At 43.4% G+C, this 141,748-nt stretch overlaps 7 protein-coding genes and 2 long non-coding RNA genes across 13 annotated transcripts in view; 4 read left to right on the forward strand and 5 right to left on the reverse strand.

The window, feature by feature from the left end:
• Nucleotides 1-6,727: 6,727 nt before the first annotated feature.
• Nucleotides 6,728-20,096, reverse strand: TBX19 (T-box transcription factor 19; the record flags this gene model as incomplete). Its single annotated transcript, XM_082221034.1, has 7 exons — nucleotides 6,728-8,313; nucleotides 9,760-9,895; nucleotides 13,513-13,701; nucleotides 15,734-15,795; nucleotides 16,141-16,202; nucleotides 17,373-17,507; nucleotides 19,836-20,096. 7 exons carry the CDS (start codon nucleotides 20,094-20,096, stop codon nucleotides 8,070-8,072), a joined length of 1,089 nt encoding a protein of 362 aa, XP_082077160.1. The 3' UTR covers nucleotides 6,728-8,069.
• A 1,066-nt stretch (nucleotides 20,097-21,162) lies between these two features.
• LOC309531492 lies at nucleotides 21,163-39,473 on the forward strand. 3 transcript variants are annotated; one of them, XR_014219331.1, is made up of 4 exons: nucleotides 21,163-21,243; nucleotides 28,360-28,442; nucleotides 32,813-32,860; nucleotides 38,552-39,473. It is a non-coding gene; the product is annotated as an uncharacterized lncRNA (long non-coding RNA). The 3 variants fall into 3 exon arrangements; XR_014219333.1 differs by lacking the exon at nucleotides 21,163-21,243 and having other exon boundaries at nucleotides 28,359-28,442; nucleotides 38,552-38,627; nucleotides 39,364-39,473; XR_014219332.1 differs by lacking the exon at nucleotides 21,163-21,243 and having other exon boundaries at nucleotides 28,359-28,442.
• On the reverse strand, nucleotides 28,607-43,018 carry SFT2D2 (SFT2 domain containing 2). Its single transcript, XM_082221051.1, has 9 exons — nucleotides 42,756-43,018; nucleotides 39,489-39,575; nucleotides 38,072-38,157; nucleotides 37,543-37,624; nucleotides 36,166-36,201; nucleotides 36,019-36,077; nucleotides 34,851-34,880; nucleotides 33,282-33,340; nucleotides 28,607-31,971 (listed from the first exon to the last, which is right to left on the reverse strand). The coding sequence occupies exons 1-8, from the start codon at nucleotides 42,816-42,818 to the stop codon at nucleotides 33,301-33,303; spliced, it is 483 nt and encodes a 160-aa protein (XP_082077177.1). The 5' UTR covers nucleotides 42,819-43,018; the 3' UTR covers nucleotides 28,607-31,971; nucleotides 33,282-33,300.
• A 1,425-nt stretch (nucleotides 43,019-44,443) lies between these two features.
• Nucleotides 44,444-52,313, reverse strand: TIPRL (TOR signaling pathway regulator). Its single transcript, XM_082221044.1, has 7 exons — nucleotides 52,036-52,313; nucleotides 51,343-51,522; nucleotides 50,682-50,781; nucleotides 50,430-50,561; nucleotides 49,457-49,552; nucleotides 47,760-47,822; nucleotides 44,444-47,326 (listed from the first exon to the last, which is right to left on the reverse strand). Exons 1-7 carry the CDS (start codon nucleotides 52,134-52,136, stop codon nucleotides 47,192-47,194), a joined length of 807 nt encoding a protein of 268 aa, XP_082077170.1. The 5' UTR covers nucleotides 52,137-52,313; the 3' UTR covers nucleotides 44,444-47,191.
• A 4,682-nt stretch (nucleotides 52,314-56,995) lies between these two features.
• GPR161 (G protein-coupled receptor 161) lies at nucleotides 56,996-65,837 on the forward strand. Of its 2 annotated transcripts, none has more exons than XM_082221013.1 (6): nucleotides 56,996-57,125; nucleotides 60,367-60,778; nucleotides 61,984-62,708; nucleotides 63,173-63,277; nucleotides 63,524-63,643; nucleotides 65,284-65,837. In XM_082221013.1, the coding sequence occupies exons 2-6, from the start codon at nucleotides 60,411-60,413 to the stop codon at nucleotides 65,529-65,531; spliced, it is 1,566 nt and encodes a 521-aa protein (XP_082077139.1). In that variant the 5' UTR covers nucleotides 56,996-57,125; nucleotides 60,367-60,410; the 3' UTR covers nucleotides 65,532-65,837. The 2 variants fall into 2 exon arrangements, with proteins under 2 accessions (XP_082077139.1, XP_082077140.1); XM_082221014.1 differs by having other exon boundaries at nucleotides 61,984-62,030.
• A 5,184-nt stretch (nucleotides 65,838-71,021) lies between these two features.
• Nucleotides 71,022-96,179, forward strand: TTF2 (transcription termination factor 2). 2 transcript variants are annotated; one of them, XM_082220991.1, is made up of 23 exons: nucleotides 71,022-71,132; nucleotides 72,907-73,018; nucleotides 73,535-73,621; nucleotides 73,719-73,785; nucleotides 74,106-75,044; nucleotides 76,479-76,605; nucleotides 77,231-77,416; nucleotides 78,489-78,646; nucleotides 79,502-79,583; nucleotides 80,222-80,338; nucleotides 80,531-80,681; nucleotides 82,282-82,387; nucleotides 82,779-82,969; nucleotides 83,308-83,461; nucleotides 84,225-84,316; nucleotides 85,165-85,244; nucleotides 86,905-87,047; nucleotides 87,823-87,990; nucleotides 89,793-89,845; nucleotides 91,213-91,366; nucleotides 92,602-92,684; nucleotides 93,366-93,440; nucleotides 94,110-96,179. In XM_082220991.1, the coding sequence occupies exons 1-23, from the start codon at nucleotides 71,105-71,107 to the stop codon at nucleotides 94,252-94,254; spliced, it is 3,498 nt and encodes a 1,165-aa protein (XP_082077117.1). In that variant the 5' UTR covers nucleotides 71,022-71,104; the 3' UTR covers nucleotides 94,255-96,179. The 2 variants fall into 2 exon arrangements, with proteins under 2 accessions (XP_082077117.1, XP_082077118.1); XM_082220992.1 differs by having other exon boundaries at nucleotides 77,234-77,416.
• LOC309531491 lies at nucleotides 76,447-82,239 on the reverse strand. Its single transcript, XR_014219330.1, has 5 exons — nucleotides 82,012-82,239; nucleotides 81,462-81,631; nucleotides 80,509-80,591; nucleotides 76,985-77,119; nucleotides 76,447-76,577 (listed from the first exon to the last, which is right to left on the reverse strand). It is a non-coding gene; the product is annotated as an uncharacterized lncRNA (long non-coding RNA).
• Nucleotides 96,180-101,087: 4,908 nt separating the features above from the next.
• CPOX (coproporphyrinogen oxidase) lies at nucleotides 101,088-112,400 on the reverse strand. The gene is made up of 7 exons (XM_082220200.1): nucleotides 111,923-112,400; nucleotides 108,979-109,122; nucleotides 108,547-108,657; nucleotides 107,228-107,369; nucleotides 106,548-106,766; nucleotides 105,468-105,572; nucleotides 101,088-103,749 (listed from the first exon to the last, which is right to left on the reverse strand). The coding sequence occupies exons 1-7, from the start codon at nucleotides 112,365-112,367 to the stop codon at nucleotides 103,662-103,664; spliced, it is 1,254 nt and encodes a 417-aa protein (XP_082076326.1). The 5' UTR covers nucleotides 112,368-112,400; the 3' UTR covers nucleotides 101,088-103,661.
• Nucleotides 112,401-131,529: 19,129 nt separating this feature from the next.
• The window catches only part of ST3GAL6 (ST3 beta-galactoside alpha-2,3-sialyltransferase 6), a 47,049-nt gene continuing 36,830 nt past the window's right edge, over nucleotides 131,530-141,748 (forward strand). The window contains exon 1 of the mRNA XM_082221035.1: nucleotides 131,530-131,670. The gene's annotated coding sequence lies outside the window, so the exon portion shown is untranslated. The remainder of the gene's footprint in view (nucleotides 131,671-141,748) is intronic.

The following is a 141,748-nucleotide window of genomic DNA, read 5'->3' on the forward strand; positions in this document are numbered from 1 at the left end:
GGTGAATCAGTGCATACTGGTAGCTGGCAAGGAAAATTGACCACCTGAGGACGCGAGGAGACAGCACTTGGGGGGTCTGCTTTTCGGGGGCAAACAAGCCAAGCAACGGCTTGTGGTCAGTCACCACGGTGAAGGGCCGCCCGTACAAGAAATCATGGAATTTTTTTACTCCCTTCACGATTGCCAGACCCTCCTTGTCAATTTGCGAGTAGTTCCGCTCGGTTGCGTTGAGTGTCTGGGAAAAGTACGCCACCGGCACCTCTCTTCCATCCGGGAGTTGGTGCCCCAGGACAGCGCCAATGCCATAGGGTGAGGCGTCGCATGCTAGCACCACCGGCAGCCTCTCGTCGAAGTGTGCCAAGACAGAGTTTGAGACAAGCAAGTCCTTGACTGCCTGGAATGCGGCCTCCTGGCGCTGGCCCCACACCCAAGGGGCCCGCTTGTCTAGGAGTCTGTGTAGGGGCTCCGCTACCGCCGCCTTGTGGGGAAGGAAGGAATGGTAAAAGTTCAATAGTCCTAAGAAGGCCTGAAGTTCAGTCTTGCTCTTGGGCGCTGGGGCATCACAAATAGCCCGTACCTTGTCCCCAGTCGGGTGGACCCCTTCTGCGTCCACCATAAATCCCAGAAAGTCCACCTGAGGCACTCCTAGTAGACATTTTTCCCGCTTCACCTTGAGACCCGCCGTCTGGAAACGGTGTAGAACAGTGCGGAGGCGGTCCTCAAACTCCTCTGGTGTGGGCCCAGCAATCAACACATCATCGAAGAAGGGGGTGACACCAGGAATCCCTTTAAGGAGAGAGTCCATTAGATTCTGGAATATGCCTGGTGCCACGCTGACCCCGAATTGCAGCCGCTTTACCCTGAACGCTCCTCTGTGCGTCACAATCGTCTGTGCCTCTGCTGTGGCCTCATCTACTGGCAGCTGTTGATATGCTTGGGCCAAGTCCAGCTTGCCAAAAATTTTCGACCCAGCCAGGGTGGCAAGGACATGGCTGACCACTGGCACTGGGTATGCGTGGGCCGTGAGGGCCTTGTTTATGGTACATTTGTAGTCTGCGCAGATGCGGACCGAACCATTAGGCTTGACGGGTGTAACGATTGGAGTTTCCCAGGGGGCATTAGGCACCGGCTCCAGCACTCCTTGCTCCACGAGTCGGTCCAATTCCTCGTCTATACGGGGTTTCAAGGCGAACGGGACCCGGCGGGCCTTGAGCCTGACCGGTCGTACTGCGGGGTCAAGCTGTAGCGCAATGGGGGGCCCCGTATACTGTCCCAATTTCCCATCGAAAACGCCTGGAAATTCCTTGCATATGGCGTCCACGTCCACTTGTAAGCTAGTGTGGTTCACCCCGGTGACAGCTAGCCCCAGTGGTCCAAACCATGCCAATCCCAGTAAGCTAATGTAGGGGCCCTTGACCACAAGCAAGTCCAGTTGCCGCGTCCGCCCTCGGTATTGCACCCTGAAGGTCCCCACCCCCATTGTGGGGACCTTACGTTTCTGGAAGTCCCGTAGGGTGAATGGGGCCGGCCTGAGTTTGGGACCCCCAGTAGGACACAGTCCCCTTAAGGTCTTTGCCGAGATTATGGATAGAGTTGAACCCGTGTCAAGCTCCATGCGGCATGGGGCCCCCTCTATCTGTACCTCTACATAAATTTTCTCTACGTTGGGGTGGGGCAACTGGTATACCTGGCAGTCCGTGAGCTCCGTCGAGTTGCCTTGGTGCGTTGGGCCCCGGGACCTGGGGCTCTTGGGTTGGTCATCTGATGCCTGGTGTCGGGTGGGCCGAGCCCGACACACCCGGGCGATGTGTCCCGATTTTCTGCACTGCCTGCACTCTGCGTTGCGGAAACGGCAGGTCCTCCTCTCGTGACTCTCCCCGCAGCTTGCGCAGTTTCCTCCTTCTCGCTGAGGCAGCTGTGGTCTGTGCGCTGCTTGAGTGCGCTGCTGTACTCGATGCACCTCCTCCCTGTCGGATCCTGAGTCGTCAGTGAGGTCTTCGTGGTGGACCCTCGGTTGGGATGGCAGGCTCGGCCGTGCCTCTTGCGTCGACCTCTCGGCAGCTTCCGTTGCCAGGGCCTCCTCCAGAGCGACCTGGAACGTTAGGTCCTTCTTAGTGTAGAGGCGTCGTTGCAGCTTCTCATCCTTCAGGCCACCGACGAGGCGGTCACGAAGCATGTTCTCCAGCTCTGAGAAGTTGCAGAACCGGGCGGCTTGGCGGAGAGAGGTCACAAACCCAGTTATGGTTTCCCCAGGGGCTTGTCGCTTTGCGTAGAAGGCATTTCGACGAGCCACCACTGAGGGCTGCGGCGAAAAGTGCCCCTTCAGCTGTTCCATTATTGTTTTGTATGGAACAGTAGCAACATCTTCAGGCGCAAGGAGAGCCCGGGCGATTTCAAACGTCTCCTCTCCGCAGACGCTGAAGAATATCGCCCTCTTCTTGGCGTCTTCTTCGTCGGTGACCCCTTTGGCTTCTAGGAGGAAGGTGAAACGGGAGGCGTATGCTTCCCAGTCTCCAGATGCTGGGTTGAATGGCGAGAAGCTGCTGTTGGCTGCCATTCTGAGTTCCTTGTGTCCCGGAGCTGAAGCCTGGATACACGGTGCGAGGCAGCGGTGCGGCAGGTGGCGGTGCTGCGGTGCTGTGTGTGGCAGTCAGCTCAGCGGGATCCCACCTTCGTCGCCAGTGAAATATACTCAGAGTCGCAAAGTGATTTCATGCTCTTTATTCAGCTCATAGTGGTGAGGAGGAATGAATGAAAGTCCCCTCACAGTATCTGCTTTATATACATTATTTACACAATGGGTTGCACATGATTGGCTAATTCCGGAATTCTACTGTAAGCCAATCAGGTTGTGGATTCACTTCAATCTGGAGCAGGATTGGGTGGTTCCTGCCAACCAATCATACTGCTGCATTGTTCTAGGACCAATCAGACTGCTGCATTCTGAATCCTATTGTTCTAGGACTAATCAGACTGCTGCAGTTTGAATCCTATTCAACTCAGTACATAACACCGGGTAAGATTTCATGGACTGGGGTCCATTCATCAGATGCACAAACATCAATCCTAAATGCCTAAATCTGTAAACACGGCTTTTGGAAGAATAGAAAAGGAGTATGGTCTGAGGGAAATAAAATGCCGAAAGGTCAGTGATACAGTGGTACCTCTGGATGCGAATGGGATCCGTTCTGGAGCCCCGTTTGCATCCTGAGTAGAACGCAACCCGTTACTGCGCATTTGCACATGCGCAGGTCACGATTCGCTGCTTCCGCGCATGCACGTGACGTACTTTTTAGCATCTGCTCATGCGTGAGCGGTGAAACCCAGAAGTAATGCACTCCGTTACTTCTGGGTCGCTGTGGAGCGTAACCTGAAAATGCTCAGCCTGAAGCACATTTAACCTGAGGTATGACTGTAATTACATAAAGGCAAAACAGCTACAGTGACAAGGCGCGCCGGGTTCCACCCAACATTGTGGGGGCCCAGCACCCGTGTGTGACGTCACACTGTGGGAGGTCACATGGGTGCGTAACATCCTGTAGGTGGGTAACATCAGCATGATGCCACAATGGCCAGTTTCTCTCTCCAGACAGGAAAGCTCTGCATGAGATCACAATAGCCAGTCTCTCTCTGGGGCAGAGAAGCGGCGCTGGTAGAAGCAGCCCACTGCTACGTCCCACCTCCATGGGGGAGAAATGGTCCCGACATGTCCATCCATGTGTCTCCCCCAGTGAGAAAAAGACTCTGCTCACATCTTCCTTCCTGCTCCAATGAATGGGGAAGAAAGCAATGCACCTTCGTTCTTCTACTGCTGCCTTTTCTCAGTGAACGACTGCGCAATGTATCCCCATGCTTATGTTGCAACCCCAGAGAGAGACTGGCGATTGCGATCTCATGCAGAGTTGCCTGCCTGGAGAAAGAGGCATCATGCTGATGTTACCCTCCTAAGGAGATACACACACCTCCTGCCCACACATTGGCCACCACGTTAATGAGAATGACACTCTTTGCCTCCCGGGCAGAGTTTTCTTACCTTACCTAATTACTAAACTGCAAGTTTCATCTCAGGCAGGGAGACAAACCCCCACTGCCCAGCAAAACTGTTTATCGTGGAGAATTACTGCCCCTGATGCTTGCAGGCTGCCCGTAATGCATGCTTCTGTGTACTTCATCTGACTGCTGAGTGCCCATCTAAGGAGCAGGAAAAGTTAGCAGCCTCTCAGTGCCAGATTAAACCCTATGGCGGCCTGGAGGCAGTTGAAATGGGAGAGGGGGGCCTCGCAAATTATCTCCTAAAACTAAGAAAGCTTGAGTATTTTCTTTCAAGATCAAATCAATATAAGCCTATAAGCCGGTGTCTACTCTGCCTGTTTGGTAATCCAGCACTGCGGCCTCTCTTTGGGAATGAGAATGCCCCAGAAAGCCAGCTTGAGAAGACTTGAGCTATTTTATTAGAGAACAATGGAAAATGGATATACAGCAGTCCAAAGGGGAGGAGAGGGAAATGAAGGGGAAAGGAGCTGTCTTCTCCTACGTCCTGTCAGGCTTGTGCGAGCAGGACAGGAGGCAGGTGGTGGTGAGAGCAGGTTTTTCCCCCTCCTATACTGCGGTACCTTGGTTCTCGAACATAATCTGTTCTGGGAGTCCGTTCGACTCTTGAAACTGTTCAAAAACCAAGGTGCTGCTTCCGATTGGCTGCAGGAGCTTCCTGCACTCAAGAGGAAGCCGCGCCGGACGTTCGGCTTCCGAAAAACGTTCACAAACTGGAACACTTACTTCCGGATTTGCAGCGTTCGGGAGCCGATTTGTTTGACAACTAAGCCATTCAATAATCAAGGTACCACTGTGTTTTTAATAGAATTTGCCCTCCCATTGATTCCAGCTGGAGGATAATAAAATCTACCACCTGCAGGGTTGGTGTGCATTATTTCCCCCCATGGCAGAGAAGGATGGCTTTGGAAGTGCAGTCCAGGAGCAATAGCTGTGGTCCAGAGCTTTCTGCAGCTTCAAGGAAGACGCCTACAAGGACAAAGGTCTCTCTCTTGCCTCAGAGGAGAGTGAGCTGTGGCACTCGGGTCCTCCTTTCAGTTTTCCATTGGCATCTGGTGGGCCACAGTCAGAGCCGGATGCTCGACGAGACAGGCCACACACAGCAGCCTCTGCTTACATTCTTAAGATCTGAAAAACCCCATGAACCTCAGGATGCCTTCACAGGGACCTTCAGATTTCAGCCTAAAACTACATGCTTATTTTTGTTTTACTTAGCCTACCCTTCCTCCAAAAAGCTGGGGCAATGGCTGTGTACAAGGTTTCCCCTATCATCCTCGCAAAAACCTTCTGCAGTATGTGTTTTCCTGTGCACTGACAGGAGTGGGTAACAGGCCAGGTTGGGAGAGCAGCAGGAGAGAGAGGCAAATAACATAATAGCCGGAGAGTGGCTGTGATTTTCCACCTTGGTTTTCTTGTTTTTTTTCTTTTTCTTTTCATAAACTGCTTTGAAGTATTTTACAATCAAGGGGTGGTGTAGAAACCTTATGAAATAAAATAAATAAATAGGACTTCCAGGACCTAGAACAAATGTGAGGTCAGCCTCTTTTCTCCAGAGGAACTAAAACTAAGTCGCAAAGGCAGGGAGAAGTGCTTTAAAGGGCAATTGTAATTTATCTATAATGACTATGCACTCGTGCCACAGTGCCATGTCGACTTTTAAGTACAAACACTGTAGTCTGTGAAAGCTTAAGCTGCAAATACACTTGTCAGACTTTAAGGTGCCACAAAACGCTTCGTGTTTTCTCTCTCTCTCTCTCTCTCTCTCTCTCTCTCTCTCTCTCTCTTTGGTGCAAGGGATTCCTACCGATATCCCTCTTCAACAAGCCCACCACTCCTTCAGTGTTTCAAAAGGGACCTGTTTTCCCCTTACAGTTTTTCAAACCAGACAAAGGGTGGGAGTGGAGGTGAATGGAGAGTGTGTTGCAAAGTTGATTCTGGTCCCAGAGAATTGGTGCCTGCCTTCTGGAACAACGTACGCCTTGTAATATGTGAACAGCAGTGCGAGAGCATTTCTGTGTCAAACATGCTCTGTGAAGCCGCAGCCTGCCAGTGGCACCAGATACAATCGCTACCGTGTGCATGTTGTTGGATTAAAAACTGCACTGAAGCTGCTAATCCTGTGCCCCGTAATGTGATGCATTTCCCAGGCCATTCTCCAATTAACGTGTAAGAAAAATAAGGTGTGAAATATTTTGGGGGGGGAGCATTCCTTGCAACTTACAAGCTTATACCTCCACCCACATAATATGTCTGGAGGAGAAAATCATTTTACATTTCTCTTATTCTCTCTGGCTGGCACCTCCTTGTTAGTGATGAGCTCAGAGTTGGCATGTGCAGCCTGCGGAATGGCCAATGTTATTTCAGGTGTCCTCCTTCTGCACAGGTGTTACAGGTAGAAGAAGCTGATAGGTCTTCTGCCTAAGAGCATTTGCAAATGTGAAACTAAAAATGCTCCCGAGTCTCATTTTTTTGTCATTTATGAATGTTGTTAATGAGCAAGCGAATTCAGAATGCAAACTGAATACCTTTTCCTCTTTCTTGACATATCAGTGTAAGATTGCACATTTAAGGTGGCAATCCTATACCCAACTGACCTGGATGTAAGCCCTATTTGACCACAAGAGATCTTACTTCTGAACAGACATTATTGGGTTGCAGTAAGTTCCTTTATTTCTACTAGAATCAGGTAGAAATTCAAAAATAATATTTTCCATTTTTATTACATCCAGCCAAGACATGTTAATTCTCAAGAAGATCATGAAAACACACCACAAATCTCTTGGATGGTGAACTCATCTGCCATGGAGTGTACTCAACATTTAGCAGTGTTAGAACATGATGGCATTCTTCATGCATGAACACTACATAGCAATAGTAAAGGAAGTAACATTGACCATATTATAAAGTTGGAGATGGATGATCATAGGACTAATTTGTGCAATTTTGCCCTTCCCTGGGTACCTGCTCATATTGACCAACTTCAATGTGTGGTCATGGATTAGCAACTGATTTATTTTTGTGACTGAGCCAAGTGAAGAAAAATAAATGACGTGATTGCCAGTAGCTGTGGCTGATCATCTGGTTGTGCACATGGCTTGTTAATGAAAATATGTACGTTTGCAAGTCCACAACTTGCATGAGTGCAACTGTCATAAGAACGTAAGAGCCCTGTTAGATCAGATCAATGTAGTCCAACATTCTGTCCACTGTGTGAGCAGAATAAATCACACAGCGAATCTTCAATATATTAGAACAGCATATAAGGCCTTTACAAAGCACTTATAAAAGTATTTTTATAAACACCAAAAGAACTCCAAGCATTACAAAAAAATAGATTTAACATCTGCTGGATGAACTTGCTGATGGGAATACAATGAAAATCTCCCCTCTCCCAGGTGGGCATGCTAAGTGTTGCTCACAACATGAAGAGACACAGTTCCGATCTTAAAGCACTTACAACCTACAATAGACATTCAAAACAGGGATGGTTGAAGAGAATGAGCAGAATAGGTTCATATTTTCACCAGTAAGTTAGTTCAATGAGATATATCCTTACTCATTTGGTCTCCCTTATAGCTTAAACTCTGAAGAAGTCATAGCAATGTCCTTTCAAGAGACAGTCCTCAAGGAGAGCACTGTGATGTAATGTCTTTCAGTAATGAATAGGTTCCTGAGAAACCATCTGACCTATATGAAAATAGATTGAAATAATTATAAGTTCTATGTCTTCTTAGTGGGAGTCTTTCCTCCGCTCTTATTTGACATGACAAGTAGCAAGAGTTCCTCATTGGGATTTGTTTTACTCTGTGCCTGTAAGGCTGGGAACTGTAACAGCAGAGGGGGTCTCCTGTTCTTCTTTTGGTCCTACGATACTTGCCCAATTCACCAGCCAAGATTTCAAGATTTGGAAAAGCCAGCACATCACTAAACATGTTCTTTTCTTTGCTGCAAGAATGGCAGCCTTAAATCCTGTTCTGTCCAGAGTGTTACCAGGCATTCTTGCACTGCCCAGTGGTCCTTTAAAACGAATGGGAGGCTACAGATGCCCAGGTGGACTCTGTTAACCTAGAGAAAGTGGGCTCCAGTTGTGCTTCCATGCTGCCGGCAACTGTACCCTGCAACGGAATTGAAGCAGAGGACGATGTGGCAGGCAGTGCAATGTTGCTTCTCAGGAATGGTCCAGGAGGGCTGCTGCTTGCATCACTCGCAAGGTTGGCCACATTGAGGGCATTGTTGCTGACTGTCCATAGGCATGGATAGTGGCTGAAGCAAAGCAAAGCAAAAACAACAACACTCAACAGTTGAAATTCGCAGTGGTCTCTACGGCTGCTGAGGGACGCGGGTGGCGCTGTGGGTTAAACCACATAGCCTAGGACTTGCCTATCAGAAGATCGGCAGTTCGAATCCCCGCGACGGGGTGAGCTCCCGTTGCTCGGTCCCTGCTCCTGTCAACCTAGCAGTTCGGAAGCACATCAACAAGTAGATAAATAGGTACCGCTCCAGCACGGTACAAGTAGATAAATAGGTACCGCTCCGGCAGGAAGGTAAACGGCGTTTCCGTGCGCTGGTCTAGTTTGCCAGAAGCGACTTAGTCATGCTGGCCACATGGCCCAGAAGCTGTATGTCGGCTCCCTCAGCCTATAGAGCGAGATGAGCGCCGCAACCCCAGAGTCGGCCATGACTGGACCTAATGGTCAGGGGTCCCTTTACCTTTACTAGGGATGCTGGGTGTAAAGCACTTCTTGCAGTAAACTAGCCAGCCATTAGCCCTAAGTCCTTTTGAAAAAAATCACAGCCAAACAGAAGCAATGGAAATCTTTCAAAAGGTGCAATTGCTCCTTTTATTAAATAGGGTGCTTTATGTCCTACTGTACAGAGGTCAGTCTTTCATTTGAAGGACTGTCCAGTCAGTTTAAATAATTGTAAGAAGCAAAAGCAAAGATCTTGAAGCTGCCTGTCAACAACTTGTACCTAGACAGCGCACTGAGCAGACACACAGAACTCCCAGTCAGTTTTCACCCAGTCTGCTCCACTATGGTGGGTTGTATTGCATTTCTATTTAATTTATTTCTAAGTATGCTCCATGCATATAAATTAGGATAGGAAAAGATTGTGCAATTGCATGTCCTCTTTTTTTGACCAGGTGTAAAGGCCACCCACTATTGGGAGATTTTTTGTCTTAAAGTTATACATTGTTACTTCATTGTTTTACAGTGAGATTGGAATCCATAATCTCTACTGGGACCTGGGTTCGTGCAATTTTTGAATCCATTCTCATTCTGCCACCTCACATGCCATCCTTCGACCTAAATGGAATATTCCGCTGTCTACAGCTACATCCAAGTGAAAATTAGGACAGAAGGTAAGGCTGGGATAGAGCCTTTCTCTCTACTGTACTGGTGCTTCACTTCCAATCCATTTCCCCCCATGGAAAAACTGAATCCCTTCCTTGCCTTTCCAATTGCTACAATCCACTCTACAATCTCAGTATTCTACCATCTCATTCTGCTGCATGTGTAGACCACACCTTTACCCATTTCCTCCACAATTTTGTGGAGAAGGTCGAACAAAAAGAGACTTATTCATATCCAGGGAGGCCACTGTCATACGTGATGGTTCTCTAAGGGAGCTGTTACACCGAAAGCTGCTAAAGTTGCTCGGTGGCTGCTGCTGATATGATGGGCAATTGCAAATCGATGGTGTGCTTACCTCGGACCTGGGGTGGCCGTACCACTGTTGTGCGGCACTGGGAGCAAGTTGCCATGGTGACTGGAGGGTACTGCAGCCCAGCCTTCGTGGACCGATGGCACTTGAAGATCATTGTTGCTGCTTTCTATCAAATTCACTTTAGAAAGGGAAGTAGAAGTTGTTAGCAACAGTGACATGTTTCTAACAAAATTATTTTAAGATGACAAATTAGAATGCATTTGTTTATTTGTTGTTGAAGCTGCTTTGAGACCCTGCATTGAATGTCCTGGAAGATTGAAGTATTCTCCTACTGGCTTCTCTGTCTTGCGATTCCTGATGTCAGAGTTATGACCATTTATCCTTTGGCAGAGGATTTGGCCTGTTTGTCCAATATAGAGAGCTGCTGGCATTTACTAAACTGAAAACTATGGAGAGACCTGTTCTGAATAGAGATATTGGATTCTTGTCTCATTACACATGCTAAAGCTATTTTTGGTCATCTGCATACTATCCCATGCTTTTTCCTGTAGGACTAATTGCAGTCGTCAATAGGTTTACCATACCCATTGAGTCAATCACCCATCTCCTACCACCCTTCTGAGAAAAACCCAACCCCACCCTCTCACTATATATAAGGGTCTGGTGACTTCTGTTTCAGTGTATCTGAAGAAGTGTGCACGCACACGAAAGCTTATACCCAGAACAAACTTAGTTGGTCTCGAAGATGCAACTGGACTATTTATTTATTTATTTCGACTGCATCAGACCAACACAGCTACCTACCTGAATCTAGATTCATGGAAAGCTAATAGCTCAATATATTTGTAATTTGTCTAATCCTTTTTTAAAGGCACCTAACCTAATTGCCATCCCCACATCTCAAGAGTTGAGGGAGAGGATTGCAGAAAAGAGATACCTGGGATGCACTCATGAACTTGGGAAGGGGAATTCTTTGAGATCATAAATACCTTTGCCCTTAATTTAAAAAAGAAATAGGAACCATTTATGCATGTGTGGAATCAATAAGTTCTCCTAGGAAAACTCTCTCAGTGTGTGTGTGTGTGTGTGTGTGTGTGTATATATATATATATATATATATGCTTTCGTAGATTTTCACGGGTACAGGAATGCAGGTTTTGGTGTCTTCGGGTGTCTTCCCGTGTAAGAGTCGGGGTGTCTGTGCGACGTTTCGACGAGGTCTCACTCGTCATCTTCAGGCTGGTGCTTTCGGCTTCTTGTTACTGGAACAGAGCAGAATCTGGTGTTTGAGTTCCTATAAATACTGTTGAGGGGTGTGGTGTATAGCCTCCAACGTTCTGGGCAGAGAGGAAGTTCCTAGATTAGTGTGCCTCTTCTTCTTTTGTTCCTTAATTACTTGAGGGATATCTTGAGTGATTTCATGAGTGATATTCTGAATACCACTGGGTGGGTCATTAAGTGTAGATTAGTTGCTAAAGCTTTTGTGTCTTGACCTCTTGGGCTTGTGAAGAGTTTTTCTGAGAAGATGGCTGTGCTGCATTTAGTTGTGCTCTGGCTTGGCTTCGTGTATAGGGGCGAGCTGTGGTTTTGTGCCTTGTGCCAGCCAGATCTGTGTAGGGATTGCAGGGGGGTGCAGCATCCGGAGGTGCCACTATAGTTTGGCTACTGGATGGAGTCTGTAATATGTCTGTGGAGAGGGTCTGGGTTTGGGTCTGGTGTGGTTGATTGGTGACGGCGTTCTGTGTGCCTCTGGTTCTGGTGTCGGTTTTTGTGGGGAGGGCTAATTTCCAGATGTCTGGCAGGCGGGACGTGTCGTCACGCTTGTTCATGTTGTGAGGGTGTTTCTCTATCTCGATGGCTTCCATGATTATTCTCTTGTGGTGATGTTCCATGTTAAAGAGCAATTTGGAATCTGCAAAATTAATTTCGTGTCCTGTTTCTTTCATGTGTTGGAAAAGAGAGGAAGTTTTTTCTTCTTTTTTGACGGCATTCTTGTGTTCTGCGATACGTGCATTTATTCGTCTGTTTGTTTGTCCAATGTACGTGGCTGGGCAGACTTTGCAGACTTTGTCTGCCCAGCCACGTACATTGGACAACTCAAACACCAGATTCTGCTCTGTTCCAGTAACAAGAAGCCGAAAGCACCAGCCTGAAGATGACGAGTGAGACCTCGTCGAAACGTCGCACAGACACCCCGACTCTTACACGGGAAGACACCCGAAGACACCAAAACCTGCATTCCTGTACCCGTGAAAATCTACGAAAGCAAATATATATATATATATATATATATCAATGCAAAATTACAACAAAAAGTACAAACATTGAATCCAAAATAATACTATACAAACAAGAAAGAAAAACAGAACACAAAAAAGAAAACAGAAAACAAAAGAAAAATCACACATCTACAAATAAAACCATATCTTCATTCTAATCTAGTCATTACATACATACATATACACATATTGACTTCCTTCCTTTGTTCTAAGACCTCAAAAATTTTACTCTTTTTAAATTGTTGTGTCTAATGTAGACTACTTCTATCTTTATACTTTTTTTACGCCTTTTTTTTTCTTTTACCCTGTAAAGCATCATTCATTACATAACCAATATACTTATTCCAGAACAATGTTTTTTCATATACTCTTTAGCACATCCCCATTATTTTAATAATTTTGGGTCCGATTGCCCCCTTATGAATGCTGTGAGTCTTGCCAGATTTATATACAGTGGTGCCTCGCAAGACGAAATTAATTCGTTCTGCGAATTTTTTCGTCTAGCGAATTTTTCGTCTTGCGAAGCACGGTTTCCCATAGGAATGCATTGAAAATCAATTAATGTGTTCCTATGGTCAAAAAAAGTCCAAACAAAGCCAAATTTGGTACAACAAGAGTTTATTAAGTGCTCTTTAAAGTCACACATACTGTAAAGAGCATTTCAAAATTCAAACCCAGAATTTTTTTAAAAAAACAGCAGAGTGGCCCAATGGTCACAGAAAATCATAAAAATGCAGAAAAAAACACACAAGCTTCCAGATTCTTGCAAACCCCTTCCCAACTGTTCCCCCAGCCACCCAGCACACAGAAATTCAAATCCAGAATTTTTTTTAAAAAACAGCAGAGTGGCCCAATGGTCACAGAAAATCATAAAAATGCAGGAAAAAACACACAAGCTTCCAGATTCTTGCAAACCCCTTCCCAACACCAAGTCCTTGAATTCCAAACACCCCAACCCAAAATCCAACCCCCCCCCAAAAAAAGTTTTAAAAGCTTAACTTACCAAATGGCTGCAAAAGAAGTTTTGGAAAATCTTCAAAAATCACCAAAGTCTTTAAAAACCTCAAAAAAGGCTACTATGTACACTGCGTTCTATGAGTTGCTCCTCGAAGTCAAGTTGCAACTGTATTAACGGTGTTAAGAAAAAGGAAACAAACTTGCAAGACGTTTTCGTCTTGCGAAGCAAGCCCATAGGGAAATTCATCTTGCAAAGCAGCTCAAAAACGGAAAACCCTTTCATCTAGCGAGTTTTCCGTCTTGCGAGGCATTCGTCTTGCAAGGCACCACTGTATTCACAAAATGTAATTTGTCATTCTTTCATTGATGGAATTTTTCTCCCTTTCCAATTTTTTGATATATGCATCCTGCCGACAACTCTCTCGGATTCTTTGCCTGTTGATTTGTACTTGTTAACATTTGAATTGTAAATTGTGTCCTTCCTTGTTGTTGTTGTTGTTTAGGTCTTTGCTCTTTCCCCATAAATAGTTTTTTTTTAAATGTCAGGCCAAGAACTTACCTGTTGGAGAGTGATTTCTTTGCATGTATGAAGCAGGGTATGGAACAGCCCTATGTCCTCGAAGGGCCGAATAGTGCTCACAGCCGTGGTGAGAATGGGCAGCAGGCAGAGGAAAAGTCCCACCATACTGATAGCTTGAACTTCCTGCTGTGCACATGGCATCTGGGTTGGAAATCAACCAGCCACCCACTAGGGAGACATTAAGAAAAGAGCATTGATCAAGGGAAATAACAGCAAATGACAATCTCAAAACCCCTTTCTTTGCTTCTCTGTGTGTGTGTGTGTGTGTGTGTGTGTGTGTGTGCGCGCACACACACACACGCACACACAATCAACCAAAAATGTTTCAGGCTCAAAGAGAGGGGGGAATTCTTTTAGTTTAAGATACCCAAACAGCCTTAGTTTCACTGTCAACATAAAGCCAAGCCTTATGAGGAACTCTCTCTCTCTTTTTTAAGTTTCTCTTTTATTTATTTAAACTTTTCAAGTTTATACATTTCACTTATTTTATACATTTCACTAATTTTACAATCATTTTGACATTTCAAAACTTGACTTCCCCCTTTCTGGGGTTCGTTAAATTTATTTGTAATACCTTCTGCATATCCAAATTAACATAATTTACGCATTTATTCATCTTCTTTAAATATATACTCTTATAAAACTGCAGGTTATTACAATAATCCTGCCAATGTTTTTATCTGTTTATAATTTATCTGTAAATATTCAATACACCATGTCCATTCTTTTGTAAAAGATTTGTTGTCTTGATTTCTTATTCTTCCAATAAAGTTTCACCATTTCTGCATATTCCATAGATTTTTGTATCCATACTTATGAGGAACTCTTGAGGGAGTTGGGTATGTTTTTAGTCTGGATAAGAGGTGACTGAGAGGAGATATGACAGCCATTTTCAAAAATCCAAAGGGTTGTCACATGGAGGATGGAGCAAGCTTGTTGTCTCCTACTCTGGAAGGTAGGACCCAAACCAACGGATTCAAGTTACAAGAAATTATGACTCAACATCAGGAAGAACTTTCTGGTGGTAAGAGGTGTTTCACAGTGCAATGGACTCCCTTGGAAGGTGATAGATTCGCCTTCACTGGAAGTCTTTAAGCAGAGATTAGATGACCATCTGTGATGGATGCTTTAGTTGAGATTCCTGAATTGCAAGGAATTGGACTAGATGATGCTCGGGGTCTGTTTTATGATTCTAAGAAAACCATAAGAATCTGCTAATGAAGGAAGTGCAACCAGCTTAAAAGGTAAAGGGTAAAGGGTCCCCTGACCATTAGGTCCAGTCGTGGCCGACTCTGGGGTTGTGGCGCTCATATCGCTTTATTGGCCGAGGGAGCCGGCGTACAGCTTCCGGGTCATGTAGCCAGCATGACTAAGCCGCTTCTGGCGAACCAGAGCAGCACACGGAAACGTTGTTTACCTTCCCGCCGGAGCAGTACCTATTTATCTACTTGCACTTTGACTGAGCAACGAGAGCTCACCACGTCACAGGGATTTGAACCGCCAACCTTCTGATTGGCAAGTCCTAGGCTCTGTGGTTTAACCCACAGCGCCACCCGCATCCCTGCAACCAGCTTAGCATGCTGGTAATGAAGGAAGTGCAAATGGCTTAGCATGCAAGCAGCACACAACAGAAATGTTGGGGACAAAATAAATAAATAAACAGCAAACAAACTGTTGTGGGTAGAAGAAACCTTCCTGTTATATGTCATCCCATCAACAACCAGATGATATCCAGCATACAATGCCAATCAAAGGAGGTAGAGCTGGGAGCGGGAGGGGAAGTACAAGTCAAATGGTAGCTGTTGAAAATAGTAGTAATGTTCCTGATGTTAGAAGGTTAGTTATCCCACCAGAAGCCTTTCTGGTACAGTCATACCTCAGGTTAAATAAGCTTCAGGTTAAGCGCTTTCGGATTGTGCTCTGCAGCGACCTGGAAGTAACGGAACGTGTTACTTCCGGGTTTCGCCACTCACGCATGCGCAGGCGGTCAAAATGGCGTCACGCGCATGCGCGGAAGCTGCGAATTGCAACCCACGCAATCACGGGTTGCGTTGGCTTCAGGATGTGAACGGGGCTCCGGAACGGATCCCATTCGCATCCTGAGGTACCATTGTACTAACCACTGACAGATCAGGTTGCTGGAGCCAATTGGTCATTGGCATTCCCAAATAGGACAAAGATATCAAAAGGCAAAACTTACAGTGAGAATATGTGATGTGCTGACTTTCAGAGACAATATCTGAAGCATCCTTAGGGTGGTTTCTGAAAGATAGTATTATTAAGGTTATTTCAATTCTAGCAACACTACGTCCACACAGATGCCTCTCCATTTAATTATGGAGTTAATTGAGTACCCTTGGTCTGATCATTATTTTTCAACCTGACTTACTTTTTGTGAGGGGAAAACAAGAGGGAAAGTCCAGAAGGTTTCTTGTGGGGAGTTTGGGGTACAAATGTTGTTATTGTTTTAATGCCCCATCATCACAGTGCACCATACGTGTTTATTCTGTCAGCAGAGCAAGTAGCAAGCCTGGGGGCGATTATCTGAGGTCATTCCAGGACAAAAGGGCAGCAGGTATAATGAGGCTTATTAGGAAATAAATTCACCTTTCTTTTGCATCCAGAAAAGCTTTGGCAAAGGGGTTGTACTTGATCTTGAGAGCTGTTATCTTGAGTTTAAAAAAAGAAGAAAAGTTGCGTTAGCAAGAAAATTTGACGTTTGACAATTGATCATCTGAAGCCTGCCATTTTCCAGAGTAAGTTTTGCCAGAGGCAATCACTCTCGCGGAAACTTGCATTCTATTTAATCATGTAGTTATAAGTCAGTGGGTTCACTATACTGAAGGACTGCCCTCTTATGAAGCAGTGGCATTTAGTTTGCTGCTGGAAGAAAATGAATTATAGGCCCCGAATTTCTGTTCCATATGCTGTTGGGCAGCATCACAGTGCCAACATCCACAGTGTCCTTAGAGAAGCCAAAAAGATGGTTAAAAGGCCACAACAACATGGATAGAATTTGCTTCTTTCTCCATTACAATTGTATCATTAAAATAAGCAAGAACTAAAGCCTTTTCTGGTGTTTAGGGGAAACACATGTGACTAAAAGTGGGCAGGGTGGGTGGGCATGCACAAACAGACAACCTCCTTCCATTCTCCCTATGCACATTAATGCCACTTCTGACCTTCCATGTTCAGCATACAGGTCTTGTGGTTCGGTGAACGTGCTTAGAAACCTACCCATGATTGGGCACCTGGGTAACACAAGGTTTCTGTTTGCAAGGAGGATTCTAAGCACATTCACCCAATCACACTCAAAATCTACTTTCAGACCTTCACATTGGACTTAGGAAGATGTGTAGGGAATATACACAGGAACATTGATCCCATATACGTTTACTTCAAAGGCCAAAATAGGGCTCAATACTTTTCCCCATAGGCTACCTGCAGTAAAGAGAGAGAGAGAGAAAGAACGAACTAGGCTCAGAATAGGTCTAACAAATTCTACATTAAAAAGATGAGATCTTAACATAAAATTGACCATCCAACTATGAAAGTGGACAGAACAATAAATAAGTGGAAGTGTCGCATTTTGATGAAGGCTGACTATTGTTGTTCTATCTTAAATTGTTTATAATCATTTATATTCTGCCTTTCTATAGGATATTCAGGGTGGCTTACAATCAAGATTAAAATATACAGTAATTTTAACCAAAAAACCCCACCCCTTTCATCCTAATTTTAGCATTTAAGTAGGGAAGCATATCACTGGTTTTAGCGTACACAGTTATAGGGTTTTCTTAAACAATTCCCAGCTGTTTAGATGTTTTATACCCACCTACCTCTTCATTTTGGTAAGCAGTCACAGCTATGAACTGAGTTTCAGGAAAGGAACAATTCATTACCATCCTGTGTGGGCCTCCAACTCGAACAATATGAACTTGCGGCTCATATTTGTGCAGAGAATTCAACATAATCTGTGGCAAGAAAAAGTGAGGCAGAGATTGACCAGAAATAATGGTCCTGATTCAGCAAAAAAACTAATAGTGATCAAGTCTCATTGAAAGCAATGAAACTGAAATGAACTGAGACTGGTTGGTTCCTTTGGCTTCAGTGGGGCTTAGGCAAAGTCTGAATTAGCCCTGGATCAGGTCTAATGTCTTATTCAATTCCAGATCATTAGCCTGCATCAAAGGGTGCCCCCCAGATGTTGTAGACAACATCTACCATCATTTCCTAGTTAGCATGGCCAATATCCAAGGACGCTGAAAGTTGTAGTTCAAAACATCTTGAGGGCACCATGTTGGCCTCCCCCTGGCCTACATGGCTCTATGCGCACATGTGTGAAAAGGAAGCACTTCTGAGGCGAGAGAGAGAGAGAGAGAGAGGTTGGAGAGCTAGCTGAAGGAATCGTGCAGCACAACGTATCTCTCTTGGAATCACTCAGATGTGTGGAATTCTTTTTGAAAATAACAAATATCAGTGGCCCCGATCACCTCAACTGCCTGAAAAACTAGGCAAACCAAGAGGGCCGTCCCAATGCATTGCCATACTATAGGAGAAAAAGAATGTAAATTAGCTGTGAATGATTCAGTCCTGATATGTGGGCATCCACTGGTCCCTCAGGCTTGTATGTGGAGAGGCCACGTGGGGGCTCATTGAAAGTGGGGGCATCACGCACGAGGCACAGTATCCTTGTGATAACATGAATCTCTAAATGCATGAGAGTAGAGTGCTCACAAAATCGCACTGGTGGATACTTTCCTTGCTTCTGTACTGTGCTTTGCTATGTACAAACTTGTAACTGAAATAATTTTATGTGGTTATATTTGTTGTTTGTAATATTTAATGAAAATAATAAAAACAAGTTTTGGAAAAAAATTAATGCCCCCCCCCGCCCATTAAGACCACTAAGTTCAAGAAATATAATTATCTAGCTGCACCACCATAGCAAAAAAAACATGGGACTACAGCACTGTATGAGTGTTTAGGCACCACCACAACAGCTAAGACATCTGTATTGCAAGTTACATGCAGCTACTATCTATCACTAACTATTTAGAATTGGAGCTACTTAGGTTCTCTTTATTCCTTTCCATGACTGAACAATCTTGTACTTAGGATATACCGTATTTTTTGTTCTATGAGACTCACTTTTTCCCTCCTAAAAAGTAAGGCGAAATGTGTGTGCATCTTATGGAGCGAATGCAGGCTGAGCAGCTATCCCAGAAGCCAGAACAGCAAGAGGGATTGCTGCTTTCACTGCACAGCGATCCCTCTTGCTGTTCTGGCTTCTGAGATTCAGAATATTTTTTTTCTTGTTTTCCTCCTCCAAAAACTAGGTGAGTCTTGTGGTCTGGTGTGTCTTATAGAGTGAAAAATACGGTAGGCTCAGCATTCAGGAAGCCATGATTCCATTTTCAGGTTTGCTACTATTCCGCTGCGTGACTGAACTGGCAAGCCAGGAGTCTTCTGTGCCTTTGTTTTCTTATCTGATGTGATACTGAGTGCCATTTCCCACTTCATATCTTTCTCAGAAGGCTAGATTCATTAAGATCCTGACTGCCTGTGACCACCAACAAACTAGAGCATACAAGCTTGAAAGTTCACCCGTTGCTTGCTAATGGGTTTTCTGACAGTTTTGTTCCAATACAAGAGTTCTGCACAAAACAAGTCAAAGGCAAGGCGTAACATTGTTTTTAATATGCATCTAAAGCTACAAACAGCCTAACAGAGCCAACTTTCCTCTTTGCATTTTTAAGGGTCTCGGAGAGAATGCCACTTATTTTCTGGTACAGGTACATGTTTTCTATTATTATTCCCAAGGCCAAAGATGATTCAATGGAATATTGATAATTATCATGAAGCAAAAGCAAGCACAGTAATTATTTCATTTAGGAGAAGCCTTTTATTCGAGTACCTGACTATTGCCAACATTCCACTTACGCACCAAACGGCATGGGGGAGAAAACAAAACCTTAATACCCACAATCATTTCCCCCTTCTCTGAAGTCCTGTGTAAAAACCTTAACACACAAGAAAAAACTATAGGGGGAAACATCCCTGATGGTTAAACCACAGCGCACTCTGTCTCTCTTAACATCAAGGAGTCCATTAAAATCTGAAAGCCCCAATTAAGACCTGTTTATTCCTGTTTACATTTGGACTCCATGGAATAATTGGCATCTGTGGGTGAAGAGGCCTCTAAGGACCCTTCTAATTGCGTAAATGCACCCTTGATATTTCTTGATTGGTAGAAGCCTGAAACCAAAGCCAAGAGGCATGGAGGAAACAGGGTGCTATACCTGCCCATTGCCATTCAACTTGTTGGTAAGTTTCACTTTACTGAAAGATACCGCAGCCTTCATCCAGTGCGCCCCAAAGTTGGGAGAGTCTGGGTGGATATAGACACAGCTGTGATTCGACGGCTCTGGCTTTCCGGCTGGGACCCATTCTCCATTCACATACTTCCAGCGGTGGCTGTCAGTCGGAGCAAAATCAAGCAGGAAAGAATACATGGCATTGGGATCCAAGCCCGAGACACTGATCTTTAAGACAGGGAACATCCGTCTGTAAGAGAAACATGAGGAATGAGGGGGAATTAAAACTCAGAAATCATCTTTCTCAATTACTTGTTCAGTAACTTCCTTATAAATTATGTCTGGATCTGTTTGCGTGTCGAGGTCCCCAGGGCCACCCCAATAACTCACACATCACACAGAAGTTTTGTTTAAGGTTATTGGCATAATTTTGGCCACAACTTTATTAAAATACAAAAATGTGAGTGGTTGCTTAGGCATTGGTTGCGACTATCTGCCCCCACCGTGGGGGACAGACTGACATTCCACACGATGTGAAAGTCAGAAAAGGGGAATACACTTGGGGGTAGCGACGGAGCAGGGAAGCTGCCCTCAGCCCTCCCCAAATGCAACCAGGAGCTCATTGCTATGGCCCGAGCCCCCTTGACAGAGTGGACAAGCAGTAGTTAGCCCCTGATTCCTTTAACTGAATCCCTTGCAGCAGCAGCATTAGAGGGGCAGGCACAGCCAATCCATGCCCCTCAACCAACCAAACCATAAACCAATGCCTTAACCACAACCTTACAAGTTGTGACGATTTGCTACGCAGTAGGCAAAAACCAAAAATCCTACCGGGCCCCTGCCCCAAGAGCAGACGACCCCATGACAGGCATAGCAAGGTCAAAGCGAACAACCCTAATTCTAGGGGGGGGGGCAATCCGATGCACGGGCGAAAAGAGGAAGCCCTAGCCTCGTGGAAGGAGTTTTAGCGTTTCTGGCTGTCAGTCAACAAATGGCAACATTAACTTCTTCCCAACAACAAGGGAAGCCCCAATCGCATCAGTGGCCAACGATCAATTAGCCTGCCCCCAACTTTGGAGTGTCCTGGCGGCCCCCACCGCAACACGTGCTCTCCATGAAGGAGAACACGTTTTAACATCACAATGTGCTTTCCCCAAAACAGCCAGCCATGATTGCATAAGCTAGCATGCATTATGACCAGGGCAACGTTTTCTGTTTCTAATAAAGAGTTAAGAACCCCACTTCTGAATCTCCTTTGTTCAGCATCCTATTCTCATAGCGGCCAATTGGATGCCTACAGGAAGTCTGCAAGCAGGATATGAGTCCCCCGGAAACCAGTACTCAGAAACATGCCTAGTCTGATGCTGAAGGTCATACTCCACCATTGTGACTGGTAGACACTGATAACTTTATTCTCCATGAATTTGTCCAATCCCCCTTTAAAGCCATTCAAGACTGCATAGACACAATTTTATTTAAAGCACATTTAAAACACATGGCCTCTCCCTGCTAAGGATGCTGGGAATTGTAGCTACGTAGTTCTCAAGATTCTTGGGGGGGGGGTCATATGCTTTGAATATATGGTGTGTGTGCAGCCCAAGTAGTCATCCAGACCCTCCAAGTGTCCCGATTTTCCAGGGACAGACCTGGATTTACAGAAGCTGCCCCATTTTCTGATTTGATCCCAGAAGGTCCCGCTTTTCCTTGAGACATTCCTATTTTCGCCAGAGAAATGTTGGAGGGGATGGAATAGGACGTCCCTATTTTCATCAGAGAAATGTCACTACATCATCAATACAACTGAGAAGGGATTTGCTTACCAAGCTCCCTTTCCATCTCTCTTACAAACAACAACAACTGCATTTAAGCACATTTCAGTACCAAAATGGTTCATCTGATGCATTTATTTAATGCTGGTTCCAGGTTCCGAGAGGCACTTGGGCACGATATTCTCAGATACCCAAATGCCCCTCCTTGCTATTATCATTGCTGTCCATTCACCCTTTAAGCCCATACTGACCACTAAGACAGTTAGACAAAACCTTGATAGTCCTATCATCCATGAACATTAACCATCATAGTTAAATGAAAACAAAGTGTTCAGAGGCACTATACCCTCAAGGAACAAACAAGGCTGGCCCTAACATTAGGTAGAATGAGGTAGCCTCCTCAGGCAGCCTGCATGTGAAGCAGAGGCAGCCAAGATGTGTGTCCCATACTGTCCTTTACCTCAGCAGCAAAATATCTAGGGCTTCTCAATATTTTGTGTTGACCCTGAGAGATTTCAAGTTTCAGGTTCAGTTCTGGTTCACTAGAAAACATATATTTGAGGTAGCAATCCTATAATATTCTATGGAGTGACGCTCTTTTGAACCCGAAGTTCTCAACAAGTATGGTTAGGAATGCACTGTCAGTTTGACCTAATTTGGGGGGTTGAGAACAGATTCCATGTAACCCCCTGATTCTAACCATGCTCATTTTGTCAACGAACAATGTAAAACAATATTTTAACAAAGTTCTGAGTGGATTTTGGCAAAAATCAGCTTGGGTATTCATGCGCTCTTTCTGCCATGATGTCAGACCTGTGTGTGCCCCATCATATATGAGAAAAACACACATGACCATTTAGATGTCATGAAAACCCATCGCTAATTGCATAATGTGCACATATGTTGAATGAGTCGCCACTTTTTGTTTTAATGTTTATTTCATTAATGTGTTTTTAGCTGGCTTTGCATTTTGATGTTAAGTTTATTTTGGGGGGTTCTGTTGTGAACTGAAAAGCAGGGTACAAATTAAAATTAAATAATTTGCGTACATTTGCCATACTTGTTGTAAAACACATAGGTTATATAGATAGATATCTGTGCAGGAAAATCACATCCAATTGAGCCCTTTTAAGTTACAATCTTTCTGCAAGAAAGTTCTGTATCTCTGAGGGCCAGTGTGGTGGGGGTTAGAGTGTCAGACCAGGATCTAGTAGCCCAGGGTTCAGATCCCCTCTCAGCTATGAAGCTCACTGGGTAATCTTGGACCAGTCATGCTTCTCAGCCTAATCTACCTCACAGGATTCTTGTGGGGATTAAATGAGGAGAAGGAGAATCACAAACACCACCTTGAGGTCCCTGGAGAAAAGATGAAATATAAATGCAATCACTCAATCAATAAGACTGTGTACTCCTAACGAAAATACTATTCCGGAAAATGGTGAATGTTTTAGTTCTTTCGACTTTCTGCTTATTCATTAACATCCATCAGCTATGTACACATCACTCAGATATTCCATCTCCAAATCTACAGAAATAGCAGCTCTCGACAACCTCTGAATTCTGGAAAAGGGTAAATGGGGCAAGTTTGTTTATATATCAAGAAAGACCAGCATTTGTTCAAAGAAGTATTTGGGTACAATCCACTGGCAAAGTATCCTGCCCAAGTACCACTCAAACAACTGGGAGCTGTGCATTAGTGCTTCTACTCCCTGCTCTCGTTCAGTCCCATTCAATGGGTCTTGCTCAGGAGAATCCCCCCAGTGAGTTTTTGAATAAACTAAGTGCACGGTTAAGCTGCTGTCCCATAAACAGTTCTCTTCAACCCTCGCTTCCTCTAAGCAGAAGATAAGACTCACCTGCCATTCTTCGTGACAATCATCTCATTAGTAACTTCTCTGAATCTCTGCCATAGTGCAGCATCCTCTAAGACAACCTGGAGCTGTTTTTCGGTGGGGTCTCCTTTGTCTCTGCCAGCTTGGAGCTCGTTCTCCACCACATTGAGCAGCCTGGAGACAGTGCAGTCACTATGTTTCTTGCAGCCCAAATCAGTCATGGTGACTTTAATGTCAGAAACTTCTCAGATGACTTAAAAAAAAAAAAAGCAGCAACAACAACCCCACAGATCTGAACCTAAACCAATTAATTAGCCACAGTGGAACAAATGTGCTCACCTCAGCCTTTTGCCACAGACTTGCTCTTCCCCCCACTATGTCCCAACAGGAGGATGACACCTGTGTGTTAAGGTTTTAACATGCACACACAACCATTTTCTAATTACTGACTGTCAGGTGGGAGACAGCCTGATTAGGCAATTGGCTGCCTCTGAAGAAGAATCTTCCATTCAAATCACCAAGCTTTTATCTTTTCTGAGGAGGGTCTAATTATTCTGCTCAAGAACTATATTTCCATTAATGAAAATGGTTTAATGCCTCAACTGAAACAGTGAATGGAAAGTGGGTCTGTGCAGATGCAAATTCCTGCTAGAAATGGGAGAAGTAACAGCATTCAACAGCAATCTGTGGGGATATTACTTGATGGATATACAAATCTGGCCATTTACCTGTTATATATTTCTCAACAGCAAATCCTCTGCTCAACATCAGACCATACTTCCTTGAAACTGGAAAATAACTTGTGCAGGTTTCCTGTATTTGAGATTAAGGAGCTAATTCTGGGGAATGAAATGAAGGTGGGTGAGGAGAAGGGGTGTGATTAAGTTTTCTCAAAAGAATGCTAATACTTTCTGTTCACACCCAGCACTCAAAACCGAGAACCAGTTTACGCAACCATTCATAGGAGCCCACTCCTAGGGGCTGTGGGGGCTTCAGCCCCCACAATAAGATATTTGACGGGGCTGGGCCCCTGCTAAGTTGATGGGCATTCCCATTCAAATGGTGTGTGCGCACTGCATCATGCGATCAATTATGTGAGGGGCAGCCTTACCTGGGCCCCCACAATATTTTATTCAAGTTGGTACCCCTGCAACCACTTGTTCCATTTCAGAGTGCTTTTCTTGCCCAGATTGCACTTGGGAGACTGCAAAGGGATGGTCTTATAAATTCATCATGCTTACAAAACTCAGTTTGGCGATAAATCATATGAATCCCCTGAATAACAGCTTAAATATCTAGGGCATTTTAGTTGAGAAAAAAGGTTGATAAGAAGGGACATGATGGGAGCATATAAAACTGCATGTAGTCAGCAGTATGAAGAAAAGGGATAGGGAAAACATTTTCTCCTCTCATAATACTCTCATAATACGGACGTAGATTGCTTTACAAGTGGAATAGTCCATTAACTAAGGGTAGTTGTACTCAGAACAGTCCTTATTAAAATTAATGAACCTTAGTCATGTTAATTGATTTCTGTGGGTCTAGTTGAATTCTAGTTGAATACCATCCTAGACTTTGAAGGATCTACTGGCCAGTGTAAAAATATTATTGTAAGTGTTCATTCTTGAGAAAGTGTGTTTGGGGAAGTGCGTGTTTGCTTTATAGGTAAACATTGCACACCATCATATTGCATTCCTTGATTTTGGAGAGGGTGTCAAATGCTGACTTCTAACTGAATTCAGTTTTTTTAAAAATATAAATTGAGCTGGAGAGACTTGGGCTTTGTATCTGATCAGTTACTAAATTCACTGAGTAATCTTGGACCAGTCACCCTCTGAGTCAAGCGTAGCCTACATAACAAAAGGATGATGTGCAGGCTAGACCTATCTCCTAGGCTTACAACAAAAAGCACTCTGGCAGGTCATAGAATCATATAGAGGTGGAGGGAAACCCAAGGATCATCTAGTCCAGACATGTCCAGCTCCCAAGAGACTGCGATCTACTCCCAGGATAAAAAAACTGGCAATTATCTACCCATTGTCACTGGAGAGAGGAGGAGTGTGCGTGCAGTGGGTGGATTGCCCAGAGTTGTTGAGCTCTTTTTTGAGGGAGGATTGCACAGAGATCTACCGGTAGATCGCAATCTACTGGTTGGACATCCCTGATCTAGTCCAAACAGCCTGCAATGCATATCATGACATCATTGCTCCTGCTGAGAGCTGCACTCTCTCATATTAACATTGGTTAAAACACATGGTGCCAGTGATTAGTGAAGCAGTTAGCGCTTCAGTAAACTATTGGCTAAATAAAACATAATGGAACAGGGTGGAAATTGCAGAATATTCTCCTGTATACTCAGTATACTCTGCTGAGAAATGGGAGAAAACATAGTTTTCAAGATGCTTAGTTCACCTTCATAAGGGAAGATAAATTCAATATTGCCGGATTCATTTAAATTAGCATGGTTAATTCTTGGCAATTTTATGATAAGCTATAAATTATTGCAATTATATATCTGAATATGGTACTTGAGGGAGATAATTTAGCCTTGCCACACCTGATTTCCATTGTACAATAGATCAGTCAAACCTTGGTTCCCAAACGACTCCATTTGGAATGTTTTGGCTCCCGAATGCTGAAAACCCAGAAGTAAATGCTCCGGTTTTTGAATGTTTATTGGAAGCTGAATGTCTGACGTGACTTCCACTTGAGTGCAGGAAGCTCTTTCAACCAATTGGAAGCCGTGCCTAGGTTGTCGAACATTTTGGAAGCCAAACGGGCTTCTGGAACGGATTACGTTCGACAACCGAGTTTTGACTGTACTGGGTGGGTGAAAAGCAATCATTTGGCCAAAGACTGAAACCTTCCATGCTTTGGAAAAGTAGTGTGTGGTTTGACTGCTCAACCATACTTCTCTTGGCTTCCCTGAACTCTATGAAAATTGAGACCTCTTCTTCTGCCATTTAGCAACTATCACCTTAGCTATTAGGCGCTGATGTGTACCAGTCCTGCAGTCTGCCTCTCTCAGCCACTAGAAACACGGTTAATTGGCCCTTTATCTGAACTGATCCCTGCAAAAAGCAAAGAAAAGACTAATCTTTCCTAAATCACGTAAAAGTCCAATAATCTCCGATGGTGTCAAACCCTGATTAAAAACACCAGCAAAGCAGCTGTCTTTTTGTCCTTCGTAATTATGACTTGGCATTGTATGTCATGGCTGGGTGGGTATTTGGTTTCCCCAGGCTTCTGGAACTGAACGTACAGGGAAGGGACGGCATTCAAACAGGACGTCTGGGAGATGGAAAGAATGAGCTTGTTTCTTGCAGATTTCATTTGATCAAGAATGTCTCCTCTTTTTTTTTACACGCAGTATAAAAGTCTGTAGGAAAAAACAACTATCAAATATCAGACAAGGAGGGGGAAAGACCTTTCCATCTTCCCCCCAACCTTGCATGATGTGAGCAGGTACAGTGGTACCTTGGGTTAAGTACATAATTCGCTCTGGAGGTCCGTTCTCAACCTGAAACTGTTCTTAACCTGAAGAACCACTTTAGCTAATGGAGCCTCCTCCCGCCGCCGGGAACTGTTCTCATCCTGAAGCAAAGTTCTTTACCCGAGGTACTATTTCTGGGTTAGCGGAGTCTGTAACCTGAAGCATATGTAACCTGAAGCATATGTAACCTGAGGTACCACTGTATTAGCTAAAGGGTACTTTTAGACTGAGCTTAATCAGCAAGTCAAGAAATAATCTCAAGCAACGTCTAGGCAAATGTGCACATTGGTAAACCTGCACAAGCAATGTTAATGTATAAAGCATTTATTAGTGATGACCGTTGCCTGTACCTGTTTGTAATAGTCTTTAAAATCAAATGTCACCATGCTTTGGATTTACAGTATTACTGGCAAATAGTTTGGCAAATGCATTGCAAAGACAGGGAAGCAAATTATTGGTGTTTCACTATGGCAATCTGACTTGCTGTGCAACCTTTATGGTTTCATTCTATGCATGTCAGATGATAGGATGTCCCACTCCTGCATGTTTATGCCAAAGGTGCACTATTATGACATTACACAAGTTCACTCATTTACCATGTGATAACCCAAAATAAGCTGTTTTTCTTTTACCAAGTCAGACCACTGGTCCATCAAGATCGGCATGCCTCTACTTCACTGACTGGAAGTGAGTCTCTAAGGTTTCAGCCAGGACTCTCTTATCTTTCTGCCATTTGAACTAGTAATAATTCATTTATTATACCCCGATCAACTGCCTGGGCTGCCTCAGCCACCCTGGGAAGCTTCCAACGAAAATTAAACACCCCCCCCAAAAAAAAAACACCACCCACAACCAAACAAACATCAAACGGTAAAAGCTTCATGAAATAATAATAAGAAAGAAAGCAAACATTATCTTCCATTCCATGTTCATTAAGAACCTTTCATATGGAAGGTTGTCCTTGTATCTGGTGTGGAAGCCACAATTAGTGCAGAACACAGTGGCCAGACTGCTCAAAGGTTACCAGCAACATGTTACTTTTTTGCTGAGAGAGCTGTGGTGGTTGCCCATGTGTTATGTTAATTCAGAGGTGGACAACTTGGACCCAAATACCTGAAGGACCTCCTAATCTGGCAGAGGGCCTTCTCGGTAGTGGCACCCTCCTTTCAGATGTCAAGGAGATAAAGAATAAATTTAGAAGACATCTGAAGGTTGCCCTGTATCGGGAGGTTTTTAACACTTTATGTTTTTATTATGCTTTTAGATATGCTGTAAGCCACCCAGAGTGGCTGGGAAAACCCAACCAGATGGGCAGGGTATAATTAATTTTATAAATTTATTTATTTATATTATTATTATTAGTAGTAGTAGTAGTAGTAGTATTCACCAGCTCAATCTCTGCTATCTTCTGATAGGGCACTCTTGCTGGTCACCCATGCCCCAGAGATTCATTCATCCCTTATCTGGGGCTGCAAGCTTAAAGTGAACTGACTACAAGGTAAAAGACTGTAAACAATTTCCTGTTCCCATTATGGTATACGGCCAACACTATTAAAATCTAATCCATTGTTCAAAGACTACTCCATAGCTTCAGTATCAAATTTCAGCTTTCTTGAAATGTTTTGCAGTGCTAACTTTATTTAAAAATGATGTACACATGTGTTGAGAAACCAGCTTTATTACAGAAGAGATAGTGCAGTAAGAGTAGTATAAAGTAATAGTTTTTTTCTTAAGGCAGAAAAAAAGACCAGCATAGACAAAAGGTACAATACAAAAGCCAACAAGAAAAGTGTACAAAAATGGAACATCCATTCAAGCTTTTTAAAAAATCAAAACCTTATTACAAAAGTCTCCATTAATGCAGTCATATTGCATGGTGCAAGTAGGCACTTTTTTGTTTTCCAAAAAAGTACATCTTAAAGAAGCCACCTTATATTTAGTAGCTGAAAGGCCTTAAGCTATGACACTGACATACTTGTAGTTAAGGCCAAGACTGGGTTCATCTAAAATAGTGTTGTAACAAGTGTGAACAAGCTACTGATTAATTTGAGCAAGTGACCCTATACATCTAGGACAAGAAGAATAAGGAACTAAATCATTTCCATAATGCGAAAAAATGCTTTATGCCAGAACACAAAGGGTAACTATAGCAGAAATTTAAAATTCAGTATACAGATGATTTTAAAGTCCCGGAAAATAAAAATGTACAAAGATAGTGACAGCTATGTCTTACCACCATAATCCACATTTAGCAAAGGTCCCAGTAAATAAAAATCAATGTCATGATTTGAATATTTTTAACTACGTCCAATGTTATCAAGTGACTTAAAATCGGACTGAATTAGTTAAAAAAATATATTCAAATCATGACAAATATTCAAATCATAACATTGATTTTAACATTTGAATAAAAACCCGAATCTTTAATATAAATGCAGCAGCAGTGTCAATATTAGAAAGGTACTCAAAGACAGATTTTAAATAGAAAAATTACAACTAGAAAGTATCGGTACGAATATCTGAAATGCATTCCGTAATTAAATATTGCAATATTTTAAGAGAAGCTGCTTTAGAAGAGATGCAGCACTGAGGGCTTATGTGTCTCATTCTGCTAAATATACAACTACTGATCCTACCCCTTTCCATACTGAAACCAAGTGCACTAATAATCCAAATTTAATAAATGGATTTCTGAAAAAAGGAACTTTATTCCCATAAAGCAAACCTATTACTACAGCAAGGAAAGCTTGACAAAACTGCTCAAGTTCTTCTTTTAAATATTTGCAAGTTTCAGCGGTACACTAGCATGGCATTTAACATCCGGAAAAAACCCTACATTACCATTGTGCAACATCTGCAATTGGGGGTGAAGACCCTCTAAATCAAGGAAGTTTTGAGAATTTTAAAGAATGCACAAGCACCATTTTACCAGGGGAAAATGTGAAACAAAGGTTCCAGCTTGTGATGTGCACATTGCCTTCTACACTTTGGGGAGTAGGGGGAACAGACCTACTGTCTGTCTCCAGCCTAAAAAAAGCTAGCTGGTAAGAAGATTAGAGCTGGTATTTTAAAAAGACCCAATAGGATTTATGACTCCCCTGTACAGAAAAACCAGACCCTCCAAACTCTGAGAAATGAAGGGCAGAGTTGTCCCCTGCCACTTCTCAGCAATGACTTCCCTGTGCAAGTATTTCTCCAGTACTGAGCTACCAAGCCCAGATGCTGAAGGATCCCTGTCCCTTTTAAGAAAATTCTACCTGGCTCCTTAGCTTACTGCAGTGGTGTGATGAGAAAAGCCACACCAGATGAAATTCTGCCTTCTGTGCAACAATAGCTGTCTTAGGGTATGACTGGCAACCCTGTGCCTTTTCACCCTATGCCTATATGACTAATAAATCAAGGCTGCAGTTTTCCACTTGCGCACTGTAAATTGGTGGACTACTCAAACCAAGAAATTTCACACTTTCATTTTTATAGCTTACTGACATCAGAGCTGCAGTTCTAGAATCTAAAAAAAATTATAAAATCCTCATAAATACCTAATTTTGCAAATCTCTAAATGTGCTTGCTTGGCAAAGCTGCACAGTACAACTAAGCTTCCTAAAAACCCAGGTTATAAATAGTCAATAATATCCTATGAAAAAGCTATAGAGAAAGTTTTAGACAAGATTAGGGTGAATTCTGGTACTCCAGAGTTGTTCAAGGAAATTTCTGTGCTCAGATACGCAAGTGCTAGTCTCTGCCCAATGATGGGAGAAAGCAGAATAGGAGGTATACTAGATTAAGACGGTCAGTCCCAAAAGCCACTACAGCAAAGAATTTGTTCAATGGCTCTTTTCTTTTGCAAACAACACCTGGAGCTTCAAGGTTTCCCAAAATGCTCTAAGACACAAGCTTTAGGATAGCATTAAAAAAGGACAAATTACTCTCGAATAACTGTACAAGTATTTCTTTGGAGGGGAGAATACCCTTCATTCCTTCTTAAATGGAGACAAAAAAATCTAACTGCACCAGTTCAAGAAGTGGAATGCAGCAAAGATTCCCAACGTCTAGGAGTTTGCTCCAATCAATACATGATGTCCTACTAGGAAGCCAGAATGTCATGAACAGAAGTCCCTCCAACTGAAAGCAATCATCAGCTAGGCAGACAATGTAAACAGAAATCAAAACAGCAAGATTAAATAGGGGAAAGGGAATTTGAAAAACATGAGATGTTCCTCCTCTCCACAGTTGGGAGAGCTGTACAAAGTCATATTTTAGATGGATGTGGATGGGAATCTAGCAAAACCAAAGCAGCAAGAGTGGCAAATAATTCATGAGGCAATGTTAGCACTAAGGCAGAGGTCTTGACGTTACTTCAGAGACCATAAAAAGTAGGCAGTAAACTGCTTGCAGAAGTGGAAGGGCACTTGCTTGCTTTCATGATTCCCACTAGTATATTCGCTCATGCTGCTTCTGTTGCTGGTTGGACATTGAATCAATGTCTCGGTTATATTACAATAAGGAATCATGCTTGCTGTTCAATTAGAAGGCAGCTCCTCTTAAGTTCCCTTATACGATTGCAGGAGACAAAAGGTACTTTGGGACCCAAGAAATGAACTCTGAAAATCAATCTCTTTGCCATAAGGCCACAGTAGCCAGTGTGTAAGCTGTTCTTTGGACCCTCTAAATTAAGAATGTGTGACTAGTAAATTTAAATCCCACCTACTTTGCAATTACCATAATATCATTTTCACCAGCAAAACAACAAAATCTGAAGTTGACAATATTGCACCAAATGGACACAACAGCTTAGCTAAGCGAGTGAAAGGAATGTTTTGTTGCTCTTTGGGCTCCTTATCACAAAACACATTACCCTTGGGAGAATACTTTGTAGCTTTGTCCGGTGATTCACAGGTTCACTTAGCAAAATTAATAGCCTTGCCCCTAGGAAGGTGCGTTCAGATGCAAATGCCAGATGACTGTGCAAACCTTCTAGTCCTCAAGGTCACATTGCAGTGTAAGGAAATGGTGCTTATCTTGCTGGCCTGCACAAAAGCAATGAATTATATTTTGAAATAAAGATGACAGCTCTCAGTCAAAAGCCTTTACAACATTTACAACTTTACATCAGTCAGGTTGTATATTGTTTTCCTTTCCCAAAGCACAAGTTAAATTACAGTAAGACACTTTATAGCATGGGTAGGCAAACTAAGGCCTGGGGGCCAGATCAAGCCCAACTGCCTTCTAAATCCAGCCCGTGGATGGTCCGGGAATGAGTGTGTTTTTACATAAGTAGAATATGTCTTTTTATTTAAAATGTATCTCTGGGTTATTTGTGGGGCCTGCCTGGTGTTGTTACATGAGCAGAATGTGTGCTTTTATTTAAAACGCATCTCTGAGTTATTTGTGGGGCATAGGAATTTGTTCATTTTTTCCCAAAATATAGTCTGCCCCCCCACAAGGTCTGAGGGACAGTGGACCGGCTCCCTGCTGAAAAGGTTTGCTGACCCCTGCTTTATAGGTATACAGAGGCTTCTGCACACAGAGAGAAGTGCTTATGCCTCCTCTACTACATGACAGACCGGTCTTTATCTGCAGTCCCAGCAAAACTGTGAGTTCTGTTTATGCACATCTGCAGACTGGAGCGAATATGTAGAAAAGCCTTTTAAAATTGACAAAATATATGCCTACTCATAGCAATGGGTAATAAGACACACACCCCACTCCACCAACTTCTGGAGCAAATTTTGAAGGTGTACAGTGGGCTGCAGAAGAGAGAAGGGGGAAATTCCATTGCTCAAGTTGTACAAGTGGAACAGCAGCATAGAATGCAACCCGATATGGGCACCTAAAAGACCATCTCACAATTAATTTCTCTTTCTACAGTGTGACATCAGCAAAGAGCAAAAATTTGGGACATCTCAGCAAATATAGGTAAACAAGCTCCAATGAGTTAGACTGTTTAAGACTGCAGCTCAAGTACTAACAGGCTGAATCTAGACATATCAAAGAAGAGATTCAGTTAAATGCATTGTAAACTTCATACAGGGAAATCCCATTGGCGAAAAATGGGCCTCCACAGCGCCATCTGGTGCCACAGTGTTATAACGAGTATAAAACGCTTCACAAATGTAGTTGAGTCCTCAGTGTACAGGACAGTTTATATTTGTTTTATGGTTCTCTTTTGTAAGCTATCTTGAAAATCTAGATTTAAATAGATTTAAAAATAAAATAAAAAGCTAGCAATGTTTAGCTACTTAAGAGTATAGTCAGAGATTACTGCATTAAAAAGGAGGAGCTGGGGATATAACTATTTTACCACAGTTTCCCCCCCCCCCCCCGCCCCAATACTTACCAAGTCGTTTGAGTCTCTGTTATGTGATACACACAGTGACACACTTCTTCACAGCATCCCTGCAAAAATAAAAACAAATACACTGTCCCCTTAAGTATTTGAATAAGCCGCACAAATATTTAAAATGTATAAGCAATGACCCTTCACAGCAGCAATGATTTTTGACAAACAGAATCATCTTAGCACTGCTGGGTAAATTAACACCTGTAGTGGGACAGAAGCCATCCTCTTTACCGAATTGCAACTTCTCAAGCAGTTCAATTCTATTAATCTGAGTCTGAATAGAGACAATGGTTTCCTGTCCCACTATAGGTATGAAGGGTCACCATGCTCATTTTGCAAATGTTCTGCTCTAATTATATGGCCACTTCACTCAACAATGCTAAGGTGTTTTTTGTTATCACCAATCACTGCTGCTGTGAAGGGTCAAATTGCATACACAAGCTCTAATTCAACTGTCTCATAATGCATTTTTACCTTTTACATTCCACTGCCATTTAACCCTACCTTCTTCATTAATCTTTTCCCTTTTCAGCAGTGGTGGTTAACCCACTAATTATATATGGTGCTATCTGCCAATACAGTGGTACCTTGGTTCCCAAACAGCTTAGTTGTCAAACAAATCGGCTCCCGAACGCCGCAAACTTGGAAGCAAGTGTTCCAGATTGCAAACGTTTTTCAGAAGCTGAATGTCTGACACAGCTTCCGATTGGCTGCAGGAAGGTCCTGCAGCCAATCGGAAGCTGCACCTTGGTTTTCGAACAGTTTTGGAAGTCGAACGGACTCCCAGAATGGATTAAGTTTAAGAACCAAGGTACCACTGTATACAGGTTTTGGATGGCCTGCAGGGACTCAGCAACAATTCTGTGGCATCATCTGATGAAGCATATGCCATAATAAAAAACCTTAAATCTTTAAAGCACCACCAGACTTTGTTTTTTTCTTGAAATAAACGAACATAGCTACCTGTCTGCAAATTGTTACAAAGACTTTCAACATAGATCTATGGGTAGTTTTGCCACAAACAAAAATATATAATGCTGCCACTCTCTGTTCCCACAAAACCAACATTTTCCATGAAAACTTGGTTCCACTCCTTAGCCCCTAAGCTTTACTGTAACCAAAGTGAAATATGTATCTGAAATAACCACACATTCTTTCCTTATTTGCTCCTGCCTCCACTTCCTCTGTTGTCTCTTTATATCAAATTATATATTTTAAGCCCTCAGGGCAGGAGCCTACCCTCTTGTACTTTCTCAAGTACAGTAATGGCACTATATAAACAATCTAAATGATAAATATTTGTTTGGGATTTATTAATCATAAAACACATTTCACGAGAGTGCTGAGCTTTCTATATTTTCAATCACGCAGCGCTATATCAACCCTATGAGTGAAATATTTCACCTCCTCTATTCAATCATTCCACATAGCAAGTAATCTCGAGAATACAGAGAAGAACGCATTAAAGGGAGATCGATTTTTCCAGCCATCCATATCACAGAAGAAATTCCCCTTTTATGTTTTATGACCTGGGTAGCTCCTGAAGCAAATGAAAGTCAAGATTACCTTGCATATGGTATGAAGGAAATGCTGTACCTAGAAGAGAGAGAAAAACACATGTTAATACATGTGGAAGAACAGGCACATACACACACACACACACACACACACACACACACACACTCTCCCACGGAGTGTCAATGGCAAGTCTGCATAACACATGACCCAAGCCAAGGGTAGTCTACCACATATTGTGGCTTGATAAGTGACTGACAAATTAAAACTAGCATTTGCTTTCCAGTTTAGTTTTCCAACTATCCATGTCAAGATCGGTTTCCATCACCTCTCCCATCATTTCCACATGAAGTAGAGTCTCCTTCCGGGAGAAAGGTAGAATATAAGCTCATTTTCTCATTGTTAGCAACATCTGCACACATGGAGACCACATGTGAAAGAGGAAAGTGGCCAAATGTGGAAGATCAACAGAAGTTGACAATAGTTCAGCTGGGCCTTGGTGACTCTTGCTTTAAGGTAACTAACTAGACTTTCATAAGAAACTTTCTGTCCAAATGGAATCCCCAACAGCAATTGGTTGAGAAAATTTTAGGAGGCGGTGTACTTATGGACATTGGGCTCCATTACTGCAGTCTTTTTATAAAGATATGTGACAGAGAGGGTGAGGAAATAAACCCCTCCTGTTATACATATACACAAACCTATTGCTATTAATAAATAATAATAAATATACAATAATAATAATAATAATGATCTCTAAAGCACCTACAATTTTCAAAGCACTGTACATATATTAAAACTAGGGGATATCCAGTTCTACTCAGTGTGCTCAGCATCCCCCACCCCTCTTTATTTCAGTTTTCCCTCCCCAGGACCACATTTTCCCCTGCCTGCCTCAATTTCTGCTCAGGACAACCTCACCATGCCTCTGTTTCATTAGACCTGCCAAAGAAGCCTCCCACAGTGCCAGGGAGAAAGAGAAGGAGGGAGAAGAAGTCACCACCACCCCCAGCAGGAAGGTGGAGCCTTCCTCTGCTGTTCTCCTCCTCCCACTCAGGTGACCCATCCAGGCTCTGAGGTGGATTCCTGCAAGGGCCAGTTTTCAAATCTCCATTCAGTCAGTGTGCTCCCCAACAGCTCAGACTGCCTTCACAATGTTGGGGTGATAGACCAGTATAATTTTAAAATTATATATATATAAAGGGGGGGCATTACTTACCATGCTAAGGCGAAGAACTGCAAAATGCAGAAGATGAGGGCAAGTCCCTTATTGTGCCACTGAAAGAGGAAGAAATCATCATAAATCAAGCAAAGAAAATGTCATTAAATTTATATGCATAGTTACACCGGAGATTCAAGTACTTACCCAAAAAGCTGCGCAAAGAGTTAATATGAGGCATAACTAAAAGAGAGAAGACACAATCTTAAAATAAGCAAAACATTAAAACTGTAACTGAAGATGAACAGGGTTTTTTTTGTTTTTTTAGCACTGGACTACAGTGCCAGGCTGCAATCCTAAGCATACTTAAGTGGGAAAATTTTTCTTCTTTTTAATCGTCTGGTTTAATTCATCTCTGTGCTAGAAATTGTCAGACTGCATGTTTTATGCTATTGTTATTTTATCATACTGCATTTTATCTTTTATTTTTATCAGTCACCTGGAGAACACAAATATTGGAAGGCCTTTTACTGAGTTAATTATTAGCAACAGTAAGTCCCACTGAACTGAAGTGAAACTTACTTTTGAGCAGACATGAATAGGATTGCACTGTCAGTCTGCACATTTGACCCAACAGTACTGAAGTACACTATAGCTAATTTAAAGTAACCCAAGGATCAGCAATAGATGTATTTTGAATTTTCCAGGGAATTATGGCAACATTTTTGCCCCTACCTCATGACAAAAGGACCTGGTTTCAGCAATTTACCAAAAAGGACACCCCAAGTGTATCGAGTTGGGGTGTGCTTATTGGTACAGAACTTCCTAATTAAATACTCATACTCCACTTAATTAGCAGGTTATGTACCGATAAGGACACCCCCACACTATATAGTTGCAATGAATCAGAGGTCAATAAAAGCCCTAAGAATATGTCCATCCAATATATTTGTCAAACTATTTCCAGTATGTTATCCCAGAACAAATAAAAAAAAGACAAAGCCCCCATCTCAAACATAGTAGCAGTCGTAACTAAGAAACATCAGTCCAGTTCCGAAGGAGCAGTCTAAAGATACACATTTGCCATGACAGCTAAATGGGATCATTAGATACACAGACACAATAGCCCTCCAGGTACAAGATGCTGGGGACATACGGGAATACAAGGTACCACTGTATACCCAAGGTACCACTGTATTTTGGAAATACTGACTACTGATATTTTACCACAAGGTACTTTTATATGCTACGTTTGCTTGTACAGTGGTACCTCGGGTTAAGTACTTAATTCATTCCAGAGGTCCGTTCTTAACCTGAAACTGTTCTTAACCTGAAGCACCACTTTAGCTAATGGGGCCTCCTGCTGCTGCTGCGCCACCAGAGCACAATTTCTGTTCTTAGCCTGAAGCAAAGTTCTTAACCAGAAGCACTATTTCGGGGTTAGCGGAGTCTGTAACCTGAAGCGTATGTAACCCGAGGTACCACTGTATTTTAAAATTAAGCAAATTCCCTTAAAAAGAGCATTAACACTGATAGCCCTCTCAATTCAAATGCAAGTTAAAACAGAAAAGTTTTGTTACTTACAAGCATAACAGCTGTAGCTATCAAACGAGTGGGTTCAAACATTCTTTTCAACTGATTCATCGGTCCCATAAGAAAGACAGTGCTATAAGAAAAAAATATTTAACCCATCTGCTAAGAGCAAAACACACAAATGCACATTATACAAGCTTAAACTGCTACCATTACTGTATTGTACTGTATCATAAATAGACCATACTTTAGCCTCAAAGGTACTATAATCACATAGTATAACTCATAAGAGAAAATTAGGGAACACTCTATTGGAAAACAAGTAGTAAAATCATATAGTATTAAAAACAATACCGAAGCCATGCTAACAGAGTTAAATTGTTTCTCTGAACCCCAATCATAAACATGAGGCTGGGAATAAGAGTTGAGAGGGATACAATCAAAACATTTGGTTTGTAAAATATTTTGATGGTAAAATGGAAAAAGGAGAAAGATTATATATTTCAAGAATGAGCTGCTTAGTTCATTCACCTATTTGATATTCTGAGCAAACCTACTAATTCAAGGAAAGGAAGATTACCTTCCAAGAGACGCGATATTCCCCAGTGTGTAAAATACTGCAAACAAGATTAGCCCTTTCCTGGGAACCCATAGCAGACAAGTACCCTGGAAAGACAGACAAAAGAAGGAACATACACAGTCACTGTAAGGAAGAAAAGTCTGTAAAAACAATTATCTGTAGAGAAAATGAGTATTTTGGTTGCTCTCATTCATTATCACATAAAATGTGTTGCCTTAAGTTTTCTTTTGTCAAAGCCTATTTTAAAAATAGCATATGTTACTATTATTTTACTTTCATGAAAAATCCTCTTAATATTTCATCTAAAAGCAATATTTCAAATTTAGATTTCATCAAGCTGGGAGTCATGCAACGTGATCCCAAATTGGTTTCTGTAGTGGCTTTGTATTGATCAGATGTATGTGCTGTTGTTTTAAACTGCGCATACACACTTATATATGCACATCTATGTGTGTGTAACTGTTTTGTGTATGTTTTTAGTATCCTGCAATAGTGGGGAGCAAGACAATCAACTGAATCAGCATTTAATCAGTCTTTTCCTTGGCATTCTGAACACGTAAGTAAGCCAGGCTCACCACACTGGGAAAACAAGAACTGCATGATACCCAGTATCATGAAGGTTAGGTGTGTTAGCCAGGGCGATGACTGAATCCAAGTTTATGACTTGCCCATCAAGAAGGATTTGATATCCCAACTATGAATGAAAAAGAACAAATCACTGGCTTATTGTTGGTTGCTTGAAAGTATCCCTAAAGCATCAAACACCAGTCAAATTTACGCAAAGGATATTAGAGAGATTATTGTTATTAGTCTTTCCAGTATTAGAATTTATGATGGTTTGGGTTGTATTTTCTCTCTGAGCAACAGGCTTCTCATGACACTGCAGAAAACTTGCAACCAATATTCCAAATCAAATTACATTTAGGTTGCAAAATTTACAAGCTGGCATCTAATGATGCAGAATGGATTTCTGCTTGTACAACTTGTAGGACTTCCCTTTGCATTTCTTCCTCTTTTGCACCCCTAAAACCCTCCTCAGAAAGTCCTTCAACCCTCCAGAGAAAATTTGGACAACTCATAGGGGCTGCAGGAGAAAGAAGAGGAAGTACGCCTCCACAAAATTGGTGACACCCGTGAACATTTACATTGGAGTAAACCCTAATCTACAGTAGGGCTTTTTCCACAGCAAGCATGTAAAAGATTGCACTATCTCAACTGATGTGAAAATATAAGGGGATAGATCGGTCACCGTGATTACTCTTCATGGAGTCAAAACTTTTATATTCCTTCAGCAATGATGGAGCTGAGTGCAATACTGAGCAGCTGGGGGGGTTGCCTTGCACTGTGGGAGATATTATTCAAGAAATCCAAACTTTATCCAACAAAAGCTGATGAGGTGGGGAAGGAAAGCTCTTACCAGAATGGAACACAGAACGCCAATAGCAAAACAAGCTATAAAGCCTTTCAGTCTCGTACTCCAGCTTAAGGAAGATGCATCAATCACCTGGAAATATATTTTTTAAAAAGAGAGTCTTATTAAAATTGTAGTGTCAAGGTTTTAAAAAGGCAATATACAGCCAGTTGCTTTCATTTCCTTCCAGCAGCTTCACTACACGAGGAAACTTCACAAACATGCTTCTAACATCTTTGTGAAAAGTGCCTCGTCCTATCTGTTCTATGAACAGATATCACTTCCTCAATGTTAATATAAGGCAATATTCAATTTTCTTCTTCTTCGACAACAGCTTCTATTAATCATCACTCAAGGCAACTTTGAGCATATTCCTTTCACATGTTCACAGAAAGCAGATACATTTCCCTGGTCATTAGCATTATTTCTATTCTAATATTAAAAACAAAGAGTGTATTGATTCCATTTCAACTGTTTCACATAGTCAATGTTTCATGCCAAGTTTATCCAAAGAGGATTCCGTTTAAAAAAAATACTAGAAAAGAATCCAACTTTTATAACAAATGTATTCGTATAGTTGTATTATGTCTGATTCTACTCTACTAATTCCTTCTTATGACATAATATAGTTTTGAAAATACTATTAAGTTTCTATCAGCTATTGGAGTATAAATATTTTGTAAGCAAGGGCATTCCTGTAATAAAACCAGATTTGGATCATTTTAGTCATTGTTATAAAATCCAATAATAGCAAAACAATTTAGTTTTTTCATCTATATAACATCAGTCAATTAATATGCAGTTGTCTGAAATCCAAGCAGCTAAAACATGGAAACAAAAAAAAAGTAGAATGGAACTGATCCTATGTTTCCAAAATATTTTGTTGTATTTGAATTTATTCATATATTTTGCAACAATTCTTGTATTTTGATAATAAATTGATGGGAAAAGCAAACTAAATTTAAACAAAGATCATCCTAGGACATAAATCAAGATTATCATACCCAACATGTCAAAGCATTTTCAAGTGTTCAAAGAGCTTCAATTATCTAGTTGCAATCCTTACAAAAACCCTGTAAGTTACATGAGTGTTATTATCCATCAGATTGCAAATGGAAATGAGGGCTGAGGCTGAGCAACCGGCTTGCCTAAGGCCACTTGATGAGTTCATGGCAGAGCAGAGATGAAAACCCAGGACTACCTGATATGGAGCAAAGTCTCTTAGCAGCCAGACTACATCAATGTTAACTTAGATACTTCCAGATGCAAACTTCAAGGTTGCTGGTTTCCCTCAGGGATGTTGTGTTTTCCCAGCCCAAATGTGTTTATTAACAATGGCATTCCTGAAACTACAGCACAGCACTGTGGTTGTGCAAGTGTCATAGGTATATCACTAGTGATAATGACAACTCTCTCCACAAACGAACATGATAAGCCTCATATTGTGAACTTTGTATTACTGATCTCCTGACGCACTTATGCAATGCATTTTAAAAATAAAATGAAATGCAGTACAACTATCCCACCTTTCTAACCATTTACATTACTTTTAAAGTCACTTTGAATTTTAAAAGATTCCCTTACTCTTGATATGCTCTAACACAGCCCCCCCCCCAAAAAAATGGTAATTAAGTATTCATCAAGCTGTTTACCAAACAAACATAGCACACAAGGAGCAGGCCTATCTCCCTACAGCAAGATTAGTCCTGTTAAACTGGGAATAGAATATCATGCTACATCTGCCAAGCTAGAGTAAACAGCACAAGTAGCGGCAAGGATAAGAACCACAGAGGATCCAATAATTTTTCACCACTCATCCCACCATTCTAAAAGCCCCCCCCCCCTCCAATTAAGCCTACATTTATTGTGTTGAATTACTCGGGGGAACCAGCTGGTGCCAAGGGTTGCATTCAGAGCTGACTTTGTACTAGCAGAATGCACTTCCATTTATGCAAGAAACGGCACCTTTGTTGGAAGAAAATGCTGTCCATAGTATTTTCTTTCTAGGCCCCTATCAGTTACACAGCAAAACCAAAACAGGTTTTACTTATGGACTTCACCAATCAGTATTGATTTAATCTGCATTAATTGGTCAACTAAAGCTTGCAGGCTAAGTTTTAGAACATATCAAACAGTCACAAAGATACACGTTGAGACAGTGATGTTTCGCTTTCCATCTCCTTATGTTTTGCAAGTTCTACCCAGGGTGCCGTTAGTATGTAAACAATTATGACACAGCTTCCCTTTGGCCTTCGTCCCTTGAGCACAAAAGCATACAGTACAAGAAGTGCCCTTCCGTAGCCTAGGATCATGTTCTTACAGTGGCCAACCAGATGTGCAATATTAACACACTAGCACTCTTCAGCTCCTGCTCTCTAGCAACTGGTATTCAGAGGCATGCTGGGTGTGATACTAGAGTAAATATATATCTGTCATGATAAACAGCCATTCAGTCTGTCCTGTATTTTTCACTCTTCCTTCATTATATCAAAAGAAATGCATTTAAGCTTTTTGTTATACGGCAAGTGATCTGTTGAAAGACAAACCGGCGAAACCAATTTACGACTCTTTGGTCGGATGCATAAACCCCAAATTAATTTCTCTAGAACTGCCCTAACCTGGGTGAACTCTGTGCACCTATTCAGCACCTGCTGAATTACAAGCAAGGTGTGGGTTCGAGTCCAGTTCAGCAACAGTTAAGTACCAAAAGGGGAGGCAGCATTTTTTTTCCTTGGGTCAAATGAAGTGGGGCGAAGAGAGCTTTGAGCAGTACTGAGCGTGTACACTGTGCACAGGATGAGAGCTTGGATCCTGGGGTTTTTTTTCCTGGAGCTTGTGACGTCAGATCCCAAACACCTGGGCGGGCAGGAAGGCAGCAATTAAACGAGAAGCGTCAACACGCACCTTTGGCCAAGAGAGGGGAGAGAGAGCTGGGCGCTAGGAAGGGTCTCTCACGGCGCAGTTGAAAGCTCAGAAAGCCCCCCTGGGACGGGGGAAGGTTATAGGCGACCTTCCTTCATAGGGGGGGGGAGAGAGAGAGGGAGAGAAATAGCAGGTAGTTGAGGAAAGGTGCGGGGAGGAGAGGAATGGAAGGGGCCAAAAAAGGCCAAGCAACAACGACGGCCTCAGCTGCTCCCCTGAAATTGGTGAGGGGGGCTAAGCGCCTTAGGGGTGCGGAGAAGGAACTGGGGCAGGAATTGCTGAGGCGGACCGGGCGACAAAGCCAAGGAAAGAGCCTTCTTCATCCCACACTCCCCCCCCCGGGGGGTTTACCTCCGCCAGCGGCCCCGGCTCCTCGGCGTCCTTCCCGTTGAGAACCCGCTTCAGCTTGTCCATGACACTTGTCGCCCCTCGCGAGCTCCACTTCCCGACGCGGCTGCCTCCACTTCGCCGCCCAAGCTCTTCGGAGACTACAACTCCCAGCAATCGAGGAAGGCCGGGGCTCGCCTAACTTTCCCTCAGCGCCTGGAGCAGTGCATCCTGGGATATGTAGTCGGGGGGTTGCTTCCTCGCACCTGCGCGCTGCAGAGCTCTTTCGACTACGCCTCCGCTCCTCTTTGTGGCATCCGAGTTTATGTCCAGTAGTAGGCGGGTTGCGCCAGTGTTTTCCCCCCGCCCCGCTTTCCTTCTTCTCTATGCTGATGGCTGTTATTTGCTAAATTTGTATACCGCCCCTCACGCGAAGATCTCAGGGCGGTTCACAACACGAAATACATGAAACAAAAACCAGTGACCTCCCTTTCCACAAACACATTTAAAAGGCCTTAGAATGTTAATCAGCCAAAGATATGTCGAAATGCTTTTGACTGGGCATAAAGATATGTAATGAAGGCACCTTCCTGAGGATAGCATCCCATAAAACGAGAGCCACAGCAGAAAAGGCCAGTTCTTGTGTTGCCACCCTCCAGACCTCCTGGTTTGAAGATGTTGTGTCTTCCTAAATAACTGGCAGGGCACATTGATTAGTATTCCTGTTTTGCATACTGACTGGGAAACAGCAGCTTGATCAGGGCTGACTAAGCAGGCTAAGGGGGAGATGGAACCCAGATTCACAACTCATGGTGATCAGGTGCAATCCTAGCATTGCTTTTTTTAAAAAAAAAAATGAATTTTAAATCTATAGCTTAGAATATCTTTTTCAGAGTATTTTCCCCAGACAGATTTTTGTTCCTTAAAATCAAAACCCAATTACTGTACTAAAAAGTGTCAGTAGTTTGGGCCAGTGTGTAAATGTGGTTGTAGCATATACACGCTACCCATCATTAAAATGTTTTAACGGTTGCCCCACTGAAAGCTTTCTTAACATACATAAATAGCGATTCTCATGATTTTTGTCTGGACCATAGCATGGGACTGAAGGGTGAAATGGCAACGCCACACTGGCCGCAAACCTAATTGTGCAGTTATTCACTTTAAAATGTTCATGTTAGATGCCAATATGCATTTCCTAATGCTAAACAAGATGTGACTAAATGTAAAGATCCACAGCTGCTCATCTGCTCCTTTCACTGAAGGATGACAGTGCCATCTTCTGTCTTCTAGATGTACAGCACTAGGGTATAGTATGCAAAATAACACATGGGGGGAGAAAACAGGGTGTTTAAGTGGTACCCCAGTTTTAACTTGGGCATATAAACAGTCAATACATTCCCTTCCACATATGATCTTGTAATAGCGTCCACACTGGCCATCGAGGTAGTTAACAGAATACAATCCCACTTGTAGAATTTATGGACGCTATAAGGGAGGTGGAAGTGAGCCTGTGACCCTAAAGATGTTGTTACCAGGACTCCCACCAGCCCTGATCCTTGGCCACACTGGCTAGGGCTGATGGGAACTGGAGTCCAATTGAACAGCTGAACCAGTTTCCCCTTCCTACAACAGAGCTTTAGATCAATCTAATGTTATTACCAGGCTACTTAAGGAAAATATTTCTTTCTCACAGTAAAGACAACTGGAAGTTGAGAGATTAAAATGTGGCGTACATTTTTATTTAGCAACAGCTGAGTATAGTACAAACCATCACTTATTTGGCTGACTAAAGGACAATATGAGAGGCCTTTGTGTGTGAAAATCTTAAAACTGCTTCTGCACAAATCCCACTGAAATGAAAGGGCAATTTCCCTCCATTTCAATATGACTTGTGCTAAAGATACTGAGGATATCTTTAGCACAAGAGACTTGCTTGTCCTTCCTTTGTCCTTCAACTTTCCGTATCTTTTTTCACCCAGGTTCCTTCCCCAGGTCAAGCAATCATCATCTTTGTTCTGTTTATTATATGACTGGTAATAATGAAATAAGAGAAAGGTAGCCACAACAAAATTAACAGTTAGTATGAGCAACTAAGAGATTCCTAAGAATTACAGAATGAGCTGACCATCTGCATAAATTGTGGTGTCGACACATGCATGTTATTTACAGGTTATACATACTCAATTCTTTAGAAGAATCGCTTTGCAGTGCAAACTGCATCACTGAGTGATTTGCATGAAGTCAAGGTCTTCCATATGCAGGTATGTTCAGTGGTGACCTTTTTACCATTGATCCTTTGGTATCCACCTTTAAAACTCAGCATTCCGATCCTATGTGTGTTTACTCAGAAATAAGTCCTACAATGTTCAAGGGAACTCCTATTAAACATGCATAGCATTTGACTGCTTTGAAACTCCAAAGCAGATAGGTTTTAGAAGTGGGGGAAAGTGTAATAGAAAAAGAAATTCTTGCTCACCACTGAAAAATGAATTGGTGGCACAGAAAAACAAGCAAGCCTGAAACAGTTGCCCAGACTCGTCACCATCATGTGAAACCGATAAAATACTGTCATGGCAGCAGAAATGCATATGCTATTAGCAGGATATCTCTAAACTTCCACTGCCATTGGAGGGGTGGAAATCCCAACTTAAGTTTTCCTTTGGAGGGGTGGGAAAACACACAACACACTTCCCCCATCTCCTGCAAGCAGTACAATTAATCTCTTTTCTTATTAGAAAAAAACAACAGGACCAGAACAAAACACATGAAACACAGGTTTTCATCCAAAATATATAGCTCATTAGAAAGGCAGGAAAAGGGCTTGGAAGCAGAGCAGAGTACTCTCAGAACACAAATATGAATATCTTTGTAATTTTTTTAAGTTAAAATATCAATAACTTAAAATTACAAGTTAAACATATTTGAAGTAGACTACTACGAAGTAAATTACTGACACCATATAAAGGAATCTTATGAATTTACATATTCTGGCAATGTAATCAATATTAACTCCCAGGATTATAATTTTTTAATGGGAGGTAGCATTCACCAAGAATATGGTACTGTGCAATCCATTTCAACGATTACTCCCTATTAAAAATGCCTAGCTTGCTTAAGAACCAACTCCATCAAAACAGTTAGAAAGCAACCTACCGTGAAACACTACTGGACCAAACTGATTATGCAACTCTTTGGCTTGGATCCAAAGATATCTTTCACAAATGGAAAAGGGACTTCTGCATGCACAGTGGAAGCCCTGTCCATTTTTTCCCAATTCCTCTGTTCCACTGCATTTTGAGGGACCCTCAGTCCTCGGGAGTTGCTTTTGGAGGAATGTAGGGCGAGGAGCAAAGAAAGCCCCAATTTGCAAACCGAGTTCCACTTTGCCTCCAAACTTTTGCTAAATTGCTTTTCCAAGATCTATGAAATGGTCATTGTGTTGTACTTAATGATGTCTGTGAGAGTGGAACAGACTTTTGCTCACACAACAGGACTTCACATTCCCCTTCTCCTTGTTGTAGCCCCTCTAGCATCCTCAGCTTTCTCCAGAGGGTGAGATTTTGGAGGTATGCTTGGGTAGGAAAGTAAAATCTTGCTCCATGAGCAGTATACAACACTCAGTGCTGCCCTTAGTTTCATTTAGAAGGCATCAGCCTAGTTCGCATACCAAATTAAACCATACTTTACACGTCGTTATTTCACCCATGAAATCACCCACCACTTCTGACTAAGCTACACCAACCATAAGTGGAAGCCAAGGTTTCTTCTTCGTTTACCACTCATGGTTTGGCAAGAATCAAATCACAAGCAAAGGGTCACATGTTCCAGCATGCCCAACCCAGGCTTGTTTCCTCCTCTGTGTGCCACAGACAGAAGCCAGGGAAAGCTCATTTATGCAAAACCAGTTTATTTTAAACTACGGTTTAATGTTGCATGTGAACCAGGCCAAATAGTGTTTCTCATGTATTTCTTATTTAAAGACAGACACCACGCAACTGATTAAAAGAGTAATACCATCCACTGAGATCCAAAAACTCACCAATGTGCTTTGTCCTAGGAATCTTATGAAACAAGGCCCTTGTATAACAAAGACTATGTTAAAACAAAGTTCTTAGTAGCTGTTCGAGCTTATGAATGAGTCTTGATTTTTCCTAAACCCACTAAACTTTCTTGAAATGCTGTAAGCTTCAAAAGAATTACTGGTGATTTGTGGGCTTATTCTCCAATGTCAGGTAACTCCAGTCCAGAACCAGTTTCAGGGCACATTTGAAATAGACAAAACGAAAACATTAGCAAAAGTTTGAAATTAGCTCCCTGCTCCTGCCCATCCACAGCTACAGAAATTTTAGTCAGACATCCAAATAGATCTGTATAAATCTTCAGTGACAACGACCGAGGCATTACATGGTCTCCAGAACAAGGTCTGTTTCAAGTCCACAAAATTACGGAGATCCCATTTAAGTGCCTTCTGGTGCTGCTTCAGATTCAGGATGCAAATTCTCAGGGAACTCCAACTTCTCACATATGTTCTCCTTGACAGGTAAATACTGAGCAACCTCATTAGGTTCCGTGAAAAGGGGTGGAGGAACATGCTTAAAACCAAAAGAGAAAGAATTATGCAGAACCCAGCCAAAGAGAAAACATATCTATACAGACTTAAAAAGGGCACTGTTGAACTTAAATTAGAATTAGTTATTCATACTGTTTATATAACCTTTACACATGTTAACACTACCAAATTTCTGCTTCAAAGCGAGTCTCTCTCCCATAAATGGGCAGCTTGAGAAAAATGTCCAGGTAGTGAAAAAGTGCATTACCCTGGAGACTAAAGCTCAGTAAAAAACAACTATTAATAAAAAAGGTCTTACTACACGAAATAATTTTTAAATTTAATTTCCCTGGTAATAAAACCTTGTAGATGCTCATGAAAGGTAGCACTTGCCAGTGCCCTATCAAAAAGCAATTTGCATCAAGAAGTTACCAACACTGACAAGAGAAAGATGCTCATGCTTAAAATGTTAATACCTTTAAGCTTGATATTTTGCTTTCCCTCGAGGTGTATTCCCGTAACATGTAGTGTTTATCAGCCTAGTAAGAAAGAAAACAGCTGAAATGTAACTGCATAAAATAATATAAGATTCTACAGACAGACATGTTGGAAGGACTGGTCATGGGGAAGAGGTTAATTCCAATCATGGGCACAAATCACTCCTTGTATGAGATAAGCCAACAGGTGCAGTGTCAGCCAAACCAGTTGCAATGGCAACTGCCCAGTGCCAACTATATAGGTGCTCAAGGTATATCAGTTCATTTGTCAGCCAGTGAGTCTGTACTTGACTCAGAGTCTGTATTGCATCTTGTATTGCTGGAACAACAGAAATATTTTGTATTTGTATAGATCTGTATCTGCAAAGCCTACAAGCTGTATGTATATATCAACATCCAAAACTGTATTACTGAAGCTTTATCTTCCGTAGCAGTAAACTATTTTGGAGCTTAAGTTGCCTCTGTGTGGTGACTGGAACTGGGGGCACTACCACATCTCACACCAGATTCCCAGATTTACTTTCAATACATGTGAATTTAATACACAGAAATTAAAGGTAAGTTGACAATGCAGACGGCTGGATGTGAGAACATGCTTTTCCCATTACCATTTAGACTAAACTAAAATAGAAATCTGTTGCATCAGACCTTAAATTGCTATCGTTTTCAATGAAGATGAGTTTCTGACATCATCCAATCTACAAATCTGAACAAGGAATGTACCAGTTGTGTTTTTCACCAACAATATCCTTGAAGTAATGAATATTACCCAGGTTGTGTGGAATCTTAGCAAGACTAATTTGAAATAATACCTAAGCAATCTTTCCATATCATTTGTGAGTGACAGAATTATTTTGTCTAGTTTAACAGATACTGTTCCATTGCATGAATGAAACTTGACAGTTGAACTTGACATCTAGACTTGACAAATGTTAATTTGTATATTAATTTGCATTTATTGCAATGTGTATTTTTGTTTATTCATTTTGAATTTTTGTTTACTGGATTGTCTTTTAAGGTTGTCAACTGCCTTAGGATGGGTATGGAAAGCAGTATGTGTTTAAAAATGAACCTGAATAGTTTAGTTTAAAGGCATTTCTTCTTCAAGATTCCATATCAGTACTTATGACTATGAATCCATAGGCACCTGCAGGATTTTTAGGGGGGAGGGAGAACACTGAAGGGGGAGAGAGCAAGCTAGTTCCCCCCCCAAAAAAACGGGACTGTACATTTTGCTTCATATCACAAGATTTACAAATGCTAGAAACTTACTCTTTTTTAAAAAAGAAAGCTAGGAAACCAGAGATTATGTTTACTCCAGGGCAACTGCCCCCCCCATGCCCTTGCATAAATCTACTAAGGGTGCACAGTTCTAAGGGGACAGAAATCATGTGCAGAGAAGTCTGTACTTAGTCTTCTTAAGACTCCAGGAACCTACTCAAACTAGATTGACAATTCCTAAGAAATAGGAAGCCATCTTCCTGCACCTATCATGATATCGCTAAAGAGCGCTCTCTCTCTATATATATATATATTTATATCTTTTGTAATGGCTTTGGCTAGACAATATAAATAATAATAACAAACATACAAATCACAGCATATGGCGTTTCATTTCTAAATATTAACCATTTTGTGGTCTTCAGAACAAAATAAGCATATTAGGATTTCCTTACCTCATGATAAATCCTTGTATCATTCATTCTGATAAGCACACCATCAACTCTCAGGAAAAACCTCAAGAGCACAAAGAAGCTTGAAGGCATTACCCTCTGTGAAAAACAGGAAAAATAATTTGCACTTGCACACATCTACAATATTTTGCTCTTAAAAGGTAAAGGTACCCCTGACCATTAGGTACAGTCACAGACAACTCTGGGGTTGCGGCACTCATCTCGCTCTAAAGGTCGAGAGAGCCGGCGTTTGTCCTAATAAAAACTTCAGTGTGTAGCTCTTTTTCCACCGTTCAACTAAAATACTTTCTTGTGGATATTTATCCTCTAAAAATGTAAATATTATGCAAGAGTAAAGCTTAACTAAAATGTCTGACCTGTACTCAGTTTTAATACAAAGTCTTACAAAAACAACATGCATACCAATCACAACTTTAGTGTTACAGAATATACATTGTTACAAAGTAATTATCATCAGAAATTCAGATTTAAATCTTCAGACGGCATCTCAGATTGCACAAAAATAATAAAGTGCCAACTACAAGTTAGTATCAAGTTAGTATCAGTACAGAACTTCCATTGAATCTGAATAGCCTTTACAAGATCTTATCTTGTCCTTTTAATGTAATCTCATAAGCTAGATCCTTCCTGTCTCAAAGTCTTAAGCAAAGCAAAAGTTGGGGTGGAAACTGCATCCAGCCCATCATTACTGGTTATTTTTTATTATATTGCTTAATATCAAAATAGGCTTTTAAGCAATTTATAAGTACTGTACACCAACCAATATAATACTGAGCTTCTGTTGGCTGGGGGGGGGACGACAGGGATGGGACTAGCTGACATATTAAAGGAATATCTTTAACATAGAGAAAGAAATGTAAGTTGGGGCACTACACCTTTTCGTTTTTTCCTTCAGTCAAACTCTAAAGACATTTCCTACTGTAAGATATAACATGTACAAAGTGACCAAACTCACTATTTTTACACTCAGGCTTGAAACTCCATGATCATGAAGTTCATCTTCAAACAGAAGGATTTCCTCAAAGAACATAATCTGTTCCCTGGCTTTTAGTTTCTCTGTATCTATATGTTCTGTTGTGGGAGAGACCTGGAAGAGGCAAAATAATTTAAAAGTTATGGGTTTTTTTTAAAGAGTGTTCTTCAGACATTGTTTAACTGCTTAGTACTACAAAGTACGCAGCCATTAAGAGCAGATGTAAGAACGTACCTTTAACCTTAACGTATCACCTAGAAGAGTTCCTTTGTAATCTGTTGTATAGGTCCAGTCATATGGTTTAACAACTTCCTTTGTGTGCTCAGGCTCAGACCTCAAGGGAAAAAATACACAACTATGTAGAATGTCAGTTTCAGAACCAAAGGATCTCTACAGATAGACCCAGTTTTTTATAGAGGCTATGGAAATGTCACCTGTATATTTGCAAATTCCTAGAGATGCTGAAGATTGACATAACATTATCAGCTGTACAATATCAGTTTTGTTTATTCTAGATCAGAAATCATAAAAAATTGCTCAAGTTTTTTGCTCAAAGTTGTTGGCTAACACATCTGTATTAGCAGGCAGAAATGTCAGAAACCTATTTCATCATAACTAAAGTTGTGAACTCAAGAAGTAATAAGCATATGAGACACTGTTAGTGGGTGGTTCCCTTACATCACGATCTCAAAAACTGTGACTCGAGGGAAAGAGAAAATGTACAATAATATGTTATTTGTGTTAAGGGGGAGGGGGAAAGTGACAAGCATTAAGCATTTATCCAGGTTACATCTCAAGTGGGTGACATAAAAAGTAAAAATCTAAGCTATTGCTCCAAAGTATCTGAACGTATTAATTTGTCATATTAGATTAGATTAATCTTATATCTTATTACCTGCTTTCTTGCCACTCCTCTGCACAGGCAACTTTAACCATACCTTGAGTGTTATTTACACATCTTAAGGCATCAGTTGCATTGAACTCTATTCCAAAGAGAGATTCATGTTGAATTCTTAAGACATTGTCTCCAAACATCATTTCTGGAACACAAGGCATGTGTAGTTCTTCAGCTATTCTGCATGGAAACAAAAAAGCTATGTCACTTTGGAAGCACTGAAGCATCACTTTAGCTAATGGGGCCTCCTGCTGCTGCCGGAGCCCAATTTCTGTACTTACCCTGAAGCAAAGTTCTTAACCTGAAGCACTATTTCTGGGTTAGCGGAGTGTGTAACCTGAAGCGTATGTAACCCGAGGTACCACTTGTAACTTGATTACTTAAAACAGCATGCCAGTTCAGAAACCTTAAAAGCATCCCCCCCCCGCCCTCCTTGCAAAGCATTTGCTTTCTGCACACTTGGGCTCAGGTGGGATTTTTAGGAAAATGGAAAAGGCTGTCGGTCGGGGGGGGGGGGGTCACTTTACGTTTCAGCCGCCCAGGGAGATTTCCGGGCTTGTTTTCATTGAAATCCCATCAATAAAAGCCGCCGGCCATCCGAATTGGCCCGCTGCAACCTGAAGGGCTCGGCCGACCCAGAAGCGAAGGCTCTGGCGACAGTGTTCCCTAGCATCCCCGCCCCCCGCCTCGCACCTCTCGGACTCCGACGACTTGATGATGTGGGTCCGAGCGGCCGTCAGCTTCCACGGCCCGAAAGTGAAGTCTCTCCGGCTGCTCTTGAATACGGGCATCATGTTGGCGGCGATGGAAGTAGCATAGAGAGGGCGAAGCGGGAGAGGGAGCGACTTCCGGACACCCTTCCAGGAGGAAAGCCCCGAAAAGGAGCCGTCGGATGAATTAGTAGCGGGGTCTATTGTTGCTTTTTCCCCCTCCCCCAAACAGCCGCCACCGGAAACAGAAAAAACCCTGTTTCCGCTTCCGGGTTCATCACATGTGCTTTGCAAAGAGGCTGCAGTCTTTCGCTAGTAACATTTCCGGTTCTTGGTTGAAGTCATAGAATCATAGAATCATAGAATCATAGAGTTGGAATAGACCACAAGGGCCATCGAGTCCAACCCCCTGCCAAGCAGGAAACACCATCAGAGCACTCCTGACATATGGTTGTCAAGCCTCTGCTTAAAGACCTCCAAAGTAGGAGACTCCACCACACTCCTTGGCAGCAAATTCCACTGTCGAACAGCTCTTACTGTCAGGAAGTTCTTCCTAATGTTTAGGTGGAATCTTCTTTCTTGTAGTTTGGATCCATTGCTCCGTGTCCGCTTCTCTGGAGCAGTAGAAAACGGTGCCGTCTCCCATGTGCGGGGCAAATGCATGTGAGAGGGTGCCGTCTCCCATGTGCGGGGCAAATGCATGTGAATCAGTGGGGAAACTCAAGCAAGGGGGCCCTTTGTCGACGAGGCGCTTGAAATAGTTGCGCCCCCTTTCCCCCAAATCCCATGCAAAGGGCAAAAGAGACTAAACAAGGATGAGAGGCTCGTTTGTTTTCTTCCCAGGGGTTACACCGGGTTGGTGGGTGCGGAGTTTCTGCCCTCTCCAAAGCCTCACAGAAAGCAGAAATTAAACAGAAAGTGACATGCTTAAAGTGATGACCGTTCATTTTCTACCTGCTGTGTAGTTTTGAAATATCCCGGGAGTGTATGTAACCCATAGGTGCAATGTTTTCGACAGAATCGTTGTGTCTACCCAAAAGATGCACAGGGTTTTGTTTTGTTTTTTTAAAAAAGTGGTAAAGAGGCTCCCATGCCTTTAAAGGCTGTGTTGCAGGCACAACTTCAATTGGTGCAGTCTTCCCCTTATGGAGACATGGGGGTTGCATCTGTTGAATATCTGCTTTTTATGCAGCCCTGTAGCCACAGGAGGACCTGACTCCCTGGAAGAAATTCAAACGCACCTTGTCTGAATTTTTAGTTTTCATTTAACAACAAACCTCTAGCTCTTGCAAGATATAAACGCAGTCAGAATGATACCCAACTGAGCACTAAGAACTAAATTTGCTCTCACTATTCAGTAGTCTGGCCAATAAATGCACTAGGTCCTTATTTTTACGTTGTATAAATCATGTTGTTGTTGGCATCTGTCGGTCTCGGGAGACAGTGGAAGAGTGCACCTTAGCTGGTAAAGTCAAAACAGTTGCAGAGTCACAGTGCCTCCTGTGGCTGTAGAGACTGATACAGGAGAGATATGTTTTGTTGCAAGTGGGGTAGATGAAGGCTTCTGGTTATGCTACTATAGGCGCACCATTGTGTTGCTTCTCTTTGTGCTCCTCCCAGTAGTTACTCTCCCTCTAGTTCAGCCTTTCTCAACCTGTAGGTCCCCAGATATTGTTGGACTACAACTCCCATCCCATACCACCCCTAGCTAGCAAGGCCAGAGCTCAGGGATGATGGGAGTTGTAGTCCAACAACATCTGGGGACCCACGAGTTGAGAACCGCTGCCACTGCTGTAGATACACAACCTGACTGTCTTTCTCTAGGCACTGTGGTTGTCTGCAGGGGATTCACACAGGGCATGGTTAATGTTGCCACCCTTCATGTCACATTTGCAGAGATCTTTGTAACAGAGTTGACCTGCTAACCGGCCTAGTGCCTGAAGCCAGCTCCCCGTGGAACACGTCCTTGGGGATCCTGCCATCTTCCATTCTGCGGATGTGACCAAGCCAGCATAGACGTCACTGAGAGGACAAGCTTATTGGCAAGGCAGCTATGGCATTGGTTCGCCTCTCCAAAAGGCTGTGGGAGAATGTGATGCTAACAACCAAGATCAAGGTCAACCAGGCTTGCCTGTTAACCATGCTGCTTTATGGAAGTGAGTTGTGGACGACTTATAAATCAGTGTTTAATGACTTGGTATATGGCAATTTCTTATGTTCCTCTGGGGATGGGGGGAGGCAGCAGCTTCTTCTCTTCCTTCTTCCATTTTCACTTCAGCACACTGGACTTCCCCTGAGAACAAGGAGCAGCAACTATTGTCCAGGCTAAGGGATGGCCAGTTGAAGGTGCCCTGCCCAGGGTGTGGCAAAATCCTTCAGTGGACACTCCACCCTCATATTCCATATCCCTCTGTTCCATAAGAGTTCTGTGTCAAACATTCATCAAAAATATGTTACAGTATCTTCTCATTTTCTGGCCAAGCACATACTTTACCTTTGTTCCTTCAACTGCCCAATTAACAGTTTCTATTTACTCTCTAAATCATTTAATCTAAATAGGGAATGAAGTGGTGCTTTAAATTCTGCCAGTTGGATAGAGCTATGTGGGTAGAGAAGAGCAAGGAAAGACACCGAATAAACAAAACACTTACTTCATCATAATTCTTCATTTATTAACAAAACCAATCAAATGTTACATACACGAAATGCTTGCTTTTAACTTTTCTGTGTCTTCTAACACTTGTCAGCAGCTTAACTGCATTTAGGAAACACCCACCCACAGAGTTTTCTGTTCCAACACCCAGTGATATAGCAAGCTCACCCAGTGAGCAAAAGGATTTTTCTTTTGGCTAGAACGCATGTTTATCTTACTCTTCCACATTTCAGAGATGAAATTAAGCCAGCTCTTGAGTGTTCGCAGTAGCCTTATTCTTACAGCCAGGACTGGCTGAGTCCAGATACATATTTATAGATATTACACAGGACTCTTCTCCATTTACTGTACATCATAAGTTTTCTTTTTTCAAACAATTTAAGAATGTTTAATCTCACAAATAATATGGTTCTTCTTATTGCAGAATAGCTGAAACTCATTTTTACATGTTGCTGTTACTCAGCTATACAAAAGTAACCCATATGTACTCAGAAGCTGCCAGATCCAGTCGTCTTCCAACAGCTCACAAGCCTAGCTGCTAATCCATGCTATACACAACCCCAAAGAAGTGTGTAGAATTTGTAACTCAACTGTAAGACAACTATAAAATCTTCCTCCAAAGGAGTTCAGGGTGATATACACAGTTCTTACTGCCTTTTCGTCCTTAAAACATTGTGCAACAGGAGACACTCATCTATCTATTACTAGTGGTGGCAAGAATGTCAATGGCCAGCAAATGGAAAACTTGTTCATCTCTCTCCATTGATTATTGGTTTGGTATAGTCCGGGATATAGCTCTCACTGAGCATCTTACATATCAAAGAAAAGTACCGTAACTAGGGGAGAATCTAAATCGGATCATTTTTATGCTATTTGGTCAATTTTTTATATATATACATCAATACAACAGAGATGGAACATAGATAATGGTCCAATTAAGTTTGTAGAGAGACTATGTTCTAGAAGAATAGGATTAAGTGATTTCTCAATCCCTTGTATTGTGATTATAAAAGATGCATCGCATGGATTAATGTAGGGAATTGTTTTACCTTTCTCTTATCCATTGTAGTTTTCCTTATTCTCCCCTTGCTGATATAGAACTTTGATGTTGTTTTTATTTTGTTTTTATTTTAAAAATTAATAAAGTTTCTCTCTCTAAAAAGCTTTGTGAAATAGGTAAAGGAAGAGATTTTGCCCAGTGAGCTTCATGCCCGAGCTGAGCTTTGCTTCCAGATCTTCCCAATCCTAGCCAGACACATCCATACCAGACATTTAAAGCATATTTACACCGCTGTCATGGCTTCCCGTAAAGTATCCTGGGAACTGTAGTTTGTTAATGGCACTGGGAATTGTGAAGAGTAAATTACAGTTCCCAGGATTCTTTGGAGGAAGCCAGTGTTGCCACTACTCCACACTGGCTCTCAGCTTAATTCATTTTGGATCAGTCAGATGAATTTAGCCCAGGCGTGGGCAACTTGAATCCCTCAGGAGTCATCTTCCAGGGCTGCATTCCAGAGGTGGGCAGGCCTGGAACCAAAACTGGGTGGAACAACTTCTTTTCTTCCACCGGCTTCTCCTTTCCTCTCTTTGCCACCAACATTCTGAAATTACTCCAAGGGCTGCATGAAATTAAGCAGGTTCCTTAACTCTGCTTTAGTTTGATGGACTAGGACGCAAACTGTTGGAAAACCTGCTGAATTCTGTAACTTAATTGAAGGTGCTTTGTGTCATTGAAGGAAAGCCCTTTTTCCAAAGTTAGCTTTGTGTGCTGTTCTGATCTTGCCCTAAAATACTGTGGATTCCATCCCTTTCCCACAAATACTCCTTTCTCTCCCTATCTCTCTCCGTGTTGAGTTTTGAGTCCGGTGCACAGCAAAATGGAGGGGAGAGAGAAAGTTTATGGAGTGTGAAAGACAGGAATCCTGAGGGTGGAGGGGAGAACAGCTATATAATATAAACTGTTTAATACTGGCGGTGAACCAGAGTACTGCTTAGGAACATCTCCCAGCTGCTGGTTTTCGAGTAAACCGACTGGTCTCTGAAAGGCAAGGCAGCGCTTTTGCCCAGGGCGAGCCTCGGCGTCGTTTCCTCACGTTGCACGGCTCTGACTCGCAGGCAAGCGCGGAGCCGTGGCTCTCTTTCCCCGCGCGAGCGCGAAAGATCAAGAGGCGATACGAAAAGAGGGGCAGCAAACTGGGGAAGGACAAAGGAGGGGAGGAGCGGGTGGGGGAATGGGAGGAGCGAAACGGGGACTGGCGGGATGGGGAAGACTAGCTGGGAGGATGGACGGGGAGGAAAGGGGGTCGGGCGCATTTTCTGGGAGTCTGGCGGCGGCGGCGGCTGTGGGGGGTCCTGGGCGCGGTAACCTGACTCCGCTGGCCCTGGACGGTCGAGCAGGAGGAGATCGGCCGGGTCTGACGGTGAGTGGGTCTCTCTTCCCCGCGCCCCAGCCCGGGATGAAGGGAAGGTGCGCGCAAGGGCGAGAGCGCGCGCGCGCAATGGAGGGGCCATTGTGTACGAGAGGAGGTCCCGGCTGGCCGCCTCTTCGGAGGGGGACCCTCCGGCCCCCGAACTGGCGGGGCCTCCGCGGATGCGGAACAGAACCGGCTTTGTCTCTCCCCGCGGCTGGCAAGGCGGGCGAGGGAGGGAGGCGCGCGAAGAGCCCCGCCGCCGCCACGGCCCCTTCCACGCCTCCACGGGTGGCAGCTCCAGAGAAAAAGGGCTGGGCTCCAAAGACGGTTGCACGGAGCAAAAATGAAAAAAGGCCGGCTGGGTGCGGGCAGCTGCGGGGACTGGGGGAATACAAGGCGGAAAGGCGGCTGGGGAGAAGCGGAGGGCGTCCTCCACTTCTCAGGGTGGCTTGTCGAGAGCATCCAGGGAGTGGGGGACTCGGAACCGACGGCCTCCTCTGCGTTTGGGTTGCTTTCGAGATCTTGGGCAGACGGGGATCCCCAGATCTCACACCCAAAAGCGAATGAGATGGGGAAGCTTCGTTGCCCGAATCCGTCGTTTGATGCATGCAACTCTAGGCCTGCTTAAGATCACAGACGGCTTCCATTGATTCACACACACACAATTGTGTGGGAAGCGAGTTGCTGCCTCGTGGTGGAACCCCGTGTCGCTAGCAAACGTGTGAATGAAGCAATGCACTTGGGGAAAGAATCCTAGACTGGTAGAGTTGGGCGGGGCTCTGAGGAGCATCAACCTCCTGCAATGCAGGAATCACAACTAGATCATCCATGGCAGATGGCCATCCAACCTCTGCTTTAAAACCTCCAAAGAAGGAGAGTTCGCCACCTCCCATGGGAGTCTGTTCCACTGCCCAACAGTTCTTACTTTCAGAAAGTTATTCCTGATGTTTACTCAGAATCTTTTTTCTTGTAACTTGAATCCATTGGTTCAGGTCCTGCCCTCCAGAGCAGGAGAAAACAAGCTTGCTCCATCTTCCATGTGACAGCCTTTTAGATATTTGAAGATAAGGCTCACATGATGGGTCTTGCCCATATGGTTCATAGCAAGGGCAGCCAGTATGGTGCCCTCCAGCTGTTCCGGACTACAACTTCCATCATCCCTGACCATTGGCTACAACATCTGGAGAGCACCACATCAGCTAGTTACCCGTTTTATAGTACTGTATTACATTTCTGCACACGAACAGGACTGCACCACAAGAAAGAGGGAACCAATTGTTCTGGGTTTTTTGTGGATGAAAAGAGCTGATATACAGTGTAGGATTTCTGATCTGTATTAGTAGGCCCCTTTTTGAACTGTGGTATTACATGTTCTGCATTAATTAATAGATCCAGAGCAAAAGGGCAAAGGTTGCATTTGTGTCACTGCATGAAAAACTGTGCTGTGGTGTATATGCAAAACTAATGTTGAGCACTTAAAATCCCATTGATTTCAATGTGAGAATTAAGCAAGTGATTAATTTCCCCCAGTTGATGTCACCGGATCTTAGAAAGTGCTTGCATTTGACTAGAATCATACCTCTGATTGACAGACCTTTGGGCAGCTTGCTCAGGGTACCAGTGGTAACCAATGGAGGGAGTAGGCTGGTTCTTTCTAAATGTATGAAAATGCTTTGAGTCTCCTGATGAGTAAGAATTGCTACTGCCCTACATGTGTAAAATCTTTCGGAATTCTTGAGCACACTATTGCTCATTCAACAGAGAAAGGCACTGCAGATTGTGGGCAGAAATCCCTGCTTCCATTTAAAAGCTAGAACAGGGAGATATTCCTATCACTAGCTATCTACTTGTGTGGAATGCAATAAATGTTATGTACTTAACCCTGTTGTTGATTATTGTTATTACTCAAAGGACAGATTTAATTGGTGTAAAGGGAAATAGAGAATTATCTGTGTAGCAAGCAATTAGATACACAATAGTCACTGTGAGACAGATCTGTTACCCATACAATGAACTCTTAACTCATTGCCGCCTCAATTTTGCTACTGCTACTATAGCTGGTTGAAATTCTTGAAATGTCAGGGAAATACTGAAAAAACATTGAAGGCTAACAGTGCAAGCCTAACCATGTCTGCTCGGAAGTAAGTACCGTTGCATTCAATGGAGCTTACTCCCAGGTAAGTAGGGTTAGAATTGAAGTCCCATAAATTTCAATGTGAAGTGTGCTCAACGAATTTACTCTGGATCCAAATGGTGATGGGTGCCACTTTTCAGTAGATTATTAAAACAATAATGATTAATAAAACTTTATAATAAACCGGCAAAGGCTAATCTTGAAGAAGCTTTTCTCAATTGCAGGAGGGCAGTTACACCCCTTGGAACTGGGTGGTGGCAGCTCATCAAGCTGTTTCTGCTTCTTCTCCTTCACCTCAGGGCAAGGTGGCTGTTTGTTTACACTGAGTTGTGCCTCCCAATTGAGACATCCCCCACTACCTACTGTATTGGCCTGAATATAAGCCGCACTCAAATATAAGCCACACCTTTAAAATTGATGGGGGGGGGGAAGGAAAATAGACAATACCCGAATATAAGCCGCACCCTTAAAATTGGAGGGGGAGGGGGATTCCGAAAGGCACCCACCCAATGAAGCACAATCACACAACGAGGAACATGCACGAGGCTTGCCCAGGGAGGGTGGGGGGGGAATCAAAAGGGGGGTCAAAAATCACCCGTCCCAAACAAGTACACTCTCACCACTGAAGCCCATAGGGTCGTCCACTGCCTAATACAGTAACTGCTTTGCTGGCGGCCTTCCCCCTTCCTTACAGCAGTTCAGGGGAGGCTTGGGAGCGGCAGGTCGGCTGCACACCATTCACTTGCGCTCCTGGGCTGCTTCCTGGTGGGGGAGCCACGCCGCTTTGCTGGTGGCCTTCGCCCCCCCTTCCTCCTTCTTTCTGGTGGTTCAGGCAAAGCTTGGGAGCCACGGTTGGGACGGGCACCCTTGTCCCGCACCCCTGACGGCCCTCGTGGGCAGCTGTTTCAGCAGCGATATCGTAAGGTCACAAATATCAGCCACACTTTAACTTTTCACAGTCGGAATTTTTGGGGGAAAGTGTGACTTACCTTTGGGCCAATATGGTATATATGCAGCATTCCTCAAGAGAATAGGACAGACACTGAGTGTGAAAAATCTGCCAGTATTCTCCACCTGCATTGGCAGAGAATATATATAGTATCTCTTCTTTTTCAGGTGTCCAGCATGTCCTGGCTGCTCCAACACAGGACGCTCCGACAATGAGCATCAACTCACCTCTCAGCAACGAGAACGCCTCAGGGAACCTTACAGTGCTGGAAGACGGAGCTGGCCGAGTTACAGAGTCCATTGCTATTATTGTCATCACCATTTTCATTTGTTTAGGAAACCTGGTGATCGTCCTCACTCTTTACAAGAAGTCGTACCTCCTCACTCTGAGCAACAAGTTTGTTTTCAGCCTGACATTGTCCAATTTCCTCCTCTCTGTGCTGGTGCTTCCTTTCGTCGTGACCAGCTCCATCCGGCGGGAATGGATCTTCGGAGTCGTTTGGTGCAACTTCTCTGCCCTGCTCTACATGCTGATCAGCTCGGCCAGTATGCTCACTCTCGGACTCATTGCAATCGACCGGTATGCTGTCATAGAATCATAGCATCACAGAGTCGGAAGGGACCCTGAGGATCATCTAAGCCCAACCCCTGCAAAGCAGGAATATGCAGCTGTCCCTTATGGGGATCAAACCTGCAACCTTGGTGTTATCAGCACCAGGCTATAACCAACTGAGCTATCCAGCTGCTTTCATTACAGATGGGATGTGGGTGAGCAGTAAAGACTAGGGAAACCGCCTTCAGACCAGGTCCGGGGACAGTCTGTCCCCCGACCTCTTCTGAAGGCTGGGGGGGGGGGGGAACAAGGGCTTTTCTTCCCACTGCCAGCCTTCAGAAGGCTGTTCTGAAGGCTGGCGGTGGGAAGAAAAGCCCTTCTTCCCACCTCCCGCCCCGCAAGCTCCGGGGACAGGAGGGCTTTGCTGCCAACCGCCAGCATTTTAAAAGCCCCTGCTGTCCCGGGGCGATTTTAAAATGCTGGCGGGCGGGAGCGAAGCCTCCGCTGTCCCGGGGAGATTTTAAAATGCTGGGGGTCGGCAGCGAACGCTTCGCTCCCGCCCGCCAGCATTTTAAGATCGCCCGGGGCAGCGGAGAAGTCTCCGCTGTCCCGGGAAGGCAGGCGGGGGGGAGCAAAGACTTTTGCCCCCCGCCGGCCTTCAGAAGAGGTCCAGGATCTCTTCTGAAGGCCGGCTGTGGGCGAAAGTCTTTGTTCCCGACCGCCAGCAATTTAAAACAGGTCCCCGGAGATTTCCCTATGGGCTTTCGTCTTGCGAAGCAAGCCCATAGGGAAATTCGTCTTGCGAAGCGCCTCCAAAACAGAAAACCCTTTCGTCTTGCGGGTTTTCCGTCTTGTGAGGCATTCGTCTTGCGGGGTACCACTGTAAAATGTGAATAACAATAAATTCAGAATTCAAAAATCAATTTAGTGTACACTAAATTTAGTGTGCACATTCATGTAACATCATAAATGTCAGCTGGTGCTCCAGCACACCTAATTAAAAACTGCACAATAATGACAGATTTGTACAATTTATATTTTAGCATCATCACTTTGTGTGTCCTTTGAGCTCCAAACCATGCAATAGCTGTATCTGTAGAAGCTGCCCCTTTGGTTGATTACTGGGGCGAGTTTCAAATAACCGAGAGCAAGTTTTTCAAAGAAAAGACTCATTTCCGCTTCTTACTGCATGCTTTGTAAAGTTGCTGAATCCTCCTTTTATTTTTCCTCAGGTACTACGCTGTCCTGTACCCGATGGTTTACCCAATGAAGATTACAGGTAACAGAGCTGTTGTTGCCCTTCTGTACGTCTGGCTGCATTCCCTCATCGGGTGCCTTCCTCCGCTCTTTGGCTGGTCTTCGTTAGAGTTTGACCAGTTCAAATGGATGTGTGTGGCCGCGTGGCATAAAGAAGCAGGCTACACTGCCTTTTGGCAGATCTGGTGCGCGCTGCTGCCCTTCTTAGTCATGATGATTTGCTACGGATTCATATTCCGTGTGGCCAGGATTAAAGCGCGGAAGATTCACTGTGGGAGCGTGGTCATCGCAGAGGAAGACACCCAAAGGAATGGGAGGAAAAACTCCAGCACTTCAACGTCCTCCTCAGGCAGCCGAAGGAACGCTTTCCAAGGAGTCGTTTATTCTGCCAATCAATGCAAAGCTTTGATAACGATCTTGGTTGTGATTGGTGCTTTTGTAATCACATGGGGGCCTTATATGGTGGTTATTACATCCGAGGCGCTTTGGGGGAAAGACAGCATTTCTCCTGCTTTGGAGACACTGGCAACTTGGTTGTCTTTTACGAGTGCTATTTGCCACCCTTTGATTTATGGACTCTGGAATAAAACGGTACGCAAGGAGTTGCTGGGAATGTGCTTTGGAGACCGGTACTACAGAGAATCATTTGTTCAACGGCAAAGGACATCCAGATTATTTAGTATTTCTAATAGGATCACAGGTAATAAAGCATGATGGTATGGCTTATGGTATGATTTCTCTAAATACCACTTTCCCACCCAAAGGCTTGTTGCCTTTTTATTATTTTTATGCTTGCCAGGTGATGTTGAAGAAATATTAGTAGTCTCTCAAATGTTTTAGTTAAGGTTACTTAAACATTGGTTGCTCATGTCGACAGGGAAACATTCAGATTCCACTACCACTGAAAGGGAGAGGAATAAATTCCCCGTCTTTGATTTCTCCTTTGGAGATGGTATTCCTATCATTTGGTATTTAACTCTGGATTGTGCAAACATACTTGTAGCAGCATTTTCATTAACTCTCAGTACAGATGCTGCAGTTTAGCTGTTGGCTAAATCAAACAGCTGGATAATAAGTCGTGGGAGCTTCGGAAGATGCTTTTGTTAAATCTCCCTGCACCTCTCCAGGATGTAGTTTGCTAATGCTGAAGGTCTTTTTTTGCAGATTTGGGACTCTCTCCACATCTCACAGCTCTCATGGCAGGTGAGAGGACTTTAGGACACAGCAGCAGCACTGGTGATACAGGATTCAGCTGCTCTCAGGATTCAGGTAACTCTTCCTTTTTTAAAATTTCACTTGCATTTCCCAAGATGTGAGAAACTATTATTATAAGAAACTGGTGGCACTTGCTGGTAACAGTGTTTAGCAATTCAAGGTGCTGGTCTTGATCTATATAGCTCTCCATGGCTTGGGACCTCTGTACCCAGCAGAATGCCTCCTCCCACTTTTTTTTGCACGTATTCATCATAGTAATTCTTCCATAAATTAACTGTACAAGCCATGGTCTTGTTTTAGGAACAGATGTCATGCTGCTTGAAGACTATAGTTCTGATGGAGTCCATCACCCACATTGCCTTTATCCCCATCGACGGAGGAGTTCTGTGACTTTTGAAGATGAAGTGGAACAAACTAAAGGTGTGCTGAGGCTGGGTATTTTAGTCCAAAGCAGACAGAAAACACTTAAAATATTACTGTGTACTATTCAAGTGTTAAAAACCAGACAGACCGCTGTCAAAATAGCTTACAGCTATGAGACATAAGGTGGAAGAAAAGAGATGTTGGATGAAACACGATTTATTTACTACTTTTACCTTTCAGCAGGGACGCAGGTGGCGCTGTGGGTTAAACCACAGAGCCTAGGGCTTGCCAATCAGAAGGTTGGCGGTTCGAATCCCCATGACAGGGTGAGCTCCCATTGCTTGGTCCCTGCTCCTGCCAACCTAGCAGTTCGAAAGCACAAAGTGCAAGTAGATAAATAGGTACTGCTCCTGCGGGAAGGTAAACGGTGTTTCCGTGCACTGCTCTGGTTCGCCAGAAGTGGCTTAATCATGCTGGTCACATGACCCGGAAGCTGTACAGCGGCTCCCTCGGCCAATAAAGCGAGATGAGCGCCGCAACCCCAGAGTCGGCCACGACTGGACCTAATGGTCAGGGGTCCCTTTACCTTACCTTTTTACCTTTCAGCCAATACATAAGGTGTACAGTCAGTGCTTTTTTTCTGGGGGTAATCAACAGTACACAGTACTGACACATTTTTTCTAGAAGAAAAGCACTGTGTACAGTACTTGACTATATTCAACTTGGAAGGTTTTGGTTCACCTGTGGTGTAGTGTGTCATCTGAACCAATGAACTATGGTTAGCACTAACTATGGCTAGTTTCAAACATGCCAACAAAACTCTAGTTACTGAAACCAGTTGGTTTAAAACTAACCATATTTAATATTAGCCATTGTTCCAGATCTAGATGACATGACAAACTGAGGTTAATCCAAGGTGGAAGCTTCCAAATTCCTCTAGGTAGTGAAGGAGCAGGGGAGGCTGGCAAGGAATGTGTGACTTCAGGTGGTGACTAAGCTTGATCAGGTTTCACTAAACCGTTCGCATCTTGCTAAGCTATACTTTAGCATGGCAGCTGTTCTTCACTAATGGAAGCTAAGGAATAACATGCAAAAAGCCAAGGGGTGAAACATACAGTAAAGAAGGATAAAAACTACTTTAAAAACAGGGGACCCATATAGGGGAGCTATAGATTGTGGATAAGACACAGAAGACAATAAAATAAATTGGGACCTGAGTTAAGGAAATTGTTCAAGGGCAACTTACAGACCTGGTGCTGCAGGTATTGAATAAAATAATAACCTGTAATTTCTGTGCTACCGGTAAGACCAGGCATGGGCAGGTGTTTTGTTAGCTCATGGATAAAAACAATGATACAAGTATTTGTCCTGTTGTTATTATTACTGAAGTCAGTGTTTAATTCAGAACCACCCCCCCCCATTTAGATGACTTTTGCAAGCAGCCTCAATATCTGCTGCCAATACACTGTAGTTTAAGTTTACAGATAGATGTCTTTATTAAAATATCAGGCATTTGCTTTGCTTTGACTCTCCATTTGGTTAGCTTTAGAATTATTATGTTATTCCATGGTAGAATCCTGAAATTATCTATATTAATAGATCCACTGAAAAACTACTTTGTGTATGAAGTCTACAAATAGTTCCTTGTGGGCAAGGCTTCCATATGTTCTTCTAAACTGTCTGTTTTCTCTGTTCAGAAGCAGCAAAGAACTCTGTTCTCCAGGTAAAAGCTGACGTTCATAAGTCTCTGGACAGTTACGCATCCAGCCTGGCCAAAGCTATTGAGGCAGACGTGAGGATCACCCTGTTTGGTGGAGACGCTTTACCTGGCTCTCTGTTTCCAGTACGAACTGTGACAGGCGGCAACGCTGGTGCCCGGCGTGGGGGCAGGACCCACGTTGGCCAAAGACTGCAGCTACAGAGCATTGAGGAAGGGAACACTTGAAATTTCTCCCAACAAGGAACAGACAGAACCACTAGGGACAATACAGGGCCTTTTGAAAGGAAAGCAAAATGGCCTTCAGCGTTTTAGTCCAAGGACATCTAAAAAGAAAAAACCTGAAGTCTTGTCTTAACAGTATTAGAATTTGTGTGCATATGTCAAATTATGTGTTTTGCCCTTCAGGGTAGGGTTAAGGCCACCTTGTGCCCGACTGACTGCTCAGTTAGGAAACAGGTCAAAACAAAAAGGAAATTAGAAGTAGACAAGGGAGGCTACTCACAACATGAATGATAAGCTCTGCTTCTTGAAGTGATACGGGATTCCTTACAGGATCCTCTTCCTACTTGTTCTCTCTTTAATTCCACCCACTGACACTATCCCTTTGAGACAGCTCCTTTCCTCCACCCACCCTGTGCTTTCATAAATGCAACATTTCATAATGCAACAAATTCATAAAATGCAATTTCCTTCACATGCTCCTGGAGAACAGTATAAAGAAACACAACAGTTGCCTTAATAGATCAAGCGGAGTTTGTCATGTCTAGTCTTCGGCAATGGCTGAGAGATGGCATGATGTGGGGAAGGCAAGGAAACTGAAAAGGAAAACTTTCAGGCATCAAGGATTGGCTCCTTACCAGATCGGAAAGGAGATGAATAGGCTGCAATCCTAACCCCATTTGTCTGGGAATGAGCCCCACTGAATTCAGTACTTCTGAGTAGACATAAGTTAAGACGGCACTGTAAAGCAGGAGGTTTTTTATGGCTGGACACATGCAGAAATGTATGTCTAGTCTTACTTTAATGACTTGAGAAGTGCCATGTATGTGGTTTTAGCTAATGCACACCAGTTTACATCCCATTGGTGGTGTTTCCAGGTAAGCTGTGAATCAGGTTTTCCTGATGTGAAACCAGCATAAAGTGAGTGTTTGAAAACTGGAATTCATCAAGTCATCCACAGCACAGTGCAACTCATACTCAGTCAAACTGAAACCTTTTCAGACACCTGCTTGAAAGCCTCTGTCCCTCTTTTCTTCTCTCTCTCTCCCCCCCCCCCACCCTCGTACTTCTTTTTTGGGTTTCACAGAAAGGCTGGAATCTTGAGTCTGCTGAAACAATTGGGAGTTTTGCTGTGCCAGAGCATAGCTATCACTAATCAGGCTTTGACAAAAATTAGCAAATGGTTAGCTCAGAATGCTGGGTTTGCAGGGGCAGCTTTGAATTCAACAGCGCGTACTGTGAAGCACCTTGCCTTTACATTCTCATTTTATCCCATCCATAACATACAGAAATAGTAGGTGCTATTTACCTACTTGTGCCATATAGGGTTATTTAAATAATTATCATACAGTGGTCAAAACATATTTCAAGTGCCATGGATAAACCTCCAGACATACAGTATGTCCATAGCTACTAATTCTTTAAGGTTAGAAGGGAGAAATGAGACTCTTTTTAGTGGTGGTGCTGCAGCATCGTCTCCTGACAACCACTTTTAATTTCCACTTCAGTTCTGCTTAAATCTGTGGGAACGTATTCCAAGTAAATATAGCTGGGATCACAGCCATGCAGGCTGGGGCTGATAGGTGCTGGAGTCCAACAATATCTGGAGGGCCACTGGTTCCCCATCCCTGCTAATAGCCTAGTGAATATGCTAACAATGCTTTTATGTGCATGGAAGAGTTGCTGAAATTTCCCCTAAGTATTCCTCCTGGCACCACAGCAAAATGCTGCCCTGAAATACTCCCTTTCCTTTACAGGGGGTGTGGAGGATGTCATAAGGTGAGGCTTGTAAAACCTCTGGATGCGCTTTTAAATTTCATAAGGATATGTTTCCATTTGTATTACTCCGCTCAGTAATGTAAATCGCTGTGTGACAAAAAGCACTTGCCAATCTTTGGTTAAACAAATGAATCTTTAGAGTAACAATTATTTTGATGGTAGAAGTCCAAGATTTTGCACAGACCTTTTTTCAAACCATCTACCCAAATGATGTTTACAACAGTTACAACTGTGCCAAGAGCTTTGAAATGTTTTAATATTCTGTTTATAACACCTGTTCTGCAATACTGAGCAGCTCTTAACAACTTTGGTAAATGTGTTCAAGCACTCCTGCTGCTAATAACCTTTCTACAGAACAGCGGCATTTTTACACTTGCTTTCCCCCTTCCTTAACTGCAAATGGAAAATAATTACATATTTCAAATATTAAGGAATTCCCTCAGATGAATCACAGGTGGAGGCTACTGTGGCTAACATCTAAGGCTGCAGTCCTAAACACCTGGGAGTCTCATTGAACTTAAGAGTCTTTACTTCTAAGTAGATATACAGTGGTGCCCCGCAAGATGAATGCCTCGCAAGACGGAAAACTCGCTAGACGAAAGAGTTTTCCGTTTTGGAGGTGCTTCACAAAACAAATTTCCTATGGGCTTGCTTCGCAATGTCTTGCGAGTTCCTGCTGGTTTTTTTTCCTCCCCCCCTTTTTCTAAGCCGCTTATCAACTGATCCGATCAGCAGATAAGCCACTAAAAGCCGTTAATCCGCTAATCCGCCAATCCGCCAATGGGCTTGCTTCGCAAGACGAAAAAACCGCTAGACGAAGAGAATCACAGAACGGATTCTTTTCGTCTTGCGAGGCACCACTGTACTGCAATAATAACATAAACACAATGTGAATTTGGGGGGGGGGGAGATTATCCTAACTTTTCCTGCTGAAGACCTTGCATCTTGCAGGGCTGGCCCTAATTTTAAGCAGCACAAGGCAGCAGATGCTGGGATAAGGGAGAGCAAAGATGTGGTAGGGACTCTGCTTCATACAAACCAATCTGTGCCCTCTAAGCTGCCTGGAGATTGGGTGGTCTAGTCAGCCTCTGTATTTGAACTGGGGTGGAGCTGGAGCAGGGAACCATCCTGCCTTTCACCTCAGGCAGCAGCATATCTTGGGCCAGCCCTGGCATCTTGCAATGTCTTCATGTCATTGTCACATCTGATGTGCCTTCAGGACACTGCTACCAGCTCCCTCAGACCCCAGGTAATTCTCAAGTCACATAGTGGCAATGGAAGCTTGTGCCCCAAATCAAGAAGCCAAAAGTATTTTCAAGAGACTGATATGGTTTCTCGTGCCTGTACTGTATTTCAAAGAAAAAAACCTATTGGAAGTAATTGGGCCTATTAAACCAGCCTTGTTTCCGTAGCGGAGGAACAGATGGAGGAGTCAGATAGCTATGGTCAGCATTTGCTGTTTCATTGCAAAGAACTTTGAAAGGGTGAATAGATCAATTTATGGAGGATAAGACTATAAATGTTTACTAATCCATGATGCCTATGTTATTTCTCACATCAGAGGTAGCATGCCTCTTGGTGCCTGTTGCTGGGGTTCACGACAGGGAGAGTGTTGTTGCACTTATGTCCTACTTGTGAGCTTCCTGTAGGCCTCTATCTGGTTGGTCACTGTGAGAACAGGATGCCGGATTAGATAGGCCTTTGCTTTGGTACAGCCGGTCTCTCTATTTCCTTATGGTACTCTTACTGAGAAGAAAAGTAAGTTAATGAAATAATATTGTCATGCAGATTTTTGTCATTGTTGCATTCTCATTTTGTATTCCCTCCCCCAATTGTTAAAAAAGATATATGGTTTTCTATATGAATGCTTTGAAAAATTAAAAAAAATGTATGAAGATAGTGATTTTCTATCCCAAGGAAAACTCAGGAAAATAAGGGATTTGTTAGACATTTGCAAGGATCAGCTCTTTCAACAAGGTCTGATTAGGTGGCACAAAAAAACCCACAGTAAATTTAACAATTTTCTACAAAGCTTTTCTTTCAAACTATTATAACAGAAGTTATAAGTAGGATTATGTAATGCCTGTATGTTATAGAACCTTTATGTCTTATACAACACAATTAACTGGTAATTTAATCTTTAGCCTATCAGCACATATTTTATCTGGATTATTATTATTACTATTATTAATTACATGCATATCCCATCTTTCCTCACAGTAGCTCAAGGGTCGTATACGTGGTTCCTTCTCCTCACTTTATCCTCACAACCCTGTGATGCATGTTAGGCTAAGAAACTGACTGGCCAAAGGTCACCAACTGAACATGGCTGAGCAATGACTTGAACTTAGGCTTCCTTAGTCCTAGTCTGGCATCATAACCATTACACCACACAGTTCTTTAATCAAAACAGAATATTAAGCAGTGCCTATAGATATAGTTAAAGTTGCAATGCTAAACATGGGAGTAAGAGCCATTGCATTCACAGGGTCTCACTTCTGAGTTGACATGCAAAGTATTGCACTGTTGTCTAGAAGTATAGCAAGTCTTAAGGTTCCATAACTTTACTTACGTTTGTGACATTAACCTCAATATATACCTGTTTTCAACCCCACAACCTGTTTTCTGCCTAAAACAATTTCCAGAGAAGTAGGTGTATGCTAGTGTTAATCTCTTGCAGCAAAACTGTTAAGTTGTGGGTGAGCATATCAGACGACACAGCAATTCTTCAAACAGCTCTTGTTCATTCACAGACCTGAACTGAAGGGTTCAGCCAGCCTGCTTATATAGAGCTCCACTACAACGCAACAGTAGCAGCTTTCTCTAACTATCCAATCACTGAATGTCACTTTCAATCCCTTATTTGCATATGTGGACCTGAGTGAAAACTATCTACAGTATCCCCCTGCTGGCTCAGGGTGAGAACTTCAGTACATAACAAAAACACCCTGTGGCACTTTAAAGATAAGAATATTTGTTGATTGAAGAAGCTGGGGTGGACTAGTGGCCATCAGATAGGTATTGTAATCTTCATTTGGCTCCTTTTTCTTTGTAGGTGTCCAGCTAGTGCATATCATCAAGCCAAAGGCCACGGTCAAGCACCAATGGGCCTTTCCTTTCCCAAGGGATCACCTATTTACCTCTCTGTGTTTATTTCAAAGCATTTCCACACTGGTTAATATTTCAATAATATGTTGAGCGGTGTTGAAGTATGTATACTTGGCATACCTCTAGCTGGCCCCTTTAGTCGGGAAATGGCTCTCAAAGCGTCTTACAGAAGCCAGAATTTAGACCAGTGGTTCTCCAAAGGGACTGTTAGAGGGCGGGATCTCTGGGGGTGCAGATGACACTGGGGAAAGCGAGCGCGAGCTCGTCCAACTGCAGTTCATCACAGGGCGCTGTGTGTCTGCAAAGAGCATGAAACCAGTCGCCCAGCTGGCAACAACCCGGGGAATTCCGAAGTATGAATCCATTGGCTGCTTCCCCCACCAACCAGCGCCCCTTTCTTTCCCCTCCGCTTGCTGTGATTGGGCAGCCGTACGGGCAGAGGAAACGCCGTTCGCGCTCCGTCTGCGCTCTGTGGAGGCTCAACACCCGTCCGTATTTCCCTCCGGCCCGCCTACTTTTCGTCGTGATTGGCTCCGCCGGCGAAGGAGGACGACGCGATTGGCAGTTTGGGGGATTGACGGGGGCGGGAGGGCGTTACCTCAGGTCTTTTCTCTCCGTTCCCGCCCACCCTGTACGGAATTTTGCCGGGTTGAGGCGACGGGAAGGCGAGGCGTCTGCTTAGCGGCTCGGCTATGGAGAAAGTGCTGTGCAGCGGGCACGGTGAGGAGCCGGGAGGCGCAGGCGGGGCGCTCGGGTCCCTGCGCGTGGGGTGCAGATGTCTGGCTCTTTTTGAGATTTTGTGCAACTTTCAATACGGGCCGAGCTCGCTGCTCGAGCATGCTTTGACTTTTGCACCTCTCTTCGTTATTTGCAAATGGATTCCTTGTTACCAGTCGATGCTTTTATTATTATTATTATTATTATTATTATTATTATTATTATCATCATCATCATCTTGGGCGTTTTCGTCTCCTTTTTTGTTTTGATTGTAATTTCTCAACACTAAAAAGTAGTAAAAAATAGTAAAAAAATGAAGTTTGCTGGGGCGATCGGGCATGTCTTTACCTGCTAGGCACCAGGCTGCCTCCTTTGCTTTCAGAGAGCTAAGGAAGGGGAAATAGCAACACCAGCAAAATAACCAGAACTGCTTTGGCAAAGTAGGGATGCGGATGGCACTGTGGGCTAAACCTCAGAGCCTAGGGCTTGCCGATCAGAAAGTCGGCGGTTCAAATCCCCCCAAGAGGGGAGCTCCCGTTGCTCGGTCCCTGCTCCTGCCAACCTAGCAGTTTGAAAGCATGTCAAAGTGCAAGTAGATAAATAGGTACCGCTCTGGCGGGAAGGTAAACGGCGTTTCCATGTGCTGCTCTGGTTCGCCAGAAGCGGCTTAGTCGTGCTGGCCACATGACCTGGAAGCTGTACGCCGGCTCCCTCGGCCAATAAAGTGAGATGAGCGCCGCAACTCCAGAGTCGGCCACGACTGGACCTAATGGTCAGGGGTCCCTTTACCTTTACTTTGGCAAAGAGCCTGGCAGTGCTTTGCGCTCAGGTGCATGCCAGGTTTCTGTGCCTGGCTGCAAATCAGGGCCAGATCGACAGCTTCTGCCGCCTGAGGCTGAACAGCAGTCTCTGACCCTTCAGCTGTTGCGAGACTACAGTTCCCATCTCTAACCATTAGCCATACTGGCTGGTGGGAGTTGGAATCCTGCAACTTCTGCAGGGTAGACTGTCGGTTGCTACTGCCGAAGTACATAGCCAGTTCAGTAGTTATGGCTTTAAGCAAAAAAAGACCATAAGCTTCTCTCTCCCTCCGTGGCAGTAAAAATACAGCAGCAGCAATAATACATTAACAATTTGCTTCCTTTGCCTACCACCCAAAACGGGCAGTTGCTCTGACTGATGGGCCTATGCTAAAACGCAGGACTGGGGAAGAACTGGATTCATATAATAATGGCATGGGTTGACTATACACACTTGAGCTCAGTGGGTCATTTGAGTACACATATATAGGCTAGTGTTGCACACTCTGTCCCTTTCCTCACAAGGCTGCAGACCTCTTGGAATGACTAGAGGCTCAGTAGCTAATCCTGATGAGATTGTTTGCAATACTGACAAAAGGAATTCTTACTGGTGGAAATATGGATTTTAACTTTTTCTTAAGCAGTAGAACCCAAATGCAGCGTGAGTGAGGGAATCACAGGTGTGAATGTCTGGACAGGGTACAGAAGTGGCTAACTACAGCACTAGGAAGGCTAGTCTTTAGCAAGTCAATATGTCTCAACCTAACCTACCTCACAGGCCTGTTTTGAGGATAAAATATGGCTGAGAGAGATAAAGAACCTTGTAAGCTTCTTGGGGAGGGCAGGCAAAGAGTGAGATGAAAATGTAATAAAGACATACAGGTTCTTGAAGTGAGATGAAATTTTGACTGATGACACAGAGCCTCTGTCATGCTTCTATTTTCTTCATATTTATCTTTCACTTTGTTCCTGTCTAGGTCATCCCTGCCTTTTGAAGACTGGTATCCGGGATGGCCCAAACAAAGGCAGAAGCTTTTATGTGTGTGGTGTCCAAGGCCAGCAGCCGTGTGAATTTGTGCTCCTCACAAAGTAGGTTAAATACCTTTCTGTTTAATTGCAAAGGAATTTTTTTTTAAAAAAAAAAACAAAACACCACACCAGACAAACCATGGGAGATGGTTTACATTTAGTCCAGGTTACTCTTTAAAGGAGAGCTGTTTGGTGTCATTGGAAAATAGATTTGTTCTGTAGTAACATATTTGGGGGATTAGAATAGGTTTCAAATTTGGGATCAGGTGATAATGTTTTGATTGGCGAGTGAGTAGCCTTGGAAGGGATTGCTTGCCTTTGTAGTAGATGGCTTGGCTTATTTATTGCATTAATACTGAGTGTGGCCCCATTATGTGATGTAAATTTACCTGCTATGGTGCTAATTGTGTATATGCCTGTTGAGGTGGTGGGAATGTGGCCCTGACACGTGGCTAGAGTGTTAGATTGGATGGTCATCTTGGGCAAAAATCTAACAGAAAATTCTCCTGTGCTGAAGATGTTTTATGATTCCTTAAACTTTCCTGCTTATTGAATATCCCTTGTTCCTTTCCACAGGCTTTGCCCTTCTCACTGCTTGGTGCATGAGAAACATGTGGTGGACCTCCAATTTTTGATGCAGCAACAGGAGACAGACACATACAAGTATATTTTCTGAAGAACCCTTGATATTTCTAATGGCAGATAGGGGTATTAGTATTGAAAACTAGCTTCATTCTCCATGTTTTGTTTCCTTTACCAGGCTGTTCTATCGCTGCAGTAAAGCTAAACTGGAAGGGAAGAGATGGTGTGGAAGTATCCCATGGCAGGTAGAAAGAACAGAGATTGGAGGAAGTGTATTGGGTTTGGAAGTAATGAACATTAGCAGTAATACCATTTGTTATGAAGAATGGGGAACTGTACAAGACAGTGTTTGAAACTCAATACATGTGTAGTTTCTGAATCTTCAAAAAAAATATTATAACTTTTAAAAATACATGAAAATAAAGATCCCCTGAATGTCATATTTTTATCCTACGTATGAATTTCTGTGCAACTATTCTGCAGAAGTATAGAGAGTACTTAGCTCTAGCTTTCAAGATGTCTGATTTATATGGTAAACTTAACATTCCACCTGTGTGTTTTATAGGATTCTAAAGCCACCATATTGCCAAATAAGCCACAATCTCAGCAAGTCTCAGAATTGCTCCATAATCATAGAGATCAAAGAAATCCATTCAAAGTACCAAGCAAGAATCACGAATCTTTCAAACAAACAAACTACAGTGAGGACAAAAACTTATCAAGAAATGAGGATAAAATACAGGTTCTGGATAAAAAAGATCAGCTGAAGTTGCCATCTGAATCTGTTAAGAAAGAACATCCAGCCCCAGAGGTGATCAAGAACAAAAAGTTGGGAGAAAAATGTGAAGGATCACCCAAGCAAGGAATAGAAACAGAAACAAAAGCAAGCGAGTCCACAAATGAAATTAAAAAGCCAGTATATTTGGATACACACAAATATATTTCAAGCAAAAAGTTTGAGACAACTTCTGGACACACAAGGCAGGATTCAGCTCTGAGATCTGCTGAATATGGATTGCAAAAAGAGGAAGGTCCAAAGCAGTCATGGCCCAAGTTCAGTGGCCAAACATTAGGTGTAAAGCCTATTAATGAGGCGCAACTTGGAAGGAGAGGATCAGAAACCTGCAGGGACAAAGCAGTAAAAATGAAGACAAGTAACAACTGGGGAACTGAAGAGACAACACTGATGCCCAGGCAAGTTGTGACTGTTCAGGAATCAACAGGCTTGCCACTGGTGCACCCTAAAGAAAACCCAGAGAAACTATTGAAAACTGCTCCAGAAGATAAAAGCAGTTCTGATGAAAATGCCAGCAGTGATGAACGTGACAGATTTGTATCTTCCAAATTGCCTGTTGGGCAGGAATTGGATACCCAGCAGCAAAAGGATCGCAGTCAAAAGAATTTGTCTTCCACATCACACAAAAAGGCCTCTTTGCAAATGGCAGAAAGTCTGGATTCCAAAGCTCTTCATAGCCAACTTTCAGCTCAGCTGAAGCAGAAAAAGGTCTCTCTCTCGATCATACACTTGCTTGCTTATTCTTTCTGTACCTGATCGCCAGAGGCTTCCCATGTCAAAATAGCAACTCCTTGAGCCTTGGTAAAACTGGGCTAGTTCTACAAAAATTATAAACCATTAAGGTATTGCAGCCATAGATGAAGGCGCTCAGACTTTGCCTTAGGCCAGTGTCACACGAAGTGTGTTGCACACATTTTGTCTGAAGCCCACAAGCTTGTAATGAATATGCAGTTTAGCCAACACATAGTCGTCATCCCTCCCCCCCCCCCCGGGAAATATTTCAAAGAAGCAGTTAACAATAAAGCATTTAAATACATATATCCAAATCAGTGATGTGGGTGTTCTGGAATTTTTTGAATTGCTAATTAGGTTAATTTGCATCCAGAAATTGTCAGTTGCATTGGAAAATTTTCTGATGCTACAGTGATGTACTTTATCGTTTATTTTACTCATATTTATCAACGATAAAAAAATCTTGCCTAATACTGTATCTGCAATTGGCATCCATTCATTGTTACTAATGCACTTATTAAATGGAAAAGGGAAACCTAAAGCACTTGAAAATTTTCTACCCCACATCACAGATCCCTGTGTGAAAATGTTACTATGGTAAATTTACTTTTTGGACAATTTTAACCCTTTAAACTATTCTGAAGACTATGAAATAAAATGCCACCTGAAGCCAACCCTCCCATTAGACACAGTGAAGCTTGAGTGATGTTAACGGGCAGCAAATTGTTAGCTATTTGATTTATCATGCTTTTACTGCCAGTGTGGGAGAGGAGCTTACGGGCTTCTCTGCCTGCGCTGCCACAATAACATGGCCACCCTGTGTACTAAACACCTTGATTTAAGTGTATTTGGGGCATCATTTGCTCTTCTGCTTTAGGCAGCCAAATATCTGGGGCTGACTGATGACAGCAATATTGCACCAGGTGGGTCAAAGAGAAAGGGAGGATGAATAGGGGCAGCAGCAAAGTGGAACAGAGCAGTAGCTCCTCTTCACCTTCCCCAATACTCAGTTATTTGCTGGTTCCAGTTTGTGTGCTTCCTTCATGTTCGTTGCCATGTGGCACTCCTCCTTCTTGGAAGTGCACAGGAAACAATTCCCTAATCTGGTGTTCCACTGATAAGAGCATAGGTAGTCTGCTTGGTTGGACCAAGCACTGTTCTCTCAGTGACTGACCTGTTCATAGCAAAGGGAAGTCAGTGGGGATATGTAGACTTCTGCATGCAATGGAGTACATGCAGCATTTATTACATGAGAGTCATCCAAATTCCTGCTTGCTGGTTGATTTCTGTGTAACTCTTAAATATTTCAAACCTGTTGTGGAGAAAACGTCCGGTAAAGGTGGGGAAGTTGAGTGTTCAGGTAGTCAATAACACATTTCTCTCCCTTGTCCCCCCCCCCCTTCTCTCTAGAACACTTTGAAAATCGTGAATGTTCAGGCTCTACCAGATAAAGGCGAGCGGTTACTAAAGCAGGTGCAGGACCTGGAAGCGGCACTGAGTTCTCTGAACCTGGAGGCAGAAGAAAGTGTAAAGGAAGGTAAGCTTATTCATTCAGAATTATGAACATCACGTTTCATATGCCAAAGGAAGAAACATTTTCCTTTATCACGGAGTACATAGTTGCATTCTTTATCTTCCAGAAGCAGCAGTACTGGTATCATCATGCCTCTGCCAAGAGCCCCAGCAAAGGGCTCACTGATAATAACCCCCCCATCTTGACTTGCTCCTCCTTTTCACCATTGCAACCTGCTCATTTCCCTCTCTTGTCTCTCTCTGGCCCAGACAAAGGTGGTGAGGAAGAGGAGGGGCAGTAGATGCCACTGTCTGCTTGCTCATTGGCTCTCTGCCTGGCAAGCAAGAAGTGGCAAGGACAAAGGAGCAGCTGATGATTAATGGTGGCAAGGAGATAGACTCACAGAGCAGGTCCGGAAGTGTCCTCCAAAACCTGGAGTCAGCCTGACAGGCAGGGAAGTCAGATAAGCTGCCTGTGTCCTAGAGCAGCTCAGCGCCAAGACCTCTCCCGTCAGTGGAAGGCCGCAGGTTCTCCACCCCTGGTTTATCAAAACAAAATATGAAGGAGCGTTTGCAGCCTGAATTGGTACTGTCCAGGAAAGACTGTAACACTTACAATTTTCTGCATATTTCAATCGGTTTTTACACAGCAGTAGACGTGAACAGCAGTAAGCGTGAAGAGAAACTGCACAATCCGTTCTCCAAGACCACCGTAGAACAGCCAAATACTGTTACAGGGCGAGGACCAAAGCCATTCCAGGAGCCTCAGGTAGCCAGCTCCTTAGAGCTCCAACCTCCTTTGGGATCTAGTCAGTGTTCCAGTAGCACTTATAGAGGTAAGTGGGAGAGGGGGCAGCCATGATGAAATCCAACATGGTTTTGTTACAAGTACAGTGGTACCTCGGATTACAGATGCTTCAGCTTACAGACTCTGCTAACCCAGAAATAGTATCTCGGGTTAAGAACTTTGCTTCAGGATGAGAACAGAAATCGTGCGGCGGCAGCGGGAGGCCCCATTAGCTAAAGTGGTACCTCAGGTTAAGAACAGTTTCAGGTTAAGAACAGACCTTCAGAACGAATTAAGTTCTTAACCCGAGGTACCACTGTATCATATGAAGATTGGGCTCCCCCCGCCCCCAGCACATTCATTTACGAGTGGGAAGGATTCCATAAACGGGCCTTCTCAGCAGTGACTCCACATCTGTGGAATGCTCTCTCCAGGGAAGTTCACCTGGCGCCTTCATTATACACCTTTAGGCGCCAGGCAAAAACGTTTCTTTTTAACCAGGCCTTTGATTGATCCAATTTACATCCTGTGCCCTAAGATTAGATTGAAGGAAAGATTAAGAGGACAGAGGCTTGACGGAAATATTTAGAAGTTGTTAAAAAAAAAATTGACATTGGGATGCAGAAAGGGGAGGTATGGGGGAGTCTGAGAAACGAGGTTTATGAAAAAAAGGTTATGAAACTATACGTGTTTGTATGTCTTTTTATATGTTTGTTTTGTTTTTAAAAAATTTCTGTAAAAACCAATAAAATTTTTTATTAAAAAAAAAATTTACATCCTGTGCCCTCTTAAAATGTATTTTTATTTTGATTATGTATTTTGTGGTTTTATATCTTGATTTTATTCTGTGAACTGCCCTGAGACCCCTGGGTGTAGGGCGGTATATAAATTCAAATAATAATAGTAATAATAATAGTAGTAGTAGTAGTAATAAATAAATAAATAAATGCATATTTAGCTGTGCTGTTAAGTGAAGACACTTCCCCATGCAAATGCTTAACCTGTCTTGCTTGATGACACATAACCGCTTAACTAAGTTCTGCCTTAACCGCTACATCACACCTCCTTCAGAATCAGCACTGATTCCTCATTGTTCTAATTTTCCTGCTACTGTATTTTAGAGGATGGCCACATGCAGGCCCTTTATGGAGGCCGAATGACTGAAGACCGCCTCCGAGCCGTGTATGATGCCACCAGTGATGCCATCAACCAGCTTCACAGTTCCCTTAAGTCCTGCCCGAAGGAGGAGACAGTGGCTGAGGATCCACCTGGGTTAAAGGTGAGCTGGGACAAATTAAAAGCCTTGCGCAGCTTGCTTTTCCTATAATCTTTTCTCCCCAATATGTCGCCAAGTTAAGAAGTGCGTTAGCAGTGCACCTACAAATGTTGAGCGATTTTTGTGCAGGCAAGAAAAAGAGCATGGGAAGGGGCTGAAATGGTTTCATCTGTGATCTTCTGCTTTCAGTAAAACCCTTTGAGGCTCGTCTTCCATTTGAAACAAATAGCTATAAATGTTTGCTGCCGCCTAGCAATAGGGAGCAATGAATCTTACTAAATTGTACAGGTGCCGTGTTGCTCATCTGCTTAAGAAGAATGTGACACAGATTAATAAATGGCAGACTAGTCCCACCCAACCATCTTAGTTTGTGGAATCATAGAGTTGTAGGCTGATTGCATAACCCCAGTTTTAATGGCCTGGGAGTGCCCAGTGCTGTATTATTGCTAAAACAAAGTGGTTGTGGATCTGGATGGTAGCTGGCTGACTATGAAGAATCCCACGTAAGCTGCTCGAGGAAGCATGGGATAAAATTATTTCTATAAATAAATGTCATGTCTTGTTTTAAGCTAAACTTTATACTTAATAAAGAGGTCTGAGTGTACCTTTCTCCAAAAAGCAATTCATTACCTGACATGTATGCCATTCTGGTTACCTTGGAAATCAGGGATAGGGAGCCTGTGATACCCGCCAGTGCCAGCCAGCATGACGAATGGTTCGGGATGATGGAAGTTCGAGCCTTGCAACATCTAGAAGGCTTCAGGTTCCCCATCCTAGCTCTAAACTCTGCGCAATTGATCTATACCGTAAATACATGAAAAAGCCATTAATTCTGCACCTTTTGGCTGGCTTTCTCAGGTCTCCTTGCTCCTGCATCAGAAGCAGGCACTTGCTTGGCTTCTCTGGAGGGAGAGTCAGAAACCGTGTGGAGGAATTTTGGGTAAGGAACTATTAGACATGATGTGATTCTGGTGTTTGCTTTCAGATAGATTGTAATGAAAGTAGCTTTGCTTTTAGGTTTTGTGTTGAACAAGGGGGTGAAGAGGAAGGTTGTGTGGCCCTTCCACCCTAAAATATTAATCTGAGCTCTGGGAAAGGGCCTTAGGCTTATCACAAATCTGTCCACTGGCCCTTGAAGGATTTACAAACATCCTGTCTTGGATGATGGAAGGCTGTTAGTGAGAATGGACAGGTCCTTACAATGCAGGTTACTTCATCTTAATGTTCAACTAGAGCTTCTCTTGGATAAACCTGTTGACTAGCTTGTGAACCTCCAGATATTGTTGGACTACAACTCCCATAATCCCTGGCAATTGGTCATGCTGCCTTAGACTTGATGGGAGGTGGTGTCCAAGAACATTTGGATGACCACAAGTTGCCCTTGCTTGGATGAAGGAACATTTTCTACATGTCAGATCCAATTCCTTCTGTTCCCTGAAGGATGGGGCACCACAGCGGGACACTTAGCAAATAGTTTTACCTGCCAGGCAGTTGAGTCAGCAAGTTAAGATATCCAGCACCAAACATGCCTATCACTCCCTGATTTCTGTTTTGTTCTATGCTGCTTTTTCTTCCCAGCGGATGATATGGGCTTAGGGAAGACTCTGACAATGATTGCTCTTGTTCTGGTTCAGAAGTGTTTACAGAAAGACAGAGGGAAAGAGAAGAAACTCGAGCTTTCAGTGTCAAGACAAGGTACAGAAATACCAAGATACCGCCAATTTTAGCAGCACCGTCTGCACTTGTTTTTCACCATTTAATAAAATGAGATTCTCTTACTGGTTGGAAAGCAAATGTTGCAAATACTGCCTGCAGTATTATGATCTTTTCTGCATTACTGAGACGTTACCGTGAAACATCTTTACCTGTTAACGTTTGCATTTCAAGATACCTCTGTAATCGCTTCCCACGGCACGCTGATTGTCTGCCCCGCGTCTTTGATCCATCACTGGAAAAAAGAGGTAGAAAGACACGTCCGAAGCAGCAGGCTGAGAGTCTGCCTGTACCATGGATCCAACCGAATTAAGAACACAACTGTGTAAGTGCACAGCTTCCAGCTCCTTGGAAGTTAAAGAGCCTTAGCCTGGTCCAAAGCTTAGGTATCCTGAATTGCAGAAGCACAGGCATAGAGAGCTGATGCAACATAGTCACTTGAGTTAAGCTAAAGAACACCATTTTTTTGTTGTTTGAGCCAACTTGCTCCCAAAGTGCTTTAAGGACCATACGATTCCTTATGCTCCACCTCTGAGATCCTCTCTTGGGACACTTTTGATGGTTTCCCACACTTCAGCTGGCCTTCAGTAGACACTGAGCCTTTAGTGCAGCAGGTACTGCCCTTTGGAACTCCATACCAGTAGAAGTTCAGCAAGAACCATCCCTCCCTTATGGAAAAAACGACCCTGGCACAAAGACTGCTTTTAAGCTCTCAGCCTTGCTAGCTCTGGAACTGGTAGGGATTCTCTCGTGAGACCTCGCGGGACAATCTGACCTGTGAGATCTTGCAAGAGCATCCCCACCTTGCCTGTGTATACAGTGGTACCTTGGGTTAAGAACTTACTTTGTTCTAGAGGTCTGTTCTTAACCTGAAACTGTTCTTAACCTGAAGCACCACTTTAGCTAATAGGGCCTCCCGCTGCGCTGCCGGAGCACGATTTCTGTTCTCATTCTGAAGCAAAGTTTTTAACCCAAGGTAATATTTCTGGGTTAGCGGAGTCTGTAACCTGAAGCGTATGTAACCTGAAGCGTATATAATCCAAGGTAACACTGTACTTGAAACTGTGCAAGCTAAATGTGCACAAGATGTGGGCAATGGGCATACTGCAGCTGTGTCCTGCTTTGTGTATCTTGTTGCTGGAGGCCATTGCTACACGTCCTTACAAAGCAAATGGGAAGTACTTCATCAGTTATTGGGCGTGTTGTCTCATCTGGTGTCGACATACAAGTTCTGTGGCACCACATGCTCTACTTTGTCTCTTCCTTTCCCCATCTCTGCCAAGAAAATATACACACAGTTGATAGAAGTCAAGTTTATTATTACAATATTCAATTTATATACCTCCCTTTTTCAAAAGATCCCTGGGCAGTGTACAACGTTAAGAACACATTTTACAGAGCACTATAATAAAAGCATAATAAGAGACAGCATAATAATAAACTAGTAATAAGAGCCCGCCCCCCAGTATTAACAGGCCATAGAACACTTAATGGCCAAAAGCCTGGGTAAAGAGGAATGTCTTGTAATAATGGTGCCAGGCAAGCCTCTCTGGGGAGAGCATTCCATAGACAGGGAGCCACCACAGAAAAGACCCCGCTCTTGAGTTGCCACCCTCCAAACCTCTTGGGGAATGGGTGGGGACATAGAGAAAGACCTCGGGTGACAAGTTTGCCATTGGTTCCTTCTTTTCTGTTCTTAAGAAGACTCCATGCTGAGTTATTCACAGGCTGTGGCTCCAAGCACCCTTATTGGAGACTAAGCCCATTGGACACAATGGACTTTATTTCTGAACAAGCACACGTATGATTGGTGCTTGTGAGCTTGAGTGTGACCTTTTGGAAGCAGCTACACTGATTCTGCATCAAGATTAAAATCCTAATGTGGTCGTATTGCTTACCAGCTCTCCCTCTCCTCTTCTTCACAGGCTTTCTGAATATGACATTGTTGTCACTACTTACAGTATTCTTGCCAAGGAAATCCCTACACAGAAGGAAGAAGCAGAAGTTGCTGCTGACGACCACGTTGTGCAGGTGACTGAAAACGTGCCAGACTTGCTTTTAGGAGATGCTGAGATAAAAGCTTAATTTTAGTCTTAAAATGCGTATGGTGGGTAGCCTTGCCATCAGATTGGTTTGTGCCAAGTTAGCAATAAGGATATCATGCATCACATCTGAGTTGTGTAATTGCAGAGAAGAGGAGAATTTAGCCAAAAATAATAATAATAATAATTAAGTCTCAAGTTGAAATACGTTTTTTCAAATTTTATTTGTTTGAAATATTAAATCCTTATTACAGAAGGAGTAATTGTAATCTAATGTCATAGACTCGGACCCTGACCAAATTTAACTATTTTTCAGCTAACCTCTGCCCCCTTTCCTTCCAAGTCTTGCATTTTAAAACCAGGTCTACTTTCTGCTTTAGGATAAGTCCGTTCCCTTCTCTCCCCTGCTCTGGATACACTGGACTCGAATTATACTGGATGAGGCCCATAACATCAAAAACCCCAAAGTCCAGGCCTCAATAGCAGCCTGTAAATTGCGAGCTACCGCCAGGTGGGCCGTCACTGGGACACCCATTCAAAACAACCTCTTGGATATGTACTCCCTGCTAAGGTGAGTTGAACACACCCATGATTATGCCTTGTAGATTAACTCTGATTTGCAAGTCTCTTCTTTAATCGGCTTTCAACTTACAAGTTTTTCTCTCACTGTCTGCCACACATGCCTGCAAAGAAAGCAAATTACTGTTTTCCTAAGATGCACACCTTCAGAAAATACGTGCACACTTAAAAACACCTTAGGAAAAGTGCATACCTTAAAAGGGGGGGTTAACTTTTGTCCCAACACCTTTAGATGGAAAATATTTCCTGGCCACCCCAATTCCATGGAACCTAGTGATTGTACTTCCCCTGTCACTCTTGCCTTCCTCTTGCTGCCGTTTGCCCTCCTAGATTCCTTCGCTGCTCTCCTTTCGATGAATTCAAGGTGTGGAAGAATCAGGTGGATAACAATACAAGAAAAGGAGGAGAGAGGTTGACGCTCTTAACCAGGAGCCTCTTATTGCGAAGGACTAAGGACCAGCTGGACTCATCTGGCAAGCCTTTGGTAATTGATGGCCCATCTCCTTTTGTCTGTCTCTTGGATTTGTGTTCTCTTCACTGATGGTCAGTTAGGGCTGTTCTGCCCATACAGCCAAATGTGCCGTTTTCCTTCCATCTGCAGGTTTCATTTACCAGCAAACGAAGTGTTCTGGCTCTTGATGCTGAAAAGGGATCAGAGCACTCCAGAAACAGGAAGGAGTGCCCTGATCTGCTCCGTTGTTTCCTGAGCTCATCACCATCATCAGCACTCTGGAAACATTGGACTAGCGATCTCCTTCCCCTTTCTGGCTCTTGATTTGCTCTCATCGGCAGCTGCTAGATGACAGGCACTTCATTCAGTCCTGATGCCATCAGTAAATTGGGTCAGGGGCTGGCAGGCCACTGAAAATGGCTTGGTGAGCTACTGGTTTTCCACCCACCCCTGTTCTATACATTGCTTAATTTTTTCTTAATAAAGGGACTGTAAACAGTGAGATTTTAAGCATCTGTCAAAAGTTGCCTCTTTGGACTTACTGAGGCTGTGTTTTGGCTGCCTGGAAAGCTCATTTTATGATTAGTTAAGGTGTTATCACAGAAGTTCATTTCGTTAAAATACAGAAGCGTAAAAGGAGTCAGTGCTTAATCTGCATAGAATCCTTAGACCTGCTGGTGGGCAGAAAGCAAAATGTGCCATCTGGACCTTTCATAGGAGAAATGTCTCTGAAAAGCCACTTTAGTGCAAATTATACTGACACACTTTTCAGTCTGTTTCTTTTCTCTCTCTCTAGGTATTGCTGCCTCAACGTTGCACTCGACTGCACAGACTAAAACTCTCTGAAGATGAGCAATCGGTGTATGATGTACTTTTCAGAAGATCAAGGTATGATAGAGACCTGTGAAGGCATTAAGAATGAGTTCATTTCAGCCTGTAAAGGACAGTGTACACAATGACCTCACTTTCTGTAGCCCTCCTGATGCAAACCAGCTCTGCTCACATCCCTTCCCTAGATGTCCTGATAATTCAGTGCTCTATGCAATAGGAATCACTATTTTGGTCACATACCACTTAGAAGCCAATTTGGACATGAAGTGGTACATTGATTAGTTCATTAGTGGTGGTAGTGCGGTGTATTAATTCATTTAGTAGTAGGGTGGCATACTAGTTATTCATTTTATATACCACTTTGATGTTAGAAGAAACTTCAAAGGGGTTTATAAAAAGGCAGAGCACAATAAATGAATTTATTAATGAAAGTAATATCACTAGTGTAGTATCTTAATTAATTTAGAAGCAGTTCTAGTAATAATAATATCTCTGCAAAGTATTTCAGTGTCCTCACCTCCTGCCAAATAAGGGAGAATAGTACTCTTCCACCCCCTTTAGTGCTTTCACATGCTAAGCATTTTGTTCCTCATTGACCTAGATTCTTGTTAGTCTCCTGATAGTTTAAATGAGGGCTTTATTTTCTGGCATGTTGATGCCGCTGCCATTATCATGTTGTTAGCAAGATGATACTAGGAACAGAATGTGTTCTGTCTCAGCAGAGAGTCGTTTTTGAAAAGAGAACAGAACTGTTCTTTGGGGGGCAGGAGTCAAATATGCTGCCTCTTTCCCCCCAAGTTTTCTCTCCTTTTGTGTTCAACGTTGTCCACATCCATCTATTGTGCTTATACCGTGGAAACGGGGTTGCAAAGCTGCCTAAATTTAACTGTGGTTTCTTCAACCAGGTCAACCCTGCAGTCCTACATCAAACGGCAGGAGATGCAGTGTACAGGACAGCACCCTGGGGAGAACCCATTTGACAAAGGTTGGAATTTAAACTCTTTGCCCCGCCCCCTAGCACCTGCAGAAAAAGTGTTGAGAGGGATGTGATGAGGGTGGCCTCACCCTCACAGCTAATTTTGCCCTGTTCTGTAGCTATTCTATAGTCTGTATTTCAGCAGTCTCTAGAATACAGTGCAGGGGTGGGGAACTCCAGGGGCCAGATGAGGCCCTCCAACCCCCTCGATCTGGCCCTCAAGGCTTTTGCCAAGCTACGCTTCCTCCACAGCTACAAATCCCCCTCTTCCAGCTGGGCCCCTCGCCAGCTCTTCTTGGCACTCTCCTCAAGTGTTTTTGTCTGACTAAAAGGTAGCCTTGAACTCTGATAATGCCTCTTGTTTTCCTAGATGGAGGCTCGAGAGGGGGGTGTGTGTGTGTGTGTAAAAATCGAGCCCACTATGAGGAAAAATTGCATTTGTTGCCCTATCCACTACCAGCCTGTGGCCCCTGGAAGATTGCCCAGATTGGGGTGTGGCCCTCAGTCTGAAAACGGTTCCCCATCCCTGTTTTAGTGCTACCTGCTATACTTCATCTTGAAAAATTTGCAAAAGATCTGCATGCCTACATTTCCTGGTTGGTTTCCTCCCCCCAAAAGAATAATAATATTAAGGTTTTTTCATAATACAATATGATTGAAAACAACCTAATCTCAATAAAAACAGAAAAAGAAAAGAAAATGCAGAGTCCTGTCTCAAAGGTAGCTCTTAACCCTCGACTCACACAAAGTGGCGGGTCGTCCCAGCTCTCACCTGGGAGATGTCCTTTCTGCTCCTATCCTCTCACCTTGGGAAACCTTCCCTTCCCTGCCTCTCAGTCAGGGTCCTTCCTGACCTCCTGGTGTGAATAATCCCAGTAAAGACCCAACAGCAGAGGACACCAAGGAAAACAAAAGAGGAAGGAAGGAAGGAGAGGAACAGAAGAGAAAAAAAGAAAGAAAACTAGATAAAAAGGACTTCCCGTTTCTATCTGTCAGTTATATAGAAAAAAAAATGTTCAAAATACAGTGGTACCCCGCAAGACGAAAGCCTCGGAAGACGAAAAACTCGCTAGACGAAGGAGTTTTTCGTTTTCTTAGCCGCTTCGCAAGACGCATTTCCCTATGGGCTTGCTTCGCAAAATGAAGCTTGCCCCGCAAGCTCCGGGGATAGCGGGGAAGCGCAGCGTGTCTTCCCCGCTGTCCTCGGACCTCTTTTGAAGCAAGGGGTGGCGGGGAGAAGATCGCTTCTCCCCGTTGCCAGCCCCGCAATCTCCGGGGACAGAGGGGAAGGCGCGTGTGCCTTCCCCTCTCTCCCTGGACCCCTTTTGAACCAAGGGGCAGCAACGGGGAGAAGCAATTCTCCCCGCTGCCCCTTCCCTTGCTTTAAAACAGGTCCGGAGACAGAGGGGAAAGGCCCGCGGCGCTTCCCCTCTGTCCCTGGACGGTCTCCATAGGAACACATTGATTGATTTTCAATGCATTCCTATGGGAAACCGTGCTTTGCAAGACGAAAAACTCGCAAGAAGAAAAAACTTGCGGAACGATTTAATTTCGTCTTGCGAGGCACCACTGTATTCACTGGTTGGTTTTCAGATTCTTCTTAATGAAACTGAATGGTAGCTCCAGGAATCCGTTGCTCTGACGCCTGTGCCATTTCATCTTCTGACAGGAGCACCGCAGTTTAGATGCCATCCGCAAGGCACCCTGGAAAAGCATAGCCGGGATGCTCCTCCCGTCTCCACCACCATTCACATCTTGTCCCTTCTGTTGAGGCTCCGCCAGTGCTGCTGCCACCTGTCCTTGCTGAAAGTGGTAACTATGTGAACAGGCTTGGAGGCACCCAGTTCAGAACTGTGGTGTGTAGTGGTTAGAGAGTGTTTGGCGTTTGGGAGAGCAGGGTTCAAATCCCCATTTGGTCCTGAAGCTCCCTGGGTGGCCAGTCACAATCTCTCAGCCTAGCTTACCTCACCAGGCTGTTGTGAGGATAAAATGGAGAGGGGGAGGAACCGTGTAGGCCACCTTGAGATGCTTGGAGGAAAGGTGGGATATAAATGTACCGTATTTTTCGCCCCATAGGACGCACTTTTCCCCCTCCCAAAATGAAGGGGAAATGTGTGTGCGTCCTATGGGGCGAATGCAGGCTTTCGCTGAAGCCTGGAGAGCGAGAGGCATCAGTGCGCACCGACCCCTCTCCCTCTCCAGGCTTCAGGAAGCTATCCGCAAGCCTTGGGAGCCCGGCGGGAGGTCCCGCGGGCTCACAAGGCTTGCGGACAGCAGCCTGCAGCCCCCGCGAGTGTCCGCAAGCCTTGCACGCCCGGCAGGAGGTCCCGCCAAGCGCGCGAGGCTTGGGGCAGCAGCCTGTCGCCCGAAGCACGGGGAGCCCTCCGGAGGGTGCCCCGTGCTTCGGACAGGTGAGCGCAAGGCTTGGGGCGGCAGCCAGGGCGGGGAGGGGAAATAATTTTTTTTTATTCATTTTCCCCCAAAAAAACGAGGTGCGTCCTATGGGCCGGTGCGCCCTATAGGACGAAAAATACGGTAATTGCAATAAGAAAGTTGCCATGCCCCATATTTATTCTTTACATTGAAGGCTCTGGACCCGACTAACCTGAATAGTGAAGGCATCTCCCTCTCCTTGGAGGAGCAGCTCAGTGCTTTGACCTTGTCTGAACCCAAAGATACCAATGACCCTATGGTGTACCTCTTTGGTACAGCTTTTAGTGTGGATCTCTTCGAAGCAACCAAACAGAGCACCAAGGTATTGTTGTTATTACTTATTTAGCATGCATATGAATCACCTAGAATCCTACATCTCGTGACGGATTTGCATCAAAAAGAAAAGCAGAAATCAAAGCTCTGTAGATAAAACAGAACACAAAGAACAACATTAACATTCCTAAAGTGCTTGCTGAAATAAATATGTCTTCACTGCATGTCCCAATCTGTACAGTGTTGACATCTGCTTCTCCCCTGGGGGGGGTGGGTTCTGTAACACTGAGGCTACTGTGCTGAATTTTCTCTTCTGAGTATAGCGAGAACTAATTGCTAGGGCGTGAAGCGCCACCAAAAACCTCAGCTCCTGACAATTTTGGTGAGCCCATTTATTATTTTATTATTATTTATTTGAATTTGTATACTGCCCTATATACCCGTAGATCTCAGGGTGGTACATAAAAAAACAAACACAAAATACTTAATAAAAACAGAAACAGAAACAACCCAATAATCCCCCATTCCACAACACATTTAAAAGGGCATCTGATGTCTATTAGGTGTGGCACTCTTTAAGGTAACAGAGCTATGACAATCTTTTCTAGTAAGCTCTAAGGATCAGGGTTTTCCTTCCCTCCACATTTATTTTTTTAAGAACCCCAATTCAGTTAATTTATTTAGCTCAGGAATGGGGAAACTTTGACCATCCAGGACGACTCTCCTCAACCAGCATGGTCAGTAGTCCGGCATGAACACCTTCTGGAAGGGCATACATTTCCCATCCCTGATTTAACAATGCAGTCCTAACTATGTCTACTCTAAAGAAAGTCCTGTTGAATTCAGTGGAGCTTACTCCCAGGTAAGGGGTAGGATCACAGCCTAAGTAACCATTTTAACAAACAAAAGCTATAACTCAGTACAAAATGTATTTCCTTCTTAACAGTGTGCAGTCGAAACACACAGTGACAAAGAACCAAGTCTTCTGTTGTGGGATTTATTTGTGTACCTACACAATACCAAGTGGGCTGCCCACCTGTTTCAACTTTGTAGTGATTTCATATAGCAAGATGGGAAATCCCATCTTAGATATGGGTTCCTAAAATTTGTACAGCTAACGTTACCATTAGTACATCTGGAGTCAACCTATCATGTTGTGTAGAGAGAAATGGGGATCATCTCCATTTGGCCCCTCCTCAACTGAGATCAGTTCTGTAGCTTTAAGAAGTGGTATCTGAGTTGGTTATTTTTCCCTCTTCCCTCCCCATCCACTTTTCCTTTTGTGTTGTGTCTTATCAGGGCTTACTAGTAGTTTGATCAGGATCAGTTGGCAGATCTCAGGATTATTTGCAGTAGATCAGCAAGGGTTTCTGACTCCCATTGTTGAACAATGATAACAACAAAATGTATTTTCCATCTAAATTAGATGGCTGGAATAAAGAAAGCTACCCAAGTGTGGACTTTCGTGTGAAAGGAACGTGGGCTTAGGTCATTTCTAGTACTGAAAACAAAATCCTAGGCTTAGAATGAGCTCATAGACTTCTAATTCTTTAACTCTGGCTTTGTGCCCTTTGCACCTGGCTCTGGTTGGCAGCTCTTGGAGTTCTAGTGAAGAGCAAGCCTTGTATTTGCTCACCACTATTTTAGATTGCAAGCCCAAAGGCATGACTCCCTTGTTATTGATCTCTTACGCAAACAACTCTGAGAGCCTTTCCAGCTGGAGTGGAATAAAAATGATTTAAATAAATGAGGCTGCAATCTCAAGCAGAGTTACTTGAAAGTCAACCCCAGTGGGACTTCTGAGTAAACCTGCTTAGGGCTATAAGTGCATTTTCACCCCCCTCCTTCTAGCTGTCGCATCTCTTGGAAGAGCTGAAGGCTATCAAAGGGCGTTCCCAGAAAGCGTAAGTACCGGCATACCATATGTCTCTCGAGGAACATCAAAGGGTGGGCTTGGATTCTGTTTAATGTAGGTGTGTAGGGAATGGTGAGAAGGACCTGCAATTGCCTCTCCAGAAGCAAAGGCAGGTAGAGTTGTGTATCTGGATAGGGGATCACTCAGAAACACAGGGTTTTATTCAGCTAAGTTTTACTCAGAGTAAACCAACTGGAAGTAAAGAACATGGTGAAGTTAGGCCTGCTGGTTTCAGTAGGTTTATTCCATAAATCTTAGTTCATATGATGTATAACAGTGTAAATACCTTAGAGGAAGAACAATACAGTCGTACCTCTACTTACATATCCCTCTGGATACGGAATCTTTGGGTTACGGTCATGGCAAACCAGGAAGTGCAGAAGCGCACCTCTATTTACGTAATTTTTGGTGTGCGAACAGACCCCCGGAATGAATTAAGTTCGTATCCGGAGGGTTCACTGCACGCAAATAGAACAATTAAGAAGGGGCTTCCATTTCACGGTGCAGTTTCTGAACGCTCTTGCAGTGCCAACCTCAGGGTTCCAAATGCATTGAAATCTGGGAATATTCAAAGAGGGCGAAAGAGAAATGTAGATCCCCATGTGAACTGGTAAAGCAGGAATGGGGAGGACTCTGCTGTTGACACGTCATGGGGCTCCGATTCACACCAGCCTCAACCAGCCCAGTTAATAGTCAGGGTAATAGGAGTTGTCGTCCAACGACATCTGGAGGGCTTCATGTCTTCATTCATGGAATAAAGCTTGTAGCTTGCCTTTCTGTTTTCAATATTTAACCACAAAAAGAAAGCCATCGCTAATGACTTGGTAGATTGATTGATTGATTAAATGAATGGTGGAAAGAGATTAAAAGGTACAAGATCCAGTTCAAGAAGAATAGTTTCCAGTAATTTTAACATTCACAATGATACTTGCTTGGCGTTTGTATGCTTATGTATCGCATTCCAGCCATTTTAGAATATTAATACTTATCACTTTATATAGTACCACCTCAAATGTTTTGAAGTACTTCGTATACACATATCTCAGTATACTTTACACCAGCCAGAAAAGACGGGCTGGTGTTTAATTGTATTTTTACAGTTTCAAGGCCTCCTTTTCAAAACACAAAGCTTTCCCAGCGTGGCATAAGAACATAACAAAATGTTTAACATTTCTCCATAAACCTGCATATAACAGAAAGTAGGGGTGAGGTGAAGGCTGAGAAGCTATAACTTGTCTAAAGCCAATTTTAGTGGGTTTGTAGTTAATGTGAGTTTTGCACCAGGGACTAGACTGATTGATTGATTGATTGATTGATTGGTTGGTTGGTTGATTGGTTTCTCTCCCCTCCTCCTAGTGTCATTGTTTCTCAGTGGACTAGTATGCTGAAGATTGTGGCAGTACACCTTGAGAAGCTGAGCATGAAATATGCCACAGTGGATGGCTCTGTGAATCCTAAGCAGAGGATGGATGTGGTTGAGGAATTCAACAATAATCCTGAAGGACCTGAGGTCTGGGAAAAGATCAGAGAAGCTGCTGAGTTTTGTAGCTTGTTGTCACTGTGACTAGCGGTGCAAGGCCTGATCCTGAATTGCTAGGCAGGGTTAACCAGTAGCCATTTTAGCCAAAAATCTGACAGTCCTATACCCACTTGCTTAGGAGTGAGCCCTATTGCACTCAATGGAATTTACTTCTGAGTAAACATTCTAGGTTTAACATACCATATACTGTAAAAACAAGCATTGCGGGGCACACAATTCTGCATTTAAGAATTTCTGCTTTATAAAACAACAATCTAGGTTTCTAGTTCATGTTGATAATTATATAGTCACCGGCCCGTAACATTTCCTAGGTAGATATAATATATAGGTATATGATATATAGGTAGATATGATATATATATAGATATAGTAGATAGATGAGATTATATATATGAATATATATATATATATATATATATATATATATATATATGCAGGTTTTGGTGTCTTCGGGTGTCTTCCCGTGTAAGAGTCGGGGTGTCTGTGCGACGTTTCGACGAGGTCTCACTCGTCATCTTCAGGCTGGTGCTTTCGGCTTCTTGTTACTGGAACAGAGCTCTGTTCCAGTAACAAGAAGCCGAAAGCACCAGCCTGAAGATGACGAGTGAGACCTCGTCGAAACGTCGCACAGACACCCCGACTCTTACACGGGAAGACACCCGAAGACACCAAAACCTGCATTCCTGTACCCGTGAAAATCTACGAAAGCATATATATATATATATATATATATATATATATATATATATATATATATATAAAAACTTAAAATACAATTAAAACAAAAAGTCAGTAAAAACAACAACATAAACCTTTCCCTAGTAGAGACAAAATAACACTTGTAAAACCACACTCTTGACTACAACCCTAGCCGCACTTCCCTGGGAACAAGCCCCAGTGAATTCAGTAGGACTTACTTATAAGTAGGCATGGTTAGGATTGTGCTGCAAGAGAAGGAGCGTAAGGTTTATTTTGAAATTATACCAAAACAGCAAAGGTCTAGGTAGGGGTCTGTGGGAGGAGATGATATTTCAGATAACCTGGGTCCAAGCTGTCTAGGGTTTTATAGGCTAAAACCAGCACTCTAATTGATTCTGGAAACAAACCAAGAAGCAGTGTAACTGGCAAAATGTACGCAGGCTGTGCCGAAGAGAAATGGTGTATAAATGTGTTGTGCAACACCTAACAGCTTTCTCTTGTCACAGGTGATGATGATCTCTCTTCTGGCTGGAGGTGTTGGCCTCAATCTAGTTGGAGGAAACCATCTCTTTCTCCTTGACATGCATTGGTAAAAATGCGGCAGCTTTTGCCACTTAACAGAAACCTTCTCATGGTGTTTCGTGTGTGTGTGTGTTTGCAGCTGCAAGAATCAGATCTGAGTTGACCAAAAGGATAGAATCATTCATGAAGGACTCCAAATTATGTATTTGGTTCTTACAAATCGTTGCAACTGGAAAATATAGTGCATATTTCTATAATCTGCATAAGAGGGTTTTGTTTTCTTGTGAACTACTACTAACTACTAAGAGGTTTTGCTAAAATGAAGCGGCATATAAATTTTGTTAAATAAATAAGAAATATTCACTGTTACATTCACTGTTACATCTGTTGTCAGTAAATCACCTTGTGTTAGCGAATCGCCTTCTAGATTAGTTCTTAGTTGGTCTTTGAGAAGATGAGGAAGCAAGGACTCATTGTATCCACAAGCACCTTCAGTTCAAGGAACAGGAGTCCAGGTGTGCCACAGAACAGGGGAAGGAGGATGATAAGAAGCTGGGAGGAAATTGAGGGAGATGTTGTCACTACTTCTTCCAAGGCTGAGATAGATTTAAAGTGTTAGGGGGTATCTCTGACTTGCTTTTTGGCAATCCTGTGTACTAGATGTAATTGTATGAGCTAAAATATCTTTCATCTAGATTAACCTATAGTTATAAAGAGGGAAATGACTGAACAGTTTCTTAAATTTCAGGAATCCAGCACTGGAGGACCAAGCCTGTGACCGCATTTACCGCGTAGGACAGCAAAACGATGTCACGATCCACAGGTCAGGCTTTGCTTTTTGCACCATCTCTGTTTGCATAATTTCTAGGGGTCGTGAGATTTCTTCAGGTTCCATATGGAAGGGGGGTGAAGTTGGGGGGGTATTCTGATCCGCTCTCCTGATCTCTTTTCATGAGGTTTTTAAGTGATCACAGCTCAGTTCTTCTAAAGCAGCGATGGGGAGCCTCTAGCTTGCAAACTTGATCAGGGCCTTGAAGCCCATTTCCCGAAACCACACCCACTTGGCCAACACCTGGCGTTCCTTGTTGAAGCTTCACTGTCATCAAAGGGGCTCCTCTTGGTGCCAATCCACTGATGGTGCTTCTTCAAAGGGGCTCACTTTCAGTGCTCCACAGATTATTGGTGCTGAGAAAATCTGCTCAGAAAGTAATTTGTCAGCTGATTGGCATCAACAGCCCGCTCCTTTGAAGAGTCTGCTTTCAGCACCTATCAGCTGATGGGTGCTGCAGGGAGTCCCTTTGAAATCATCGCCTTGCATCATATTGACACACAGTGATTGTTAGGTGAACTGTCCCATCGCCCTGTCAAAGCTGGCCAGCAAGGTGGAATCTGGCCTGATTCAGTTCTTTGCACTGTGCTTAATTTATTTTGAAAGCTTGACCAACGAAAATGCACAAAACCTGTATTCATAATGCTGTCTACTTGATTTTAGGTTTGTCTGTGAAGGGACAGTAGAAGAAAAGATCTCGGAGCTCCAAAGCAAGAAAAAAGAGCTGGCCCAGAAAGTGTTGTCAGGAAGAGTAGATTCTTCGACAAAGCTCACCCTGGCAGATCTCAAGCTCCTTTTTGGCATTTAAACACTGTTTCTGTTTTAAATATGTGGTTGCCACGTTTGTGTGCACCTTTTGAAAATTCACTATATTAATGAATAAAAGTGGTTAAGTGTTGCCTTACCCCATTCTTCATAATTAAACCTTTCTGTAGGAGGACGTACCCTACTTGTGATCCTTTGAAATTTAGGAAGAATGATCCGCCTGTGTCTGATATTGAATCATTGCTAGCTAGCCAGACTATTGTCTTGTGTTTTTCCACCCACCTAGTATGCTCTATTGCAAGATAAATACTTCTCGTCATATCACATGGCCAGCAATGGCCAGAATCCTTTCCTTTGAACTGCTGTCCCAATGAACACCAACTGAGGCCACTTAGAAACCTGGTGTGCAAAGTCATCCCTGCTCATCTGCAAGAACTTTAGAGACAAAGTGGTTCAAACAGCAGTTGATAGATTGAAGGTCGCAACTTGGGTGTGTTGTGCCAACAAGATTTAAAACAACAAGCAAATACTGCAGTTTGGATCGGTTCAGATCAGGCTATATACAGCAGAAGGATGGGCAAGCATGTTAGGAGTTGGATGGTACAACTGGGAGCACTAACTGGAAATCCCCAAGGATAGCCAAATCCTTCTAGTCCAGTATCCTGTTCTCACAGTGGCCAGCCAGATATCTGTGGGAAAGCAATGAGCAGGATTCAAGCACAAAAGCACTCTTCCACCACCCCACTCCTATGGTTTCTGCCAACTGGTATTCAGGAAGACACTGTCTCTGACTGGAGGCAGAGCTGCTGCTTCTTTCTTTGGCAATCACTCGTAGCTGAGTAAGATTGTCTTCCATAAACACGGTTTTAACAATGAGTCCGTAAGTGACTGTGGAGGCCTGTCCTTCCACAGTGGGGACATTGGTTTCCGGGCAGGAGCTGATCACGGTGTGGATTTGCCAAGTGTGCCTTCCTCTTAGCACGTTTCTCCCTTGCGTCCTGAGTTCAAGTGTCTTCAAAGCCCATGACACCTTTGGTAAAGGCTGTTCTCCAACTGGAGCGCTCGCAGACCAGTGTTTCCCAATTGTTGGTGTTTATGCTACGTTTTAAAAGATTTGCCTTGAGACAGTCTTTAAACCTCTGGCCAGCAGCCTTCATGTTAAATGGTTCCAAAAGGGATACTAGAGCCTCAGATTAAAATGAATTCCTAAATTTCCTGCTGCATTTTGTTATCTCAATCTGTTTCATAATTACATACCAAAGCTTCCTTCAGGTTGTGTCTCTGTAAATGTATTTCACTAAATCATGCTTCCTCTGGAAAAGGAAGTATATTAGCTATGAAATAATTATTAATTTGATCCTCAAAAGAGTGCCGTCTTGGGGCAATTTTTGTTTCATATGGTGATCAGACCTTTAAGCTTGCACTACATAAATTGCAAGCTTGCAATAATTGAAAATAGGATTTGCTTTATACTGCAAAAAGACTGTTCAGTAACCTTGTGTACAGTATATAGAGCAAGTTTTGTAGCCTGCAATGATCTTGGAACCTCTGCATAGAGATTCTCTCCAGACTGATGGGTGTATTCTAAGGAGATGTGTAAGAAGAAAACCCAGGACACGTGAATAGCTTGTCAAAGAGTAAACAGAGTGTTAGCAAATCCTTTGTTTTATATGCCATACATATTTAAAATTTGTGGATAGAAAAATGTTCTCGCTATAATATTGGATTACTAGGACCTGTTTGAGAGCTGTATTTTGTAGGTGTCAGGATGGCCGAGCGGTCTAAGGCGCTGCGTTCAGGTCGCAGTCTCCCCTGGAGGCGTGGGTTCGAATCCCACTTCTGACAAACACATTTTCTTTGTTTCAGTGCTAATAACAGCCAGCATTTTCCGAGATAGTTTCCGACGTAGTTTCTTTTTAAATCTGCGATGTGTTTTGCGAATATAGAAATATTACGTATTCGAAACAATATTTCGCTCCTGTATTATTATTATTATTGCCATTTAAGGTAGTGTTCAGAGGTTGGAGGAAAGAAATATTTTTATTGAACTTTTCTGACCGATATATTGCCAAGGCGGCGGGCAGAGGGTCAGAAGCACAGAGCGGGGACCAAAGAGGTGCCCCCACCCCATTTCAGTAAGACATTGCGGGAGCAATGCCTAATTGCTGCAGAAGCTGCTAGCAGAGACGAGAAGCAAAGCGATCTGGAGAGACGGTCTGCAGTCGAAACGAGCCTGGGATTCTTCTTAAAGGAACACGAGCCCTTTCAGATCATCCCCCATTGCATGGAAACCAAGGCTTCCATGCCCTCTCAAGTTTGATATGAGGACGAGGTGGAGGCAGGTTTGCTGGCCCCGGTGAAATACAGGCACTTTGCACATGCTCAGATGCACAATCTTTGCAGCGCCCCCTTGGTGTTGAGCCCTGTCACTTAGGTGTGAGTAAGCGAGCATTGAGTGAGGCAGTTGAGAGGAGTAGCTTGTTTGTTTGTTTACTAATAAAAAGTTTTATTTATAAAGAACTACCATTCAACACCAATGTAGAAAAGTTATTGAAAATTATGCAAGCACAAATTAAGTAACTGGCTTCATTCTTCACTCTTCAGACACCAATGGTAGAATTGGGAGTGATACCATTAAACCACTGCATGTTTTCTTCTATAGGTTTAAAAATTAAAATAATAAGTAAAACAGACTCAATAGCTATTTCTAGTTAGAAACACTCTGTAGAAGAGTAATATTGTCTCCTTTTAACATGATTCGACCCAGCTGTTTACTTGATTTTGTCTTGGAGTGAATCTCCTCAGCATCATCCAGAACCAAGTTCATATATTCATCAAATCCAATAATACAGCCTTCTATCCTCATATCCTAACTTAGTTGGTCTTTAAGGTGCTACTGGAAGGAATTTTTTTTTATTTTTTCTATCCTCATGTTCACCTGTTCATACAGCCACACCTGAATTCTGGATCTATTCTGTAGCTATCTGAAGATGAGGTTGATGGGCTGCACCATCACTTTCTGCACCTTCTGGCCTTGGGCTGGGAACGACCCCTGAAAGGACGAGCCGACTTAGGCTGGACGGGGCAGCCCGCTTGTTTGATTGATTGATTGATTGATTGATAGCGTGCGGCTTTCTCTGTTGCACATCAACGGCCGGCTTGAGCTTTGTGCTTTCACTTTGAGCGCTTCCTTTTCTTGGAACGCTTTGCTCAAGCTGAGATGCCACAGAGCAAAAACCATAGTTAGAATAATCATATGATGATGCAGCCCCTGTACCTCTTTAGGTGGGGGAAAAGCTCAAACTAGAAGAATGAAAGGAACTCTCAAGGCACCGCTGGGATTCGAACCCAGGATCTCCTGTTTACTAGACAGGCGCTTTAACCAGCTAAGCCACGGCGCCTATTGTTACATCATACCTTTATTGAGGCCTCCCCTAAAGAATAATTCAACTACTGCATTTCACAATGTAGGAATGTCTTAAATGCCAGGATGGGAAAGTGCCGTTGTGCTCAAGTCCTGTTTGCTGGTTTCCAAAAGGCACCTGTTTGGCCACTATGGGGAGACTGGGTGGTCGCTGAACCGATCCAGCAAAGCTCTTCTTATATTCTGATGTTCCTCTTCCCTTCCCTTTCATTTTGTATGACTATTAGATTATGCGTGTGTGGGCAGAGACTGCCTTATCTTGTCACTTAGCAGACCTTAGTAAAAAAAAAAAGTGCTTCATAAATGTGGTTTTTTGTTTTATTTTACAAATACCCCACAACAAGCCAAATCAATAACAACAACATCTTGCTTTATTTAGCATGCATTCATAGCTGTCAACTTTCCCCCCTTATTCCGAATAGGATTCCTCGCAAGAAAAGGGAAAAGTTGACAGCTATGAGCATGATATATACTAGACCCACCCTCCCCTTTGTGGGGAACATAATAGGAGTCAATGCAGGTAAGGCTCGATGAATTGCAACCCAATTTTCCCCATCCACGATATGAGATTTAGGAGATTTCAAGGAAAATGCACCCCAGAACCCAACCCGGGATCCTTCCGAATAAGCTCCTAATTTTGTTTGCTTCAGGTCCTGCAGAAGGAATAATATACCTAATAAATATAAATAATATACCTATACGATAAAATTGTGAAACTCGCTTCCCTCTTCGTGTGCATTCTGCTTGTCACCTCGGATCCTTCCAGCTGAAGGTCCCCTCGCTTGCAGAAGCGGCAGTGAGCTCACCATTCATTCTTTGCAGAAAAACAAGCAGCGATTATTCCCCTGGGTTTCTGCTTTTCTCCGCCGCTGCCTGTGCATGAGATCGGGCAGGCAACCGCCCCAATTTCCCTTGGCAATGAGAAAAATATGCGTGTTTTCAGAGTGCGGGCATCAGGGGAAATTCAAAGTGCTGCATATACAGTAAAGTAGTCTAATCTCGAAAAAAACGAAACTTGACACTAGCATTTCTGGAAGGGGCAAAATCTAAGCGGTTCTTTCAGCTATGGCCGGTTAGCTCAGTTGGTTAGAGCGTGGTGCTAATAACGCCAAGGTCGCGGGTTCGATCCCCGTACGGGCCAGCTAATTTTTCTTTGCTACTTTTCTCCCCTTGGGGCAAACGCAAGTTTTACAGGTACAGTTGCTTTATTTTTATATTTATTTATTCATGGAAATTTCCCCATAGGCTTTACTTTGTTCTCCAGGACGGTGTCTGCCCTGCAGTTGGCTTCTATACAATATGTATAAATAAAATCTCTTTCTTCTGCATCATGTCTCCAATGCACTAAAATGGTTTCTTTTTTAATGGTTTGCATTGTGCGCCCCTGATAAATTGCGTTAGAGAGGCTGGAGAAAAGAGGACTCCTTTGCATCCTTTTCCTCTAGAAAAACGGGAAACATTTCTAAAAGGGGAAAAAAGAAGCAACAACTGGAAACAAAAGGTGGTTACTGTATCAGGTTTCTATTCCGCTTTGTTAAGGCCAAGAAAACAAGGTGAAAACTTTTGCCGTGACTCGGATTCGAACCGAGGTTGCTGCGGCCACAACGCAGAGTACTAACCACTATACGATCACGGCGCGCCACCGCCGAGCTGGAAAATTTTTCATGAAAAAGCGTAGTTGAAAACGATTAGCAGTGAGAGATGCAGTCTTTAACATTTCGCTGGAGGTTGTAATTAAATTGTTTAATACTGTTCATTAAGCAAAGCAAAAGCCTCCTTCCGATTCATTAACTACCCGCATTCCTTCTGTGTTTTCTTTTTTGGTCTTGGTCCTGTTAACCTTTGTGTTCTGCATGCATTTATACTATTTGTAAATATTTTTCTTCTGATGTCAGCCTATATAGTTTTACTTCTGTAGAAGTATAAAGGTATCGGATGGTTTCTCACACATGTTATCATTTTAGCCTAGATAGAAGACCACCCATTGCTCTGACATCTCTCCTGCCTCTTCCTTATTCAGAAAACGTAAAGAAAGAAACTAGATCGTAAGATTTAATAAATATGTTGCATGTTAATGGTGGGGAATATTTTAGTTTCCTCTCCACCCTTCCTGCAGTTGAAGTAAGCCCCTGGTGTCACAGGGTAGCTTTCTTAATCCATAACTACCGTAATACAACACCTAGTTACATGGTATTTATTGAAACCTTTGCTTTTTCTTATTTAAAAACACTTTTCAATGGACCTAGTCTAGTTTATATAGAAAATTTAACAGGTATCTTAAAATAGAAGGCATCTTTGCTGGGGGCTTTCTGTAAGTAGAATCTTTTTGGTGACACTCAGGAAACTGAGTAAAACAAAATCAGGGAAGCCAAAAAAGAATCTTAAATATTAACAACTTAATGTAGGGCATAACATTTAAGGCCACTGAGCATATTTTTTTTTTTTACATCATTCATTGAAAGCAACGGATATGAAGAAAAGCAGATTTCCCCCTAGGGAGCATACTCCAAAATGCTGCAAAACACACTCAGCTTGCTTTCTTAAAAGTTGTTCTCAGATTACCTATAGCTGTGTACAGCAGTGTGTTTTCCAACTTTCACAGAACCTAAAAGTTAATACAGAACCACCACTTAAGATGCATTTTGGATGAGTGGGTACATCTGCACCCACCCTCACAGAGCAGAGATCTTATGGCAAATAAAAGCACTATTTGTTTTGGTGTGTCTGCGCCTTCAGCAATAAATGCCTATTGAAGTTACCGCTGCTGTTTGAGAAGGTAGTCAAATCCTAACTTGGGAGAAAGGCAGGATATAAATATATTAAATGCATAATTTTGAATATTGCTTAGGGTCATCTATGTGCCAGAAGCAAGAGTCAAAACTTAAAGCAGTGTGTTTTCAAAACACTGGTCTGCTTCAAAATGCCACAAAAACTGAACTGTTAGAAGAGTGAAATTTAAGTTTTGCTTTTGAATATGAGGTACAATAGTGGGGAGCCTGATTGATAACTTTCAAAAAATATAAAAAATGATATATACACGAATTTATATAAACAACGAAGTTATATAGAAAAGGTGTCCCATGAAGGATGCATGAGCAAATGAAGTTATCTGGGTGGTTCTTAAGTGTCTTGAGTTCTGAGATGTCCTAGAGGAGCTGGTTGGATCAGGAGGAGGGGTGGGATGAATTACCTGCTCACAAGCCCAGGGAGGAACCCACCAGGCTGGCACGAGCCACATCAGGGGCCCAAGAACCATCACATCAATGTGCATGCAAGACCACCGATGAGGAATCCAATCCTGGGAATGGTCCCATGCTCACATTGCCTTTGTATTTTCTACAGAATAAACCACTTAAATTACTAACTACCTACTCATGACTTTTCATCACCTGTGATGATTACTAGAAAACATAGCTCCCTAAAGCCTGAAAGAAAAATGACCAGCACACAGGTTTGTAGCCTCAGCCGCTTTATTCAGTTTCACAGTAAAGGATGTGAAGTTCTGCTGGCAAACAGAACATTAAAGTCAACAGCATTTTGTAAGAGCACTAAATAAGTTATTAGGTTTTGTAGATTTGAAGGCTGTGCAGGAGGGAGAATGGAAGACACGGAAAAATTCAAGGGGGAAAATTCCCCTTTTAAACCAGGGGTTTTAAATGATTGGGGTGGGGAGAAATCTTGGAAGAAATTGGAAACGCTGTTGTGCAAAACTTGAGCAATATTTTCAAATAGTTACAGCCAATGAACACTAGTGCATTTTTTTCTGATTCAAGATTCAAAAGGTAGCAATGTAATCAATCATAGCATTGCTACTGCATTGGAGCACTTATTAAGCAACACGCTTAGCACATGATACTGGGAACTTTCAAATGTTGTTGGAGGCAGAATATCATCAAGGATTCGGTCAAATCTACAAAACATGGCAGCCTTTGGAATTTCTCTGACTCTTCCAGCTTCTCTGTTGCCGCAGATTCCTCCATTTTCTGCACTGGGTGAAAAACTGAGGAACAATTGAAGACACACATTCACACAGAAACACAAAACTAACTTTTGCACAAAAGAGCTGATCCATTTTCTGAAATCCATAAAGCTCAAGGCAAATATCCCATGTATGTTTACTCAGAAGTGCCCTAATAAGTTCTAGCGGGTTTACTCCCAAGTGTGTGCATGGTATAATATACTAGTGCATAGTGTAGTGCAGAATATACTACTGAAAATTTTAAATCCAGAGGGGAGTTTATTTGTGGCCTTCTGTATGTTGTTGGACACCAACTCTCATCAGCCCTAGCCAGCATGGCTAACAGATCAGGAATGTGACACCCCTGCTGCTAGGTTTCTAGTAAGGGAGACAACTGAAGGCATTGCCAAAAACAAACCAACCACTTAAAATTCTAAGGAAGCACACTCCGGCTCAGTTATTAAAAATGTATTGTGACCTTCGCTACAATACAAGTAGAAGAACATCATACCATAGGCACAGAGCCATTTCCAAATGTAAAATCTAAGCCTTGGTGTTTAAGAAAAGCCTTTCATGACAAGGTGCAGGTGCAGTAAACCTGAGATGGGAGAATCCTTTCTTCATAAATCTGATGTGACAGAAGTATGTTTTGCTCTTTTTAAAACATTCTGAGCTGACATTCTTTTATCACCACACATCCTTACAGTACATTCTGCCAACCAAGACAGGATCAATTTGAATTAATTGAGGCTTTGGGGGTCTTTTGGGCTGAGAAGGGGTATAAAAATAAGCTTTCTACGGTCTACATGTTTACGGTCGTTTTCCAAGTGTCACTAGGCTCACTTTTAGGTTTGGAATGAATCACTTGCAAATGTTAATACGAGACAGAACTGAAAATCGAAAGGTATGCATTCTATTCCATGCAGCTTTTTCATTTTATTTACAAATGTGGGGAATACAAAGAGGGCACAACTTCTAAAATTGGTCTAAGCGGTCACTGCCCAACAATATTCGGATGCTCTTAGCCATGCTTCTTGGCCTGTAGAAACACCTCCCTCGGACTAGGTTAAGGCTTCTTGAGGGCAAAGGCTGAAAAAAATTAATCCAGCAAGTGAGAAATGTTACTTACTCTGTGCATCTGCTGGGCAAATGTTCAAAAAACTTGCACATGTTCAAATATGTAGGAGCATAGGAAGCTGCCCAATACAATATCAGACCCTTGGTCGATCTAACTCAGTATTGTATGACAATGACTGACAGAGGCTAGTCTCCAGACTTTCACACACAAAAGAATTCCCTCTTGCCTACAGGAGAAACCAGGAATTGAACTTCTGGATGCAAAGGATCAGCTTCACTAGTGAGCTACGGCCCTTTCCCAAACATAATGCACTGTACTTTATATAAGGTAATTTATGCCGTACTGTTTGTGAACGCATATTACAGGAACCTGAACTGGTGATCTAGTGACAGGAAACCCCTGTCCAAATTTCTTTTACATTGTTCTAATTGCAAAACATTCCCCATCATATTACTCATTTGAGAAATTATTGCAGATCAAAAGGACAAGCTTTAAAATACATGACCCCATAGGACACAAAGGGGATTTAAAGAGAAAGCAACTCTTATCTGCTGAAATGGGCTAAGATAGCCTATAAAAGAATCATGCCAATCAGGAGGGTAAATCAAGGGAGGTTCCTGGAAAAACAGCTTTGGGTCTAAACCTTAGGAGCTGGTGCAGAGTTTTAGGGCAGTGTGTGCCGACCACATTTTGAGCGCATTTCACCTTCTTGGGCTGCCTCTGCGCCAAGCCTGTTGCATTTTCAGCAGTGTATCATACCGGTACAAATGGTCAAGTGATCCTCTGGCCAAGAAACTGCTAACGCAGCAGCTTGTGGCTTTTAAAATGGATATTTACACATAACAAAATTGAAACACTATTTCTAAGGCACATGATAAAGAGAATAAGTAGATAAAAAACTAACTGCCACACAATGGCAGCTTGATGAGCAAGCAGGTAGGAGTTTGTGTCCTTTCTTCATGGCTGGCGGAGTGCAGCCGACGCAGCTTGTCAGGGCACCCAGTCTTTTGGATGGCGCAAAACTTCTAGGATTTCAGCTTCCCTGGAATTCTCTGGAGGAGAATGCATGTATTCCCACCTGCAGACAATTTTAAAATCACAAACATAGAATTACTTTCACCTGGAGAGCAGGATGCATGCTCTCTAGACAGTACAGTTTATACTTCTTTTGATATCTCAGAGTGGGACCCAATGGCTGTCTGTGTGATTTTGATACTGCTTGAGAGAGTACATGTGAAAAGGATCTAGGAGTCTTGGTTGACCACAAACTTGAGATGAGCCAACAGTGTGACGCGGCAGCTAAAAAAGCCAATGCAATTCTGGGCTGCATCAATAGGAGTATAGCATCTAGATCAAGGGAAGTAGTAGTGCCACTGTATTCTGCTCTGGTCAGACCTCACCTGGAGTACTGTGTCCAGTTCTGGGCACCACAGTTCAAGAAGGACACTGACAAACTGGAACGTGTCCAGAGGAGGGCAACCAAAATGGTCAAAGGCCTGGAAACAATGCCTTATGAGGGGCATGTTTAGCCTGGAGAAGAGGAGGTTAAGGGGTGATATGATAGCCATGTTCAAATATATAAAAGGATGTCATATAGAGGAGGGAGAAAGGTTGTTTTCTGCTGCTCCAGAGAAGCGGACACGGAGCAATGGATCCAAACTACAAGAAAGAAGATTCCACCTAAACATTAGGAAGAACTTCCTGACAGTAAGAGCTGTTCGACAGTGGAATTTGCTGCCAAGGAGTGTGGTGGAGTCTCCTACTTTGGAGGTCTTTAAGCAGAGGCTTGACAACCATATGTCAGGAGTGCTCTGATGGTGTTTCCTGCTTGGCAGGGGGTTGGACTCGATGGCCCTTGTGGTCTATTCCAATTCTATGATTCACTAGAGAGGAGGGGAGGGGGTGTCCACCAATTTCCCCCTCTCTCTGCAGCCTGTGGCACTCCACCCCCCCCCCATTCAGCTCCCAAGAGTTGGGGAACCCTCTAGAATAGCCAGGAAGACACGTAAGTAAAGCTGTAAGAACTCCCTGAGAAAAGGTCCACCTGTATGTAAAGCAGGACTTTTGAATATCCTTCATCTCTTCCTCATACTAGATAAGCATACAAACCACCCTCCCTTATGGAGTTGGTAGCAGCATCTCTCTCCAAAACAGGAAAATATGCCGATGGAGGGACTCAGGAGGGAGGCTGTTGGCCACAAACCCAGGTGAGCACTCATCAGACCCTGAGGTAGTCTAGGGGAAGCAGAGCTTCTTGTACTGGCCAGACACTTGACATGTTCTTCATTTAAGCATCAAATCCAGAGGAGCAGAACAAGACAGTAGCTGGATACTTTCCGATGGAAAGGCAAGTTGTTTCTTATCGGTAGCAATATCCCCAGCCAGCCAGCTGAGTCCCCCAAAATTATGAGGACCTACTGAGTTCAGGTTCACAACATGGAAAAAGACCCAGCTGATGGCACTCCCTCACAGTTGCCCATTCACTAAGCACCCAGCAGCAGCAAATATCAATCTATCCCCGCCTCTCTCGGGTCTCTCCAGAGGGAAGTGTTCTTCTCACAGTGGCAAGGACATTCTTCACCCAGTGGCTTAGTGCGCATGGAAATATGGATTCCGAGAAAGCTAGTTATTGCTACTTATTGCACAAAGCTAGCTATAGCACACATTTGGAGCTGAACTCTCTTTAAACTCACTGCAATGAAATCTTGTTTGCAATTAAAAAGCAACAAAACTTGTTAGTTTCCTATCAAGCAACACCTGAAAAGTTCTGTTTAGAAGTTGAGATTACGCTCTTACCTGGCAGTGAGTGGCAAAGACATAAGGATGCTTTCAATCCTAGATCCTGGTGTTGCAAGTCCAAACTTAGTACCTCTGTCATAAACAAGATTGAATTCCACATACCTGTGGGAGAACACAGGGGAGAAAGAGAGACTTTTGTCTGTTTCCTTAAACTGTGTTACTAATTCTGGCTTAATTATAAGTAAAGGAAAGAAGTTCTGCAGGAAATTCTACCCCAGTACCTGGCCAGGCAAATCCTGCATAAAAGCCCTAGCCTTCATGATTTTACTAAGCACTTTCCACATATTTTCAGGTTGAACTTCATTAGAAGCTAAAAAAAAAAAAAGTAACCCAGAGTCCAAGGATCTTAAGCTGAATTCTGAAAGTCGATGCTTGCAGAGAAACTTGGAATAAATCCAGCCATGCACATAGGTTAGCAACATTGCTTGTAAAAGAACTGCTCAATTGCTTGGCTCAGAAACAAAAGAGCATCATAATTATATGGTTAGTTATAATGGTTAGCTTGTCACTCCTTATCTTAGTGCAAGGAAAAACAGAACCCAACTACCCTAATCCCAGCCTCTACATGGTTTATCTGAAGACACGAAGCAGCCCCTGTGTTTTTTCCCTGCAAGCAACGCCCTGATCTCACAAAACCAGAACCATGCTCCAAGGCTGTCTTTAGAATCGAAAGATAATCAGACATAGTCAGCACTTGGAATTTCAAATGCTGCAACAAGATTGTTCAGAAACTGTCATTGGCTTGTGGATACAAGTATGCTGATATAGTTCAGTTTTATTTGGCGGGGACGTATTTATCTTGTCAACAGGGAAACAAATTCAGTGTCTTCCAATTAAGTTCCGGGCACAACTCAACAGGCTGGCAGTTAGAAGCCTGGTAGAGCTTCGGATGATGAAGAAATTGGAATACCACTGACTTAGGACAAAGACACGAAGAAGGCTCATGGTTACTTCAAATGTATTAAACTGACATTTTATGAAAAGGGGGCAAAATGGTTTTGGATTAGCCATCTTGCTGATCAACTGACGAGCAAAACAGCACCCCTTCCCCGTGGTTTGAAGCCTTCCAAAGCTCACCTCCCTCTGCGGATCTGCTGCCACAATTTTTCCTCTGGTGAGAAGGTGTCATGGCAGTGCTTCTTCACAATGGGAACATAGCAAGGCACAATGGCTTTGGCACAACTCTGCACAAACTGAAAGACCTCTTCTTTTGAAGGGGAGTCCAGGTCATCAAAAAATATGCCTCCAATCCCTCGTCGTTCTCCTCGGTGCTTGATATAAAAATAATCGTCACACCTACAACCATGAACGTTAGGCACAAAAAATTGGTTATATTGGCAGATTTTGAAATACATCACTATATACAGCCTTGTGGGCGGGGGCACAGCTGCATAACCTCCACCTTTAGCAGAAGAGTAGGGGGAGGGGAGGGGAGGGAGGGAAGAGAGTTGACTCTCTCTGGTCCCATTCAGTTCTTAATGACATCAACAGTACAGGCATTGGCTGAGCAGCCCTGTTTAGGGACGTTTTTAATGTCTCGTGTTTAATTGTGTTTTTAATATTCTGTTGGGAGCCGCCCAACCAGATGGGTGAGGTATAAATATTATTATTATTATTATTATTATTATTATTATTATTATCATCATCATCATCATCAGATAGAGGACATCTTTAAAACTATAGGGCAAAAGCTCCAAGATGTTTTATGATAATCTCTTCCTTCCTCAAGTAAAATTTGATTAGGGCTTTCTGCATACCATTTCTTAAACTTGGGGTACAGCTCTGGATTATGCCGATCACAGGCTTCCTTCAGAGTTTTGTGGAAATGAACGGCGTCATCTTTGTCCAAGTAAGTTGGAGTGAGGTCTGTTCCACCACCAAACCACCACTGTGTCGTACCTAAGGGCAAAAAACCCCCCCAACAACTACATAATTATTTTACCCATAAGAAAGTTATTAGATATATTTGAGCTGTTTCCAAAGCTCCACGAACTGAACTCCACTTATTCAATGGGAGTTCCCCTTCCTCCCCTCACCGCCATGCCCACAAAATCTGCTCTGGAGGGTCCTGCAATTCCTTAGAGCTGATTTTGAGGGTGTACAGGAGGCTGTAGCAGACAGGAATGTTCTGCAAGCAGAAGTCTCTAACTCATCACTTTTTTACATTTACTCTTGTAATATATGAATAATGCCTTTACTTACTGACTCATCTGTAACACACACACAAATATATATATATATATATATATATATATATATATATATATATATATATTGAACTTAAGGCAACTGCCTGCATTATACTTGCCAATACATCTGAGGAAAATTTTGAAGGGTAGTTGAGAAAACTGATTACATATAAGGCACTTATTTTAACTTCTGCACTCTCCCAGGCTTATGGATGAGAGAAATTCTTTTAAAAAATAATAAGAACCAAGTTCATATATAAAAGGCAGGTTGACACTACTGTCCCTTGGTCACAAAATACATCCTGCAAAACCAGGGATTAAAGCATCTGAAATGCTGCATAAAATAGTTGTGGAAAACTGAAGAGAACATTGTAAAGAAAAATACTCAGATATTTTTAGGATGTTAAGACAAGCAGATTCCACACTGCCTAGGTTAATCGGTAAAATTCATGTTCCTTGAGAAAGTCTTCCCACTGGGAATTAAAGGAGATAAATTTGCTACCTACATCTTCTCAATCTTCTTTTCTCCCTCCTGCTGACTTCTCTAATAGGTCATGGCTGTAGAGATCTGTTATACATGCCACAGATCATCTTGTTTATTAATTAATAAACTATTAATTTTATAATGAATGATTTTAGAGTGTTGTGTTGTACTGTTGTACTGTTCTATTGTTGTTAGCCACCCTGAGCCCGGCTTCGGCTGGGGAGGGCGGGATATAAATAAAATTTATTATTATTATTATTATTATTATTTAGGCAAGCAGAGGTTGAGGAGGGAAATTCTCAATCTCTTACTGCAGCATAAGAATTCTCCCTTCTAAAGGTGGGCTCCATTATTTTTTCACTCACATATAATTCAGACACTCCTGGTTCATTACTGTTCTTACCATCGGCCTCCTCAATTTCAAAGTATCTGTAGTTGAAGTGTATGGTGGGAACGTGAGGGTTCTTTGGATGAATAACGGAGCTGACTCCCATAGCACAAAAAGGCAGCTTTCCTATAAGGCAAAATAAAGGAAGTCTGTGCCAACAATGAAAACACCACCCAGCTCTGAAAACAAAACAATTTTTTCTAACCGTAATTCCAATTCTGCATCGTGCATCCCAGAAGCAATGTGCACGGACCCACAACTTTTTAGTCTCAGTTTGTTTTTTTGCTGAGGTGACACTGGAGCTCTTATGCGCCTATAGCAGAGCCTGAGCTTTGCATCATGCCCTGCCTCAGCTTGCCCTGTATGCAGCCTGAAGCCTGCCCTGCTTTGCTCCCATTCAGAGCCTGGCCTTGGGCAGATCCAGATTTCCAGAGCAACACGCCTTACCACTTTTGCCCTTCAGGGTTTTCCCTCTGCTTCTCATCTGTTGGGCAGCTTCTTCAGAAAGGTGTCCAAAAACAACAGATACATTAACTCCGGCCTTCTCAAAGACTTCTCCATTCTGTAGTACGCAGCTGATGCCTCCGCCACCTGTTAAAACAAGAAGCAGGATTTCATTTCACTACCAATCAGTTCGAAATTAGCGTACGCCATTTGTAAAGACACCTGTTCATATAGTTATCCAAACCTAGGCAATTTGGCAGCTTAGCTCTTCAGAACAGGAAAAGGCAGCACTCAAGCTACAGAGGAGGGGCCAGGTGGGACTTGACACTTTTACACTTTGTGGATGGTTTTGCTAAATCTGGTGCATTCAGAAGGATGTTGAATTAAACTGATGTTAAAGTCTTCCTTCCATCCATGCCCCTCAATCATTTGAGCAGCGGGATAAACTGTGCAATGATAAAACTTTCAATAATTATCTTGAGTCATGAAAAATTCACAGAAGTATTATTTCAATTAAACTTCAATCAAGTTGGGATGCATTACCGCTTCATGGAGAGACAGCTACTAATGACCTGAAGCTTGTAAAGGAACATTCACCAACCATGTTCGCAGGTCACAATACGCAAGATGGCCAGCATATTACAGTTTCAGAAATAAGCAGCATGTGTGTACCTAGTCAGATTATTCCTTTTTCACCCTGCCCCAGGCACAAGAAGGAGAAACAACCCAGGAAGTCATCATGAAGGGTGGCTTTCTATGCTGCCCTAAAAAAGGAGAATCCTGGTCCGCTGCCTCCTAACAAACCAGCATTTAAAAGCCAACAACAAACTATGGGTTAAGTCTGGTTTGCTAAAGAGCAACAAAGCTGGGTTTGGGCACCACAGGAAGTCAAGCTTAATTGCAGCTTCCGGGCTTGCACAGAGGAAGAGTGAAGCAGGAGTAATTGGGCAGTGGCTTCCCAATGTAAGCCAGCAACCTTGGCTTATTGTGATGTGTGAACAAAACTACAATCTGTTACTGAGCAGAACTATAATCAGAACTAGCTTCCACCTTATTAAGCAGAAAGAAAATCAACCAATTAAGTTTTTCAAAAAAAATTAAAGTGATATTTTTATAAAGCTTCCTCTCAAAAACGATGTGCATTAGGACAAAAAGTAGATGTGATAGTTTTTTTCTGGTTTTAAAGATGCAGTGTTCTCTGATATTTGTAAAGAGAAGATAGGACCTCAGTGGGACCCTCCTTTCTTATCTGCTTCACTCCACGCACCCTGCACGCCACACTGGCCTCAGTCGTACAAAACCCTCCCTTGCAATCAGTCATGCTCATCTTCAAAAGTGAACTGCCCATTAAACACAAATCATTTAAGGGTATTTTGCCTCTAAAAATGATCTAGTTCAATTAACTTTGAAACTTTGACTTTTACAGCTCTTCTGCTTCTGTTAGATAACATTTTGTTCCTGATCTGGCAATTCACTCCAGAAGCAAATATGATTAACAGGAGAAAACTGAGAGGCATTTATTAACAGCCCCTGAAGCCCTGGGCACAAAGCACAAACAGAAACTGTTCAAAGGTTAGGTACTCTCATATTAATTACATATTAAAAATTCTAAGATTACATTTTTTTAAAACTCCAATTATCAATCTAAGGCACACACTTCCCAGATGTCTACCTGTCTTCCCTAAAGGATGTCCCTCTCATAAAGAGACTTGTATGAACATACAGTCCAGATCCTATACACAAAAGATGGACTAAAAAGTGCCAAATATAAGATATTCTAAGCTTCCCACCCCTTCCAATCTGCAACTTCCTTATGTTAGGCATTTTCACTGTACGTACACAAAGACCACACTCTCTTATGCTCCAAAATAAGCTACTATGTCCTAGTTTGATAGCTATAAACACGAATGGATTCAAATTCACCGTTAAACACAGTGATAGGAGTATGTGTGTCTCACTTTGAAAACTTCCCGCTACAGCTCACACTTACTATAGCTGTGTCAAAACACACAGCCAAACGTGACATTGTAGCAGCATCCCCAATTACACACATTTATACAGGCACCCCTAAAACTCGCATGGCCCATACACAAGTGCAGGTAACACAGGTTACATATCTTTTACCCTTGCACTAGTTTATTGCAATCACATTCCAAGTCACCAGCTCTTTGGGTGAAGAAGGGAGTCAAATCCAAACTAGCTATTCTGGCTTTGTTTTGAAAGGTGTTGCTCAAGCAGTGCTTGCAATCCTGTACACACTTATGAGAAAGTAACCTTGTGGTTATTTCCCCATGAGTAACCTTGTGGTTGACCTTACTTACAGCAGAACCAAGTCCCTTGAGTACAGTGGTGGCTATTCTGCATCAATGAGGCTGCATATCTAACCCTGCTTACTTAAGGAAGAAACCCCCACGGAATTCAGCAGGGCTTAGAGGTGGTCAGAACTGACTGCCTTTAAGGAGAGGGAGATTTGCTGTGATGCTTTTATCCTAGATGATCTCACTGAGATCCCTGCATAGCAGGGGGTTGAACTGGATGACCCTCGGGATCCCTTCCAACCATAGCTGTCAACCTTCCTCTTTTTTGCAGGAAATTCCCTTATTCCAGCGCCGTTTCCCGCTGCTATCCCGGATTGCTAGATATCCCGTAGGCTGTCCCCGGGACAGGTGAGGCTGCTGACCCCTTATTTTCAAATCTGAAAGTTGACAGCTATGCTTCCAACACTACGATTTCAGCGATCCGTTTGCTTTAACAGATCATATAAATTCTATCGATTTTTTATAATTGTTATTAGGTTCTACGCTTTTTGGGTTCAAGCCACCTTGAGAGCCCTTGCCGGGGGGGGGGGGAGTCAATGACAACAATAATTCCGGGAGCCCGAAGTGCACGTGTCGGACGTGCACTTCCGTGCGTGTGCTCGGCACCCCCCCTCCAGAACTTGGGTCACCTTCCTTCCTCTCCCAGCGGTCCACGGTGAACTGGGCGCCGCGGTCGACCTGGGCCAGGGCGCTGCACACCTGGCTCTGCGTCTCCATGATGAGCAGCTCCATGCGGCTCCGCATGGCCCCGCGGCGGTCGCGCAGCTCGCCCAGCCCGCTCACCGGCGGCGCCATGAAGCGCTCGCAGCGCAGCGCCAGCTCGTCGGCGCCCTCCGCCTCCTGCCCCCGCCGCTGCTGCTCCATCTCGGCCCGCCGGGCCAGCCCCAGCCCGGCCAACGCCGCCGCCGCCGTCGCCGCCGCGCCCCAGCCGAGCCTCTCAGCCCAGCGGGAAGCTCCCGGCGGCGCCCCGCAGCCTCCTGCCCAGAAGCTCCTCCTGCAGCAGCAGCGCGGCCCGGCGCCCAGCGACATGCCCCGGGCGCCCGCGGCGCAAACCCCGCGCACCAGCAGCGACATGGCGAGCAAGCGCGGAGCTCGGCCACCGACTGCTTCTCACGGCCCGGACTACAAGGAAGCGGCACACACGCCCCCTCGCCTCGGGAAAGGGGCGGGGGAAGCAGGCAAACAATCCGGAGCAAAGGCTCCTGGGAAACGTAGTTCGGCGCTCCGTCGTGCGCGTCGCCGCCGGGAGGCAGCCAGACTACAACTCCCAAGCAAGCTCCGGAATGGGCGTCCGAGCGGGGAAGCGCCTGCTTTGCGCAACGCGGCGGGCAGGGCAGCACGTAGCGCGAGAGGGAGTCGGTGGCGTGCGCTGTAAACGCGGGCGCTGAGCAAACTGAACTAAGCCGCCCTGTGATCGTCGGAGGAAGCGCGGCATGGAAGTTCAGTAAATAACAATAGTAAAACGCGCCCGCAGCCCTGGGTCCCGTTTCTCTTAACGTGAGAGCGTCGGGTCACGATGCATCAAGAGGTGCAGTCCTAAGCACTCGTGGAGTAAACCCAGACGAAGGAATTCTTAGTCCTGGTATATGTGTTTATCAGGTTGGCACCACCTCGGCAGTGGGGCGTCTTGCACTGGCGCTGCCTGAAGCGGGTGTTTCATCACCCCACCTGGTGGGGTGGGTGGACTGGCTGCGGTAGGTGGCAGAACTGATTATAAATGGCCAACTCAGTCTTGGAGAAGAGGTGGTGCTTTGTGGTGTTGCCTTCACTGGCCTCTCTTACTTTCCTTGTGATAGGAATTTTGAGGTCTTAGATATATGTTAAATGTTCATAAGTGTATCAATGAAGTCCGTACATAGATCAGCACAGGAAGACCGACCTGGAACCATTTTTGATTCCCAAACTGACCAAATGTTTTCTCTGCAAGGTTAAAGGAAAATGGAAAAGCCTCCCCGTTGTCTTTTCCTTCACAAATCCTGTCTTAAGGGTATGTCTGTGTTTGAATAGGGTGTGACCTGGCCCAGGAACTATGGTAAGTATTTATCATTACAGAAGACTGGCCAGGCTCCTCAGGCAATCCAATCTAGTAAGCAGGGTATCCAATCAAGTAATCTGCCAGACAGGAGATAAACAACGGCAGGAGAAAAACAACATTCAAATTTCTGTTTAGAACGCCTTTTCTGTGATGTTGGTATGATGTATCTGGGGGTGGTCTTGATCTACAGGGTGGCAATTTCAAAAGTCTATATAAGGCCTTGTGCGCCATTGTTCTGGGTTCCTCCTCCCTCCTGTGTGTAGTGAGTGAGGACCCTGTTGCAACAGTTCAATAAAGATCAGGCTTACTAGCTGCTTTGCTTCTCAATATTCTCTGGTTGGCCTCTGTTATTTTCTCCTACCATAGGGAACCTATGTAAGGACTCTATATGGGCTCTTGGATGCCCCATAAGGGGAAAAGGGCAGATTTTTGTTTACAACATCCTGCACTAAAAAAAAATGGTACAGAAGAAAGCTATTTGCTCCCGTGCAGATGTTGCGTTTCTGAAATACACAGTTTTTTGTGATCACACAGATATTGATTTCCACCTTCTGCTGCTGCTATCCACCTGAAGGAGAAGTTCGCCAAGGCTTCCAAAGAGAGACTTGATGTCATTATGACATCAGATGATTGACAGGTGGGCAGCTTCAAAGTTGGTTTGCAGGGTAGGGCAAGATAACCATGTGGCCCACCAGGACAAAAAGTTTATCCACCCTGATCTAGGGACCTTTTGTATTCAATTGTGGCTCAAGCCCCTGCCCAGGAAAACCTAGGACCCTAGTTTGGATGTCTGGGTAACAATCCCCAAGCTCATGAAATATGGCTAAGCACAGTATTTATTCGAGTTAACAGACAATAGCAGCATTAGCAATCTGTCCTTTTGTGAGGGGTGTGTGTGTCCATTTAAAGACTGAAGCAGAAGGCGCCTGATGAATCTCTGTTGGCAGTGGATTTCATAGAACTACTAGGCCAACAACACTAAAGACTTGGTTTCTTGTTGCTGTTGCTGAGCTGCACTAAAAGCTCATCCAGACTTCCCTTTGTTTCTAGGCACAGGTCCACAGTTTAAAGCTGCATGTCCAAGTAATTCCTACCCCAGCAAAGACAGTTCTGAAAAATAATTTTGAAACAATTCTGTGGGAAACCTGATTTGTCATTGTGACGTTAACATATGAGAGTGCTGGAGGTGAAACAGGGTACCCAATCAGAACCCAGGGGGTGGAGTCAGAGGGACTATAAAACCAGCTCTGGGAGGGGCAAAGGGGGAGTTTGTTGGGAGTTGGGTGGTTGGTTGGAGTGGGCGTGAATTGGGATAGAGTCTGTGGGTAGGTTGAGTTAGTGTAGCAAAATAAGCTAAGTCAGGAACAGTTAGGTGCTAGGAAGCCAAGTAAATATCTGAGAGATGGTTTAGTGAGTGAGAGCAGGTAGCGGAAGTTATAGGTCTGGATAGGCAACCCATGAATGTAATTGACCGATACTGTTTATGAAACCACACGCTTGTTAAACTGCAATAAATAAACAGAAGTTTATGTTTCAATTTAACCCTGACTGGACTCAGTATTGTCCCAGGTAGGGCCTGGGTGGTGGCAGCGAGAAATAAAGTGGTGGCACAGGGATCAATAGACGGTGAAACACCCGGAGACGCTGTGTGATCGCCACAGTCATTTGTTCTGATTCAGTGTTAAAGAGTGGGTTTTCCTGGGGAAAGTGCAGACCTGTGCCTAGAAAGCAAGGTGCAAAAACTAAGGGTGGATGAGCTCTAACTCGGGGAACAACCAATGAAACTCCTGCAGTTAATCTTAGTGACTGAGGTGGCATAGGAGGGTTCAAGTGGTCCCTGAGGTATGCTGGACTGAAGTTGTTTAGGGCTTTGTAAACTAATACAAGGACCTTGAACCTGGCCCAGTAGTAGATGGGCAGCCAGTGCAGATGTTTAAACAATGCTGTCACATGTACTCTGACAGCAGGCTGGCTTCTGTGTTCCACACCAGCTGGAGCTTCTGAACCAGCCCCAAGGGCAACCCCACACAGAGTGGTTATAAGCTTTCCTAGTCACAGAGAAAGCTTAGGCCTCCAGTGACATATCCAGGGGTACCTGCAAGCTTGACAAAGGGTAAAGTATACATTTTATAAACAAACAAGAGACTGGAAAATCAGAAGTTTCTGTAAATCCACAGCTGCCTTTCACCTCCCATTGTCTAGATTTGCTAGAGTAAGTCTATGTCTTTTGAAGCAACTCATAGCTAATTCAAGGATGCAGTCAGTGAGGTGGGGTGCCTTGTGCACTCTACAAAAATGCAAAAACTTGAGAGTGCTGCAACATCAATTCTCCAGTAGGTGGCAGCAATTAACTTGGGTGTACGTTGCAAATGCTTCTGCCATCTGGAAGGCAGGAGGAAATTTGTATTCCAACCGGCAGGTATCAGCAGAGAAGGTCCTGTAGCTGCTTTCGATGTCTAGACCAGGGGTCTGCAACCTTTAAGACAAAAAGAGCCACTTGGACCCGTTTCCGAAGAAAAAACAACAACTGGGAGCTGCAAAACCATTGCGACATTTACAACAAATATATCTCCGGAGCCACGATCTGACAGCGGGCGGGAAGGTGACGTCGGGACGATGCGTGAGTAACGCACGCACCACCCCCATGCGACGTCACAGCCAGTACAGCACCCACCACAGTGAGGAGTGTCGGGGCACACAATGCGCCTCCTCCCCTCGCTAGTATCCGCCCCGGAGCCGCAGCAAAGATGTAAAAGAGCCACATGCGGCTCCGGAGCCGCGGGTTGCAGACCCCTGGTCTAGACTCTTTCTTTCTTTCTTTCTTTCTTTCTTTCTTTCTTTCTTTTTACTACTCCAAAAAATTTTCTGTGACAAAAAATTTGAAGAGGTCAGATTCCATTATATTGCAAGGGAAGACATAGACATAATCTGCTCTTCCCTTGAAACCAGTTTCAGGAGCGTCTACATGTCTATGTCTAGACTATTTCTGAAGCATCAGCCAATCCCAAGGGAAGCAGAATCCCAGCTCCTAGAATGGCTCATATACTTATAGCCCTAGTAGGGATTCCAGAAGGATGACCCCACTTATTAGCTGTTTCAACCAACAGGAATTGCAGCCTAGGATTTTCCCTATAAGGTTAGCAAATCTCTCCTTCAGGATTAAGCACAACTGTAGTTCAGCTCTTAGATCTAGTGGCAACAAGACCACCAGGTCTCCTTCTGTTGTTGTTGTTGTTTAGTCATTTAGTCGTGTCTGACTCTTCGTGACCCCATGGACCAGAGCATGCCAGGCACTCCTGTCTTCCACTGCCTCCCGCAGTTTGGTCAGACTCATGTTTGTAGCTTTGAGAACACTGTCCAACCATCTCGTCCTCTGTCATCCCCTTCTCCTTGTGCCCTCCATCTTTCCCAGCATCAGGGCCTTTTCCAGGGAGTCTTCTCTTCTCATGAGGTGGCCAAAGTATTGGAGCCTCAGCTTCACGATCTGTCCTTCCAGTGAGCACTCAGGGCTGATTTCCTTCAGAATGGAGAGGTTTGATCTTCTTGCAGTCCATGGGACTCTCAAGAGTCTCCTCCAGCACCATAATTCAAAAGCATCAATTCTTCGGCAATCAGCCTTCTTTATGGTCCTGCTCTCACTTCCATACATCACTGCAGTGGAAATCATGGCTTTAACTATACAAACCTTTGTTGGTTTCCTTCTATACCCATCAAATGTGCAGGCAGGCTGAGGTGCCACTAGCAGGATCCCTGTTGGTAGTAGTTTACAGAACATGCTGAACCAGGGTGTTCCAGGTGCAGGGAGCAGCTGAGCCAGCCAAGGATCCAGTGGATCCCAAGCTAGTCTCATCGCTGTGACATGATGGCATTGGGCCTGATCGCTGCACCACCTCCAGGCTGGCACGGCACATCCTGGCTGGTGCGAGTGGCAGGGCCATTGTTGCATCTGCAACCCTGCCCCTCCAGTAAGTCCCAGTGCTCCCCAGCAGGGTTTTGGATTGCTGCCTCCTTCTCCTTTCTTGTCCAGAGTTGCCCCCTGTGCTCCCAGTGACATTTGTGCTCAGGCTGAAACAGGCTGTTATGGAGGGCAGTTGGCAAAGAGCCCAGCTCCAAACACAAGAGTTTGGAGTCCCTATATTGCTTTGGAAGACTGTCATTCATTCAGTTGCTATGTTTTTGTAGCCATCCATCAACTCTCTTATACAAATATTAAATGAACCAAATTTCTGGAAGCTTCTGTCACGTTATAATGGGCAACGTCACTTTATGTAAATTGCTCTGGATAGAATCTCTGCTCATTCTTTTGCATAGCAAAACTTTCTACCCATGACTTAAATTTGCTGCTAAGGATTTTAGTTCAATGCAGACTAGGTCAGATATCATCATTTAGCTAAATTATGTATTTGGCATGCATGGCTATATAATACAATGCTATATGCAAGAAGATATGAGATGAGAGATCTGGCTCTGAAGAATTTAGAAAATTGGATGTACTGGATCGATGTCTCACCTCAGTAATGAGAGCCAACAAACTGAAGCTCAATCCAGGTAAGACTTTTCTGGAAATGCCAGAAAGAAAAAAGAACTTTCATCCATATATGATGGAATGTAAGCAGATTGTGACTTTTTTCCCTGTGGAAAGGTATCAGAGATACTACAAGAGAATGTGCAGGATGAAGTCTGCAAATAAAAGCAACGATAATGCTGTTAAACCATTCCTACAGGTCTCTCAGCATGGGGCTTTTAAGCAGGAACTGCCAGGACCTCACTCAGGGCTTGGCTGTAGTTCCTCAGAGGCTCCCAGAAGAAGTCCTCCTCAGGAGAAAGGCCATACTCAGATACAGCCCTTTACTAATGAAAATTAATAAATAGGCGCTCCACCTGAGTATGAGGGGCCTGGGTTGCCTCTTGAGGCAGAGAACTATTTCTGGGCACCTGTTACTCCAAGATGGAGCTGTCAGGTGGCAATTCTGGTAGTCTCTCCCTTGAGCCCAAGCTAGATCATTGGTATGGGCTGCTCCTGGAAGTCACTAGTTTCTGGAGAAGGAATTTTCCAGTGGGCAAAGGGGGTTGGGCATGATATCTACACTCTCTTCAGTTTTAATAACAGTCTGTTCGACACCACAGAATGTGGCTTTTAAATAGAAAGTGATGGTATTATGTAGATTTAGAAAAAACGCTGTCACAAATAGTACAATGTCACTCCAAGACAGATGGGGTTGTTTGAACAGCTGCCTAAAGGAGATAGGGTTTTCCATGAATACGGTTTGTTGTTAGCACATTGCAGTTGTGTCTAGATGTTGCAATTTATGACCTACATGAACATCATGATAAGCTTCAGGGCCTAGGCTTCCTTTTTGTTCTGTCAGCTACATTTAGGCATTCAAGATATATTTTTCAATTAAACTTTCAGAAGGCAACATAGCCTTTTCTAATACTTTGCCCTGAAATCCACCATAGGGGAAAGCTTTTCACATAGTCTTACGTTAATAGTCCATAAATACAATGGCCTCAATTTTTTCAAAAGTTTGCAAATGTCACGGCTTGGCACATCGCATTTAAGTGTGTGTGTGTGTGTGTGTGTGTATCTCACAGTCATAATCCTTAGGAATAAAGTGTGTATTGAGCTTGAATCATAAACTGGAGCAGGTCTCATGGAAAGAAAGGTGGAAAATTAAGTAACACACCAATGTATTTGTTCAAGTGTTGCTCACATAAGTTAACCTGTTGTATTATTTTTTGCATCTCCTTCCCTAATTAAAGGGGTAATGGAATAAAAACTTGACTGAAAAGATGCTATCATGGGTGGCCTTACTTCTGAAGAATGAGGCAGCCCCAGAAGTCTTTGTTTGGAAGATCTACACAGGGCAAGTTCACATGGGGTAGTTACTGCAAAAGATACATAAATAAGTGGATCTGGAACAAAATGTTACAGTATATCCCATCATCCAGTAAAATAAGTCCTCTTGGCCAAGGCCCCAGACAGCTGGGAATAGAATTTTCATGTTCAGGACTCTGGAGAGGATGAGCTGGAACAAGTGTAAAGATAAAAGTAATAATTTATTATTTATACCCCGCCCATCTGGCTGGGTTTCCCCAGCCAGTTCCTAAAGAGGACACTTTCCGCATCTCCCCTGCTGTTCTATATAGACCTAGTGGCTCAGTGAGCCCCAAATTGACATAGATAGATTGAAAGCCAGTGTGTGACAGTGGTCAGAGTGCCTGGGAGACCAGGGTTCAAATGCCCACTTGGCCATGAAGCTCTCTGGGAGACCTTGGGCTGCTCAGCCTAACCTACCTCACAGGGTTGTGGGGTTTTTTTGGGGGGGGGTTGATTGAGGAGAGGGAGTACCATGTTAAGCTACCTTGAGCTCCTTGGGAAAACAGGTTGGTTATAAATGCAATAAATAAATAAAACAAATATATGTATATATAATATTTAGGTATTGATAGGTGTGCGTGTGTGTTGGAGAGTGTGAAGGGGGAGAGCTCATTTAAGTTTCTTTTTTCTCAAAACATCCCTGTACTGTATCATCATCAGCATCATTTATTAACTTGATATCATGCTCTTCCTCCCAAAGGAGCCCAGGCAGCAAATACAGAAGCGATAAAACAATGAAAACATCTAAAAACAATTCCGATACAGAGACAGACTGGGCAAGATGTCTGCCTAAAAGGCTTGTTGAAATCCTTTTTTGGAAAGCTAATTTTATCGTGTGGTTGGGGACGTTTTTTTACTTTGTACCTTAACTTCCACATATGCACACACAACTATAATCTCCCTCCAGGATGCCTTCTGTGACCTGCTAGGGACTTGAGTAGGTTGATACTCTTTTCCTTTCCTTTCTATTTTGTTTTCTAATTCCACATACAGTTTGTCGCTGGATCTTCCTTCAACCCTGCAATAGGACAGCATGCTTCACTGCAACTGGGGGAAGCAGGCTAGCTTGGGGGTGACACTGCAGTAGCCCATGGACCAGATGCAGCTCTCTCCTCCAATACCTTTCTCCCACTTGCTCACGGGTTTTCTTACCTGCTGCTCACCACCCACTGAGACAAATGCTGCAATGCCAGCATGGGCATGGGCATGCATGATGCACCCTGGAGTCCCATTGCTTGACCTGGCTGCTGCTTTGACTCCTTGCTCAGTCTGGGGCCTTTCCCAAAGGCGCTGTCTGTGATGCATTGGGAGAAAGGTGAAATGTACAAGACAACCCATAAGTTGTTAAGGTTTGCTGTTGCCACCTCAGGGGAGTGGGAATGGCTCCGGAGGAATGGCAAGGTTGGGTGGATTGCTGGCCTGTTTATGGTCTGTATTTCCTGTTCGGCCATGCATTGGGCTGAGAAAACCGTAGATCTGACTCAGCATAAACAGAGTCCCATTCTTTTGCAAACATTCTGAAATCTCTGAAGCAAAACCAAAGAGTGTTGCTACTCATAATCTCTTCTGGTATATGGTGCCTTCCAGAATTGTAGTGTCAACTAGTTTACTGATTTTTCTTTTCTTGCTTGTAAAGATTTTCTATTTCACTTTATAATATATGTAAAATGGAGAACAACTATAACAACAGATGAAAAACAAAACGATAAAACAGGCATGCGGAATGAGTGCGGTTGTGCATGGGTTAAAATAACAAAGTCCAAGTAAAGACTATTCATGTTATCAGATCTAGTTCCAGATTTGCCAGGCTAGCGATGAGGGTTATCTTGAAAATGATGGTTCCACTGTATATTTCATAAAAGAATGCTGAATCATATAAAAAGATTCAGGAAGTTGTAGTCAAAATATCAAATTATGCGTAGTTTCTTGGGAAGGAGGAGGGTTTGGCTTTCATCTCATTCATTAAATTCCTTTCATACTTGTTCTATTTCTTTGGAGCCGTGGGAGTTGGAAAACTTCCTCAATGTGTCAGCGTATATTATTGAACTTCCTGTTTGTGCAGGAAGTCAAAGGAACAGTGCTCTGGTACTATGAAGGTGGCCAAGACTGGCCTCGCCTTGATCAAAAGACAGAATGTTTGCAATGATAGCGTGTAATGTTTTGCTGTCCTTGTGTGTGACTCTTCTGTCTCTTCTCCCTTTCAACTTGAGCCAAGTCTCACTCGTGGTCCTTCCACCATCTTATCTGCCACTTTAATATGGGCACAGTTTTTGGCTGTCAGACGGGGAGACACTGGAGAGGTAATTCAAATGGAATAGAATTACCTGTGCTCAGATATCTGCACTGGTTGTCAATTTGCTAGGGGGGCAAGTTCAAAGTGTTGCTATTCATATGTCAAGACCTTAGCAACTTGGGACCAGATTACCTGCAAGGTTGCCTTATTCCATCTATGCCCACTAGACCCCTTTGATCTGTGCAACTGGCCCTGTTACAGGTGCTGCGGAATACCCTTCCACATTTGTAAGAAATCAATCTTTTAGTGTGACAGCATCTAAACTCTGAAACTGCCTGTCTTATTGACATGAGGCATCTTCACTGTACTCTTTTTGGTGCCTGCTAAAAACATTTTTGTTTTAACCAGAATCTTTCTTACTAGGAATTATAGGTGAAGAAATACCAAAGGAGCAGAAAAGACTTTTTATGTATGCAATGGCAGCTGTGAGAATGCTTCTCTACTCCCAGAGATGGAATGCTTCTCTACGCCCAGAGACAGAAGGAAGACAGTGTTCCAACCAGGGAGGAACGGACAATTAAAATGATGGAATATGCTGAAATGGCACAAATGACCGGGGAAATCAGAAATCAAGAAGATAAGAAATTTAATAAGGAATGGAAAAAATACATAGACTATCTTGGAGAACACTGTAAACATTTAAACTCGTTAGCAGGATTGACTTAACACTTGTAATGGAAGAATTTGAAGGTTAAAATTTGGACACATACAAAACACAGATAAATGTTATAAGATGCAGTATAAAAAAGATTTATAATGGAAACCAGGAGGGGGCGGAGGGAGGTCTGAGGATTCAGGGAATCCTTATATGTAGAAAATTATTTTTCTGAATGGAAAAGATATTTGTAAAAACCAAATTTTTCTGTTAAAAAACATTTTTGTTGAATGGAGATGTATGTTTTAATCTGTTTTTAGCTTACTGCTGATTGAATGTTTCAAGAGTTGTTTTATAGCTTTTAATGAGAACTCTGTTGAGAACTCTATTCTCTTTGTAAACCACGTTGAGATGTTGTTTTACAGTCAAGTGATGTATACATTTTACGAAGCAAACAAACAAACTGCATATACCACCTGAAGCATTTGGGGGGAAGTAGCTTAGGAGGATACAAAAATGAAAAATAAATTATTGGAGGATGGGGGAGTACCATACAGATGTTCCCTAAATGTACTCAGAATAAGAACAGGATCAACGCAGGGTGGTTGTGTGCCCTGCTTTCTAGATGACAGTGTCCTTTTTGAAGTGCTGTCTGGTTCAAGTCTAGTTTGTAGATAAAGAAGCATCAGGAGGGAGAGCAGGAGGGGGCCTTGCTGCTGCCCATCAACAGATAACACCTGCATAGCAGACAAATGGATCACCTGGTTATAGTCTTCCTCACTGGCACTGTATGTCTATTTAAATAATAGCACTTATCTAAGTTTGCATGTATACATATAAAACAGGAAATCTAATGCAAAGTTCCAGTATGAAAATTTTATGCACACTGGTAACCCCTTTTGGGGCCTGCCCCCGCCCCTTAGCAATATATTAAATAAACGTTTTAATAGTAGCTTTGAAGAGTGAGTTCAGTTAGCATGCACAATAAACATAGTGCATGCAAATATAATTTCCATTAACAGAGCTGATGGCGTCTAGTAATGCGGGGTATGACATATGGGGGACGGGACAGGAGCAGTATATGGCTAAGTTTCTCTTTCCCACCTGAAATAATGTTGCAAGAAATCAACGATAAGATTGTCAGTGCCGTTGCAGCAACAGAATGTGCTCTTGAGATCTTGTACCTGCCAACTTCTACTTTTTTAATATGCTTTAGTATTACTGTTTGCTGTATGGCCTACAGCTATATTTTCACAAAAGCAAGGAACTGGATATAAAACACTCCAGTCTGGAAACTACACAGAAAAAGGGGTAGGAAGAGTTTGGATTTGATATCTCGCCTTTCACTCCCTTTAAAGGTAAAGGTAAAGGTACCCCTGCCTGTACGGGCCAGTCTTGCCAGACTCTAGGGTTGTGCGCTCATCTCACTCTAGAGGCCGGGAGCCAGCGCTGTCCGAAGACACTTCCGGGTCACATGGCCAGCATGACAAGCTGCATCTGGCGAGCCAGCACAGCACACGGAACGCCGTTTACCTTCCCGCTGGTAAGCGGTCCCTATTTATCTACTTGAACCCGGGGGTGCTTTCGAACTGCTAGGTTGGCAGGCGCTGGGACTGAACGACGGGAGTGCACCCCGCTGCGGGGATTCGAACCGCCGACCATGCCATCGGCAAGTCCTAAGCGCTGAGGTTTTACCCACAGCGCCACCCGCGTCCCACTTCACTCCCTTTAAGGAGTCTCAAAGCGGCTAACATTCTCCTTTCCCTTCCTCCCCCACAACAAACACTCTGTGAGGTGAGTGGGGTTGAGAGACTTCAAAGAAATGTGACTAGCCCAAGGTCACCCAGCAGCTGCATGTGGAGGAGCGGAGACACAAACCCGGTCCCCCAGATTACGAGACTACCACTCTTAACCACTACACCACACTGGTAGGGTTCGTAGGGACACTATAGTTCTTGCAAACCTGCTGTGATGGCTTAAAGTCTAACCCTCCAGCACTGCAAACATTAACCACATCAAGTATAAAGAAGTCCAGATCTTGCAGTCAGAGAACAAATAATACATAGCTGGAATAAATGAAATAATCCATTAAAACCTTTTTAAAACTCTTATCTTACAGGTGAACAACCAACCAACCAGAACAGAAACAGTAACACACTAACACTTATGCCTTTCAGAATGTTGGAATAATATTGGATATTATTCTCCAGAGATATGTATGTCATCAGTCATGGGGATAGACTTTTGTTATCGAAAGTCACTTTTCCAAAGATTTCTTGTGTTTGAGGTGGTGTCAGGTGTTGTCCTTTCTTCATGGTTCTTAATTTGTAGGACAATTTTTCCACAAATAATATGTGAATTCATGATAGTAAGAAGACTCCTCCAGGGTCAGTCCAAAGGTCCAACTAATCCAGTTCCCTGTATTCACATAGTAACCAGCCAGTTATCTATGGGAACCCCATATGCAAAGCTGGAGAACAATAGCTCTCTCTTGCTGTTCCCCAGCAACAGATCCTCACATGTATGAGGCTCTGGATTCTGGAGGTGGTTTATAACCATCATAGCTACAACCAATTAATAGCGTAATATTTGTGTTGTAGCTGAACGGAAAAAACGAGGCCCGGGGAAATTAAACAATGCATCAACTCATTTGAAAGGAGACATAATGATTAACCAGGGTTTAAGAATCACAGTGTGTCCAGCTTTGGGGGAGTCCCCTGACATTTCAGAATACAGTGCTTGATGGTCACAGAATATGAACCCAAACACATAAGCAAGGGGCAGAGTGCAACTGTAAAATGATCGTGATTCACAAAATTTATTATTTATACCCTGCCCATCTGGCTGGGTTTCCCCAGCCACTCTGGGCGGCTCACAGCATATATCAGAACATACTGAAACATCATACATTAAAAAACTTCCTAAATAAAGAGCTGACTTCAGATGTCTTCTAAAAGTCAGATAGTTTTTTATTTCCTTGACTTGTTTAAGGGAGGGTGCTACACAGGGAGAGCGCCACTACAGAGAAGGCCCTCAAGGTGTAACCTTAAAGTTTACAAGCTAAATAGATACAAGACAAACATTTATCTTTATCACTCTCTTATCTGCATGTACATGTAACACTATTGACTTACATAAACACTTGGTTTATGGCAGACAATCCTGACCATCCCTCATAAAAAAGAGGCAAAGGTCCATCTGCTCCACCATGTTTTTCACAGGGGTTAACCAAGTGCTTCCAGAAAGCCCACAAGCAGATGACAATAGCAAGAGAAATCCCCTGCTTTTCAGCTAGCAAAGAACAACACTACCTTGGAACCAGAAAGTTAATACCCACCGACAGGCTTATCTCCATATTCTTCTCTAATGTCACTTCATCACTGTCAAAATTGATGGTCATCGCCACATTACGTGGCAGTGAGTCAGGTAAGTTAATTATAACCTGTTTGAAGAAATAGCCCACAATTCTGCAAACAGAATGGCTGCATTTGGGCACAGTGCTAAATGACGGTTTTGCATTATGTGAATTAGCATTAGGCTCATCAGCCCCCCTCTGGCACAGCCCCCAAGAGATCAGAAACCACACTCTGCTGCCTTCCAACTTCCCTGCCTCAGCTAGTATCAGACATTGAAAACCCTGAGAATGGTGATCCCTGTGGAGTTTAAGATATCCCAAATATCTGAAGATGCGCCTTCTCTCTTGCCAACCTGTCAAGGTATTTAAATTGGCAGTGAAGGCCCTACTTGCAATACCCTACTTCCCACCTAGTGAATTTTTGTGGGGTGGTAGCATGTGAGGGAGCTTTCTCTGGGGGACCCCTAGACTGTGGAATGCCATACAGTGGTACCTCGGGTTAAGAACTTAATTCGTTCTGGAGGTTTGTTCTTAACCTGAAACTCTTCTTAACCTGAAGCACCACTCTAGCTAATGGGGCCTCCCACTGCTGCGCTGCTGCCGGAGCACGATTTCTGTTCTCATCCTGAAGCAAAGTTCTTAACCCGAGGTAATATTTCTGGGTTAGTGGAGTCTGTAACCTGAAGCATATGTAACCTGAAGTGTATGTAACCCGAGGTACCACTGTGTGTGTGTGTGTGTGTGTGTGTGTGTATGGGCAAGTAAAGACACACATCTTTGCCCAGGCCTTCACAGATTGGAACAAATAAAATAAAAGGTAGCTACCTCTTGCAGAATGTTTACCGGTAACTGGTCTGTTCTAACTGTGGCTTCCGCTATTTTTATGTTTTATGCTGTTAATGCATTTTACTTATGTTCCCCACTTCGGCATCATGCAGTGAAGGGTGGATTATAACTGTGATTAATAAGCAAGCCTTGACTAGCGAAGCTCAGGACTTTGTTGCCATCGTGGGGTTGTTCCAATATGTGATTGGACTAACACATGTAGGTGTGAAACATGTATTATCAACAATGGGACACGACAAGTCAGGACTACTTCATTCATGGCATTTTGTACTGGGCATTGCCTGTGAAAGTCATGCAATCATTTCTTCCTCCAACCTCTTTGGAAGTTCTTGTGTACTGTAGTTTTTGAACATGTGTTATATACAGCATGTATTTTTCTGCATTGAGATTCTTCCTTTAAAATAAATGATACAGTCATACCTCAGGTTAAGTACTTAATTTGTTCCGGAGTTCTGTTCTTAACCTGAAACTGTTCTTAACCTGAGGTACCACTTTAGCTAATGGGGCCTCCTGCTGCTGCTGCACTGCCAGAGCACGATTTCTGTTCTCATCCTGAAGCAAAGTTCTTAACCTGAAGCACTATTTCTGGGTTAGCGAAGTCTGTAACCTGCAGCGTATGTAACCTGAAGCGTATGTAACCTGAAGTGTATGTAACCTGAGGTACCATGTAATACGTTTATAATTAAATTAGCATGAGAAAAGTAACATATTATCCAGCAGCAGGACAAAAACAGTAGACAGGTAAAGGAAGCTCTGTTTTTTTGTGCAGCCTATGTGCTGTAGTGATGGGCATTTTGTTGACTACACTGAAGAGTAAATTATGGTTTTCATGAGAAACAGAACAGTTGATCAAAGGTCAGGCTTCGCTGGGGGGGGGGGAAGAGAGCATAAATAAGCAAACTAGGTGGCATAAGCCTCTGCTGGAATTTCAGTTTGTTTCAGTTCAGTACACACTAAGCAATGAGTGCAGCATGGCAGGTTTCTCTTCAAGTGGCTGAATCCAGTTCTGCTATTTTGCAAGCAGAGAGACAGGGTTGGTTCAGGTGCAATGTCAAGTGGTATGATACTCTGTGCATGAACCTGGCTGGACTCTCATCTTCCCTGCCATACTGCAATTCCTTTTCTCCTTCACGGTGTGAGGCAAAACACAGGTGACTGTTTCATCTGAATTGGCGGACTATGGCTTGTGCTTTTCCCTGGAAACCAATATTAGAAACCAGGATCAATACCTGGTTTGCAGGGCAAGTGCAACCATAATGAAAACCTTACATTTTTATGTATATAGAAAGGTCATATGCAAAATTATTTGTATCTTGGCTTTTCTACCAAATGAAGCTCAAGGTGGCAAACAACTATAATGCAAATACAAATATATATATAAGAAAATAGGATAAAACAGGAAGAAAATACATTTTAAAAAACCAAAAAACCCCCAAGGTAGCTAAAATAGCAATAAAAACTACAAAACCAATTATGACATATTTATAAGTCAGCTTATGATTTATATTTGCCTTCTTGTGGAAGTTTATCAGAGAAGGATCTAGCCAGGTCTTCTTTGGCAAGGAGTTCCACAGAACAGGGGCAGCTACTGAGAAGGCCCTCCCTCAAGTTCCTGCCAAATGTTCTTCAAATGTTGGCAGCTCAGAGAAAAGGGCCTCTCCCTTAAAAATAGGCTCATAGGGGAGAATGTGCTCTTTCAGATAACACAGTCCCAAATCATGTAGGGTAAATTGCAGAATTGAACACTGGAAATGCTAGCCATGACTGATGGGAATTGCACCCAAAACATGTTGAAGGCTAGGTACCTATATTCAGGCAGCACTGGTGCCTAGCCAATCAGCAGTGTTGACATTAGGCTGACTTGCTTTATTTGCCTTGGGGCACAATTTCTCTTGCTTCCAGTTCCAATAAGGTAAAATCAGGGCACTAGAAGGCAGAATTTCAGGCTGAAGTGGTAGTGTTATATAAAAGAGAATACACAATATACCAAAATCTTGGGAACAGGATGTGTCACATTTCTGACAATCACATTTAATCTGCCCATTATGATTAAAGCTATGAGCAATCTTATTTAATCTGCTTGCTATGAGAAGCATTGCAGTTATTTGCAGGGTATTGGACAGGGGTCAGCAAACTTTTTCAGCAGGGGGTCGGTCCACTGTCCCTCAGACCTTGTGGGGGACTGGACTATATTTTTTTTTGGGGGGGGGGAATGAACAAATTCCTGTGCCCCACAAATAACCCAGAGAAGCATTTTAAATAAAAGGACACATTCTACTCATGTAAAAACACACTGATTCCCAGACTGTCCGCAGGCCGGATTAAGAAGGTGATTGGGCCGGATCCGACCCCCGAGCCTTAGTTTGCCTACCCATGAACTAGATGGTCCTCAGGGTCCCTTCCAACACTACAGTTCTATGATTCTGAGAGTGGAAACAGGTTTGATTCTAAACCGAAAGTAAAGGTAATACTAGCCTGCAACTCCTTGTTATAATGGCAAAGTACAGTGAAACATAGATCTATGATGCAGCCAAAAATAATTCATGGAAAAGTACACACTTAAGATTTCTCTCAGATACTGATGTGTCACTCAAGTTCCTCTTATTTGGAGTTTCGAGACTATTTTTCAAAGAGTGTTGACTAGCAAAACTAGTGCAGATTCTCTGGTGAATATGTCATCTTGTAATGTAATACCAGTGTTTTATGATGCACAGGACAAGCATTCTGCGGTTTTGCTTTGAATTGCACAAGCCAAGAGCAGCATGTCCCAAGTGTCTTTTCTTTACCTTGGGGAAAGGGGTGATTCTTTCTGCAATGGTTCAGCTCCTGAGTTGAAGGTATGATAATGGATTCTAATCTTGGCTTTTCGGTCTACCCAACATGCATTGATCATAAGTTTTCTGTAGGTGTTGAATGGCCTTTACATGACGAAAATCACAGTGGGAAACAAACATATTGGAGTTTGAACTAATGGGGCTTCGTGGGCAGGGAGACTTTTGTTTCACATGCCCTTTACAGAAAATACAAAGTTAACTTGTGTCAGAAATGTAGACATCTTTCCTTTTTTATGGGTAGTGGTGGCCCTCAGAAACATTAAATCATTGTAGCAGCTTACAACTTATTAGCTCCCACCCAGTGAAGTAAATAATAATTTTCCTGCAGGATAACTCTCACACATTTTCACAGTCACAGGACAGAAACTTCCCCCTCAGCATATCAGCTGAGGATGGAATTATCACCCCTCCCTACTTATCAAATCATTAATCTGATGACTGGACAGGGGGCAATTTGCATCCCTAAACCTCTCTGTGCCCACTTTATTTATTTATTTATCTTCGTGGATGCCACCACTACCAAACTGATAAAATCTTGGGGCATAAAAAAGAAAAGGCTTGTGGGAGGGGCTGAACCAGACCCTCAGTATGGGTGTTTTCTAAGAATATCAGATTGCTTTACCACAAGCCCACTTTTGAGAATGCAGGAAGGAAGGAAAGAAAGACATCTGGTTCTGTCAGAAGAGCTTCTGCAAGAACAGGGCAAATAATGCTTTTTAGCAAACAGTATCCCAATGTACAGTAAACTTAAGTTATGCAGTCATACGGTGCCCTCCCCATCAACTAAAATGATAGAAATACTTAAGTAACTGACCAATCATGTTGGTAGTGCGCCCCCCCAACAAAAATCCTGGCTATATGCCTATGGGACTCCCGTGCTTGACAGAAATTAGGAGTACCATCTTCATCACCCTGTTTGTCTTTCAGACAGGTTTGTCCTAGGTTTTAATTCAGATGGCGCACCAATTTACATGTAACTCAAAATATGGCGACTGAATTGCCAGTCTCATGCTACATTCATGGCACAGGTCCCTCCCACATTTCAAGAAATCTTTACACTTTCAGTGCAAGCTTCTACATATTCATGCAGAAATAAGACCGTGTTCAGTGGGGCTTATTCCCTAGTAAGTCTGTACAGCATCACCGCCTCAGACAGCCTTTACCTGAGAGTAAGTCCTATAGAAAAGAACTTTTGGTTATATTTGACTGTGCTGTTTACGTCCCATTTTGTCCTCCCTCAGAGAGAGGTCAAACAGAGAGGGAAGCTGGAGTTTGGACTCTGGTGTAAAAAAAAGAGAGAGAAATGTTTCGCTTCCAGTCTAGACTCCACATCTTCCCAATGTGCTGGTTTCCCCCTTTCCCAGAAGTCAAACAGGAGACGGGAACTCTGGGCTATCCTCACAACAGCAGCTCCTCCTGCCTTGTGGGAAGCACCCCATGCAGAAAACACGTGTGAAAGAGCTGCGAGCAAACAGGCCCTAACAACCACATTACCAACCCAGGAAAGAGGGCCTTAGGTGTTCACTACCAAGAAGAAACACTGAAATTAATGGAAGAACGTGCTGCCTTAGGTGCATTAAATGTCAAGAGGTCTGCTAAGAGTAAAAATTAAACACCACCCATCAGGGGTGCCAACCTGAATAAAATTGAGGGGGGGGACAAGTAAGCCCTACTCTGCATAATCAATCATATGACGCGGTGCACGGAGACCATTTGAATGGCAATGCCCATCAACTCTGGGGGCGGACGCCTCAAATATTTCATTGGGGCGGGAGGGGGGGGCGAAGGGACCTCGGCCCCTAGGAGTCCACTTCCTCTTTAAGGGAATGTGTCCTCCCGGCCCAAAGCGCCCTAACCTTTTAACCTTCGAATAAAGTCACCAGGTTGGCGCAGGGGTTTCCCTTTCTGGGAGTCTTCAAGGTGGGGAGGCTCAGCGCGGCTCTAGCTTGGAGCAGGGGGCCGGGCTCACCCAGGCCTGCAAGGCCCCCTCCAATACTCAGCAATATTGGGGGCTGGCTTGTGGCAGGCGAGACCCCTCCGAGACCTCGCTCGGGCGGCGTCCCCTAGCGCAGCGGACTCGTCCAGCGGCCCCGTCTCCTTGCCTGCCTCTGAACTTTTCCTTGTGCGCGGAGGAGGGGCCGGGCTCGCCCCGCGACCTGGAGGGCTTCCCTCTCCTCGAGTGGGCAGGCCGTTGGCGGCGGCTGCAGCGGGCGGAGCCTCCTTCTCCTCCTGCCGCGGACTCCCTCGCCGTCTCGGACTTCTTGCTCGCAGCCGAGGCGCGGCGCAGCGCCGTCTTTGCGCCAGGCTCTGTCCGTCCGTCCCTCCCACCCACCGCCCGTCCGTCTCTCTCCTCCCTCTCTCCGCCACGGCCTCCTGCCCAGATGAGGCTCCGTCCCTTAGCGCTGAAGACCCGCCGGAGCGACGGGAGGGCCGAAGAGTGAGGCAGCAAGGAGCCGCCGCCGGGAAGCACAGGCTGCTGGGAGCCCAAGGCGGGAAAGCCCCGGCGCTGCAGCGCAAGCGGCTCCAGCCACGCTGGAGGTTAGCGAAAGAGCAGCAGCCCGCCGGGCGCGGTAAGGAAAAGCGAGAGGGGCCGCCTGACGCTGCAAAGATCTCCGCAGCTGCCTGGCTGTTAGGACGCTGGCGCCTTCCCCAGCTCTGAGGGAGGACTTGCCTCTTGGGCCAGCGGGGGGGGAGGGGGAAGGGGCCAGCCTGGGCGAGTTGAACAAGGTCGCTCGTGAGGCGACCCTTCTTCTCTCTGCGCTTCAGTCTATTGCAGAAATGGGGGCTGGTGAGTTGCGAGGCTTTGTGCGGAAGGATTGCGGGTACCAAGGGCTGACACTCCGCGCAAATCCCTAGGCTCACGTGAAGCGGGTTATTTCTTTCCCACCTGGATGTAGCTGGAAGGGGGGTGGGGTGGGATCTCTGCGTACGAAGGCAAAGGGAAAGCGGGTAGGTCCTGCAAGCCTTGAAGCCTTTCCCACCTCAGGCTTGGAGCGAGGGAGCGCGTGGCTGCACGAGGCGCGGCGGGTTTCGAGAGGAGCTTGGCGCTGCGGTTTCAAACTTTTTCGGACAGGAGAGAAAAGTGCACCCCCCCCCCGGCATCCGCGCGGCTTTCGGGGTCCTGCCTTTGTCTCTCCCCGACCTCCCCCCTCCCAATGTGGCCTGAAGTTTGGGAGCGAGGCAGACGGAGAGAGCGCTTTCTTCCTTTCAAACCGCTTTCCTGGGGAGGAATCCTGTAGCGATCACAGATCTCGGGGCTTCTCTCCTCGTGCTTTTTCAAAGCCGGAGGGGAAACCTTTCCCGGTTTCCATGCCTCCCTGTCCCTCCTGCCTCCCGTGCTTCCAGGAAAAAAGGCGAAAAGTTTAAGGCCTCGGAGTGAAACGAGATCTGTTGAGAGAGGCGTGACTTCCTCCCTCTCGGTGCTGTTAGCAAGCAGCCGAAAAGGGCCGACGTGGTAGAGAGCGGCTGCAGCAGCATCGCTCCTTGAAAAGGTTAAATGCAGACAGGCAGTGGTGGCCCAGTCTTCTCTTCCCTCACTAGCCCGCCCCCTCAATCGTTGTGGCTTATAATTTTCTCTGTCTCACTTTTCTTCCTACGCTCTTAAAAACATTCATTCGGTTTTGGTCCTGGTGAGGTGAGTCTGCGCAAACAGTTTAAAGAGATGTCTGGGCCCTTTGATTTTTTCCGCGGTGAAAGTTAGGCAAGTTTAAACAAGAGCAGCCTTCACCTCTTGTGACTTTTTTTCCAAGTACCTCGCGCCTATTATGTGTTGGTTTTACAGCTCGCGGCTGAAAGGTTTAACGATACCATTCCCACTTTCCACAAACATTTGTCTTTCCAGAAATCCAGACTTCCCAAAAGGTAAAATTCTGAATTTTATTGAGGTCAAGACTTTGGCCCTAGTGATGTTAATTGCCTTTATGCTTTACAACCAATATGAATCATAAATATACTTGGGTGATATCCAACTAATGTATACTCAAGACTAGATCCATTGAAATCAGCAGGCTTAAATCCACTGAACATTAAACATCATCCATACTTTGTGTACTCATCTCTGGTCCATTTTCTTGAAAGCTAAATGGAAATCATTTTGAGGCTGTATTCACACAGCAGTTAATTCCATTATCCCAACTATCCCTTAAATGCTAATTTCAGCATTGTATTTGAACTTTTAGGTGTCATAAAAGCCATTTCTGGAAATGTAGCAGAATATAGCACAAGTTTAGCTCTAATTTCAGTGTTATTTCCTTCCAGACTTCATTTGCAAATAATGCAGAAATGGGTGCTATTTTCTGCTGTGTTTCTGGAAGGGTGGAAGTTCAAATAGAATGTGCAAAAATGACAGTTAGGGGAACATTGTGAAAATGGAATAGACTTGTGTGTAAATGCAACCTAGGTAAGTAGACCAGACCAACATGGATGAATTAAAGGTTCTGGAATCTGGAATAGCAAATTCTGTAAGCGTATGTGCTTAAGAATCTGTACAGGACAGAGTGAAATTTGGACACTGTAAATGGGCATGGTTTACAGAGAGAAATGGTTATTTGGTTGTCAAAATTGTTGCTTACTGTTTCAAGCTGTGGCTTCCCTTTGTTGCTTGCTGCACGGTAATCATAAGACCTATTTATAGACTGTGTAGTCCACCCCTGAACATCTTTACTTCCAAGTCCCACTGATTTTAATGGTGCTTACTACTAAGAAATGTCTGTCAGATTGCAATGCAAACTAGGCAAACTGAACAAAGTTGCTCAAACATGCTTGCTTTACATGTTCATCACAGTTTGCTTCTAAAGGCTTTTCTGTCTGGATGTGTCCCATTTTTATTTTAGGTTTTAGTTTTTGCACATGAAGGAAATTTATTGGAAAGGCAAAGAAACACGGGCTATAGAGCGATGGAAAATATTTTGTTGTGGTTCTCAGGTTGATTCTGTGGTTCTTGGACCATTCCTTGGGGAAATCCCCAGCTAGAGATCCATGTCTGTTTTTAGAAAAACTGACAGCCTGTTTTATTTTTAGGCTATTGGGGGAGAAAAGAGAAGATAAAGCTGATTTGATTAGAAGTCCCATTTAAAACAGATGGATTTGTAATGTAATTTTCCAGTGCACTTGATTTGCTTTTATATAATTTCCCTACATCCTTTGGAGATGTGTTACCTCTTAGCATGCTTAGCCGTGTTTTGGGGTTTGTAATATTCACTTCTCCTCTGCATATGATTTGTTGTCATTTGCTTTTGGATATGGGCTTCCTCTTAGAACAGGAATGTCCAACTTTCAAGAGACTGAGATCTACTCACACTATTAAAAAACTGGCACTGATCTACCAAGGTTGTTGAACTTTTTTATGAAGCAATCATTGTTGAGCAGATCGCAATCTACTTGTTGGATATCACTGTCTTAGAACATTTCAGCCAGGATTTTGTAGGGAGACTGATTAAGTTGAAGTGCATCTCTGCAGCAGTGTTGTGCAGAATGCCTCCTCCTTCCTTTTGAAGATCTAAAATTTAAGTGGGGGAGGGGGAATTAAGAACATACATTTGCAATTCTAATCCATGTTAGAAGAGTATAAACCAGTGTTACAAAGTCAGATATATAAGCTAATCACCAAATGGCAGCTTAAACCTAGTTTACAGTCGCTGCAATGCAATGTCTAGGCACCTTTTTCCCAATGAGATTTACTGTTGTTATTATTAGTATTTATTTGATTTCTATGCCACTTTATGTTTTAAAGAAAAAATGCCAAAGTGGTTTACAACACATCAAATAAAACAAATTAAAGCTTTCCCCTTATTTCTTTACCTACTTAATTTATATAGCTGCCCCATAGGACCTGTGAGATAACAGGGTTCAAATCCCCACTTAAGCCAGGAAGCTCACTGGGTGACCTTGGGCCAGTCACAGCCTCTTAATCTACCTCACAGGGTCATTGTACGGATTAACTGCGGGGAGGGGGAACCGTGTACTCCTTGGAGAAAAAGATGGGATATAAATGCAATAACTGAGTTCTTCTGCTTACTTCATTAAGAAAACTGGAGGGGCCAGCCAGATGGAGATGTCAGTCATCAACCTGGCATTCAGAGATCTCCACATTGGTTGCAATTGGATCCACGCTAGTTGCAAATTCACCTGGTGTCAGGGGAATTTTGAGCACTGGTATTTGGAACTAATCTGCAAAAAATTATCAATACCCTCAAACACTTAATTTTAGGTGCTAAGTTATGAACAGCAACAGGTTAAAAATATCTTGTCAAACTTAATTTGATAAATACACCTTTTATAAATAAAGATTTATTCTTCCCCTCAAGCCACTTCTGGGAGAAATGATGGAATATACCTCTGGGGAAATGAATAATTGTTGCATGTTTTCTATACAATTTTATATTTAAAAGCTTTTATTTTAAAATTTTGGTTTGAGGACATATCTCAGTCCATATTTTAGGAACACTAAAGTGCACACATAGCACTGAGGCTGGACATACTTTTGCTCAAGAAGTTTTTCAGAAGTACAAGGGATAAATAACCAGCTTTCCCACTCCTACTCAATAGTGCTTAACTTGCTTACTGTGACATCATGCACTATGAATACATAGCCTTAGGTCAACATCTGTAACCTTCATTGAGGGGAAAGTACACTAAGCTGATGTAAAGCTGTTGATGTATATCACAGCTTGAGTAAAAGGTACATCTCCAACTTTTTTCAACATTATGCAAAGACTACATGTTGTCCCAGGCAGAGTTTGGAATCAAGGCCTGGACTGCATTATCCAGTGGTTATTCTCGATTTCCTTTGCAAGCATTAAGCAGAGCAGCCCTGAAAGCATACCCTCTAACATTTCTCCAATGAAAATAGGGACATCCTCTAGTCTTGGTCTGTCCAGGAACAGAAAGAGCCAATCTTTGGGGAGTTCAGAGGTGTGGAAAAGATGGCTTTGAGTGTGCACTAGTCACTCTGAAAATGCAGGCTTGGGAACATACCGTATATACCATGCATACTAGCATGTGTTCAGAGTGCCTTTTCCCTGTAATCCACTTAAGCACTGATCTAGACATTTGAAGGAGTTCCATGCTCCTTTTCTCTGCTTTTTTTTTTTTTAAAGCAAAAGGATCCTACGTAGGCAACAAATCTTAACTGGAAGAAAAGCAGGAAGGGAGGGGCTACTTAATTCTAGGTTCCACATTTGCTTTGCATCTCAAAATCACTCCCCTCCCCAAGCTGCTTGATTTTAACCTATGTGGGGGAGCAGCTTTCTCCCTGCAGGGAGGAAAGCAATTTGGAGAGCATGGCTTTGAGTTGGTGGCCGGAGAGGAACTTGTTCAGGAATGGGACTCAAACTTTCTTCAAGAGAGTTTTTGCTTTCCTCTCTGCAGCACTTGACCTCACCCTGAATGAGACAATAGTAGCATGTAGTGGCACAATTTTACTCTGAAGAGCACTGATTTTCTCAACAAAGTAACATATAATGGTGCAGGCTACTGTAACCTGTGCAGGCAGTGGAGTAGTCCATATGTAATCTGGTCTTAGCCAGGAACATCATTCCTCCACTACTTAACCTAGTGGGGAGCTCAGTGGTAGAATGTCCAGTAGATACTTGTCCAGCAAAAACCCCTGTATGAGCAACTCCTTGGAACACCAAGAGCAGGCATGCCTGTTAAACTGCTGAGAAAGAGCATCTATGAAATAGGTCTCAACCCTTACCTTTTGCCACTGTCGCCCCTCTGCCAGTTGCCTCCAGCCATTTCTTCCTTTGAAATTGCAAGTGTCTAATAAAGTACCTTGTGAGTTGTAGGATGTTATCTATCCCATTGCTGCTCATTGTAATGTTGGCAATAGCTTTGCAAATGCCTAAAAAATTATTAGCCCACCAACCACATGAGGTTGCATGGGCAGACTGAGTAATGGCTCTGGTAAGCTGATAGATGGTAAGGAATTGTTGCTTACCTCGGTCCAGGCTGCATTGCAGGTGTGACCCTGTCAACCCATAACTTAGCAACCATTTATTTCTTGTGTCCTTGCATAAAGCAAAGTCATTTCACTGCTGTTAGATAGCTATGGGTTTAGATGTTTTAATGTTTTATGGTGTTTGCATTTTTATAATCACAGTATTATTTTATTATACAATGAGACGCTGCTCTTGGATTTAAAAGGCAGGGGCATATAAATGCTTCTAAAGCAAACATTGGAAGGCACACAGTTCTATTTAGATCTTTATCAGGAAGCAGAAGGAAACAGAAAGTTAAATGTGTGAGCAGAGTAGTGAGTCAAATACTGAAACGGCTGAAACAGGACAAAAATTGACAGTAGAAAGCAGAGGGAGAGGCACACTAAATGAAACTGTTGTAAAGACAGTATGAATAATAGAATTGTAGAACTGTAAAGTTGGAAGGGACTCCAAGGGTCATTTAGTCCAAATCCCTGCAATGCAAGAATCTCAACTAAAGCGTCCATGACAGATGGCCTTCCGATCTCCTCTTAAAAGCCTCCGAGGAAACAGAGTCCACAACCTCATGAGCAGTTCCACCATCAAACTGCTCTTACTTTCAGGAAGTTCTTTCTGGTGTTTAGTCAGAATCTCCTCCTTTCATGTAACTTGAATCCATTGGTGCAGGTCCTACACTTTGGAGCAAGAGAAAACAAGCTTGCTCCACCTTCCATGTGACAGCCCTTCAGATATTTGAAGATGGCTATCATATATCCTCTTAGTCTTCTCCAAGCTAAATATACCCAGTTACCTCAAACCCTTATAACATTTGGTTCCCAGGCCCTTTATCATATTGATCACCTTCTGAAGACAGCCCTGTTTAGAGAAGTTTTTAATGTGTGACATTTTAATGTATTTTTAATGTTTGTTGGAAGACACCCACAGTGGCTGGGGAAACGCAGTCAGATGGCCAGGGTACAAATAATAAATTATTATTATTCATCTGCACAATATCCTTCTTAAATTGTGGTGTCCAGAACTGGACACAGTACTTCAGGTATGGTCTGAGCAAGGCAGAATAGAGTGGTATTATTACTTCCCTTGATCTAGACACTATCTATACGTCTGTTGATACAGCCTAGAATAGCCTGATCTTTTTTTGCTGCTGCATCACACTGTTGACTCATATTAAGCCTGTGGTCTACTAAGAGCCCTAGATCCACAAAAGCTCATGGTTGGTTACCTGTATATGGAACTCAGCATCTGAGATCCTCCTCCTTGTCCTTCTTCTGAAAAAGCAAGTTTCCAGACCTTATGTATGTAACAAAGATGCAGGTCACAAGTGTGCACACTAGGCAGTGTCTGTAGTAGTCAGTAGTCAGCCTGGGGCTTGGCTGAAAACTAGAGACCTTGCTACATAGGATTTTGCTGTTAGTAGAATTTCCAGTGCCCAGGATCTAAAGCTTTAGTTTCCAACACCCCCACTTTCCTTCACTGATATCTGTTAGAAGCAGGAGGGTTATGCAAGTTCAGACAATCTATCCAAGGACATAGAATTTGTTTTTTTAGGTTAATTCTCTTCATTTCTTCAGCATACGCAGTCCTGTCCTTGGTGCAAAGGAAAGCTTTGTATGGTAGACAACTCTTCTGATCATTACAAACATTACAGAGATATTTGTTCTTTTGGAAAGGAAGTTCATGTGCTATACAAGCTGACATTTATGGATTTGTATTCCCTTCTTGACATATAGTGGTATGGAGAGTTTGGCATGCTGGCTGAAGCCAATGAGAGATTTAAGGATGTAATCCTAAGGCATTAGTGAGTGGGAGCTGAAGGCAGTTAGATGAGAAATGAGGGCAGAGGAGTGAACTCTGTCCTTTTGCAGGGTTTCCCCCGCTTCTTCATCAGCTGTCTCCCATTGGATTCTAGCTTTCCCTTGGTTCTGCCTTTGCAGACCTCACTCTTAACCCTACTAGCATTTATTTATTTTAACAATTTATATATCTTTGATTTCTCTGAAAGAGAATGAAAGAGTAGAAGGAACAGAACAAGTCCTTAAACCTGATGTACCTTCAAAATTAGTAAGAACAAATTCAAAATTGGGGCTCTCACATTGATAGGGCAGGTCCTTAACACTGTGTGTGCAGTGTGGGAATCATCACATTAACTCACCCTTCTCTGATGTACATCAATGGACTGCAATAGGGCTGCAGAACCTGTAAAAAAAAAAAAGTATTTTCAGAGCTGAAAAGGTAGCAAATTTTCAAGCTGCAGACAGTGTTCGAAATTCCCATTGTTTTAGGTGCATTTTGCGACAGGGCATTTCCATAAGCGCGTGTTCAATATTCCCATTGTTTTAGGCGCATTTTGCGACAGGGCATTTCATAAGCGCAAGCAGTTTTTGACCTCTGGGAGCAGTCCTGCACCTAAGATTTCTGATTAAAACTCAGAGTGGAAGGAAAGGAGGACCTTTTTTTTTTTTTTGCTTCCCCCCTTCCAGCTACTCTCTGAAGACTGGAGAAGAGACCCTCCTAAGGATATTAGGGGGAGTGGGCAGGGTAAGGACTAGACCATGTGAAAGATGAACATAATATTTTAGCTGCAGTTCATTCATTTTCAGCTTTGTATTCTTATTATTAAAAAAGTGTGCCTAGACATTCTGTTGTTGTGCCCATAACCTAGGTTTAAGGTGCCATTTAGCTCCTAGCTTTCATATCTCAGTTTCTAACACTGGCTGCAGATCCAGAAACTTTTCTTGTCTTTCAGCACTAAAGGTTAATCCAGTAAGAAGAATCTGCTAATCTTTCTCAGGGGTCAGCAAAGTTTTTGTTGCTTGGGCCAGTTCATGGTCCCGCAGACGCTGCGGTGGGCTGGAGTGTTCGCGTGCGCACGAACATGCATATGTTATTTCTGGCACAGAGGAGGTGTGCGCAGCTTCCAATTGACTGCAGGAGCTTCCTGCAGCCAATGGGAAGCTGGCCAGCATCACGGAAGGCGGTCCCCTCAGTATTCTGAGATACAATATACAGGTAACTCACAATTTGCACGCATTTAACTTGTGGACATTCAGCTTTATGTGTTTGGCAATTATTTTTTCTATCAAAAGGGTGAGGCATCCGTGAAAAAAGACTTTGGCAATCCCACCCATCATGGAACCCAATGCGTTTTGACTATACATTATTTGGCTTTATCCGCTACCCCCAGAATATAATCCACATGTAAGCTGAGAGTTGCCTGTACAGCCTCAAAGAAGGGCAGTGGGGCAGGCATCTGCTAACTGTTAGGGAAGCTTACCTCCTGCAGTTTGTGGAGTAATTGCCTTTTGATAAGAGGGAAGTGTTATGAGAATGAGGTGAGAAATGTTTCATAAAGCTGCTGGTCCAAGAATTAATTATTTGAAGTCTTTTCCATTAATATGCCTTATGGCACTGGTTCTCAACTGGTGCATGGGGATGCATCAGTGGGTTGTGGCATGACCCAAGGTGGGTCTCAGCAGGAGCACTACCATCATGTGAAGATGTAGTAAAAGATTGAGAAATGGGTCTGCCAATGCATGTTTGAGTTAAACATGGGTTATGGGTCTAAAAAGTTTGAAGATGCCTTATGAAGACTGGAAGCGCTTATACTCTTGAGTCAAGCTTTCTAAGCAGGTCGGTTCAAGGTAAAGAGTGGTATTGTGGGAGACAGTTATTAGCTGTAAGCTGGCATGCCAGTGGTGTGAAGGGACAGGGTTGTGAGACCTCACGGAGGGTAAGAATATCCACGTCTACTAATCTAGATGGCTATGTTCTACTTCCTGAGTCAGAGGCAATAGGCTTCAGGATGCCAGCTGCTGGTAATGGCATGTGCTGTTGTGCTCAGGTCCTGCTTGCGAGTTTCCCACAGGCATCTGGTCGGCCACTGTGAGAACAGGATGCTAAATTAGATGGGCTATTGGCCTGACCCAGCAGGTTTTTCTTCCAGCAGAGCCTAATGGAACAGGCCAGTGACCCATCTAGTCCAGCATCCTATTCTCACAGTGGTTGATCAGATGTCTGTGGGAAATTGGCAGGCAGGATGTGAGCACAAGCGCCCTCCCCTTCCTATGGTTTCCAGCAACTGGTATTGAGAAGTATTGCTACTTCCAGCTGTGGAGGCAGAGCATATAGCTGTTATGGCTAGCATGTTCTTATGAGTCCCTTCTGTATGACATAGAGAGGTAGGGCTCATTATTGAGACGGATGAATGAACAGAGCCCTTCCTTTCTCTTCCACCTTATTGTTGACTCACAGTTGTTAGTAAACCTGATACCTCTGACATGCTGCTGTTCACTTGCCCCTGTTTATTTTTCTTTACGGCGCTCTCATGCTTTCACAGGACTGCAGGCTTTGAATTTCCAAAGGCTACAAGGCTATGCTGGAAAATAAAATGGACTGTGTGACTTATCTCGTGATGGTATTCCATGTCTTGTGACCTTTTGATGTTTTCCTTAGCCCTTCCGCTCTCAGAGTCTTACGATTACATTGGAATTTTAGCTTTTATTTATTTTTTAAACCCAGCTTTTCCAGAAAAACTAGACGCTCAATAGAGAGAGCATTTCTTAAAAATAAAAAGATACCTTCCTGTGTTAAAGGTAAAGGTAAAGGTACCCCTGCCCGAGCGGGCCAGTCTTGACAGACTCTGGGGTTTGTGCGCCCATCTCACATCTATTGGCCGG

Source organism: Podarcis vaucheri (genome assembly GCF_965113315.1).
Source record: "Podarcis vaucheri genome assembly, chromosome: 4".
Classification (NCBI taxonomy): domain Eukaryota; kingdom Metazoa; phylum Chordata; class Lepidosauria; order Squamata; family Lacertidae; genus Podarcis; species Podarcis vaucheri.

Bases quoted from the DNA above. Each gene is read 5' to 3' on its own strand.
- SFT2D2 (XM_082221051.1), bottom strand. From the start codon at position 42,818: ATGGACAAGCTGAAGCGGGTTCTCAACGGGAAGGACGCCGAGGAGCCG. The intron at 38,158-39,488 runs GTAAGAGCTTTC...CTGTCTTTCCAG, and splicing joins GCGTTCTGTGTTCCATTCTG to GGTACTTGTCTGCTATGGGT. The intron at 36,202-37,542 runs GTAAGTAACAAA...TCTCTCTTTTAG, and splicing joins TAGCTACAGCTGTTATGCTT to TTATGCCTCATATTAACTCT.
- TIPRL (XM_082221044.1), bottom strand. From the start codon at position 52,136: ATGATGCCCGTATTCAAGAGCAGCCGGAGAGACTTCACTTTCGGGCCG. The intron at 50,562-50,681 runs GTACGTTCTTAC...TGCCTCTTCCAG, and splicing joins GTGATACGTTAAGGTTAAAG to GTCTCTCCCACAACAGAACA. The intron at 49,553-50,429 runs GTGAGTTTGGTC...TGTTTTTCACAG, and splicing joins CAAGCCTGAGTGTAAAAATA to AGGGTAATGCCTTCAAGCTT.
- GPR161 (XM_082221013.1), top strand. From the start codon at position 60,411: ATGAGCATCAACTCACCTCTCAGCAACGAGAACGCCTCAGGGAACCTT. The intron at 62,709-63,172 runs GTAATAAAGCAT...CTTTTTTTGCAG, and splicing joins TATTTCTAATAGGATCACAG to ATTTGGGACTCTCTCCACAT. The intron at 63,644-65,283 runs GTGTGCTGAGGC...TTCTCTGTTCAG, and splicing joins TGAAGTGGAACAAACTAAAG to AAGCAGCAAAGAACTCTGTT.
- TTF2 (XM_082220991.1), top strand. From the start codon at position 71,105: ATGGAGAAAGTGCTGTGCAGCGGGCACG. The intron at 76,606-77,230 runs GTAAGCTTATTC...GTTTTTACACAG, and splicing joins AGAAGAAAGTGTAAAGGAAG to CAGTAGACGTGAACAGCAGT. The intron at 84,317-85,164 runs GTATGATAGAGA...TTCTTCAACCAG, and splicing joins GTACTTTTCAGAAGATCAAG to GTCAACCCTGCAGTCCTACA.
- CPOX (XM_082220200.1), bottom strand. From the start codon at position 112,367: ATGTCGCTGCTGGTGCGCGGGGTTTGCGCCGCGGGCGCCCGGGGCATG. The intron at 107,370-108,546 runs GTAAGAACAGTA...TTTTGCCCTTAG, and splicing joins TGAAATTGAGGAGGCCGATG to GTACGACACAGTGGTGGTTT. The intron at 103,750-105,467 runs GTAAGAGCGTAA...AATTGTCTGCAG, and splicing joins TCTTTGCCACTCACTGCCAG to GTGGGAATACATGCATTCTC.